Below are 102,875 nucleotides of genomic sequence, written 5' to 3' on the forward strand. Positions count from 1 at the left end.
CTAACACTGAGCTATAACCCTACTCCAAAAGAATACATAGTATGTTATAATAATTCTAGAAAAATGAGAATAATGAAATTATGGCATTTGCCAGTAAAAGGATGGAACTGGAGGCTGTTATGCTAAGTGAAATAAGCCAATCCCAAAAAACCAAAGACCGAATGTTCTCTCTTATAAGGAAGGGGATGCTAACACACAATAAGGGGTGGGGGGCAGAGGGAAAAACAGAAGTTCACTGGATTAGAAAAAGGGGACTGAAGGGAAAGGAGGAGGATGGGAATAGGAAAGACAGTAGAAAGAATTAGACATTACTACCCTATGTTCACATATGATTACATGACCAGTGGAACTCCACATCATGTACAACCACAAAAATGGAAGGTTATACTCCATGTATGCAAATTATGGCAAAATACATGCTCCAGTCATGATAACTGAAAATAATAAAAAAATTAAAAACTTAATTCTAGAAAATGCAACCTACAGCAACAGGAAGATCAGAGGTTGCCTGCGAGACATGCGGGTTGCATGAAAGGGAACACAAGAATCACAAGGAAGGATGAGATTTTCCCAGAATAATAGATGCATTCTTACATCTGTTTCACAGACGTACACATATTTCCAGAAACTTGTCAAGGATTGACATGCTTATTTCAGCCTTTTCCCCAATGTTTTTTATGGGGGGCTGCTAGGGAAAGAACCCTGGGTTTACCACAGAGCTGCTTCTCCAGTCCTTTTCTTTCAGGAGACAGGGTCTAAGTTGTCCAAGTCAGCTTGAAACTTGTGATCTTCACGCTTTAGCCTCCTGGGTCTCTGGGATTATAGGTACGTGCCACCATGGCCAGCTCTAGATCATCTCTCATCACCCACCAAACAATCCTTCGATTTATCAAATATACCAAAGGATCTTCTCTGGCAGCCCTGTCTGGGTTGTTTTGCAGTACTGGGATTGATCCCAAGGGTGTTCTACCACAGAGCTACACCCTTAGTCCTTTTTCTGTCTTGAGAGGGTCTCACTAAATTACCCAGGTTGGCTTTGAACTTGCAATCCTCCTGCCTCAGCCTCCTGAGTTACTGGGGATAATAGTTATGTGGCACCTAGCCCAGTACCCCCTCCTGTATCTTCGTTCTTTTATTGGTACTTCATGGTCACAAGGGAAGGCCATATGCTGTGGGTTGTGGAAGGATCCTAAAGGGAAGACTGGGGCTTGTCTATGCTGGGGCCCTAGGATTCCCATGGTCTTCAGTTCAGCCAGGATTCTGCTGCCTGCCTGCTTAATTAACAAGCAAGTGATTATTATTTTTTTTAAAACATCATTTGCTTATTTCCTATGAAGATGAGCAGCAGAATCTGTCCAGCTGAGATCCAGGCGGGTGCCCTGGTTGGTCTGCAGGTAATACTCCCACCCATAAATGACTGATATGCTTTAGACTTTATGATCTGCATTCAAAATATTCAAATAAAACGGCAAAGGCGGGGAAGATGCCCTAATTCATCCTTCAACCTGCCAAATCCTACAAAGCACATGCTTCCTTATATCATTTCCCTAACTGTACCCTGGAGGTCCTTAAAGATTTTTAACACCGGGCTGGGGATGTGGTTCAAGTGGTAGCGCGTTTGCCTGGCATGCGCGGGGCGCTGGGTTCGATCCTCAGCACCACATAAAAATAAAGATGTTGTGTCCACCGAAAACCAAAAAATAAAAACATTAAAAAAAAAAAAAGATTTTTAATACCTGGGGCTGCAATTAGTTCAGTGGTAAAACTCTTGTATAGTATGTGTGAAGTACTGTGTTTGATTCTCAGCACCATATAAAAATAAAGATAATGTGTTCATCTACAACTAAAAAATTACAAAACATTGACACCTGACTTATTATGAGGGCACATGCTTGTGATTCCAGTGACTGGGAAGGGTGGGGCAGGCAAATGGCAAAAAATATCGAGGCCAGTCTCAGAGACATAGTGAGACCCTCTATCAAAATAAAATATGAGGGTTGGGCAAATACCCCTGGGTCTATCCCCAGGAAAAAAAAAAAAAAAGAATTTGAACACCTGGTTCTCAAACACTTTCTTCCCCCAAACACCAAGAGCAATTATGGGAAACTTCTTTATCAAGGCTAGTTCCCCAGCACGTGGGGTTGAGTTCCTGGGCCTCCTCTCCAGAGAGCCTGTTTGCCACCGGTGTGTGCCTCCAGTTCCACCTTCCTCGGATATGAAGAAACTGGCCACCTTCTCCTCATCCTTGTTTCAAGCATGTGTTTTGCTCCAGAGGAGTTCCGGCATTCCACTGGGGTCCACGAGGCAGTGCCATGGCATCTCTTCGTGGCAGTCGCTTTTAGCTATCACTGACGGTCTTATCCAGGTCTGTTCTACAGCGGATCACCACCCATCCTCGGCCCTCTTCGTTCTGTCGCACTTCCACAGCAAAACACCAACCCACTGCGCACTTCCAGCTGAATGCTGGCAGCAGGAGAACTCCGACCTGTTTTTTTTTTTTTTTTTGGGGGGGGGGTGGAGGTACTGGGGATTGAACTCAGGGGTACTCGACTCCTGAGCCACATCCTCAGACCTTTTTTATTTTTCGTTTAGAGACAGAGTCTCACTGAGTTCTTAGCGCCTCGCCGTTGCTGAGGCTGGTTTTGAACTCGCCATCCTCCTGCTTCAGCCTCCCGAGCCGATGGTATCACAGGCGTGAGCCACCGCACCTGGCGACGGGTCTGGTTTTACCCTAACAACAGGTCCCCCAACCTCCAGCAAGCTCACAGCGTCTGCAGAGACCCAACACGAGGACCCTGGCGGTCTGCCCTCCCAGCCGGACCTTTCACGGGTCATCTCCAGTTGTATCAGCTGCTCTTTTCCTTCCTTCCAGCATAGGGGTCTCGCTATGTTGCTCAGGTGCCAAAATCCTGTCCTCAAGCGACCCTCCAGCCTCAGCCGGGACGACAAGCCAGCCTTCCGAACACGCCGGTGCCCGGGACGGGTTCTCGGAGCCGAGCGACGGGCGACTGCGTGGCAGCCTGGGGCCTGGAGGACGAGGAAGTTCTCCTAGGGCGGAGGCGGCGTCTCGGGGGCGACGTGAGGACGCACGAGCTCCGGGGCCTAGGACGGGCGGCTGCAGGGAGGCAGGAGTGAGAAGCAGGGCCCGATGGGGACCAGGGGAACGCGCGGCGCCCTCCCAGAACCGCTAACCCCCGACGTGTCGGTAGGCGCGGTCCCGACTCTTCACTCCCGACGACGGCGGCGAGAGCCGCTGACGTCTCGGGAGGGGGTGGTGTCTCGCGCGTCACTCTCGGCGCCGTCGCGGGAGTGTGACGTCACAGGCCGAGCGGCCTGCCGGCCCTGTGTGTCGGGAGCGCCGGCCTCCGTTGCGCACGTCCGGAACGCGCTCGGGGTTAGACCCCGTTGCCCGACGCCGTAGGCTGCTCACGCCGGTGCTCCCTCAGAGAGAAACGGGCGCCCGAGGGGCGGGGCCGAGGGGAGGTGTCCGCACGCGCGACGTCGGCATCGCGGACTTCCGGTCGCCGCCATCTTGCTCGCGCGGAAGTCCGCGGCTGGGTGGGAGCCCGGGAGCGGGTTCGGCGGACGGTGCGGCCTTCGCCATGCCGTCGTCGCCGCTGCGGGTGGCGGTGGTGTGCTCGAGTAACCAGAATCGGAGCATGGAGGCGCACAACATCCTCAGGTAGTGGGTACTCCGCCCTGGCCAGCGCACTCCCTTCCCGACCCCCGTCCCCACCAGTGCTGGCGGCGCGCGGCTCCGAGGCCCCGCGGACGGCGTCGGAGCGCGTGGCTCCCGCTCGGGCGGTCGGCGCGGGGACGTCCGTTGCGGAGCCGGAACGCTCGCGGCCGTCCGTCCGCCCTGACGAACCCGGAGGGCGGGTGCCGCTCGCCTGAGCTCGCCTGGGGCCCGAGGGCGGCGGCCGGCGTCGGGGGTCCGGAGCGAGGCCGGGTCTGGTGACGCACCGCGTCAGCTCGCGGTGGGACGAGTCTGGAAGCAGTGGTGGCCCGACTCGGCGTCTCGAGCGCGTGGGCGCTGCTGTCCACGTCTGCGGGTCTGCCCGGCCTCCCTCCCCGCAGCCTCCGGGCAGTGCGGGGACGCGGCGTGAGTTGGGGTCGGTGGTCCTGGCCTTCGTCTCCTTACCGGCTCACCTTTCCTGGCCCTTGTGCATGTTAATAAAAGCTTATTCCTCCCCGACACAGGTTTTTTCGTTCAGCCGCTGAGAAGATGAAACGTTGACCTCTTGTTTTAGAGTTAAAGTTCGGTATAAATGCCAACTGGAATAGTAGAGCGCAGTTGAAATCCTTTTTTTCCCGAAGTTACTTCATGTAAACTTTTATAAATATATCTATCGTTTAGTTGTAGTTAGACACAAATTTTATTTATTTAAGATTTTAAGGAGTGGCTGGGGTTGTGGCTCAGTGGTAGAGCACTCGCCTGGCACGTGCAAGGCCCTGGGTTCGATCCTCAGCACCACATAAAAATAAACAAAATAAAGATATTGTGTCCAACTACAACTAAATTAAAAAAAAAAAAAGATTTTAAGGAAAAAAAAGCCGCCGTTCCCTTGTGATGCTCCAGCCTGTGCTCTCCTGAGTGCCCTCTAAAAATCGGAAGGCCCCTTACGTCTTTTAGAGAGGCTGAAGGTAACACGTGTAATCTGCTAATCTTGAGTTTAATTCTCCTACAGTTTACCACGCAGTCCACAATGCTCACTTAGTGTCTTTTTCTCTCTTTTCTGTAGATGGTGGTATGCTTTGAACCTAACAAATCCATGTGAAGACTGTTTTTAAGCCAGAAATGTGATAGAATTACATTGAGTTGTGTCTTCATGTATTTATTTATATATATGTTGCAGTTCTGGGTGATCAAACCTAGGGCCTCACATGCCAGGCAAGCATTCTACCAGTGAATTATGTCCCATCCTTTTTGTAAATTAGGTTTTGGGATAGGTTCTTCTGAAATTGATTAGATTGTCCTGGAACTTGGTATGATCCTGCCTCAACCCACATATTTGGGATTACAGGCATGTGCACCATGCCCATCTGGGTGTGCATTTATGTCTGCAGTTTTCTGTTGAACATAGCATTAGACATCTGGTACATTTAAGTAAAAGAGTGCAAAGTCCACACCCCTGGAAAACTATCCAAGGTTGATTGGGAGACCTCCTTCACTGATGATTCATTAACAATTTTGTTAATGAATTGAGACTTAACAGCTGTGTTAAAGCCTATAGCCTTGCCAGAGGCAGTCAGTGAAGATTTAAGTCTGGAATGGCACCAGGTGCAGAAGAGCCCCTCCAAATAATCACCAGGTGGAAGTAAATTTTTCTGTTGCTTTTACCTGCTTCGACATCCTTCATATTTCCTTGTGAGTGAGTAGATGCACAATGGAGTGAAAGATGAAGAGAATGAAGATTACTTAGTACCACTTTGGGGTACTTCCTCCTGGGTATCTTTTTATATGTGTGCACACATTTAGGGAGATGAAATAACTTGAGTAATCTGCTTTCCACTGATATATCGAACATCACTGGCTTTCAGTATTCATTTCTTCATTGTGATATATTAAGATTTATTCATATTGAATAACTGGGGTGGTTATGAAACTTACAGGGCTCCTGTCCAGGCGTTAATTTTATTACAAATCTCTCAAAAGTGCATTTGGGCAATTCTGTCTTATTTATTTATTGGTACTGGGGATTGAACTAAGGGGTACTAAACTACTGAGCCACATCCACAGCCCTTTTTGGAAATTTATTTAGAGACAGGATCTCACTGAGTTGCTTAGGACCTCACTAAGTTGCTGAGACTGGTTTTGAACTTTTGATCCTCTTGCTTCGGCCTCCCAAGCTGCTGGGATTACAGGACAGTGCCACCACGGCTTTTTTTTTTCCCCCCCTTCCTTTGCTGGATTGAATTCAGGGTGTTCTAGCACTGACACAGGGTCTCATTAAGTTGCCAAAGTTCATTTCAAATTTGTGGTCCACCTGCCTCAGTCTCCTATACTGAATCACTGGGATCAGAGGCATATGCCACCATACCTGGCTTTTTGTTAGATGCTAGAAGAGCTCATGAAAAGTTGTCTGTCTGTTTAAAGCACTGGTGATTGAATCCAAGGGTGCTTTACCACTGAGTATGCCCCCGCCCCCCCCCCCCCCTTTTTTTTTAACATTTGAGGCAGGGTCCTACTATCTTGCGAGGCTAGCCTAGAATTTTCAGTCCCTTGCTTTAGCCTCAAGAAATTGTTTTGAGGTAAGATTTCGCTTCATTTCCCAGGCTGGTCTCAAACTTCTGGGTTTAAGCCATTCTATCACTTCAGCTTCCTGAGTTCTGGCCGTACAGGTGTGTGCTAACATCATTAGTAGGAAGTCACATTTCAGAAAGTTTGTAAATATAAATAAATCTTCAACTTTGAGTGGGCTGGGGATGTGGCTCAGTGGTAGAGTACTTGCCTAGCAATAATGAGGTCCTGGGTTCAGTTGTCAGTATTGGAAAAAAAAAACTGGGGATGTGGCTTAGTGTCTCTGGGTTCAATCCCCAATACTAAGAGAAGAATTTGATTAGTGCAGAATATTAGAAAAATACTGCAGGCCAAGTTTGTTAATTTGAGTATTTCCTTAGGATTCTGTACAATGTTCATTTTAGCTTTGTGATAATGATAAAGAGTTTTCCTTAATTGAACATTTTTTTCACAATAGCTTCTCTTGTGTGTGTACTGGGATCAAACCTAGGGTCTCATGTATGCTAGGCAAGCAGTCTACCACTGAGGTATATCCCCAGCCTTACAGTGACTTTTTTTCTTTGCACTGGGAATAGAACTCAGCCTCTTCACACTTGATAGGCAAGCACTCTATCCCTGAGCTACATCCCCCACTCCTTTATGATATATTGATGTTTTTTTCTTCTTTTTTTGCAGTACTAAACAGTAAACTAGCCGGGCCCTGTGGTGCACACCTATAATCCCATTGGCTTTGGAGGCTGAGGCATGAGGATCGTGAGTTCAAAGCCAGCTTCAGCAACAGCAAGGCGCTAAGCAACTCAGACCCTGTGTCTAAATAAAATACAAGATAGGGTTGGGGATGTGGCTCAGTGGTTGAGTGCCCCTGAGTTCAATCCCCAGTAACCCTCCTACCCCCCTGAAAAAAAGTGCTACCCTTTGAGGCATAGCCACAGGAGTTGCTCCAGACCCATATACAGAGTCCCATTGTATGCAGCTTATGGTCAGAAGTTCTATCCTAGGTAACTTAGGCTCTGGGTTTAGTGCAGCCTCTGTGTTCTAGTCTACACAGGGTGCCCTGCTCCCTGTGTTTCCTAAGGCAGGACCTTGAGCTCAAGTCCTGGCTCTGCCAGGCCTTGGTTCCAGTCATTTTAGGGTAATCTTGTTTTTATGGGTTCATGTGTTCATAGTAAACATGCTTATTTTACAATTTCAATCCTTCCCCCATTGACTTGGAGACAGGTCCCTGCCTCCTAAAGCCCTATCCCAGCACAAAGCCTGTCTTAGGCAATAACCTGGTCCTGTTGGTTTAGATGAACGAATGGCCCCAGACAAAGAGCTGAGGCAGGGAGGATCCTGACTGGGGTGGCTGAGGGAGAGGAAAGTGTTGCTCTGGGCCCCAGCACATGATAGGTGAATGCTCTACCTCTGAGCCCCCAACCCAGCCCCTGTGTTTTACTTTTAATTTTATTTTTTGAGTACTAGGGATTGAACTTTGGCACTCAGTCACTTGAGCAATTCCCAGCCCTATTTTGTATTGTATTTAGTGACAGGATCTCACTGAGTTGCTTAATACCTCGCTTTTGCTGAGGCTGGCTTTGAACTCTAGATTCCCTGCCTCAGCCTTCCAAGCTTACAGACTTGCGCCACTACACCCAGCTCTGTTTTATTTTGAGGCCCATAACCTCCTGGGTAGCTAGTGTTACAGGTGTATACCTCTGTACCTATGATTGCTGGGTTATTTGAGACTTCCTTTGTTGCAGAGGACTCTCATGGGTGTTTAGGTCCGGTGGATCAGCCAGCATCAAGGGCACTGGGACTTTGCAGGGACAGTCTCCTAGGAGCAGATCAGTTTGGGAAGGGGTGCTCACAGCAAGCAGTCAAGTCTGTCCAGGTGTCTTACAGATCCTGAGAAGTGAATCCTGCAAGAGGTCATGGCATTGGGCAGATGGCTCAAGGGTTCCAATGCACAGTTAGTCTTTTGAGTTTAGAGTAACAGCTTTCGAAGCTGTAGTGTTTGCATGTAGCCCTATAATGGCAGATTCTGTTCTGTAGCAATGAACTATATTCCCCGTTCTTTTTTATTTTTGTGACCAGATCTTGCTAAATTGTAGAGGCTTGCCTCCAACTTGAGTTCCTCCTGCCTCAGCCTCCTGAATTGCTAGAATTATAGGTGTTTCCACATTCCTGACTCAATTTTAAATAACGTTAGGTTAATATTTTAGAAACTTAATTCTCTAATGTCCACAAATGAAGCTGCTTAGTCTGTTCATTTCCATTTTATACCTACTCAGTTTTAGAATCTTGTGTCTGAATCCAACTGATTCCCTTTCTGCTTTGTGTCTGAATCCAACTGATTCCCTTTCTGCTTTGTGTCTTCCAGCAAGCGGGGATTCAGCGTCCGGTCCTTCGGAACAGGAACTCACGTGAAGCTCCCAGGACCAGCACCTGACAAGCCTAATGTCTATGATTTCAAAACTACATATGACCAGATGTACAATGATCTTCTAAGGAAAGACAAAGAACTGTATCCCTTGGGTTGCCCTTAGAGAACCCAGGGGGCAGCTGCAGGCAGGTGTGATTGGTGACAGGCATGTTGCTCTAACCCCCTCTCGTAGGGACATGTTTGGGTGAAGTGGGCCCCTTTCTCTTTTTGCTGCCCACTGGCAGGTCCCAGTGCTAGGTCCATTTGAGGCAGTGGCTATGGAAAGCATACTTGCAGACAGATGTGAAACCCACATGGACATGGTGAGGCAGAGGTCCTGACATAATGTGAACAAAGGCGGCTAGGTGGAGAGATAGCACCACAGAGTACCTTGCACTCACACTGCAGGGCGAGAGATAGCACCACAGAGTACCTTGCACTCACACTGCAGGGCTCTAACTGCCTCCCTTTCAGGTGGGTACATGCATGTGCACTGACATGTAATCTGGCTGCTTTTAACGTCTCTCTGGTTCTTGGAGGACCAGATGAAGAAGGCCAAGTTTTCTACCAAATAAAGTATGTTAGGAGCAGATAATCTCAGGGCACTTCATTTCGGGGAGACAAAACAGGCTGGATCTGCTACTTAAGACTCATGAAAGGAATGGTAATTAAATTGGTTTTTATAAGTGACACCATAGCTATATAATGTTAAGTTGATCCATATACTTCTTCTTTTGTTGTTTTGAATTACTGGGGTGAACTCAGGGTGCTCTACCAATGAACTACATCCCCAATCCTTTTTTTATTTTTTATTTTGAGACGGTCTGGCTAAGTAGGCCAGGCTGACCTCAAACGTGCCATCCTCTGCTTCAGCCTCCTGAGATTACTGCTGAGATCACATACATGGCCATTATGCCTGGCAGTGCCCTGGGTTTTTTGTTTTAGTACCAGGGATTGAACCCAGTGGTGCTTAACCAATGAGCCACATCCCTCCCCCCTTTTTTTTTAACTTTTTTTTTTTTTAGTTGTAGGTAGCCATAATCCCTTTATTTTGTTTATTTTTATGTGATGCTGAGGATCAAATCCAGTACCTCACAAGTGCTAGGCAAATGCTCTTCCACTGAGCCACAACCCCAGCCCTCCCAGTCCTTTTTTATATTTATTTAGAGAGCGTCTTGCTGAGTTGCTTTAGGACTTTGCTGAATTGCTGAGCCTGGCTTTGGACTCACAATCCTCCTGCCTTAGTCTCCTGAGTCACTGGGATCATAGGCGCGTGCCATTGTGCCCAGCCTGGCCTGGGTTTTTCACCAGAGCATCTTGTGAACCTCCAGGCTGATTTAAAATTTCCCAGAACTGAGGATGTAGCTTAGTGGATGAGTGGCTACTGAGCGTGTGTGATGGGTTTGATCCTCAGCACCTTTAAATATCTGGACCTTCTTTTGTTATGCTTTTTAATTCTCAGAATGGAGCACAAACATATTCTTTTTTTTTTTAAGAATTTTTTTAATATTTATTTTTTAGTTATCGGTGGACACAACATCTTTGTTTTGTATGTGGTGCTGAGGATCGAACCTGGGCCGCACACATGCCAGGCGAGCGCGCTACCTCTTGAGCCACATCCCCAGCCCATCACAAACATATTCTAAGGAAATGAATATAAGTATCAAACAGAAAACTTCTTATCTTTACATTGGTATTAGAGTATTTAATAAACTGAAAAGTAAAACTGGGTGTGCTGGCATCTACCTGTGTTCCCAGCTCCTCGGGAGGCTGGGGTAGGAGGAGTGCTTAAATGCAGGAGTTTGGGGCCAGCATTGGCAACATAGCCAGTTCCTATGTCAAAAACAACAACAAAAAAATAGTATTTAATAAACTGAAAATGTTTTTTGTAGCTGGGAGGGTCCTGGAAGTTCTAGCAGAATGTAAATCCTGGTAATCACTGTATCTTCTGCCCTCCCTGCTCTCTTCTCTTCCAGCTAGTTGAAAGGCTGTTGGTGGCAATATTGGGTGAAACATGGGTATTTCCTGCTGGTACCACTGCCTGGCCTGCGGAGCATTTGGGCATATGGAGTGTATGGTCCTGGGAGCTTCCAGGCAGAAGACCCACCCAGGGTCTCAGAGCACATCCGGTGCTTCTCCTTGCGCAGAAGCAGGGAATCTGCATTAGGAGAACTGTCCCTAGGGGTTTTCAATGTTCTCTGTCTCCTCTACCCACATACTTGGATGAGGAGGTGGCCAGGCTGTCTCGGAAGAGCACCTCCCTGAAGAAGTCATTTGGTGAGAGCGGCTGTCCCTTTTTTTTTTTTTCCCCCTCAGCCTCACTAAGAAGCATAAGCCCCTTTCTGAGAATCTCGTTTTAGTTCTGGGTGCTTCCCTCAAGTCTGGGAAAAGCTCAAGGTTTTTGTTACTTAAACACAAGTGTGCCATTAATCTTTTCCTGAGATCCTCTGCTTTTGAAAATTGTCTTCAACTGGCACCATTCATTTTTGAAACTCCTGTGCTCAATGAGAGAAATAAAAACAGGTAATGCACATGTTCACACTAACTTAATTGTTACAAATTCAGCTCTTTCATGTAGGAACCAACTGGCCTGGGCTCCTAGGTGGAATATCACTTAGCACACTTTACAAGGACCAAGGCTAGCTTCAGCAGCAGGTTCACTGGGGACCTGGTGAGGGAGCGATGCGTGTGCCTAGTGGTTCAAAGGGAGCTGCAGCACCACCAGGATTCGGAATCTCCTCCACAGGTCAGTTAGTCCAGAAGATGCTACACATGTGCTTTCCTCCCCCTACAGGTCTAGGGATTGAGCTACTTCACAAACAGCCTGTTTTATTTTGGGGCAGGGTCTTATTAAGTTGCTGCTGAGGCTGGCCTCAGATTTGCAGTCCTGCCCTTAGCCTCCCAAATAACTGGGATTGTAGATACGTGCCACCATACCTGGCTATATGTGGGCTTTTCATGGATTGCGGGGTGGTAGAGCTGGGGAATCTCGTGGCCACCTTTGGAGCTTAGTGAAGTATTCTCCTTGGGAACCTTTTTTGGTTTTGTTTGTATTTGGGGGTGGGTGGGGTTACTAGGGATTGTTGAAGCAGGGGCGCTTAGCCACTTGTAGCCACTTAGTTACAGTCCCAGCTGCTTTTTTTTCCTTTGTACTTGTAGCTGGACAGGTGCCTTCATTTAGTTATACCTGGTGCTGAGGATCGATCCCACTCTGCCACTAAGCCACACCCTAGCCCAAGGAGACAGGATCTTGCTAAGTTGCTTACTTAGTTGTTGAGACTGACCTACAACTTTTGATCCTACCTCTGCCTCCCAAGTCACTGAGATTACAGATGTGCACCACTGTGCCTGGCTTCTGGGACTTTGTGTAGGAGAGTCGCCTCCTGTGGTCACCCCTTGGGATGAGGCCACCTTTGTGGGCTTCTTTGGGGCCACATCTCCATTTTCTAGGTTGGGGTAGTAGGGGCCAGATGATGCTTTTCTAAGTTCCTCCTAACGCTTGTGGTCAGGAGATGAAGGACACCTCCATGAAGTTCACTGTGGATGTTGGTGTGAAGCTGGGGTGGGCAGTGGCATCCTTTCTGATACAGGAATGGCACAGCTCTGGTAGGGCTCCTTTTCCACAGTGGGAATGGCTCAAGTGCAGGACAGCCTCTGTGTGGGTGGTATGTCTGCTTGAGGGGCACTCTGGTAGCATTACTTGATTAGGACCAATGTGATACATGCAAATAAAAGCTAAACACACATCTAGCAGAATAACCTGTCAGTTTGCAGAAGTGATGCTGGTTGTCTCCAGTGCAAAGCTAGAAGGGTATTTCAAGATGTGACCCAAAGATAAAACATGGCGTTCTGCCTCCACTGCTTCAGTCGGTGCCCCAGGCTTAAGTGAACTGGTATCAGTAGGACACCAGTTTCCAGACCCTCTGTACTTAAAAGGACTCCACGGTAGCTGGGCATAGTGGCCACATCTGTGATCCCAGCAACTTAGAAGACAAGCAGGGGAATGGAAAAGGTCTGTGAAGTGTTTAAACTTTCAAGGGAGAGGAGGATGTGACTTGCAACAAAGCTGGGACTGGATTAGAATCCAGGGGTGCACCAAGGGGCTGATGACTGCTGTGGCCAGGACCTCACATTCCTTGTGTTCCCACTTCACAGAGTTCTTGATAATAGAGTAAATGAGAGCACACAGTTGCTGTTTTTGCAGTACTGGTGAGCGAGCACAGGGCCTCACATGCTAGCAAGTGCTCTACCCCTGAGCTCCATTCCCAGGCCATGGAGGGGCTGTGTTTTATCCTTCAGTAGACCTTGGCCAGTAGTTCTGGTGTTGAAGCCCAGGTGCCCCTGGACTTGGGGTGTGGTTGTGTCTGATAGACCCACCAAGTGTAGGTAGTTGGGCCTGGCAGGTCCTCAGGCAGCAGCAGTGCCCTGCAGTGTCTCATCCTCTCCTGACCACAGGGCTGGCTGGAATCTGAGGCTGCCCCTTCCTAGGATATTGAGACTTTGACCAGGCTGAGGACAGACCTGAGTCAAAGTAGTTTCTGGAAATTACATCACTTTTGCACCATTGAAAGCTAACCCATCAAAACAGCGGCTGTGAGGACATAGTAGGGCACACCAGTGATCCTAGTAACTGGGGCAGGAGGATTGTGAGTTCCAAGCCAGCCTCAGTCACTTTGTGAGGCCTTAAGCAACTTAGAACCTATCTAAAAAAGGGTTGGGGATGTGGCTCAGTGTTTAAGCACCCGGGTTCAATCCTTGGTATTAAAAAAACAGCCCATCTTCACAATTTGTTAAATACTTGAGCATAAAACAGTGGTTTTGATTTTGGTTTCCACATGTAGAACTGCTCCTGAAGGATTGAGACTCGATGCCTACCTGTACATCTTGTAAACCTACTGGTGGGAATTAGGGTAGTAGGGCTGTATTTGCAGCACCAAATGGAAACCTTATTGAGCCAAAACTTAACTGGTGGTTTTGCTCACTTCTTCCTGATGAAGCCAGACTTGGTTGGTTAATAGTTTCACCATTTTCCCTTTGGGAATTGCCCACTCCTGGTATGGGTACATGGATCAGAGATAGAAAAATCTAAGTCCTCTGACCTCCAAAGACAGACAACAAAGAGTTCTAAGCAAGGCTCAGGTAGTCCCAGCTGCTCTGGAGGGTAAGGGGGGAGAAATATTTGCAGCAGTATGGGTGGCACAGCAAGTCCCTATCTCAAGGGGGAAGAACATGTTCAGTGTCTTATATTTTTTTTTTTTTTTTTTAATTTTTTAATATTTATTTTTTAGTTTTCGGCGGACACAACATCTTTGTTGGTATGTGGTGCTGAGGATCGAACCCGGGCCGCACGCATGCCAGACGAGCGCGCTACCGCTTGAGCCACATCCCCAGCCCCCAGTGTCTTATATTCTGATTGTCATTTTAATGAGGGCAACAGTGTATTTTCTTTCTTTGGTACTAGGGATAGAGCCCAGGGGCCCATTACCACTGAGCTATATTCCCATTCACTTTTTATTTTTTATTTTGAGACAGGGTCTCCCTAAGTTGCTGAGGCTGGCATTGAACTTGCAGTCCTCCTGTCTCAGCCTCCTGAATAAATGGGATCACAGGTATACACCACTGTGTCCAGCAGTTTAATTTTTTTCCCCCTTGTAGCTGAAAATGGAACCCAGAGCTTTGTATATCAAGGCAAGCCCTTTAGCACTGAGCTATGTCCCAGCCCAGCAGTTCATTTTTGTAAAGAGTCACATTCAAAGTGTGCCATTCCATAGTTTTATTATTCTTGATGGTGAAATAATCACTGCAGTTGACCCCCGCTTTCCCCAGTGCTGGGGATCAAACGGGGACCTTGCACATACTGAACATGTGTGTTGTACTGCTTAGCTTAACCACCCCCCAACCCCTGATAACTGCTGATGTGCTTTCCCTCTGGATTTGCCTACTGTGGACATTTGGCATGAAGGCAAGCATATAACACATGGCCTCTTCAGGTGGCCGCCTATTACTGCTTTTGATGTTCCCAAGGCTCACCCATGCTGTGTGGCATGTACTGAAACTTTTTTTTTTTTTTGGTACTGTGGATTGAACCCAGGGCACTTCACCAATGCACTACATCCCAAACCTTTCCGTTTTTTATTTTGTTACAGTGTCTTGCTGAGTTGCCCAATCGGGCCTGGAACTTACAATCCTTTTGCTTCAGCTGCCTCATTTGCTGGGGTCACAGGTGTGGCCACCGTGCCCAGCTAGAATCATGTTGAGTACCAAGCGTTGGGGAGCTTGGTGTCCCACTGAGGGGACACCAAGTCCCCTCAGTGCTGTTCTGAGCTCCCTCAGAGGTTTCTGGATTTTTCTTTTATGCTAGGGTCAGGTTTCAAAGTTAAGTTGGCTCCAGGGCCTTTTAATCTCTAGCTCAGTGAAAACTGGTTTATCAGACTTAATTGCAGCATGTCTGGTAAAGACATGAGTTGTTTCTGCTTGTAAAAGTGCAGAGTGGCCAATCAGGCCAAATGAAGTGCCACTGGACCCGGGAATGGAGTCAGCAAGGGGTCAAGAAGCTGGAAGAGGGGCTACAGGGCCTTTCTGGAGCATGGTGGTTGCAGGGAAGCTACCTGGGCAGCTCCACTCCTTCCGTGACAGTCCTATTGGCCATTCCAGAGGCTGTGTGGTACGTTCCTAAGATGGAAGAAAAGGGTCTTCTGTACACTTTTTGTGTGTGTGCGTGTGCTTGTGGGGTGCTGAGGATTGAACCCAGGTGTGCTCTACCACTGAGCTACACCCCCAGCCCTTTTTAGTTTTTTTTGAAACGGTCCTTAAATTTTGTGATCCACTTTCCATGTAGCTGGGATTACAGGTATGCCTTGGGGGCTGCTTTCGTAAGTTATTTTATTAAAGCCTTTAGTAGATACTTTATGATTTACAAAGCCACTTTCCTTAAAAAGCAAGTAAAAATGTGGCTCTGAATGTTATAATGTGATTTTAATTCCAAGCCTCAGTTGTTCCCTAAACATTGAAGTGTAGGAACAACTAGCACTTTTTCTTGGGTCAGGGCTATGTGCTTGAAGTGGAGGCTGAGCACATGAGCTGGCATTCTGACATTCCTTTTTGTTTAATCCTGTGGGTCTCTTGTAATTCACCTTTGGAATGTATATTGGTTTTTAGCTATTCATGTATCTTTCCTCACATCCTTTCAGTTCATTTTTTAGGGCCTGGGTTAATTTAGGTGTATACCCACTTTCTTTCTGTGTATATCTTCATATCTTTAGGTAAAAGGTTTTTTGTTGTTGTTGTTTGTGGTGCTGGGGATTGAACTGCGGCCTTGTGCATGCGAAGCAAGCACTCTACCAACTGAGCTATAGCCCCAGCCCTTAGATAATTTTTTTTTTTTTTTTTTTTTTTTACAAAATAAGTTTATTTTGCTTTGGAGGGTGGGCAGGCATCCAGTCTTAGAACTTCTGGAACTGCTTCTTGGTGCCAGCTGCCTTGGTGACCTTGAGTACATTGAAGCGCACTGTCTTGCTCAAGGCCCTGCACTCGCCAACTGTGCCGATGTCACCAATCTGGACGTCCCTGAAGCGAGGGGACAGGTGCACAGACATTCTTTTGGCGCTTCTGAAAGCGATTGTATTTGCGGATGTAGTGGATAGTCCCTGCGGATCACAATGGTCCTTTGCGTCTTCATCTTGGTCACCACACCAGACAGGATCCGCCCTCGGATGGAAACATTACCAGTGAAAGGGCACTTCTTGTCAATGTAGGTGCCCTCGATGGCCTCTTTTGGTGTCTTGAAGCCCAGACCAATATTTTTGTAGTATCGAGGGAGTTTCTCCTTCCCAGTTTCTCCTAGCAGGACCCTCTTCTTGTTTTGAAAGATGGTCGGCTGCTTTTGGTAGGCACGCTCTGTCTGAATGTCCGCCATCTTCCCGGCTGCCTGAGAAAAAAAGAGTAGATAAAATGTTTTTTAAAAAAAAAAAAAAAAAAAATGCCAGGATCCTAAGTTTCCACTGCTTTGGTCTCATCCTGGGTACCCTTGTTAGGCACAGCATTTTGGAGGGAGTGTCCCTCTCTCTCACCTTCTACACCATCACTCATTTTGTAAACTAGGACCAAGGATCTGTTCTAAAACTTGCTCTTCAGAGGTCTCACCAAACTCCTCTTTGAAACTGTTCAGGGCGGTACTGGCTGGCAGTCTCCAGATTCCTGCCCTCTGGGTGTTCTCCCTGAAGAACCCCCCCCCTCCACCCACACAGTTGGTACTGAGCTACTCTGATTTCCCCTTTGACTTAAGTCCTGGGTATGTCCCCCTTGCTGAATTGCTGATCGGGTGGCCAGCCTAGCACACTGACCTGAGATCCTCAGGCCACTCATTTCTCATCTTGTTTTTGCTCTGGTTGGTAGCTGTGTTTTTGGAAACCAAGCATGGTGGTACACACCTAGAATCCCAGCTTCCATCCCTGGGCTAAACCTCCTGTATCTCGGGGGTGGAAAAAAGGTTTGAAAATGATATTTGACATGACTGTTCTCTGACTCAGGTACCACTTCCTAGAGGAATGCTCATCTAGGTTTTGCCTACACATTTACTTCATGGTTTTGTAAAAACACTCTTTCCTGAAGAAAAAACTCTGGTCTTGGGTGTTTTGGGTGAGGTCAGAGGTACTGTTTGCCTGCTCATCTCATCTCATCTCATCAGAGGTCAGAAGTGGAACAGAGCTTATTGGCTAAGGTGGTTGCTGAGTCTGGACATGACATTGCCACACTGCCTGTCCACTAAGAATAAGGTAATACTGACAGTTTCTCAGTGCCTGGGGACAGGAGGCACAAGGCCATTGTAGAGGGGGGAGACCTCCTGACCACAGCCTCTGAGGCACCGTGTTGAGCGCCAGCTGCACTTGAGTGCCTAGTGGCTCTTCCAGCTTATGCAGCCTGTGCCGCAGGAAATACTGCTCGTTAGGATGAATTTCCTTCAGGTAGCCATTGCTTCCGAGCTTTTGGTGTAGCAGCCCTCCCAAAGGGACAGGAGCTGATGGCTCTTTGCTTCATGCTCTTGATGCCCTTGACCATTGGCATTCTCCCTCCATATGTGCCCAGCCCTCTTGTGTCCCAGGGATGGAGAGTGGGTGCTGTCTCCCACCTGCCTAGACATACTTGGCCTCCCTTGTCCAGGATGTCATGGCCTACTGCAGCCACCCACACACTGGTCTTTCTCTTCTTGCCTGGGTGCTGTGCTGAGCTGCAGCTCATGCAGCGTGTTCCTGCAGCACTCCAGCTCAGTGGCGTCATGATCATGAGTATCCTGTGTGACTTCAGCACCCACCCTGGAAACAGGCCAGCTGAGCTCCAGCCTGGCTTTTGAGGCCTTAGCTGTTTAAGGCACTAATGTGACCCTGTGTGCGGTGCTTTGGTGTCTGGTGTCTCCTGTGTCTGACTGGGAGAGGTGGGCAGCCTCCAGGATTCCTGTATCCTCATCCATCACTTGGCCATGAGAGGACAGCTGGCCCTCTGGTCTAGTGTGGCACGGCCACCCAGTTTGCTGTAGCAGTGCTTCACACCTGTGTCCCCTTTCGTAAGGGCCAGGCTCTGCAGGCCTGCTGGGCAGAGGAGCCAGCACAGGGCTCTAGGACAGTACCCACCTTTCTGTGAAGGAGTGTGGCTCCTTCAAGAATTTGATTAAGAGGAAGGGCAGCGGAAGCTGTTAGGAGCTGTGGTGGTGAGGGAATGGTATGGGCATGGGACTGAGAGGGATGGACACCAGGGGAGCCAGAGAGTTGCTCTGATGTCTCAGTGACTGAAAGTCTGCTTTGGCACAGCGTTTCCACATTACACAATGGGCCAGCGCACCGTTCTTTGTGCCACCTGCATCATTTTGGCAGTGATGGGCACCTCTCTTCTGAATGACTCTGCACCCCACCTGTGGCTTGCCAAGGGTCTCAGCAGCCACGTGGCATCAAGCTCCACTGGGCTTTGTCTTGCCTGGCTGTGAGCTTGCCTTGCAAGTGCACTAGGAGCCAGATGCTCCACTTGTGAACATCAAGAGTTCCCCTGTGCAAGCTGCCTGTGAGCCCTAAGAATCTCTCTGGTGCAGGTGAAGGCAGCTGAGTGCCATCCCAGCCCCATTCAGCACTCCAGGTGCATCATCACCCCAAAGAGAGAAACATTCAAAATCTGTCAGGGAAAGCTCTTGCCCAGACATGCTTTTGGTGTTCTTGGCACTTCAGTACCGAGAGGCCCTATCTTGAGTGTGGCCAGGCCTGGAGGACAGGCTTGGGGAAGGCCAGCATCCCTCTTTCTTGCTCTGATGCACTAAGCTCAGAGGTCTGCTGAGGTCAATCTTGTTTCACTGTCAGCTTTCCTTTAAAGGCCCTTACTGCCTAGGTCCCCAGGAACAGCCCTGTGGGGACTGCTGTGACCACAACTCCTGTGGATGCGCTCTTCCCTTTTTCTTTAGGCAGCCCACCTTTGGGCACACAGCATTCTACAGTGGAGTGCACCTGGGGTAGCCAGGGAGGTTGCTGTGCACTTAACTTGTGTGTGTGTGTGTGTGTGTGTGTGTGTGTGTGATGCTGGGGATCGAACCCAGTGCTTTATGCATGCGAGGAAAGCACTCTACCAACTGAGCATTTTTGTCCTGTAGATGCTTTTGGCTTTTTCTCTGAAGGTTGCCTCTGAAAATTCTTTTTTCTTTTTTTTGTTTTTTGGTAGTAAACCCTAAATAAAAAAATAATTAGTATCTTCTGGGGGGAAAAAACAATTAGTGTAGTGATTTACCTTTAACCCAGAGTGCACATGTATCCCCATCACTAGTGGAAGTCCCAAGCCCTGCCCCAGGCCCCTACTGGCCAGCAGGATGCTACTTAGGTGATGACCCAGGCGGCATCTGCCCAGCCACACACCTCTGTGCAATGGGCATGGTGCTGTGCTGGTCATGTTGAGGCCTCCATCTGTCTACCAGCTGCAGCACAGGGTTATCTGGGTTTGAACTCCTTAGGACAATTTAAGACCTGTTCTGAAGGAAAGTTTAAAAGGTTAGGTAGGTTTTACCGAAACTGACTCAACGCTAAGTTTCTTTTTCTTTGAGGCATGTAATGATGCTAACCCTAAACAGAGTGGAGAGAGGACTGAGTATGTCAAACAAAAGATAGTATTTTCCATTGTATTTCCTTTCTATTTTGGTACTGGGGATTGAACCCCATAGGTGCTTTACCACTGAACCACATCTCTACCCCTTCTTTTTATTTATATATATATATATATATATATATATATATATATATATATATATATATAATTTTTTTTTTTCAAGAGAGAGAGAGAATTTTTAATATTTATTTTTAGTTATCGGCGGACACAACATCTTTGTATGTGGTGCTGAGGGTCGAACCCGGGCCGCACGCATGCCAGGCGAGCGCGCTAACGCTTGAGCCACATCCCCAGCCCCTTCTTTATATTTTCTTCAGAGTCGATCTTGCTGAATTGCTTAGGGCCTCACTAAATTGCTGGGTCTGGCCTTGAACTTGCAGTCCTCCTGCCTTGGCCTCCTGAGTTGTGATTATTTGGTGTGCACCATCTCGCAGGGCTATATTTTTTGTTTCTTTAAACTTTTTTTTTTTCTTTTTGATGCTAGGTCTTAAACCCAGAGATACTTTACCACTGAGCAACATCTGCAGCCCTTTTTATTTTTTATTTTGAGATAGGGTCTTGCTAAATTGCAAAGGGTCCTGCTGAATTGCTGAGGCTGGTCTTCAGCTTGTGATCCTCTTGCCTCAGCCTCCCTAGTTGTTGGGATTACAGGCATGAGCTACCATGCCTGGCTTGATTTATTCTTTTATTTATTTCTTAATCAGCCAATTTCTTTGTTAAAATTTTATTACTTTTTTCTGTGTTTTCCTGAAAACATCTTTCATTGATATTGGCCTAATAAAAATAACTGCAATGGTGAATGTCCATAATCCCACTGCTTAGGTAGCTGAGGTAGGAGGATCATGAGTTTAAGGCCAACCCGAGCCCTTTTAAAAAAATGCTTTACTATTTTATTTGTAAATATTTATGTTTTAGGTATAGGTGGACATGATATCTGTATTAGTTTTTAAGTGGTGCTAAGGATCAAACCCAGTGCCTCACACTAGGTGAGTGCTCTACCTCTGAGCCACAACCCCATCCCTGCTTTGCTGTTCTTGTGATTTGGGAATAGGCTGTCATCAGCTTTTGTGATGCCTTGCCTTATACCTTTGCTGCTTGCCTGTAGGATCCCCTCATCCTCCCACGGGGCCCAGGGCAGCTGACAGAGGCTTTATAGAGCTATGGGTCATATACTTGGAATGAATGTGCTGCCCGTCATCTTCCTAACTTTTGTTTTTGTTTTTCCACCTGAATTAAACCCTTGTTCTGACAGTGGTGCTGTTTGCACTTCCTGCACCTACTGTGGCCCACAGTCTGCAGCTGTTCTGGGAAGATGGTGAGGCTACAGTGCTTTGCTTCCTGTTGCCAGCCCTGCAGGGAGCATGCATGAGCCTGTTTGGTGTGGCCATTTCACTAACATGGAGTTCCCATGCAGAATCCCCTCAAGTCAAAAGGGCCAGAGACTAGTGCTTGTGGGGGTTTTTTTGGTGGTGCTGGGGATTGAACCCAGTGCCTTGAGCATGCAAGGCAGGTACCCTACCAACTGAGTTATATCCCCAGCCTGTGGGTTTGTGTTTAATGAGGGCTAGTCAGGCTGATGGTGTTGACACTGAGTCCCACAAGTTTTGTTAAAACATGACTGATAGTAGTGGAGTACCATTTCTGAGTCCTGCTTTTGAGAATTCTTTCCCCCAGGGGAGTTCCTAGTGGGCTCCCACTTAGGAATTCTTCTTTGTGCCTTTTTTTTTTTGTGGTACTGAGAATCGAACTCAATGCTTCACACATGCTAGGCAAGTGCACTACCATTGAACCCCAGCCCCTATATCTTAATTTGATCAAAGTTGAAGTTGTGATGATAAGATTCAGAACTGCAGGTTCTTTGACTTGTCCCTGGGTGGGAAGGCACATGCACAAAGTGGATTCCTTGTGCAAACCTGCAGGCTCATCCACATGATTGTATTTGTTATTGTGGCAGATAATAGAATCCTGGATTAAGTGTGACAGTTTGGGGAATGGTCAGCTACAAGGACGGTTGAGACGCTGGCAGAGCAATGGTTCCCTGCCTGCTTTGTTCTTGGCTCTATCCTCTCCTTCAGCCTTCCTCTGTAGGTGATCTCTGCTCTGAGTGTGGCCATGGCAGAATGAACCTCCAAGGCTCCAGCAGGTGACTGGACCCAGCTGAGAACTTGGACTGAGTCCTGTGCTGGTACCAGATGACCCTACTGGCTGCTCTGGGTCCTGGAATGAAGGGTAAAGGCCGTCTAGTGTCATGTTGGGCCGGGCAAGCGGTTCCTGAGCTCTTGGTTCAGCCTTGTGTTGGGCGGTGGGTAAGGGTTTGGGGACCCTGAGCCTGGTTCCCCAGGGTCTTTCCTGCAGACCATGAGCGTCTCGTCTGCTTAGACTGCGTGGGCCTGCAGGTCTGGCTGTCTCGAGCATGTGTTCTGATAAGGTACCCCACTCAGTACAAGCGGGAAGGTCAGCCCCTTGTGGTTCTGGGGTGGCCAGTTCTACTCCCATTCGATGGGTGCTTGCAACTGCTGAGCACAAGGAGTCCACAGTTGATGTCCAACAGGGTGACTGGAAGTCAGCTTCCCTGTGGTGAAACAGTGTTAAGTCCTTTAGCTTCACTGGTGGTTACGGCCAAGTTTGATGTCAGCTTTAAAGTTATCTTGAATTAGAACTGAAGAGGTACGTGGACTCAGTAAAAGAGCAACTATTCAGATGATGGGTGCTGAATGACCCTGGAAGTGGGCCTGTGACGTGCCAGCCTGTCTTCTAGTTCTATGGGCATGGAGCACCCAGGGGATGCATGGCAGTATGTTGGCAGTCCTGTGACCTGTGGGGCTGCTGCTCTTCTTTTTGTTTTTTATTTTATTTCTTTTCTTTCTTTTTTTTGAGGAAAGCCCCTGAAGAGCTCCAGTTCTACCTTTGGTGTCCCCTGGCTCTCCTCACTGTACTATTAGTATCTACCGAGCACAGGTGTTGAAGGGTTCATGCTCGGCATGGACTGGAAGGCTTGACTTGTTTCTTTGGTGGTGAAGGCCTGAGAGAGTTTTTAAATGATCCTGAATTTATTGTTTTCAAGATAACATTTCAAGTCTTTTGGGGCCCTCAGAATGAACCTAGTGGGAGCCTTGCTTCCCACAACCTCCCAGGCCAGGCAGGGTCCTCTCTGAAGGCTGCCAGGGGCAATGTAAGGTGCTGTCTGTTCAGGAGAAAGCTGGATGGTGGTCCCTGTTGTCTCCTCTGCAAACAGATGAGGGCCAGAGTGTACAGCTCCCAACCTTCAGAACCTCACTCCGTGATCTAGATTGAGCTACTGGGGTCAAACGCTATGGCAGACTTCCCTCGGCCTTCCTAAAGCTTCCGGGGCTTTGCTGGGAGCCCCGAGGCTTGGTCAGGAGTCTTCCCTCTCCATGTTGGGTGAGCACCAGCCCCACACTTTCAGGGGCCATTCCTTTCTTTCTTATTGAGGCCAAGGCGTTGGTAGGTGGCAGCTGTTTTCAGTTACCAGGTCATATGCAGCATGGGCTGGAAGAGTGGGCTGCCCTACCCTGACTTCAACCTGTGTGTCTGCCCCCTGAACCCATTTTTTCTGCCCAGTGGTGTGGTTTTACTTCTTAGAAGTGTGTTAACCTGAGATAGGGGTGCAGCTCTGGTAGTGCGGCTGCCTTGAGATCAGATTGAGGCTCAATCTCCAGCACTGCAGAAGAACCTAGGTATTCACTTCAAATTGGGTGCCAACGTGCTTGATGCTTCTTACTGAATGTGGAGACACAGATGTCGTTTCCCACCAGGGCCTTCCTGTGATTGCTGCCCTGGAGTGCTCTAGGGCCCTGGACCCAGTGGTGGGGAGTTCCATGCTAGTGACCCCCGCCCCTGGTGCCAGGTGGACTCTGCTTTTGTCTTGGTGGGGTTCGTGGTGAGTCTGCCTTTACAGGTGCCTGCATTTGTCAGTGCTCACCCTCAGAGCTGTGTAGACCTTGTCTTCCCCAGATTTGTAGCTGACAGGGTGCGCTCCCTGGTGGCCCTTGGCTCAGTGGGCATCTCTCCATGAAACCTTGTCAGAGCTGCCTTACTTTGGCCTTTATTCCAACAACAGACTGTCTTGGTTGCACTCAGTTCTTACTTGTACACCCTTTTTTAAAAAAAAAATTTTTTTTTTTTTTTTGGGGGGGGGTACCAGGGATTGAAGCCAGAAGCTTTCAACCTCTAAGCCATATCCACAGCCTTTTTTATATTTTATTTAAAGACATGATCTCACTAAGTTACTCAGGGCCATGCTAAATTGCTGAGGCTGGCTTTTTTTTTTTTTTTAATATTTATGTATCTTTTAGTTTTTTTTTGTTTGTTTTTTTAAGGTGGATACATTAGTTTGTTTTTATGTGGTGCCAAGGATTGAACCCAGTGCTTCATGCATACTAAGCGAGCACTCTACTATTGAGCTACCACCCCAGCCCCTGAGGCTGGCTTTTAACTCATCATCCTCCTGCCTCAGCCTCCCAGGCCGCTGGGATAACAGGCTTGCACCACCGCGCCTGGCTTGTACACCCTTTTTCTTCCTTACCTGCGCTTATTGTTCCTGTGGGACCTGAAGTGAGCTTAGGGTAGACTTGGTCAAATGTGCTCCTTAGGCTCCTCCCAGGCATCCTACAGGACTTGCAGAATCCGCCTCAGCTTTGCCTCTCTCCATTTGCCAGGAGCTGGCTGAATTTATTGTTATCAGGATAACAATACTTCCCATTAAATAAATGCGGCCTCCTCTTTGACCCCTAAACTAGACATTTTCTCTTTAACAACATGAATCTTAATTTCATTTGTTGCCGCACAATGAAATTTGTGTAAATAGTTAGGCAATAGGCTAAGGAGGAAGGAAATTCTGTAAGGGCTCCTGGGAGACCTTGCAGACCTGGTGGAGGAGCATGCCGACAGCAAAACAAAGCCTCAGGGCAGCCCACCAGAGCCCTGCTGTCCAGGTGGCAGGACTGTAGAGGCCAGGCGCAAGAGGAGCTTGCCCTACAGCTGCCTCCACACACCTGGGCCCTGCCTGTGTCCCTCCTGTGGGCTTGTCTCCTATGCCCATGTCCTAGAAGTCACACCAAACAAAACCGGGCCTTTCTCAAGCTGGTTTCCTTCCACAGACCTTCAAGGGCTTGCTTCCGAGCCTTTGATGGCTGTGTTTCTGCAATAATGGGTGTAAGTATAGTAGCAGAGCTACTTGGGCAGCATGGACAGGGGAAGTATGCTGCCTATCAGAGATGTGGATCCAGGGCAACAACCCAGTCCAGGAGCAGATGAAGATGTCGGGAACCAGAAACACCTAGCAGGTCATGGTCAACTGTCTTTGGAAGTTAAACTGCTTAGATTGACCACTTATACATTTTCTTTTTAGTAGCCAGTGGACCTTTATTTTACTTTACATGTGGTGCTGAGAATTGTGCCCATTGCCTGAGACATGCTGCAGGGCAGGCCCTCTACCACTGAGGTATAACCATAGCCCAACCACTTACAACACTAAAAGCTAGTTTTAGCTGGGCGTGGTGGTGCACATCTATAATCCAGTGATTCTAGATGCTGAGGCAGCAGGATCACTAGTTTGAGGGCAGCCTCTGCAATTCAACAAAACCTATCCCAAAATAAAAAATAGGGGTGTGGAGTGTAGCACAGTGGTAGAGCACCCATGGGCTCAATCTCCAGTACTACTACTACTAATAGTAGTAGTAATAATAAATAAAAGCTGTTTTTATTCTCCAGAGATAAGAATTACGTTTTAAGCTATGGGCTTGTTTAAATAAGTTGATAACTAAATGTATCACTCAGAATTCCTAAACTTTGGGCCTAGGTGTAGCTCAGTGGAAGAACACATACCTAGTACTGGGTTTCACTACCAGCAGCAGAACCCCTAGAATTTCTGAATAGTCAGTTTGCTAAAATAATTAACAAGGTGCTTCCCCTCAATGCAGTGGTGCAGATGAGCCCTTAGAACAAGGGCTCCATAGGGGAGGTAAGTTCTTGTCCTGCAGACCCCTGTCAGGCACCATTGGGAGGTTGGAACCGCCCTGCCTCAAGCATGGTGGACCTGGGAGGGTATGGGTCCAACTCCTTTACTGTCCCCTTGGTCTTAACTGGGCACTGCATACTTCCTGGGCCTTGTTAGGCCTTTGCTATCTCTGTCTCCACTTGGATTGTAGCTGCTTTCTCCTGGACCTCTTACCTGTTGATTCTGTCAAGGGTTTTCTAGGCCTTCCTGCTACTGAAGCTTCCTTTTGGAAACCAGGGGTTTCCGATGTTTTTCCTGACATGACTGAGCTGCACCTGGGACTGGTTGGGCTGCCTCTGCTGAGGCTCCAGTTTCAGAGGGAACAAGCACTGCACTCTAGGATGGGGGTTAGAGCAGGAGAAAGTCACCAAAACACTACAGCTAATGCTGAAGGACAGCTCAAAAGGGGGTTCCATGTGACAGTGAGGACAGCTCAAAAGGGGGTTCCATGTGACAGTGAGGAATGCCTCCTGGGAAGGGGTGAGCATAGGCCTCTGCTTCTGCCGGAGGGTTCAGTCAGAATGATGGGGCTGGCTGGTGCAGGGCTGCAGAGCTTGGGGCTTCCAGGGGTGACCCTGCCTCTTCTAGGACTAATGGCTTTGGTACAGCCCATTCTAGTACCCTGCTGGCCCTAGGGGCCACAAGCAGGAAGGGCTGTAACCCCGGTACATTTGGGTTGAACAGGCTTTATCTAGAGCTCCTTAACTCAAGCATCTAGCTATACACAGAATGGTATTTTACACATGTTGGACAGAAATAAGAGAATCAAGCCTCGTCCAGAAAGGTTCCAGAACTGCAAGGACCTGTTTGACCTGATCCTCACCTGTGAAGAGCGGGTCTACGACCAGGTGGTGGAAGGTGAGAGCAAGGCCTGGGGCCACGGGCAGAGCCAGAAGCAGGGCTGTGTGCCACCTGCCAGCCAGGCTGACCCTGCATGCATGGGAGCTGTGCCCTGGGCACAGGGCTGCTGATTGTTGGCTCCTCCCGCAGAGGCAGGCCAGGCTATGGGCTCTTAGGTAATAGCAGGGGACAGTGGGTGCTTCCCCACTGACCTGCACAGCCCTGTGATGATGGGCAGGGTGAACAAGGAAAGGAAGAGGAAAGTGGGTAAGGGCACGTGTTTGTGGCCCTTATGCTAAAGTTCATCAGAGCAAAACCACCCACATGGCTGCTGACCTAAGCAAAAGATGCCTGGCACAGAGATGCAAGGACGGCCTGGGCAGGAAGAGGCCTTGGGTTGCATTTTGTTTGCTGATGTTTCCTTGAATTATGGCCCCTCTCTCGTGAGGTTCTTCCTCAGGTAAGGTTCTTCCTCCCGGGCCTGCCTGGCTGCTGTATCCTCAGTTGTACAAACCCTCAAGTTCAGGAGACCGACCAATGCAGGGCCCAGTACTCCAGCACATCTGCCACCTGCTTCCTGTTGAGAACCTCTGACACCTGTGTCACTTTGTCCCAACCAGATCTGAACTCCAGAGAGCAGGAGACCTGCCAGCCAGTGCACGTGGTAAATGTGGACATCCAAGACAACCATGAGGAGGCCACCTTGGGAGCCTTCCTCATCTGTGAGCTCTGCCAGTGTGTAAGTACCAGTTTCTGTCTGAGCTGTCCCTGCCAAGGAGAAAGAGGCAAGGCCCTCTCCTCCTGCCCAGGACAGGGCAGGGGCTTCCCATGGCTCGCCATGGCTGTGTGGCTCAGTTCCGGGTCCAGTTACAGCCAGTGCTGAAATGTCAGCAGAAACAGAGGCATGCACAGAACTGAGATCTAACCACGCTGCTTTGGCTGAAGCACCCACCCTGGTGTTCTGGTTCATCTGACAGAAGCTTGTGAAGACAGCTGTGTCCAGCAAGAGCCTCCAGCACGCAGGCCTTTTTTGAAGATGGGGTGCCTCACCTCTCCCCTGTGCTGGATCTTAGTTCCTAAGTGCCCAGCAGAACCCATGGCACTCCAGGTTCAGGTGGGGTCAGAAGTGCACCCCCAAGGCACCTCTGCAGCAGATGGGCAGGAACCTGTGTCCTCTACCCTTTGGACTTGTCAGGCAGGCCAGACATCTGTCCTTTCCTGTGACCCCTGGGTATTCTCCTAGCACTCAATGGCTTGTGCAGCCTCTATGATGGGACCATCCCAGAGGGAGAGCCATGTGCCTGGTCTGGTCTTGTGCCCTTTGGGAGCTGTGCGTGTAGGAAATGATGGCTTAGCCAAGAGAGGTCAGTAGATACTGGGCTGGGAGTCCATTTGCTGTGTGGGACCCATGTTCCTGCCCTCTGGATGCTCAGCTTGGCACAGCCTCCATTCCCAGCCTGCCCTGTGATCCATTGTGGTTGCTGGAGCTCCAGTGGTTGTGCTTACGCAAGAGCAAGCTGAAGAGCAAGACATGTCCCAGAAGTTGTGCATGCAACTTCTCCTTGGGCACATCGTCAGCTGAGTCACAGGGGCTAGCTGGGGGACTAGGGAGACCAGCCATCATGCCAGGGCAGCTGTGCTCCGGTGCCAGCCTGCCTCTTTTTAGGGAAGGGGTTCTTCATTAGGGTACCTCTGGCAGTCCATGCCTGCATTTATGATTCTCACAGCCAGGAGGAAGGCTCTTGGTGACTCAGGTGTGCCCCAACTGGGAACTCGACCAGCTTCCCTGCTCAGTGACTTTGGGGAGGTACCTTCCTTGCCCTCTTGTCTTGCAAGTTGAGGACTCACTGGCCAAAGAGTGTGCTGAAGCACCAGGCTGGGTCCCCAAACCTGCCCCACTTCTGAACCTGCTCTATGCTCCTCCCAGCCTAGGGTTCTGAAGTGATCAGTGCAGAGGCCCCTCCACAGCAAGGCACCACCAGGTAGAGTTAGGGTCAGGATGCTCCATCCTGGAGGCCTGGTGCTGGGGAACCTGCCAGTGTCTGTGGCTCTGGGCATGGGCAGGGGAGGTGCCCCTTGCTCAGGGCTATGCTCTTTGCAGATCCAGCACACGGAAGACATGGAGAATGAGATTGACGAGCTGCTGCAGGAGTTTGAGGAGAAGAGCGGCAGGGCCTTCCTGCACACAGTCTGCTTCTACTGAGCTCCACCTCCTTCAGGCTCCTCTTGGTGGAAGGTGTATGGACTGTACATATAGGATGAAAAGGTACACAGAACCGCCAGATTAAAGACCATTCTCAACCCCACTTCTCTTTACCAAAAGTTACTGCCCACTGCCCTAGGGTGTGCCTGTTGCTCTGCCTTGCTCTCTTCTCTCCCAATTGCTGGATTGTACAAATATCTGAATAAAGCAACGAGCTGTATCTTAAAGAAAAGAACCTGGAATTACCCAATAAATAGATGCTGCTAGTTGTCAATGCTTTGTCCTGATTTCTTGGCCAGACCTTCCTCTTGCAGAGGTACAGGCCCCTGAGGACCTCCTGAGGGAGAGGGGCTGGGGAGTGCTGCTGAAGGCAGGACACAGCAGCAAGATGGTGTTCTCTCAGTGGCTCCCACCCCCAGAGCTGCGATCAATTGTCCTGGGTGTCAAGACTGTCCACCAGTTAGGTTTACTTCCAGATGACCCTACTGGCTGCTCTGGGTCCTGGAACGAAGGGTAAAGGCCGTCTAGTGTCATGTTGGGCCGGGCAAGCGGTTCCTGAGCTCTTGGTTCAGCCTTGTGTTGGGCGGTGGGTAAGGGTTTGGGGACCCTGAGCCTGGTTCCCCAGGGTCGGGGGCAGCCAGAGCAGAGGCCTCCAGACTTGACGCCAAGACCATGCCAGAACCCATACTCCCACAGTTCGTGAGCCTGGGGTCAGCCTTTCCTGCCCCCGCTCCCAGCCCGCCCCCGGCTCTCTGGCCCTACCTGCTACCATGTGGCCTTGGCTTTGAGTGACCTCCGGGCTCCCTGGTGACCTTGCCCCCCCAACTCCAGCCAGCATGTCAGCATCACCTCCCTCCCCGCTAGTGGCGCTATCCTGTCCGAGGCGGCAGAAGCCAACCAGCCTGCCCTGCGGCTCTCACCTGGGAACCAAGGACTGGGCATTCGCGGCGAGTCGGGCAGGGTCCCACGGCGTCACGCGCCCAGCGCCCGCGTCCCTTCCGCGCGGCAGGGGCGGGGGCGGGGGGGCGGAGACAGCGCGCGGGGCGGAGGCAGCTCTCGCGGGGCGCAGGAGGCGGGGGCCGCGCCGACCGCGGAGCGCGTAGCCGAGGGCGGAGCGCAGCGCGCCGCTGCCGCGACCCCAGCGGCCCGTCCTGCCGTGCGCCGCGCCTGCTCCCGGGCCGCGGGCTGCGGCGGCGCGCGGGCGGCGCTGACCTCTGCGGAGGCGGCAGGGGCTCAGCATCGGGCCGGGGCCGGGGGGCCGCCGGGGCCGGGGGGCGGCGCTCCGGCCCGGCCCGGCCCCGCCCGATGTCCATGAGTGCGAACACCATGATCTTCATGATTCTGGGGGCGTCGATCGTGATGGTGAGCGGAGGGGCTTCCCGCGCGCGCCCCCTGCGCCCCGCCCGCGCGCGCGCCTCCCCCGCCTCGCCGCCTTGTTTACCGGCCCGCGCGGCCCGCGCCGCCCTCCGCCGCCCCGCGCGCCCTCCCCGGCGGCGCTGCCCCCTCCCAGGCCCTCCGGCCCGGCCCACTCCTCGCCCTGACCGGTCATGGGTTCTTCCAGGCCATCGCGTGCTTGATGGACATGAACGCGCTGCTGGACCGATTCCACAACTACATCCTCCCGCACCTGCGGGGCGAGGACCGCGTCTGCCACTGCAACTGTGGCCGGTGAGTGCGCCCCGGCGCGGGGCACGACACGCGTGATCACACATGTGCGCGGGGCCCGGGGGGCCGGGGGGGCCGGCGCGGGCCGCAGAGCCGCGCCAGGCAGCGGGGCCCACCTCGGCCTACCAGCTGCTGGGGGAGGGGCTGCCCGCCGGGAACCGGGACTGAGGACCCCCCCACCAGCCGTCCCCTGCCCTAGAGAGCCTGTAGAGAAAGGGCCGCCAGGGGGTGGCGGAATGGGCCGCCGGCCTCCTGGTCTAGGGCCTGGAGGCTGGAGAACAGCAGCCCAGTGTCCAGTGTGGTGGCCACCGTGGAGGCCCGGCCCAGCTCGGCCCAGCCCAGCGGGTCCTCCTCACCGCCGCTGTGTGTGCGCGGACCTTCCTGTGAGCCAGGGCAGGCAGGTGGAGGAGGTCAAGTTGGGGAGGGCCGACACTGAGGAGCTCCTGGCACAGCCCCTCCGAGTGGAGAGGGGGAACTGAGGCAGGGGTGGGGCTGAGGCTTGCTCAAGGTCACAGTGAGCCCCTGCCACATGCCCCTGAGTGGCCTGTGCTCCCGTGCACGTGTAGTGATGGAGTCTTCCTGCCCATGCATGTCTGTACGTCCATGTACGAAATAAACATCTTCTCATGAGCCGCGCATGTGTGTACCGTCTGTGCATATACATGTGCGTACACACAGTGCACACACCGCATGCACTCATCTCAGAGAGGCCCTCCCGCGGTGACTGTTGTCCCTGCTGGACAGACGAGGAAGCGGACAGAGGTTTTAGAGGATGGACTCACCCAAGGTCATGCAGCCAGGAGGGGATGGGACTCCGACCACAGAACCTGCCCTCACCCTACCTTGCAGGGCTGTTCCTAGGCTCTGTGGACATGTGAGGGTGGCGGGGGGGTGGGGGGGTCGGGGTGCCAGGGCAGTTGCATGTCTCCCCCAGTGTGTCACATGCCTCCGGGTGCAGACAGGCATGTTGCAGGACAGCGAGTGTGCCCTCGCATGTGCTGGACACAGTGGGAGAGGTTGCTGGTGGGCACATGCTCCCTGAGAAATCTGGGTGCCACCTGGTGTGCCTAGTCTGCCCAGCATGGCCCACAGCGCAAGAGAGGCACGAGGGCACACCCCCTGCTTGTGGGCAGTGCCCGTGGTGGAGCTGAGACCCTCTCAGGTGGACAGTGTGCATGCCCTGGCCCAGACACTCAGCTCTGGGAACACACACTTAACAAGTATGGGTCATCAGATGTGCCCAGCGTGGCTCTGCCTGGGGCCGCACACGGAAGGGCTGCCTGGGTAGACAGAGGGCGTTGTTCAGAGTGTGTTTGCCCAAGGCTTGTGTATGCCTCTCAGGTAGCCTCCAGGACACATGTGGACTCATGTGGAAGAGGCGCCTGCAGAGTGGAGGCTGACTCGAGGCCTGTATTGCAGACCCCCGCCCCACTATGCACACGGAGCGTCTCTGCGTGTCTACATGTATGTGCTTTGTACACATTTCTACATATAGGATATGTAAATTCATACAAAGTACTCTTGTATATTGACAGCATATATATGTGTATGAAAAGTACATGTATATAGAACAATATACAGTGCCGAGTGCTCAGAGGAATGTCAGATCGTCTCTGTGTGGGTGCAGCGACTATGTGCAGATTACAGGTTTGCATGTGGGGTATCCATTTATACACCATGTACACGTCTGCCACAACAGATTCTACCTGTGTACACACCGTGCAGAAAAAGCGTACACACGTTTGTGTCTCGTACATGCCTCTACATGGAATTTCATACAGAGGACATGTATGTGAATTCTGTGCAGCATGCACATTAGCAGGCAGCGTCAGTGCCTGTGCACATGGATCTGTGCACAGGACAGCACCCCACAGAGAGGCCGGCTCTGTGTACGTGGAGTGATGTGCATCCATGTGTGACATGCCACGCTCATGCCGGCGTGTGCTCAGTGCATGGATGTGGGGCTTGTGGGATTGTGGGACCCTGGTCCACAGTATACACACTGTGCTCTGTGCATGTGGCCAGTGTGTATACACGACATGCTTTGGGCCCTGGGTGGACACATGCAGCATGTGTGGCGCAGGCGGGTCACATGTCTGTACCTATCACAGACACATGTGCACACAGCACATCCCTCTGTCTTCATCTGGGAGACCTGAGCGCCCACCTCCATGGCTGGACCTGGAGTTAGGAGGAGGCCCAGGGTCATGGAAGGGGCGATGCAGATGCCCAGGCCAGCAGCAGTCCCAAGCCCAATTGTTGGCACCCTGCCTGGCCCTGCTTTCAGGGTTCCTGGGGGTTTCCTGCCCAGCCACCTGTGTTGGGGGGAGTCAGAGTTCTTTCAGTGCCCCGGGGACCCTAATGGGTCAGGAAACATTTCCTCCCAGGGACTGGCCCAACCCCATGTTCTCTGTTACCATCAGTGATTTTCCATCATGACGACAGATAATGTCTGTTAAGCTTGTAATCAGATGAGTGACAGCTGCCAGGTCAGTCATGGTCACTCCTCACAAGTGGAGCATGGTCCAGCAGCCCAAGCCCTGCCTACTGGGACTGGCCAGTGTGGATGAAGGGGCTGAGCCCCAGGAAGAGCAGGAGAGGTTCTGAGCGGCCTGGCTGGGGGCTGCCCCTTCCCTGCCTCTGGGTGGGAGGTGGACAGCATGGGCCCTGCTCAAGGAAGATGAGTCAGTTTTCTTTTGGGGGGAAGGTCCCTCTGGGTGGGGGAAGGAGGGAAGACCAGGCCTGGGCAGGAAGACTGCAAGGCTGATGGGCAGAGCCACAGGGTCTGCTGCAGCTTGTTGAGGGGAGGAGGGGGAGCAGGTTTGGGGAGCCAGGAGCTATTTTCAGCATGCGTTTGAGGTGTCTGTAGATCCCACGTGGAGACGCGCAGGCAGCCGAGCGCCCAGCAGACATGGAGGTAGCAGGGAGGAGAGTGGCTGTGAGGTTTGTTTGGCCGGCAGGAGCAAAGGATGGGGCCACAGACAGGACGGCAGGGAAGAAGAGGGTGCCACCAGAGCATGTTGTCGTGGCACTCTGGGCCCCAGGGCCACCAACCCCCTCTTCCTGGCTAGGATGTTCAAATCTGCTGTCATGGGGACCAGTTCCCCCTGCAGGTCCACCACTGGGAGTTCTGGGGCTGGAGGGCTCCCTGGAAGTGGGGCAAGCCACCAGAGGAAGAGAGGAAGCTGCGGTAGTGCCACCTACAGGCTTTGGAGAGCAGAGCCCCAGTCCTCGAGAGCCCAGTGCCTCCTGGGGGCATGGTGTGGCTTGTTTGAGGAGACCAGGGCCATGGTGGGTGCCTGGTTCAAGGGGAGGGGCTCTGGCGTCCATCCCACGGCAGTGAGTGGGCAGTGATGGACATGGGTGAGGATGTAAGAATGGGGTGTGGGGCAGAGTCCTCAAGACCTCCAGCACGGGAGTGAGGCAGGGAGGCACAAGTTAGGGACCAGAAGGGGGGGGCGCGGGAGTACCCCCGAGGGCATGGAGTGTAGACTGCTCTTAGGCACTGGCCCTTGGGCTCTGCTGGGCCTCGACAGTCCCCACAGTCAGCAGGTGGACCAGGGCTCATGCCTGGGGCCCTCAGGAAAGAGGGAGGTGCTGGGTGAGGGTACATCCCCTAGCCAGACCCTCCCTAGACATCGTTACGGGCAGCAGGATCTTGGCCTCCCACCTGCCCTGACAGTTCTGCCTGGCAGCCTGGGGCTGGGGGGGGGTCTGATGACTCTTCCCAACCAGCGCACAGGGATGGCTTCAAAGAACTCCCTGAGGTGCCCCGTGGGAGTCACACCACCTGCCTCGGGGACCCCCAGCCTGCCCAGCGTGGACCCGGGGAAGCCAGGCCAGGGTTGGCGGGAGAGGTGCCAGCCCGCCCTGCCGCCCGCAGGCACCACATCCACTACGTGATCCCATACGACGGGGACCAGTCGGTGGTGGACGCCTCAGAGAACTACTTTGTGACGGACAATGTGACCAAGCAGGAGATCGACCTCATGCTGGGGCTGCTGCTGGGCTTCTGCATCAGCTGGTTCCTGGTGTGGATGGACGGCGTACTGCACTGTGCCGTGCGTGCCTGGAGGGCCGGCCGGCGCTACGGTGAGTGCCTCCCACCCGCCGCTGGGAAGCCCCGGCCCAGCCTGGCCGCCTGACCGCCCTGTCCCCTGCAGATGGCTCGTGGGCCTGGCTGCCCAAGCTGTGCAGCCTGCGGGACCTGGGCCGGAGGCCGCACAGGCCCTTCGAGGAGCCGGCGGGGAACATGGTGCATGTGAAGCAGAAACTCTACCACAACGGGCACCCGAGCCCACGGCACCTGTGAGCCGCGCCCAGGACTCAGGGCTGCTGTGCAGACCAGACCGACCCCGCGGAGGCCCAGCTGGCCGAGCGGGACTGCGGCCTCAGGCCCAGGGTGTCCTGGCCTGTGGCTGGCCGGGTTGTGGCTGCAGGGCAGGTCCAGCGGAAGGTGCTGTCTCTTCTTTTTATAAAGGGGGTGGGGTGGGGGCTGGGGTGGGGCTGGCCACCGGGCCTCAGGGCAGGACACAAGGGCAGGCTCTGTCCTAGAGGGGCTGGGGGCCAAGGGGGGTGGGTCCTCAGTAGGGACAGGTCTGGCCAGGGTCAGGACTGGACTCAGGCCACATCTGATTGAAAGCTGCTGTTTCCTGTGCACTGTGTTGTCCGTCCATCCATCCGTCCGTCCGTTTGGTCTGGAGTGGGGGGAGGCGCCAGGGACTGCGCCGTCAGCACACGGGAGCATGTGCATGGGGCGTGTGCGACTGAGAGTGGTACAGGAGGGAGGACAGGCCCTCGGCAGCTATCAATAAGGGTGGGGCCTGGGCACCCCAGCACCTCACTGTGAAGCCCACCCTGCCTGGCCAGTAAACTCTCCAGAAAGCTCCAGCCTCTGCGTCTTCCGTCACCTGAAACCCCAAGGGCTGCAGAGGGGCCCCCACAGCCCGCCCCTCATATCAACCACGAGACACACAGCAAGGGTCAGTCAGTTTTATTAGATTTTGGAAAGAAGGGCCCCCCGCCTGCTGGAGGGGGCAGCAGCTTGGAGCACCAGACGTCATGGACCGGTGGCTATCTGGCTCTGGATCCACCCCACTAGGTCAGGGCTGGGCTAATTCTTGGCACAAACATGTGCAGGGCAGCATCCAGGCCAAGGCTGAGCCAGTGACCTCACTGCCCCTCTGGTCCCCACAGGCCCCGGTCCTGCTGGCCAGGCTGTAGCCACCAGCCTTGGGTACCCAGCTCGCCTTGGAGGCCCGACCCTCCCCCAGCCAGCACCCCTGGCAGAAGGGCAGACTTGGGGTCAAGGCTGAAGGGGAGCTGGTGGGAAGGCACTGCAGGCCGCGTGGCTGCACTTCCCAGAGGGTGGGCCAGGCGTTCCAGCCTAGCTGGCCTGCTGTGGACTCAGGTGCGGGGACTCGCCAACCTGGGGCCTGGGGCCCTCCAGAGTCAGCCACTGCATCTTCTGCTGGTGCTGCTGGATGGCATCCTGGACCCGGGCGTCCATCATGGCCTCGGTGAGCACCCCATCCTCAGAGGCATACGCCATGGCCTGCAGGAAAGAGGCCAGCAGCCTGCACAGGGGCAACTCACTCTGCAGTGGCCTCCCAAGGGCCCCAGTGTGGCCTGACCCATGTCTACAGGGGCTCTGCACATCCCAGCACGGCCTCTGTGCTCCGGAGTTTCTACCATAGAGAGCCCAAGTCGAGACACACACCGGGCTGACCCACAAGCCCCTCCCAGGCAGAACAAATGCAAAACCCGCAGGCGACTCTGGGCACACAGGGGAACCCTGAGTGGTCACCTCTGGACAGGCTGCCACTCCTGCACTCCCTATCCTAAGGACATCACGGGGGTCCAGCCAGCAGGGGTCAATGGCGTCGCCGTAGTCACTGCACTTGGGTGGCTGAGGCTGCAACTCGCCGGCAACAACAGCTCTAGAAGCACCAAAAGGGTCGGTGGGCCCCAGGGTGCGGCGGCTCGGCTGAGGGGTCAGGCCAGGGTGCAGGGACCTCACCGCACTGTGCTCGGGAGGGAAGGGGAGCTGGGGTGCCTGGAGGAAACTCAGGGCAGTCCCAAGCAGGGGGTCCTGCCTCCAGGCCACCTGAGTGGGACCCTCACCCACAGCCTGGGCCCTCCTCCCAGACACTGGATTCCCCCCAGGGGCAGGCGTGCTTGGCTGGCGCTTGTGGGGCCTGGGGCCGTGACTGCATGGTGCCATGAGGGCCGGAGTGCACAGGGCCCCTGCCTCACCTCCACCTGCTGCGGGAGCAGACCCCACCTTGAAGCCAGACCACCAAGTTGGGGAGGGAGCAGAAGGTAAGGTGGAAGCTGCACATGAGACTGGCAGGTGGACAGGGCACAGCCCAGCCCTGCTCAGCATGGAGCCTGCTGCGTGGCAGGACACAGCGACCATGCTTCACCCAAGGCAGGGACCTGCTGCAGCACGGTAGGACAGAGGGCAGCACAAGTCACGCTGCTGTCCTGACTCCCTTCGAGTCTATACTGGCCCAAGAGACACGTTCACCAGGGTGCAGAAGCGCATGCCTGCAGCGCAACACTCAGGAGGCCGAGGCAGGAGGCCGCCTTGAGGCCAGGAGTTCCAGGCAGCCTCAACAACACGGTGAGACCCTGTCTCAGAGATGAACAAACAAGCCAGGTGCAGTGGCCACACCTAGAATCCCAGTCACTCGGGAGGCTGAGGCAGGAGGATCACATGTTCACCACACCATAGCAAGCCCCTGTCTCTAGATTACAAAGTTTTGAAAAGGGCTGGGGAAGCGGCCACGTGGGATGCTGACCAGGAGGGTCCCTGCTGACTCCTTCCTCAAGACCAGTGCTACCCTGACACCTGCCAGCAGCGGCAGACCAGTGGGCATGGCCCCAGGGATGCAAGGGTGTTCCCGTGGGAACACTGTCACGCACACAGCAGAAGCCAATGCAGGGCCAACACGTGGCACTTGGCCAGCTCCCTCCTTGGGGTCCTGAGGTGGCCGGGATGCTCCACCACTGAGCCACATCCTAACACTTTTTATCTTGTACTTTGAGGCGGGATGCCATCAAGTGGCCTAGGCTGGCCTGGAACCTGTCATCCTCCTGCCTCAGCCTCCCTTTCCTAATAAAAACACCCCACAGAGAGGTACAGAAAGAGACTTCTCAACACAGTGGGAGCACAGGTCAGGAGCCTGCCAGCTCCCCTAAGGCAGGCCGGCAGACCACCACTGAGCCCCTCCACAGCACAGCACTGGAGCCCTCCCTGGCAACTGGGCAAGAAGAGTGGGCTGAGCCAGAGAGAAAGAAGCCAGTTGCTTCTGCTCCCAGACGCTGTGACCCTGTGGGTGGCAGGGCTTGGGGGCCACTGAGACCACACAGCCCCAGCTCCTGCGAGGGCTCCCGCCCAGCACCATCCTGCACACATGCACTCGCCCGCAGATGTGTCCTAAAAACCAACCCATCAGAACTGATCAGGACACAAGGTCAACACACACAGCAGCTGCAGTTCTGCACCCTGACAGAAATTCCAAAAGGAAGTAATTCCATTTATACAAATATAAAAAGGAATAAAATGTTTAGGAATTAATCAAGGAGAAGAAAACCTTTACGGGAAAACCGCACAATACCACCAAATGGGACTGAAGAACACAGGAGGTGGTGCACACAGCCTGGTGCGGAGCTCAGGCTGAGGCCGGAGGACTCAGGTTTGAGGCCAGCCTGGGCCTCTTAGCAAGACCCTGTCTCAAAATAAAAAACAAAGGGGCTGGGTTTGTGGTTCAGCGGTAGAGTGCTCGCCTAGCACGTGCGAGGCCGTGGGTCCAATCCTCAGCACACATAAAAACAAATAAATATACTGTTTCTAACTAAAAAATAAACATTTTTAAACCTAGAGCTGCTCAAGTGTCTTTCTTTTGAGACAGGGTCTTGTTGAGTTGCTCTGGCTGGCTTTGAACCCAAGATCCTCTTCCTTACTGTGAAGACCCTTCTGTGAGGAAAGGGCGGTCTTCTCAAAACGGATGCTTGGAAAACTGGGTATCCGCAGCCAACGACACGAGGCTGCACCTCCAACTCACGCCCTCACAAAGCCAGAGCGCTTGGCTGGTGTGCACAAAGCCCTGCATTCTTGCCAGTTATGCACCAAAGAAAAAGACCAGAACTATAAACCCCAGGGAAAAGCCACAGGGCAGGAGTGGCCACAGTGGTACCAGAAGACTGCTAGTTCAAAGCCAGCCTCAGAAATACACAGACCCTGTCTCAAAATAGAAGAACGAGAGGGCTGGGGATGCAGTTCAGTGTTAACAGCACCTCTGGTGCAGCCCTTGGGACCTCCCCCTAAAAAGGAAGAACACAGTGACGGCGGGAGTCCGACAGACTGGACTTGGCATCCTCCTGGAGGAGCCAAAGGCAGCAGAGCGAGAGTCGGCCTCTACAGCACTCACCAGAGCACAGATGAAAGGTCTGCCCTGAACAGCTGGGGAGGGGCTGAGACCCAGAGTACACCAACAGCCAAGATCGAACACCGCCACCCGATCTCAAGTGGGCAGGGGACCTGAAGAGACGTGTCTTCAAACAGGCACAGGTGGCGACTAAGCACCAAAAAGGATGCTGGTGACCAGGGAAGAGCAACTGAAGCAGATCTGTGGTGCCCCACGCCACAGCCATGCCTATAATCCCATCAACTGGGGAGACCCAGGCAGGAGGCACCAAGTTAGAGGCCAATCTGAGCAGCTTAGAGAATCCCTCAGCAAGGCAGCAAAACCACCTCAAAATAAAAAAGAGAAGGAAGAGGAGTATGGCTGAGGGACAGAGCACCCAGGTCAAGCCCTGCATGAATAAACACCAGGGCCACCAGCACAGGGCAGAGCTGCCCTGGCAACTGTGGGCACACAAGGCCCTGAGGAGACAGGACACCCGCAGTGTGGCCACACACTGAACGCAGGGGTGCTGCGGCCTCCTGTTCAGGCACCAGCACTGGGAAGACCCACACTGCCCAGCATACACGCTGTCTCCAGCACTGTGACCCGGCCCAGCCCATGGGTGCAGAGACGTGGCCATGGGAGGCTGACTGTCCTGGAAACCAGCTCCCGCAGACCACGAGGCAACCACAGAAGTCCTGGTTGTCACAGCTCACACCCCGAGGCCCACAGGGCAACCCTGACAGGCAGTGGCCACGTCTGGTACCCAAGTGACTCGGGAGGCAGAGGCAGAAGGATCCCAAGTTCCAGGCCAGCCTCAGTAACTTAGCAAGACCCTGTCTCAAAGTACAAAGGGTCGGGGGCGGGGGGAGAACACCAAACGCTGATGAGCTTGGGGAGAGACCGAGGCCCCAGAGAAGGTAGTCTGTGGGCGCTGCTGCATGGCCCAGCCCAGCCCAGCAGCTCCACTCTGGGGTAGAGAACGGAAAGCCGGCTCCTGAGTACCCTCCGCCAGCTGGGAGAAGATGAGGAAAAGAAAGGGGGGCTGCCTAGCAGCTGGGGATGAGGGGGAGTGAGAGGTCAGAGGGCATAGGGCTTCCATCTGGGAGGACAGGAAGTTCCAGCAATGCACAGCAGTGATGGCCCCAGCAGATGCCATAGGCCTGCGCCCGTCAAGATGGTGCCGGGTTGGTGAACCTGAGGGTAAGTGCAGAGGCAGGACGCAGGACTCACTTCACACACACCGAGCTGAGCTTTGGCGCCCCAGGGCTGGGTCTGTGGACAGCCGTCCGGTGTGGTGAGCTGCTCCTGCAACACGGGCCACAGCAGCATGCCAGGTCACCCTCTGCCAGATGACCCTCCCCAGGCCATGATGACCATGATCACACAGGCCTCGGGGCCTGCATTTGGAGCCTGGGCCTTGGAGGAGTCATGGAAGTGAATGAGGCTGCGAGCTTGCCCCCAAGTCAGTGCCACCAGAAGACACCCCAAGAGCCGCTCACCACCCCCAAGGACACACCAGGATGTGGCCCTTGCAGGCCTCAGGTGCTGCTCTGGGGGACAGACCACAGCCTCAGAACCGGGAACACAATGTGGTGCCATGGTGCCACCTGCACCCTGCCGAGTACTCTGGTCTCTGGTTTGTCGACCACAATAGGTCCCACAGCACAGCCCTCAGCTGGCTAGACCCGGAGGTGGTCTTATCTGTAAGAGCAGCTGAGCACCCTGATGGAAGCAGATCTCTCTCTAGCTAACCTCTTGCACAGAGGTGACCAGGTGGGCGTGGCACCCAGCACGGCTTCTCAGCAGCCACCAGAGGCTGTGATCTCCAGGTGCTCCCAGCACTGCCGGAGCTGAGCCGGGGTCAACGGGGGCACTCTGCCCTGTGAGCCCTGAGCCACACATAGTCCACACACCTGCCCCCACTCTGCAGCTGACCTGTCGGAGAAAGCAGAACCTCAAGAGGGCTCATGCAGAGCAGGTGGCTGTGAGGTTCCACCTGAAGTAGGTGCTCAGAATCTGTCCAGCTCCCCACCTGACGGGCTAGGTGAACAGCCCCTCGGCCCCCACCTGCCTCAGAGCCTCCCGTACATCTGCCCGGGCACCCTGGCCTTCCCTAGGATGATGTGTTCTGTGTTCACAAGCCCTTCCAATGCAGCCCAGACAGCATGAGCCAATGGGGGAGCAGCCCCCGGTGAGGGGGAGTAGAGCAGGGGCCACACCCTCCATAGGCCTCAGAGCCCAAGAGCTCCACTCACCTGCCAGGCTACGGCCAGCTGGGCGATCTCACGGCCCGACATACCCTCCGTCAGCTGGGCAACCTCTGAGCACTTCCTGCTGTAGTCAAACTGGGCCAGTTTCAGACGCCTGTAGGAAGAGTCTCAGGTGGTGCCCAGCCAGCCAGGGCTGCACACGGCACAGAGCTAGGGAGACGGGCGTCAAGGCCGCCCACCTCATACCAGAATCATGGGCTGTCCTGGGCACCCCTTGGCTGCTCCTCTGAACATAAGCCAGGGTCTGCCAACACCTGGATCCTCCTGGCTAACCTGCTATGGGGCCAGGCTGGGGCGCTGCACCCCTGCACCCCCACTTTCCACCCACTCCAGACCCAGCCCACATCTGCACACCAAACAGCCAAGCAGCAGGTGCCACTCCAAACACTTAGCCAGTGGAGTGCAGGCAGGGTCCTGGAAGGGCCGCGAACAGCATGGGTAGGCTGCACCTTCCATGTTTCCAGCAATGTCACCTTGGCCAAAGGTAGAGTGGCCATTGTGCAAGAGGTAGAGAAATGAGGTCGTGCTGCCTGGGCCAGGAGGAGGTGGGGCCTGGCCAGCAGCAGTCCAGAAGCCAGCCCACCAGGCTGCAGAAGGTGGGGGGGCGGGCAGGAAGGATTCAGGTCAGGACATGGAAGGACCTGGAGCCAGGCGCTGCCAGCCTAGGCCCCTGGAGAGGCTGATGGCAGAGCAGCCTCAGCTGACTGGGAACGTCCTGGATGCAACAGAAAGGGGAGCAGGGAGAGCCAGGGCCTTGCCACCAGGCAGGCTTTGCCCAGTGGCTTCGCCCTGCACCCAGCATCTAACAGTCATGGAGAGCCACACCCCACCCACGAGGCTCAGGGCCCCTCTGAGCAGCTCTTGGGAGCAGCACGGTGTACAGGCAGCTGGACTTGATCATCTGGCTAGGCCACTTGGTCAGCCATGGACTGCCATGACCACCCCTCTCCTCAGCAGGCACAAGGGCTTTGGAGTAAGGCTCAGGGAGCAGAGTTTAGCCTCTCCCCAGGGCCCAACATTTTCCCTAAAGTTCCCAAGTGACCCAGGTGCTTCAAATAATGGGAAGGTAAGCATGTAAAGTGGACACTAGATAGATCGGCTGCTGCCCTCAAGTAAAAAGGGGCTGGAGAAAAGGGCCAACGACCCCACAACAGAGCTGCGTATCCCAGGGCCCCGGGGAACCATCCCAAGGATGCCTGGTCCGAACAGGACCCCACCAATGGCCACAAGACCCCAGGGGAATGGAAATGCCACCAGGAGGTGGAACCTGCTGGACATGCCCAAAGGGAGGAGGGATGGGGTGGCTGCTGACAGCAGATGGCAAGAGGGTGGCAAGCGGGCCTGGACACTTACTGCTTTCCTTCTGTGGCTGGCTTAAGAACAAACTTGTCAAAATACATCCTCACCAGGCGCTCCCGCTCCTCGAGCCGCGGCAGGTGGAAGCAGACCATCTCATCAATGCGGTCACTGACAGCCCAGTCGAAGTCCTCAGGCTGGTTGCTGGCCAGGACCAGCATGAACCTGCAGGCAACAGGCACACGGGCTGAAGCCGGCAGGCAGAGGGCTTCTTGCTCCTCAGGGAAACCTCCAGAAGAACCACTTGGCACCTGGGGGCTGAGCCCAGGGACCCATGCGTGGGAGGCCAGGACTGTACTGCTGAGCTGCACCCACCCTGGCTGGCACTTCAACCAGGAAACCCTGGGAGCCCCCAGCAAGGCCCCCTGCACAGTGCAGGCCCCAGCTGGCGTGTGTCCACGTTCCTGTTCTAGCCCCAGTGGGCTTCTCCAGTACAGATCCCAGACCAACAGGCAGCACCAGCAGGACACTTGTTCCCTCTTGCTGAGAAGCCTCACTATGCTGGGCAAACCAGGCCATGGTGTCCAGCAGATGCCTGGCCAGGCTGGGGACGGGGATCTTGACTGGGCCTGGCAGGAACCTCAACTTGCCTCAGAGCATCCGGGCTCAAACAGCAGCCCCAGCTAGCAGGCGTCTGAGAATGCTTTGTGACCAGTGAGCAAGGAACAGGACGAGGGGACTTGGAAAGGTGTGTGGGAACACAGCACCCAGGCTGACCTACCTCTGGAACAGCCCAAGAAGCTCCTCCAAGTGAGACCTCTCTTTGAGGCCTGGAGGCTGCCCTGGGCCCCGAATCCCTCTGGAGGCCAAGGTCCTGTGCTCCATCCAGGATACGTGGGAACTGCTCCTGCCCTCACTCCCACCCAAAGTGCCCACCTATGCCCCTGGTGAGCCTCCTGAAATCCTGAGGGACGCCAGCCACAACGGGGGTCTCAGCTTTGCCTCCCTCGAAGTCAAGTGGAAGATTGGAAGCCAAAGGGTGGGAGGGGTCATGTGAGTTGGTGGCCCTGCCTGGCAGAACCTGGTATGGTTTCTCTGTGACACTTGCTGCCCTTCCCAGACAGGGGTGTCAAGAACAGCCCTGACAGCTGCCCAGGCACCAAGTGCTGGACTCTGGACCCTAGCCGTTAGCAGTGGGCATGCCTGGGCAGTGCCCCCACTTCCCTTGTGAGGCCAAGTGTGACAATGCTGCAGGTACTCTGCCCAGGGCAAGGGGAGGTCAGGGGCTCACTTGCTGCTATGCTGGCCAGTCCTGTGCAGGAAGGCGTTGAGGGCAGCCCTGAGGTCTTCACTGATCTTCTCCTGCAGAGGGAAGGCTTTGGTGTTGGTCATAAGCCTGAGAAGTGGGGAGGGTTCTGCAGGCCACTCCTGCAGGGCAAGTGTGGGCTCAACCCCATCTGAAAGCTGGAACTGCACTTCACGCCCTCAAAAATGCTAAGAGGGCTGGGGCACTCAGTGGTGGCACATGTGCTTGGCACAGCCAGGGTCCTGATTGACCACGTCACCACAAAATTGCTCTTGGCTCCAGCTGCAAATGCCCAGAGTGCCCAGCATCCTCACATGGCCAGGGACGCACCCAGGGGACTCACTGTGGCTCTCTTCCTAAGAAAGGCGTCTGCTTCATCCACAAAGAGCAGGAGGCTGTGAACAAGAGCGTGCCACACGAGTGGATGCTTGAACCCACAAGACAGCCCCAGGGCCACAGGCTCTACCCACCAGGACCTCTAACACGCATCCAGTAGAGCCACGCAGCAAGGCCAGGGGAAACCTGCGCAGGCTGCCTGCAGCTTCCAGAGGAGCGGGTGCAGGGCCTGGTGCAGGGCCCGCCCGAGCAGCCAGGGAAGGTGCAAGTCCAGGGGACAGGAGAAGGGGGCACGCCTGGGGCGACTAGTAGGGCCGACCACGCCACCGCCAGACTATCCTGCTGAGGGGGTCATGGCCTCAGATGGCTTTCAGGAGGTTCACGTAGGAACACCACCTGCACGCATGCACACCATCAGCACACACACTCAATGGAGCACCTGTGTGGGGCAGACCCTCCCCACCTGAGCTCACCCCTCACTTCTCTAGTCTCTAATCTCTAACCAGTAGCCCCTTCGAACTGGAGGGGAAAGACCAACAGCCCATCCTCAGCATGTTGACGGACCCTCCGCTCTAGACAGACCCTCTGACAAGTCCCCACTGCTCAGAGGCTAGAGGCTGCTTGTGGCCTGCACAGCATGGAGGGCAGAACACAAGGGGACAGTGGGTACCAGCAACCTGAAAGAGTTGCTTCCCAGCTCTGGAGGTGGAGTGGTGAACACGGCCGCTTTATAGAACAGCATCCCCGGGGTGGCCAATGGCCTGGGGACCAGGGACCTGCGCAAGGGGTACACTCTCACCCTCGCCGGCTGGTGTTGGCCCAGTCGAAGACCTTGTGCATGGCGGTGACACCCTCCCGCCCCATGGGGGCCACGTCCCCGCCTGTCATGATGGCGTAGTCCATGCCTGAGTGCAGCGCGAGTTTCTGGGCAGAAGGGGTGCAGGAAGGAGAGAGCACAGATGTTATACACCCTCTGCAAAGGCAACAGCCCACCAGCCACTCTGGTGCCTGAAAAGCCCCACAAGAAGCACTAGTGCTGAGCATCACAGTGGTGCTGAGAGGCTTGGGGGTCACCAATGGGGCACCTACCTGCAGCAAGAACGGGCCTCCTCACACTGACGGTGCCCCTGCAGTGGGTGTTCTTACCTTGGCAAACAGTGTCTTGCCAGTGCCTGGCGGCCCGTACATCAGGATGTTCCTGTACAGGCTTTTGTTCCTCTTGGTGTTCCTTGTTGCTATGGCAATGTCCCGCACCCGGGCCTCTAGGCTGGGCTGTCAGGGGAAGTGTGTTTGGAGACATCCTTGGGGGCGGGCATGTGTACACTATGCTGCAGTCTACTCCCCGGGGGCTAGTTTGGACTAGCTGAATACAGGCTGGCTCTAGCTAGCAAAGTGTATTTCAGAAGCCAAAGGCCATCAACAGGAGACCCGTGGGCCCAGCTCTGCTGACTTCTACAGGACCTCATAGCCCACCCAGACCCACCCCACCCATGGTGACTGACTTACACTGAGAATGACACCCTCCAGTGCATCCTGGGGCTTGCTGAGGAGCCGCCTGCTAACCTGGGGGAGCAGAGATGCAGACATGCAAGGACCTCATTCTCGGAGCTGGGAAGCCAGACCCTGAGACACATGGCATCTGCTGGGGGGCTTGGGGTGATCTATGGATCCTTCACTGAAACTTATTTTCTTATCCACCTGCCCAGAATGAATGGAGGAGATGTGGGTGCAACCCATTTGGAGGACAGGCCCAGGAGCAGGAGGCTCCATGAACTGCCTCCTTCCCAAGCAAGACAGGCACCGGGGCCCAGGGTTCGTACAGAGCCAGCGGTGCCCTGGGGTGCTGGTCACCCAGCCTGCAGCACCACACTGACACAACAGGGCCTGAAGGCGAGTTCAGACTGGGAGAACCCTCCGCAGGGGGAAGCAGATGCTGCTTGGGCACAAGGGAGGGAAAGATGATGGTGTGTGATGTAGGCAGCACTTGCCAATAGTGGGAAGAGGCCTGACAAGGACACAGAGCTCTAGGGGGCAGGTGCCCACTGCAGCCATACCTGCACAGGGTGCCTCAGAGCATCCAGCACCGATATGCGGGAGGTTTCCCTCACCAGGGACGGCTTCCCCAGCCGCGCCTCCACATAGCGGCCAGCAACGGCAGTTGCATTCTTCGCTGAATAGACCCCGACAGCCAGCAGTGTCAGCCCAGCCACCTGGAACAGAGAAGCAGGCAGCACGCCCGTCAGCAGCCTGTACCTCCTGGGTCCCTAACAGGCCCGGCCCAGCCTCAGCCCTGCTCCCTAACAGCCAGTGCTCGAGTGCCTGGAACAGTCAGATCAGAACGCTCTTCACCCCAACCTTTCTCAGAGCTGTGTTCTCTGTGACCTGCACTGCAACTCCTCTGACCCTGAGGCTGCAGGCTGAGGACGGACTTATAGCTCCAGGTGCCTATCACGGCCACAGCCTCCACTGCTTTTCTGCCCAATGAAAATGTTATAAGTTTACTCCTAGAAAACAAGACTAACCCCAAATGACTAATCCATATCACGCACACGCACACGCACACACACCAGTCAACAACCAGCTTACTGGGAGCTCCCTCACTTCACAACATGGTAAGAAGGTACCTCCTAACCGGGGCTCAGGCAGAGCTGGCCCAGCAGACACGAGGCCCTGGGTTCCACCCCAACGCTGCAAATGCCAAAACACAAGTCACAGAAGAAAAGAAGGGCTTCTTTCCTCAACAGACAGCACTGCATCTGTGCAGTCCCAGCTGAGTGGGCAAGGCTGGCCTCAGCCAGGCCCTATGACTGTGGACCCACAGCCATGCCAGCCAGACCCTAACCCTGGGTGATCAACCCCTGCTACACTGAAAAGCCCTTAGAGACGGTGTGAGGAAGCAGCAGACGTCCACCGCTCAGCATCAGAGTCCCTGCGCAGTGGAAGTAGGTAGGCCCATTCTGCAAAAGCTGCCAGGAAGAGCCAGGTAATGTGGAACACATCAACAACTCAGGAGGCTGAGACAGGAGGCTCACACGATCAAGGCCAGCCTGGGCAACTTGGCAAAGGTCCTCTCAAAACAAAATGTGAAAACACACTAGGGATGTGACTTAGTAGTAAAGTGCCTGGGGTTCAATCCCAGTATTTAAAAAAAAAAAAAAAAAAAAAAATGGTGCCAGAACCTTTCAGGATGCTGCAAAGCCAGCCAGCTGCAGTCCTCCAGTCTTCCAAAGCCTCAAACATGGCACTGCCATGGCTGGAGGCTTGTGCCCAGGGGCACATGCTGGGGGCCTGGTCCTGTCCATGGAGGGGAAGGGGCAGAACCTTTAAGAGGTGGGCGCTAACCCAGGAGTGGTGGCCACACTTGTAATCCCAGTGAATGGAGAGGCTGAGCCAAGAGGATCGTAAGTTCAAGGCCAGCCTCAGCAACACAGCAAGGCCTTAAGCAACTTAACAATTTAAAAAGGGATTGAGAAGGGGCCAGGTTTGTGGCTCAGTGGCAGAGCACTTGCCTAGCACGAGTGACGCACTGGGTTCAATCCTTAGCACCACATAAAAATAACAACAAAAAAGATAAAGTTTAAAAAAAAAAAAAAGGATTGAGGATACAGCTCAGTGGTCTAAAGTACTCCTGGGTTCAATCCCCAGAACCAAAAAAAGAGGCGGGGCCTAGGAGAGAGTCATGAGGTCGGGGGCTCAGCATCAGGAATGGATCAGTGTCTCTTGGACAGACTATCAGTTCTCTCCAGAGCAGGATATCATAAAGCAAGGCCACCCCCTGTGCCCAAGCCTTCTGTGTGTGACTGGTTGGTTCCCTTTCCACTTCTCTGCTACATTGTGTCCTAGCCAGTGGGCCCTGGTCAGGAGGCCAGTAGTATGTCATTTGGACCCTAGCAGCACCAGAATCTGAAGCCAATAAACCTCTTTATAAGTTACCCAGCTTTGGGTATTTTGCTAGAGGGGGAAAAAAAAAAGAAGACCAAATCGCTTAAAATCGATCCAAAAAGGCTCCCTCTCATCTAGCTGCACCTCCTCTCCCTGGCTGAGGAGGAACAGGAGCAACGGCAGCAGCCAGCAGTACAAGCAGAGGCAGCCCCGGGCCTTGCTCCAGCTCCAACACGCCCCGAGCACCAGGTGCTCCACCCTGTCAGCAGGAACAGAGTTGCAGCACACCAGAGGGCCCCCCAGAACACCCAGAGCTGCCTGCCAGGCACACCTCTGGGGATGCATGATGCCTACCGTGGCTGTCACTTTGTCCCAGTCTGTCACAAAGGCACGGAATCCTTCACCAAACAAGGTGCCAGCCGTCCTGTTGGGGGAGAACAGCCACATGATGGGAAGGGATGTGGGACCTGGACACAGAGCTGGAGAAGGTCAAGGGCGACACTCCCCTGCAGCTTCCTATACTCTCAGAGGCAAGCCCTGAAACACAGGGGCAGAGAAACCCCACCAGCATGATGACCCCAGCTAGTGACCTTAGAGGGGCATCCCACGGCCAGCACCACACAGCCAGGGCTCCTGCTGAATGCTCACCTGATGGACTCCAGAATGGTCTGGCGGTGCTCAGCAGCCTTCAAACGGATCTGCTCCCGGGTGATGTCCGCATTCTCCCGCTCGGCTCTGGCCCGCGCCCGGGCCTCTGCCTCCACGCGCAGCATCTCGTTTTTGTGCCGCAGCTCCATCTCCCGCTCCACAGTGGCTGCCCCAGAAAAGGCAGGACAGCAGGGTTCAGCCTGGCAGAGCCAGCCTCTGCCCACAAGGCCAACACATAGACCTCAGCAAAAGTGATCCAGGAACAGTATAGAGTTCAGCGAAAAGACCCGCCTGGGGTCCAGCTCCAGCAAGCAAGGGAACCCCATGACCAGGCCACCCTTCTAAGGATTGTGCACACTTAAGGAAACAAGATGAAGCACAGAGGATCACAGGGCAAGCCAACTGATGCCGAGACCAGCTGTCGTGTGGCCAGACCCACGGGACACAGCCAAGTGCCCTTCTGTGCAGCGCCTGGGGGAAATGCCCATAGCCACGACAAAGCGAAACCCACATGGTGGCTTCAGGTCCCCCTGGCCCACAGAGACAGGAAATAATAGTCCTTTCTTCTGGACACACGTGCGTGCAACGCTGACACCATGGCCCACTCATAAATGCAGCTTCCACAGGGTGGTAAACACGGATTCCCACCCAGGCAAACCAGTGTCAGAGGCACACGGCCAGGCTGCAGAGGGGCCTCTACTGAGAGCAGCCCCACCCACGAGAACAAGAATCTGGACTGCCTGATGCACTGCAGAGCCCAGGCTTGGGATGCTGGCCTAAACTGGGACTCTTGGCACGCTGTTAAGATGCTTCTGAGGGACTGAGGGACACACAGAGCCACCCCCCACCAGTGGACTCCTTCTTCCGGGAGCCCCCTTCACCCCAGCGTGACCCTTACCTCGCCGCATGGCTTCCTGCTTCTGCACAGACTCCTCTTGCTTCCGTAAGTTATCCTCATTGAGAAGTTGCTGAGAAGAAGCCACAGAGAAGGGAGAAGCTTTCAGAACCAGAAAGCAGTGACACCAAGCCTACAGGCTACAGCTGCTCCGAGCCAGAGAAACTGGGCGTTCACCAGAGGGGCTCACAGCCTCTATGACCTGACACAGGCCTCCTAGGGCAGCCCGGCTGCCAGGACTCACAGAAACTGACACCAACAGCAGGGTGCCAGTACCCACAGAGGGAGAGTGGCATCCAGGTTTTGGTCTGCCCGACTCTACTCAGTCCCTCACTGACCTCCTGGTTAGCCAGAGCCCCTGGGTTAGGCCTCCTGGGCAAGAGCCTCAAAGCCCCTGGAAAGCCCACCTCTGTGCCCACACCTGTGCCTGTGTGCATCTGAACAAAGGTCCCCAGGACTAACCATGTGCTCTCCCATCCATGGACTAGCCTGACTAGCAGCCCATGAAGCTGCTGACCTCCAGGACAGCAGGCCCCTCAGGGAGATGTGCCCTGCTCACCTGCTGCTTCAGCTGGTCCTCGTAGCGTTGCCGGGCCAGTTTATCCTGGTACTGGGCCCTCTAGAGAGGAAGGGAACGACGAGGACACACCTTAGCTGGATAAACCAGTCTCGACAGCCTCAACCAGGGGCTGGGGCTTCAGGTAAGCTGCCTACCTCCCACAGAAAATCAGATGTGCTGGCGGGGGGGAGCTCAGTGTGGAGGGATCTACGGGCTTTGGGTGTTTGCACAAGGGTATTCCAAGGTGTTACAAGGGTAACAGCTGACACCCAGTAAATCCTTGGTTGGCTAGTGAAAGAGAGATCCAAAGCTGCACCCTACTCCCTCTCCTGGTCACCCCAGGCCTCCTGGTATGAATGACCGCTTGTGCCCTTACGGCCTGGTGCTGCCGGGTCTCTTCACTCAGGGTCTTCCTCCTTTCCTCAGCCTGCACACGGATCTGCTCACTCTTCAGCTGCTCCACAGCAGCCTCATACTCCTGTAGAACAGGGCCACTTAGGGTACCTGGCTAGAGGCTGAAGGCTCCCTGCTGAAGGCTCCCTGCAGCCCTCTTCCTCAAGCTGCAGGGCTCTGGGGCAGTGGCTTCAGTGGCACACCCAGCTGGTCTGTGCACTTCTGGAAACGCAGCCTGGACCAATACCCCTACCTGAGCTCAGGCCTTGAAGGAACCCAGACAGAGCAGAGAAGCACCAGAAAACATCTGGAAAGGCCTCCAGGGAGCAAGACCAAACCAGACACAAATGATCGGCCCCACAGGGACACATCACCCTCCCCCAGGCTTATACCATGACTACTCCATAGCAGCCAGGGGCTGAAAGCAGAGCCTTCTCCAGCTTACATGCATGAAAGGATGTTGAGTCCCACCAAGTGCACAGAATGAAGCTAAGAATTCCAAGAAAGACCCCCTGCCCTCAGGTAGACCAGTAGCCCCTCGCCTTATACCCGCTCTTTCAGGGGACTCTGCTGTGGGGACTCAGCCACACCCGAGGCCCCATCTTGGCCTCCCCTGCTTCCTTCCTGAAGGAGCGCCCAAGCTGGCATCTGCACCTGCCGTCTCCTCTAGGCCCTCTCACCTTGAGCTTAGACTGTTGCTCCAACTGTAGCGTCTGCTCCTGCATCTGTGCGAGACTCAGTGCCTCCTTGGCGTGGCCTGTGGGGTGTCAGACAGAGGAAATCAAGACACAATGTGGCTGTGGCCAGTGGGCAAGCACCCACTAATGTCAAGGGGCTTTCTGAGAAGCCACCGCATGCCTCAGCCTGAAGTGCTCCTGTCTACTTCCCAGTCCTGCCTTACCTGCCTGCCCTCAATCCTGGCCAGACCTTGCACACCCCTGCTTTCAAGGCTGCTGCCCTATCCCCAAGAAAGCCTGGCACAAGGCCCTGGTCTCATCCCCAAGGATCTATCACCTTTGTAGAGTTACCGCAGAAAGGCCACCCCACACCCATTCAGAGCAGGCCAAAACAGCAGGCATTTCCCAAGTGGGCAGAACGCGGGCTTTGGCTAGAGTTAGGTATTCATATTACACATTTTTCTTAAGCTTCCCATATCTATGACCATGAATCTGCTATCAAACACACACAGGCAAGAAAAGGGACAAATGAAACCCCCGATGCCACAGTGACCTTGGCTTGCTCTTTGGCCCATCGAATTCCTTCTATCCCCACATGCTGCCTACTTTTCTTGTTTTGGTGCTGGGGACTGAACCCAGGGCGCTCTTCAACCAAGCCACATCCTCAGCCCTTTTTATTTTTTGAGACAAAGTCTTGCTCAGTTGCCAGGACTGGCCTTGAACTTGCCATCCTCCTGCCTCAGCCTCTGAGTTGCTCTGAAGTCTTCAGAGTAAGCTGCAACTAGTACATGTTATGCTGTGATTACGGGAATATAGGCATGCACTGTCACACCCACCCTCTCTGTTAACTTCATTGCGGCCGTTTCCTCTCCTGACAGTGAAGCAATTATAGTTCTCCTTGGAGAATAAAAGAAGGAAAACCTCAGCACAGGACTGGTATCCATGTAGACTCCCGAGTCACAACCCAGGCCTGACAGTAGCTCACCACCTAAGACCACTCTGTACCAGCACCTTTGTCTCCCACAACACTCAAGCACCCACCCTGGTGGGATGTCTGAGACATGGTCTGGGGCATACACAAGACTTTAGGTCCATAAACCAAGCTGGCATCTAAGAAAGAACCCAGAAGATCCGGGCAGACACTGGAAACAAGGTATCACTAGGTTGGGCTTTGAGGAACAAAGAAGGTAGTCAGACTGTGCAGAGGACCATTGAGGACAGTTCCTGTTGGCTTGGGAGAAGGCAGTGGGGTCAATACAGAGGCTTAGGCCAAAACATAGTAGACCCTGTGGCAAAGCCCAGGGGACCGCATGAATCTGGGTGAACAGGAGGCTTATGAGCCGGGAGCCTTCAAAGAGGGTGCCTGGCAAAGGGGCTGACAAGCAGACAGGCATGAGGCACCCTGGGAAGAAGGGCTGGGGAGAAACATAGCCTCATGGAGCCAGGAAGGGTGGTGAGAATACAAACGCAGAGTACAAGATGCTCGCAGAGGCTGAGGCAGAGCATCCCAAATTCAAGGTAAACCTGAGCAGCCTATCAAGACCCTGCCTCAGAATGAAATAAAAGATCTAGGGATGCAGCTCAGTGGTAAAGCACTTGTCTAAAGGGTACAAGGCCCTGAGTTTAATCAATAGTACTGCCAAAAAAAAAAAAAAAAAAAGTAAGAGGGAGAACGAAAAAAGTGGAGAATGCAAACAGATACTGAGGGAGCAGCAGCCACAGCCACAGTCGCATCTGTTGGGCCAGAACCGAGGGCCTGGACAAGTACTCTCTAGGCAATGGACCCAGGCAGGTCGGATGGTGCAGAGGGCAGGGAAGCACAGACACCAAGAGACTTGTTCAGACACACCCACAGCTGTGTCCCACAGGCCTGGGTAACTGCCTGTCATAGGGACCAACTAAGATTCAGCTTGGAAATTCTGGGTATGGTAAGTGGGCAAAAAACCCCAGGAGTTGGGGCAGAAAGGTGCCCCCAGCTGAGTTTGGTCAGGGATTAAGTCTGCTATGGTATGAGATGTCCTGAAGCTTGTTCCTCACTCCAGCCAGCTAATAAACTAACAGATAAACTAAAAGATCACCTGTGAAATCGTCCACCCAGCCGGGCCTTAAGTGACACAATTGTGAACCAAATCTGAATGCACTGAGCATTCCTTTGGGACTATAAGAGCCAGCCAGCCAGACCCAGAGACCAGTGCCCAAGACATTCTTGTAGCCTCCTGGGAAAGGGCAGAGGATTGAGACACCAAGTGCCAAGCCCTCTCCCTTATTATCAAGGTGGCTCTGCCTACACCTACTTCACACCAAGGCTTCCCTACAGGATCTTCCAGTGATAAAAGGACACCCTCTTAAACAAGTTTGAGACTACTGTATTCCTTTAGTCAGTATTTATTTGGCACTTTGGCGCACATGAAATTGCGCCATTTTGGTGTAAAACATCAAAACCACAGGAGAAAAGAAGGTGGTGGGAAAAGCCCTGGGTTTCGAGAGGGTATCAGTCACTGCTCACAACTGGCTCAAGGAGGTCACCAGCTGGGCCAACACCCTCTGGCCTGTGGCTTTACAAACGCTCCCGCACCCACCAAAACGCCAACGTTTCCCAATAATAAATGCAAAATCTGTTACATTCTCGTTAAAACGAAATAACTAAAATATGCTTTCCTTGTTAAGTGCAAAATTGCCACCAACCCCGCGCACAAGCATCTCCGGGTCTGGCCACGCCCTGGCCTGCCCCACGTGGAGGCTGCAAGTTCGAAGGATCCCACGCGCCGGGCAGTGCCCAAAGCCCAGGGCCCAGGTGGGCACCCAGCACTTGCACGCTGAAGCCCCTGCTCCGGCCTGCTGGCGATAGCTGAAGGTGCAAAAGAGGAACAGGGCCTGGACCCTGGCACGCAGGACGGCTCGGGGCCGCCGACAGCCACCCAGTCTCGCCCGGTGAGGCGCTTACAGGGCCCAGCGGCTGGCGCCCGCGAGACCTCCCGCGCCCCGGCGCCCTCGGCACTCACGCGAGTGCTCCAGCTCGCGCGCCGCCTTGGCCGCGCGCTCCAGCCCTGTCGGGTCGAAGTTGCTCCATTTGTCCTTGGGCGCCTGCCGGTCTCCCGCACCGCGTTCGCCGCCGCCCTCGGCCCCAGGCTGTACAGGCGGCAAGGACAGCGGTGGTCCCGCGCCTTCGCCCTTGGGGCCCTTGTTGATGCCGAAGAGCCAGGACATGACCCGAGAGCGCTGCACGATACCGGGACCCCGGTCGACTGTGACTCCCACAACTCAGAGCAGCCGCCACGCGCCGCGGGCCGGCGGCAGGGCCAGTGCGCAAGCGCGACACACACCCCTTCCTCCCAACAGCGGAAGTGCGCGAGACCGCGCGGCACGCAGCCCTCGGACTGGGAGAAAAGGCCGTGACGCCACCGGGAGGGCGTGGCACAGGATAAGGATACCAAGCTTGGACAAATTTGTCGGAACTGGTGGGCGCGCACGGTAGCACTGTCAGTTCGCAGCAACCGCGGAGTTTCGGCCGTTGTGGGCGCTGGAGAAGCCCCAGCCTGGGAGAGACCCCCCCCCTGGACAGATATGGACGCCGGGAGCTCTGGGGACGCGGCTACCAGGGCAGGGGAGCGTGCGCCTGGCCGCGACCTCAGGGGACGAGGGAAGGGACCCGTGCTGCGAACCCTCCGCTCGCCCCCTCGGTGACCCGCAGCCTTCTGGCCCGGAGCGGCCCTGGAGTCTGGGCCCCACCGGGGCGAGCGGGAGCCCTGCAGGCATGAGGGTGCGCTGAAGATCTCCACACGCGGCGCACGCAGGAAGCCCTTAATAAGTTGACACTAGTGGATCCCAGGAAAGGCTTCGTCTTTCAGATGAAGGGCGGGCCTGGAGAGCAGTCCTCCGCCGGCCCCCTAGATGTTTCCGAAACCGCAGTGGTCTCTGGTTGTATGACTATTAGAATATCCCATCCACATGTTTGATACTTAAAATCTTATTCCATTTAGGAGGACAGACATACCCTTCCTAAAGACACTAAACAGAGAATCATGAGTGTGCTTTCTACCTGAAGCATTTCCATTTAACTGACAAATGTGAGGTGCTGCTTACGCTCTGCTGTTTTGTTTGTGGGATCCCTTCTGACCTCCCCAACAGCTTCTCTAACAGGAGTCCTCCAGCATTAAAGACCTAGAGAGACCACAGAGGTTAAAGATGCAGGTTGACAGGCTGGAGGCCAGGAGAGGAGAGCCTGTGTGACACAGAACTCAAGAACCTTATTGAGCATTTGATCCAAACAGAGGGTGTGCAGCCCTCCCTGGGAGCACAGGCTAGCAGGAGTTGGGGCAGGATTCTCAAAGTGAATCCCACCTAATCAGTGGGGAAGAGGTCTGCTCCAAGAATGTGTGCAGCTAAAATGGTTTCTGAGTCCCCTACCCCTGACCAGATCTCAGAGTTGCACTGCAACCTGTTGCCCCCAGCAACCCAGCCCTGGGGCTCCCAGCACCAAGGCTGCAGCTGCCAGCTGCCTGTTGACTTCCAAGGAGAGTGCCGGTGCAAAGCCTCTCCCCTTAAACCTAAAGCCCCTTTTGTGACAAGCACAGGTTTGCTGCTGACCATCAGTATCATTCTGCAGCTCTGTCCTGTTGGGCAGTGGTCTAGTTTCCAGAAGTGAGGAGCCAATCTCTCTCCTCAGCCAGCTGGTCCCTTCCTGCTCCTCTTCTTCTTCCATTTCCAAAAGGACTCACTGGTTCCAGACTTGCTCATGGCACCACAGTCCACCTGCAGGCCTGCCTCCACCACTGCTGGCATGTGCACTCCCCTCCTGTTCCTAATCCCCCACACACAGGCCCAAGCTCAGCCAAAAGAAAGGCTGCCCATGGGACTGGGGATACAGCTCAGTTGGCAGAGTGCTTGCCTTGCATGCACAAGGCCCTGAGTTCGATCCCCAGCACCAAAAAACAAACAAACAAACAAGAAAAGCTGCCCAGCCTGGCCAAGGTTCTAGGGTGGGGCCTTGGGCTACTGATTCCCACCCTAACCCACCATAGTAGGGTTCCTGTGACCTGCCAGCCCCTGGTGGCTTCTCCCCAGGTATGGTGGTTCATGAGAGAAAATAAGAGTAGTGGTAGCAGGCCCAGGACTATAGTGATTTAGGGCTGAGCCCAAACCTCACAGGCCCCTCTGGGCTTCCCCACAGTTGTATAGCTCATCTTCCTGCTCAGGGTTTATGTGTAGGTTAGCCATTGCCTGCTTATGGTGACCCCATGCACTGTCCTCTGCCCCAAAGCAGCCCCTGCCCCCAGCTGGAAACTCAAGAGTCTCCAGCACTGTCCCTATAGGGCCCTGAAGTGAAACCCATTAACTGGTGTACATACTTCCTGGCCATATGTATCATGGGTGGCCTTAGTGCTGGCCTTCAGCTGCCCTGCCCTGCCCAAACCTATGGCCTCCAAAGTGCCTTTGTGTCCCTGGACACTCTAGAAGGGGCTGTAAGGGGACTCTTTCTCAAGAGTTTCCTGTGAGGAGCCACCTGCCATGCCCATGACCTGTGGATCATGAGAGGCACCAGTTCAGGCCATAGATGCTCAATAAGGTTCTTCTCAGAAAACACACACACGTGTAGGGTCCAGAAACCACCGGCTCAACCCTGGCTGCCTGGGATTCACTAGGGTAGACAAAAGTGGGTTTAGTGGAGGCATGGCTTTGCCAGCAGTGGGTGCCCACAGTTGGGGGACTGGGCAGTTGGCAATGGGCCTGCAGAACTACTGGGCCCTCTGTCCTCTTGAGTTCCAGCAGTCTGCCCCTATCCAAACTGGATCCTGGGCCACAAAAGCAAGTGCCAGAGGGCTGTAGAAGTCCAGTTGATCTGTATCCAAGCACTGGAGTCTGGCCCCAGCTCCTCTCCAGATGCACCATGATCCTGCACACTGGACCTCTCACACTGCCCTGACCCGGGCTCGAGTATTGTGGCAGGAGCAAAGCATTCTACGGAGACAGCAGGCTCAGCATACAAATGATTTACTGTATTTTGGAATCTGGGTCATTAGTGGGGAAGAGAAGCAAGGTGAGCCTGGGCAGGTGATTCTGAGTAGAGGCCCTGACTAGTGGGGGCTACAGAAGCAGCCAGGTCCTCCCTATCCTTGGTGAATTTTCCAGAGCTCCAGGATAGTAGAAGGTGACAGGAGGTAGCCCATGACCCTCTGGGGTCAGATAGTGTTGCAAAGTATCTAAGGTGAACTCACCCAGAGCAACATTGTTCCCCCTCAAGGAGCTCTAGGGCCCCAAACAGGGGAGGCCCCCTGTGAGTGCTGGCCTTGGAGCCTGGCCAAGGCAGGAGTGGAGAGCCCTTGTCCCCACCGTCCTGAGCACCAGGTTCTGGGTCTATGCCTCCAGAAAAGTGCTTTCTTCATCCCAGGGGCTGCTAGCTGGGCCCACCTGGGGTCCTGGGCAGGGAGGCAGGGCCAGTGTGCCCAGTAGGCACTGCCTTCCAAGCTCAAGGGTCCTGGCAAAGACCATTGGGCCACACCATCAGCCTCCCAGTGCCCTCCAGTCCTTTCCTTCTTCAAGAGGCCTTTGGAGACATGCCTATGCCCACTGCTCCTCCCCTTGCCCCACCCAATTTCTATCCTTGTGCAAGACCTCAGTGGCCTCGGGCACTTCCTCCAACTGTGCATGCTTGGCCTTTCACACCAGCTGGAGCCCAGGCCCAGTCCTGGGTCTGATGTTCTCAACTCGCCCTCAGACGCCCTCCCCACCTCTTTACCAAATGTTGGCAAAGGCCGAGAGTCAGAGGAGGCTGCGAGGAGAGAACTAGGGGGTAAAAGGCAAGGCTGGCACTTCCTCCCACCGGCTCCGAACCCTTCCGGGCGGGCGGCTCACCCGCCACGGCCCACTGCGACCCGGGGTGCTGGGCGCGGGGCTCGGCTGCGCTCACCCACCGGCGTGCAGGCTTTGGCGGACAGCGCCCTCTCGTGGCCCGAGGGAAAGGCAGCTGTCACCGTCACCAGGTAGGCGGTGCCGGGCGTCAGGCCCTGCAGCGTGGTGCTGTTTCGGCCAGCGGGCACGTCCACGCGTTGTGCAGCGCCGCCACTCAGTGGCCCGAGCTGCACATGGTAGCCGAGCGCGGCAACTGGGCCCAGTGCTGGGGCCCAGCTCACGCGGAGGCTGTGCGGCCTGGCATGCGAGATGACGATGCGCTCTGGACCGGCCTCGTCTGCGGGGGTGAGGGGTGGGGGTCAAGCGGAGGGGCGTTCCACCCCAAGAACCCCTCCCCACGGCGTATTCCCACTCCGCGCCTCACCTGGCAGGGTGCGCACTCGCAAGTGCTGAGGCTTCAGGAGGTGCACGTTGGACTCGGGCAGCAACACCACATCATATTCTGAGTCAGGGTCGAGGCCGGCCCAGGTCCAGTCGGTGGCATTCCCAGGCAGCTGCTGGCGTCTTGTGGCCCCCGGGCCGGCACTGGGCACCAGTTCCAGCACGTAGTAGCCGGAGTCGGAGGTCAGTAGGGGCGGCCAGGCCAGGCGGAAGCTGTTGGACGTCACCTCGGAGGCGTAGAGCTGCTGTGGCTGCATTGCATCTGTGGAAGGTATGCGAGGTCAGGGGAGAAGACACCTGGAAGGCGCCAGCTGGTTGAGCTCTGGAGGATCCAGAGAATAACCTGTAGGTCACTGGAGTGGTGAGCAGGTGAATGAGGCTGAGGAAGCACATTCAGATTCTGACCTTCCTCTCCCGATGCCTGGGTGTTGGGGCCTGCCAATCTTCCCCCTCAGACTCTGCCCCCAGCCCCAGGAGCCACCACCCCACTCCCTGATTCTGAAGGCAGCCTTTTCTCCTTTCCTCTCCAGGCTCAGCTGCCAAGGGCCACTAGGGGTCAGATGTCCCTGGGGAAGACTTTGGGGGAGGACCCTCTACCCCTTCCCAGTCCACAGACCCACACCTTCCTGCTCAGGGTAGGTGAGTAACCCAAAGGCAGAGATTTGGTAAAAATCCTGGGGTGGTGGCACTTTTCTGTGGCTACAGCAAGCCTAACCAGCCATCAGGCCCCTCATCTCCAGCCCTTCCCCCTTTGAGGCTTGGCTGAGGGGGTGATCCAGGAAAAGGCCCCTGGATGCTGCCCCACCCTGCGGCAGACTTCCTGGTCTGGCTTCATCCCCAGCTGTTCTCACAACACACTTGCTGTACAAACCAACACAGATCCTTCCGTGGCTGTCCTCACCCAGAACAGGTAGGGCTTGAGCTCTGGGAGGCAGACCCGGCCTTCCAGGTTCTTCCCTCTTGGATGGGGTAGGCCTGGTGATCCAGTGGGCCTGGACATGCACAATGCACATGCTGCCACTGGTGTCCTCAGCCCAAGGACCTCCTTCCCTACCCTTTCCACTTATCCCCCACATCCTACCAGAGGTAGCCCTCAGTCCCTTGGAGATCACCTGGAGGTGACCACTAAGGTTTGCTCCCGTCTCTCCACAGCCCAGGGGTCTGAGCATATGAGGGCACCTAGTTGGTTTGTGTTCCTGAAGGTGCATGGAGAAACGAAGAGTCATCTGCCTCCCATTCCCACCTTGGGGCATCAAGCACTTGAGTTCTGAGGGCTCTCCTCCCACCTACCAAGAATGGAGCCCCGCAGCTCTTGGGCAATGATGTGCAGATCATCCACATCAACGAAGTGCAGATGCTTCTGAGCAGGGGCTGAGGCAGCTGCAGACAGCTCTAGCAGGTTGCCACGGCCCGTGCTGACAATGAAGACTGTGACGCCCTGGTCCTTGAGCTCCTGCATTGGGGGGCCCACAGGGTCGCTGGAGGCACCATCTGTCACCCACACCAGTACCTTGGGCACCCCTGGCCGGGCACCCATTGCCTCAGCAAACAGCTGCTCCCGGGCATAGGCCAGTGCCAGGCCAGTGTTGGTGTCGCCCATTCGCTGGGCTGCAGCACGGATGGCGTCCTGGACAGCCTGGCTTGAGTTGTGTTGGTTGAAGGGGAACTCGGTGTGTGGCCTGCTACCCACATGCACCAGGCTGGCACGCAGGGCCCCAGGGCCCAGGGGCAGCAGTGCCACCAGCTGCCCCACAAACTCCCGTACCCGGGAGAACTCGTAGTGTGATACGCTGGCGGAGCTGTCCAACAGGAGCAACAGGTCCCCCTGGGGGGCCGATGCCAAGGGACCTGGGGAAAGACGAGGGTCAACCCCAAATGGTGGCCCCAGATCATCCCACACCCAGAGCAGAGATCCCTGAGGCCCGGGCTTTCCTTGAGCATGTGCTCAACCTTGCCCTGAGGTCCAAAGGGTTGTACCTCAGGGGAGAGGGTCTCTGGACCAAGCAGGAGGCTCACACTCTCAGTGCATTCCAGATCTCTACACAGGCCATGTGACCTAATGCACCCTGGGCTGGCGCAGGTCCCCGTGCAGAGGAGTGCTAACCCTCCAAGACCCTACATTCCCTTCTCAGCAGACATCCACTGTAGGTGGAGCCAAAAGCCGGGGCGTAGGCCTCCCTGAAGGTCTGAGTCTGGGGTCCACTCCCTCAGGCTTGGTTTTCAGAGAGGCCACACGGAGGCTGGAATTCAGCCACACAGCTCAAGCGCCAGGTAAGGCATTCTTTGGGCATGCACAAGGCAGCAGGGGAGGGTCCGGAGCACAGCAGGGATGGGGAGGCAGAGCTCTGAACACAGCCCCCCCAGCCCAGATGGCCAGGCTGGAATCGTGACCCCACTTACAGATGACATCACCCCTAGCCTGGCCCCCATCCTTAGCTCCATCTGGACCCAGAAAACAGGATACACCCCCCAGCAGCCTGAGGGCCCGCCCAGCTCCTGGCAGGCCTCCCCTTCCCCCCGGCACCCTGCGGGGTGGGTGTGCACGTGGGCCCCTCCACCACTAAGCCACGGGTGGGGGGAGTGGGGCGGGAGGGGGGGAGGAGGGTTCAAGGTGTCCTGGGCCTGGGGTTTCCCCAATGCGGTCGGGCGATTCCAACCTCCTACCACCTCTACCGAGGGCCCTTCGGAAGGTAGGGAAACTGAGGCGGGACGGCCTCTCCCACAGACTTCTCCCCTCCGGGTCCGGCCCGTGGACCTGCCGGCGGGGCATGGCAGACGCCGGCCTCGCCGCTCAGTCGTGCCGCCTGGAGCACCTGGGCGCGCCCCCCACAGGTGGCTGGGGTGCTGGCTCGCTCCCAGCTCAGCTCCCGAAGCCGCCAGCCCACCCGCCTCGCAGCCAAGCGTGGGCAGCGGGAACGAGGGGTCGTCAAGAGTCAGAGCCCTGGCCCCGCCGCACTCACCGCGCTCCGCGCCGCTCCGCGCCAGCGCCAGCCGCAGGCTCAGGGCCAGGCTGAGCGCCGTCCAGGGGAGCATCGCGCGCGGTGGGATGGGGCGCTCGGCCGCAGCTTGTTGCTGGCTTGCTCCGGGACAGCCGGGCGCGGGCCTGAGAGGGCCCGCCCCCGGGAGGCCACACCCACGACCACGCCCACGCCGCGGGCGCACGCACTCACCCATGCGCGCACCCCAGAAACGACCTGCGCGGACTTGGCAGGGGAGCACTCACGAGGCACCTGGGCAAGAGGGGACACGCAGCACCAACCCAGGCACCACCGAGGCACGCACTTGTGGGCATGCACACACAGGCTCTCCCCTCTCCCGGCTGTAAGGCTGTGGGGTCGCCCGCACTCCAAACCCTTTGCCTGTGATTCCCAAGTGTTGGGGGCCCCTGAAGCCAAACCCCAGGTCCTGGCTGCACCTTGGCAACAAGGCTGAGGGATAGGTGTCCCTAAGGACTAATCAACAGGAACTGGAAGGGCCTTAGAGTGGGGACAGGAGCCTGAAGACAAGACACAGGAACAGGAGACAGTTGGTCCAGGCCTTGTCCTGCGCTGTGCCCATAATGGCCCTACTGCTGGCCTCATACACTCTACCCAAGGAAGGGCCCGAGGCCACAGATATAAGACCCTAGCAGGACTGGAGGGGCCCACTAGACAGAGCTGAGCCATGTAATCTTTTTTTTTTTTTTTTTAATATTTTGTAGATAAAATGCCTTCATTTTATTTATTTGTTTGTTTGTTTATTTATTTATTTATATGTGGTACTAAGGATTGAACCCAGTGCCTCACACGTGCTAGGCAAGCGCGCTACCACTGAGCCCCAGCCCCAGCCCCTGGGTTCTGTAATCTTGACTAGGCCCAGAAAGGGGATGCAGTGTTCCCTGGGAACACTGGGCCTCCTCCCCTGTGCAGGAGCCCTCCTAAGATCCCTTCCTGTGGGGTAACCATGGAGTTGAGTTTGGGGACACACATGTGGCAGGGGTATGTCTGCCAGGATGTCCCTCCCTTCTCACCCTCTGCAGGAGGATGCTGGTGGGGAAGACGGATGGGACTTAAAATGGTTTTCCTTCCTCCCTTTCTGGCAGGTGAGACTCAGCGGCGGGACTAGGAGGATGGCCTGAGCTGGGCTTTGCCTAAAAAAGGAAGCGCGCAGCTGAGCCCCAGGAGCTGGCGGCAGGAACAAGTGAGAACTGTGTCCCTGCCGCCATCCCCCACCCCCTTGCCGGGAATCTTGGCAGTGGGTGTTGGCTCTGCTCCACAGACCTCAGGCCTCAGCACCGACCAGAAGCTGCTTGGTGCGTGCTTCCGTGGGGGGAGCAGTGGATTTGGGCTCACCCAGTGGAGTAAGCCTCCCAGGGGGTCTCACATGGCCCCCAGCCCCTAGCACACAGGGCTGCCCTGGAGACGGGCACTGAGCAGAGACCAAACAAGGTGGCAGCACCGCCGACTGCTGTGAGGCACGCCCAGGTAGACAGTTCATCCTCAAGCTCGCCTGCCAGGGAGCTGGGCCACAGTGGATCCGCCCTGTGGGGAGGCAGCTGCTAACAGCGGCCCAGGCCCACAGTCACACCTCAGCCTGCCTGGCTGAGCTGACGGGAAGTTTCCGTCCCTTCTGGAAAATTGAGCGGGTCTTCTTGCTGTGACTCAGGCCTCAAGGAAGAAGCGCCCTCCTCCAGCCTGACATCAGAAGGAGAGGGGCACAGGAGGCCCAGCCTCCACTGAGTCCTGTCTGCCCAGCCTCTACCCAGTCACTGCTGCTGCCCCACCCCCTGGGGACCCTCCCCATCAGCCCTACTCTCCTACTCAATCCAAGCAAGCCTTATTCCTGTGCCCTGCCCCCCAGTGCTCTCCCTACCTCCAGAGGAAAGCTGTGGACAGATGGGATCCCAGAGGGTGAGGGAGTTAGCCTGAGTTGTGGTGGTCAGGGCCAGGCCTGGGCTTTAGGCAGACACCAGAGGAAGCACAAATAGAATGATCCAGAAGCCTCTTCTCTGAAGGGAGCAGGGCCCAGTTGGTAAAGGGGGCAGAGACATAGACAAAGGCAAGGACTGGCCAGGCCAAACAGCAGGGCCCATCCCCCAGCCCTCCACCTTCCCAGGTGCAGTCTCTGCCTGGGCCTGGCTTCCTGGGGACCCAGAGGAAGATGCAGCAGGTGAGGCTGAGAGCACCTTGCTCCCACAACCTTGGCCCAGGCGCGGGGAGTTGCTGTGTCTCACTTCCCAGAGCTGGCCCAGCTGCTTATCTGCAATCAGGTGGGGGGTTTCCCTGAACTGAGGGACACTGCTCTCAGTAGGGCATTGCCCCTGCCCCCCACTGAGGTCCTGGAGAAAGCTCCCTCCTCCACACAATCCAGGCTTCTGCAGAGAAGAAGGGCCCTTTGTCCCCAGCTCACTGTAGTCATGTTCAACCCCAGAGAAAAGGGCATCTCCTGGGGCCTCTGACCCCACCCCTGACCCCAGCTGAGGGCAGAGTGGCCTGGGCCCCCACCCCATTGCTGTGAGCTGCTGTTTGTCAGTTGTTTGTATCTACATGCAAACCCACGCACACATCCACGGGGGACACAAAAACAGGAAGTGGCAGGAGCAGCTGCATGGGCCCTGGCCAGGGGAGTGGGGTGAGGCTGTGTCCGGTGACCCTGCCTCATCCAGGCAAGCAGTGGGTAGGGGAAGGGGGCAGCCAAGAGCAGCAGGGCCCCACAGCTCCTTCCCACTGCCCCCCCTTCCTCTAGACTTGATTCGTCCGCCTAGGGTTAGGATCATGCCAGGCAGGGCCCAAGGCCAGTCCTGGGAGCTGGGGGTGCCTGTCTCACCCCCAGAGCCCAGAGCTGACACCTCTCCCAGTCCCTGCAGTGAAGGTAGCAGGGAAGAGGCATGGAAGGGTGAGTGCCAGGCAGTGTTCATCAAACCAGCTTCTGCACTGGGGACACCAGCTACCAGGCAGAGCCCCTCCTCCCAGTACCACCAGACTAGGCGTGAACAGGCGATGCTGTGCTAGCAGGGACAGGGGACAGGACAGCTTGTTCGCCCTGTAGAGGATGGGGCTCTGTGAGAGCAGAGAGTCAGCAGGGACCTGAGGCAGAGCTACACAAAGGAAGAGCCTTAAAAGCAGAGGGGGACAGTGAGTGCCAGGGCCTGGGTGGGGGTGGGCATGCCTGCCGGTAAGGGGACATGGGCTGGCGGACAGCAAGGGCAGAGCCAGTGTAGGGCCTTCAGGCAGCAGGGAGGTGATGGGACTCCAAGTGCATGGTGAAGGCAGTGCCAAGGAAGGGCAGAGGGCTGATCCCAGGCCCCGAGGGAGACACTGGGTAAGCCGCCATCAGAGGTAGGGCAGGGACTCAGTGAGAGTCTGGATTCGGGTGTCCAGAACGTGCCACCAAACAATAATGTGCCTTTCTGAGGTGGGCCACCCCAGCTTTGGTCCTCTTGGCTGGCATGCTCTTCTGTAGGTGATTGCCATGTCCTGCTCCATCCTCAGGTGGGTCCAGGCAGGTTCGCACAGCACCCAGGGGCTCAGATGGAGCAGGAAGCAGGAAGGGGCAGGCCTGGGTCAACACCTTGAGGGCAGCCTCCCTAGTGTCGGGGCCCAGGAGCAGGGGCCTCACTCTGCCTCCTCCTTCCTCGCCCACCCTCTCCGGCTCAGGCACTGCCAGCATGGTGCCCAGCCCACGTGCCCAGGTGGGGCATGCCTCTCACGAGCTCAGAGCTGAGGCTGGAGGAACACTGGGCTAAGCATGGGCCCTCCTTGCCCCTCAAGCAGGGTGTGCCTGCAAATATTTTGTGAATAAAATATACAACCTTATCGGGTTGGGGTTGTCGCTCAGTGGTAGAGCGCTTGCCTAGCATGTGTGAGGCACTAGGTTCGATTCTCAGCACCACTTATAAATAAGGGTCCATCAATAATGGGAAAAAAAAATACATGCTTAGGCAAGGTGGGGACCTTGCAGAGCCCTCCTCTTACCCTCATCCAAGAAGAAAGAGGATAGTAGGTAGGACAGGACACACCCACACACGCACACTCTAGCTTTCTCTCAGGAAGCAGGGCCTTTAGCCATAGGGGAAAGAGTTGTGTCCCCACAAACGTAGGTAGGTCTCATCTGGTCCACCCACTGGCTTGGCTCTGCAGCCCTGAGGGACTGGAGCTAGTGAAGGCGTGAAGCTCAGACCTGGGAACAGTGAGGCTGCTCCAGACCTTCAGGTAGGGGAAAGGACTCCAGAGCAGCCAGCAGAGGAGAGGGAGGCAGGGCCAGGGCTGGGGACCAGGACCCCGGAGGAGGAGGTTTCTGTCATAAGCTCATGCTGGGAAGAAGTTGGGGGACAGATATCTGTGGGACTCCGGGAAGAGAGCTAGGAAGTGAATACCTCAGGCCTGAGAGGGGAGTCTGGGCTAGAGAGCCAGGTCCCTGCCCCTCAGGAGAATGACAAGGAAGACTCCCAGGGCCGTGCCGAGGACCCAGAGAGGGCAGAGCTGCATTCAGCTCCAGGCAGGCAGCTGTAGCCCCTCAGGCTCTGCTGGCCTGGCAGCTGGCTCAGCTTTGCTCTCCAGGGCTAAGGCCTGGGTGGAATCCTGGGCCTGCCTCCCGCGTGCCCGGCAAGCATCCTACCACTGAGCTACATCCCAGGGCCAGCAGGAGGCTGTCAGGGGTTTACAGGGAGCCTGGGAAGCTGGGAAACACCTTTTGGAGAACTCCCTGCCCGGGTCAATGGTCAGTGACTAGCGACCAGCTTAGCAGGAGGGGGGCGCTGAACTAGCCACTTACCTCCCCACCCCCACCAGGCCCAGCTGTTGTTTTGATGATGTAGGGCCAGGCGGATCCTCAGCCAAGGGTATCCCAGGAGACTCCTTATTGTCAGCCCCTGGTGGCAGCAGTCAGAGCCTGCCCAGCCTGGGCAGGAGGGGAAGGAAGGCGCCCTCAGCCTCGGGAAAGCTCTTGTACGCAGGCTGGCAACTGGCCAGCTCTGTCTGCTCAGGAAAGACATCAAAGCCAGACACAGATGAAGGTTGGAAAACCCCAAGACACCCACTGGACCCAGCCCAGCCATACACTGGTCTCTGCTCAAGGCCACTGTGGATCCAACACTGGTCACAGGCTGAGCCCTGCTGGCAGTATGACTTGCTGGATCCTTTAAAAGGATTTTCAGCTACCATAAGACTCTGTTAAATCACAGTGAGCAGTCATTTTTAATACACTGTTGGACTTACAAGGAAAGAAATATCTCAAATACCCCCCACACACACACAATTAGACATTATAAATCAGCAGACAGGTGCAGTGGCACACACTTGTTTCCCAGCTATTTGGGAGGCCCAGTTGGGAGGCCCACAAATTCAAGCCAGTCTGGGCAACTAGCAAGATTCTTGTCTTGAAAGAGAGAGGGGGGGGGGAGAGGGAGGGAGGGGGGGAGGGAGGGAGAGAAAGAGAGAAAGAAAGAGGGAGGGAGGGAGGGAGGGAGGGAGGGAGGGAGGGAGGAGAAAAAAGCTGGAGGGGCTGGGGTTGTGGCTCAGTGGAAGAGCACTTGCCTAGCACGAGTAAGGCACTGGGTTCAATTCTCAGCACCACATAAATAAATGAAAAGCCTATCAACAACTAATAAAAATATTTTTTTAAAAAAGGGCTGGAGATACAGCTTAGTGGTAGAGCGCCCCTGGATTCAATCTCCAGTACCATAAAAACACTAAATAAGCCAACAAACAACTAGAATAATGAAAAGAAGCCCATGATGCAGGGAAACTGATGGGAAAGCAGACAATTCCCTGGATACAGGGATAGAGAGTCAAGCACTCTCAGGGGAAAAAAAGTGTGGGTGCTATGCACGGGAGATCACTAAGCCAGGACCCTCAGCAGAGCCTAAGATGGTCATTTCCCATCTCTGAAGGAAACTGTCCCTAAGTTAGGACTTCAGATCGTTACAGATATGGGCAGACATCATAAATTACCAGGGGCTGGGAGTATAGCTCAGGGGTAGAGCATGTGCCTACCATGTACAGGACCTGCACCCCTCCAAAAAAAAAAAAATCCACCAAATTTTCAAAAAAATACTAGGCTATTACTGAGCTCAGCAGAAAAAAATAAATAATAGATTTGGACACTCTTCCCCCCAAACACTAAGCACTAGGAAATTGGCATTACTAAGTATAGCATATATGTATGAATGTTTAAGGAATCTAAGCTGGAATCCAGAAACCACGAACAAAGAAGCCATCAAAATTATTTAGGCTGGGGTTATAGCTCAGTGATAGAGTGCTTGCCTAGCAGGCAAAACTCCCTGAGTTCAATCCCCAGCACCACTAAAAACAAGATAAAAACTGATTTTTAACTGAGGTGGTGGTGCTTGCCTGTAATCCCAGCAAGTCAGGAAGCTGAGACAGGAGGATCTCAAGTTCAAAGGCAGCCTCAGCAATTTAGGAAGAACTTAAGCAACTCAGTGAGACCCTGTCTCAGAATAAAAAAAAAAAAAAAATTTAAAAGTTCTGGGGATGTAGCTCAGTGGTGAAGCATCCTGGAGTTCAATCCCCAGTAACAACAACAACAAACCAAAAAAGATAAAATTGAAAAAGGACAAAATATAACTTTAAGTCTGACAATAACCTAAAAGTAAATAGGTTAGGGGCTGGGGATGTGGCTCAAGCGGTAATTACGCGCTCGCCTGGCGTGCGCGGGGCGCTGGGTTCCATCCTCAGCACCTCTCTCTCTCTCTTCTTCTTCTTCTTCTTCTTCTTCTTCTTCTTTTTTAAGTAAATAGGTGAGTTGATCAGCTGATTAGAAAGGATGAATTTCAACGAACTAGAAGAAGGATATGAGGAAATTGTTCAGACTGCAGACCAGGCACATGCAGATGGAAAATACAAAAGGGGGGAAAGAAAACAGTGAAAGAGTCATAAGGACGAGATATTGGTTGAGAATATTCCAGAACTGTTATAAGATATGAATCCGCAGACATGGATCTCAAGTATGAGACCAGCCTCAGCAATTTAGCGAGGCTGTCTCAAAACACATAAAGTGAACTGTGGTAGAGCACCCCTGCTGGGTTCAATCCCAGGACAGCAGAGGACAAACCCACCCCCGGAAACACGCTGGTGCAGCCGCAGAACGCCGAAGACGTCCAAATTATCCACGAAGAACGGACTTCTTTCTCTCTTTCTTTGCGGCCTGTTTCAAGGAGAACTTCCGAAGACAGACTGAGCCTGCTGACCCCTCCAAGCCAGCTGCTGCTGGCCACCCACTGAGGTTCAGGCGGGAGTGGGTGTCTCCAGGCACAGGTGGGGCGCAGGGGCTGGGCCTCCGGAGGCAGCAGCGCTCGGAGGCTGCCTCCGGGGGTCTCCTTCTGCCTCTCCTTCCCAGCCTCTCGGCAGCGGGGGTCGGGGTTCCGGAGGGTGGGGAAGGGGCCGCCAGGGTCTGGCGGAGTCGGTGTCATCGCCCGCGCCCCGCCCCGCCCCGCCCCACCCGGAGCTTTAGGGGGCCTCCCGGGAGTCCGGGAACCGGCGTCACGCCCAGGCACAGAACTGCTCCTCGTGGGACCCCGGGTTCCCCGCTGGGGACGGCAGCAGCAGGCGGAGATGTCGGATCAGGCGGGCGCGGGCGGCCGAGGCCAGCACGAGCAGCGGCGGCAGCGAGAGGAAGCCCAACACGATGAGCGCAGCGGAGCCGCGATCCGAGAGCAGCGCGCGGCACCTGGGGCCGGGCGCCGGGTGGACCTGCGGACCACCCCGCGGAGGGTCAGGAGGGGCGGGGCCAGGGGGCGGGGCCGGCGGAAGTGGGGCGAGGACTGGGCGGGGCCAGGCGAAGGGTGTGACCGGGGGCGGCGCCTGGGCGGCGCCAGGTGAGAGTTGGGGTGGACAGAGCTGCTGTGGGCCAGGTAGTGCTGAGGACCGAAAGGGAAATTCGAGACCTAGGTGGAACCTTGATAGACTCAAAGAATCGCCCCCGAAGTCCCACTTTCGTTTTCCTGTCCCCATCTGCCCCCTCCCCCCATGGCCCTTCCCTGTGTTGGCAGCAGACCTTGAACCCCTGCCCGGTTGTCACCAGCCAGCACCACTTCTCCCTCCCCCATCATATGCTACAGAGAGGGACAACAGGGTCCATCTCTGTTCACCCTCCATTCCCAGACCACGTCATAGCCCACTGCACAGGTGGAGAAGCCCAGCCCAGGCCAGGAGGGGTCTGGGAAGGACTGGGGGGAGGGCCAAGGGTGAGAAGGGGCTGAGGACTAGTGAAATTTGACAATGATTCCATCTTCTCTTCCTGGAACCCGCCTCCCCTCCCCACCTCTACCCGGCTATTCAGGCTCTGAATTCCCTGGGACAAGCTGCGAGGCCTCAGGTGGGGAAGAGAACTGTCCCCTGGGAACAAATAGAAGCCTTCTCTGACTGCAGCCAGTGAGGGACTTGGCAAAAAAGGGGCTCCCAGGGAGGAGCCATGAGTTCCAGGGTCCTTGAGCCTCTGCAGGACCCCCACTTCCCAGGGACCCCTCCCACAGAGGGCCCAGGCTCACCCTGGAGTGGCACAGGAATCCCAGGTAGACGATGCCAGCTGTGGGCAGCAGTAACAGCAGAAAAACGGTTCCAGGCAGCAGCAGATGGAGCAGGAGCACAGCCAGGGCCCTCCCAGGCAGCAGCAGGGTCTTGAGACCTCGGATGGCCAGACCAGACCACCCTGAGCTTCTCAGGGCTGAGGTGTGATGGTCAGGAGGCCTTTGAGGCAGCATGGGTGCCGTGTCCAAGGTACCCCCTCCCTCATCCTCTTCTGTCTCCCTCTCCTGATCACTCATGCTCTCCTGGCAGCGGACCTGGGGGGCTCACAGTTGTGGTAAGGTAGCAAGACCAAGCTCCCCAGGATCAGACTAGAGACCCTTTAACCCTCCCCAGGTTCCACCCCCATCCAGAGTTCACCAACCAGATGGTGGACACTGGCCCAGGTAGGTCCAGCCCTGATGACCAGTCTCCGGGGCCACACCCCTGTCTGTTTCACCTACTGCCAGGTGAACCACTCTCTGCCAGGTGCCTGCAGCCAGCTCCTGTGTGCTTTAGTCAGGCCTTGCCCAGCTGTCCCTGCAGCTCAGCCTGGCCATGGGGCCCTCCTCCCTCCTGTCCGCCCCTCCCACCCCCACTTCCAGCTCCCCTGCACAATGACTTCGTTTCATAGATCCTGTCACAGCTGCCACCTAGAGGCCAGACACCCACCCCACTTTCCTGCCCTAGCTCTGCTGGTCCCTCATCTCAAAACCCAGACCCTAAGCTTTAGTGATGTGGAAGATCACAGCGCCTACTTTGTAGGGCAGGTCATGAAGGGTGCCTGGAAAGTGCTCAATGTGAGACCTGGCACACAGTAGGTGCTCAGTAAACACCAGGTAAGATATCCAGCATCCTATGTGTGTGAGTCCAATCCATCCTGAAAGTGGGCCTAACACAGACTTTCAGATGATGGGAATACATGTTCTCTTATTGCAAGGGGGAAGAAGAGTGTCTCCAGTCCCGCTGAAAGCCTTACTGGATTGCCCCTGATATTAGTAAAGTACCCTAACACTCGCCGCAGCTCCAGGACACACTGACCCGACACCTTTTCCCACAGGGGGCTTTTCATTCCTAAGTTTCCTTCTAACACTTTTCAGCCCTCTCCAGCTAGCCAGCTTCCTTCAAATCAAAGGGGTAGGGGTATGACATCAACAATAGCGAGCATGTGACATGCTCCCATTAGGACAGCTGAGCCTCCCCTGCCCCAACACACAAGGAACTCAATTGTTCCGCTGGCACACCACACGCACCACGATTCGATAGTGGCTGTTTGTATATTCCAGTAGTGACTTTGGGGTAAAAATGTTGCAAAACAACTCTTGCTGGGCAAACCCTCTGCCAGTGAGCTACATCCCCAGCTGGCAGAGCATCTCTCTAATGAGTTCATCTTCTCTTCAAGGCCGTTCTTCCTTCAACCAACACTGAATTGCTGCTGTGTGATGAAGGCCATTTTTCTGTTGCTATAACAAAATACCACAGACTGGTAATTTGTAAAGAAAAGGTATTTATTTGGCTCATAGATCTAGAGGCTGGGAAGTTCAGGAGCATGGTGCTGGCATCTGGCCAGGGCCTTATGTTGCTTCATTCATGGCAATGACAGAGCAAGCCTGATAGGTCAGTGCTCTCTCTCTCTCTTTTCTCCTCCTCCTCCTCCTCCTCCTCCTCCTCCTCCTCCTCCCTCCTCCTCCTCCTCCACCTCCTCTTTTTCCTCTTCTTCCTCTTTTTTCCCTTCTTCCCCTTCTTCCTCCTCCTCCTCCCCCTCCTCCTCCTCTCCTCCTTCTCCTCCTCCTCCCCCTCCCCTCCCCCTCCTCCCCTCCCCCTCCCCCTCCTCCTCCTCCTCCTCCTCCTTCTTCTTCTTCTCCAGTGCTGGGAATACAAATCCAGGGCCTCACACATGCCAGGAAAATGCTTTACCACTGATCCACTTCCCCAGCCCACTCTCTCACAAAACCATTAATTTGATCATGGAGGCCCTTCCCTCATGACCTCAACTGATCCTAATTAGCTCCCAAAGGCCCCAGCTGCAAATGCCATCAACGTATAACTGGGAATTAAGTGTCCAACACATGCACTTTTGAAGGACACATTCAAACCACAGTTTGGTGCCAAGAACTGCTCTTGGCTCTGGGCTTCAAAGGCCTGCCTCCCAGAGGTGAGCCTGAGCTGGCATCCTGGCAGCCTTGCCTGGACCCAGAGGCAAGGCAAACCCAATCCACCAAGGCCTGGGCAGAGCTGGGGAAGGCAGACTGTCCAGGGAGCCACATGAGGCCCACTGTCTCACCTGCCTCCTTCTGGGAGGCTGGCACAGGCAGTTCTACATCCTCCCTTACTATGATGAGGTGTGGGTCTTTCCACTGATCCCCAGGGACAACTGCACCATGCAGGTGACTCCTTAGCACAAGTGCCCTTATCCCCCTCAAATTTGGGTCCTCCTGTGGGACGAAGGCCAGGGGGCGGATGCTGAGACCAAAGCTCCTCTTGCTTTGGGTATTTACATCAGTCCAGAGCTCACTGCTTCTTTGCTGGCCAGCCTGCTGGGGTATGCCCTCATGGATTGTCCACCCTAGAAGAGGAAGGCAAGTCATTAAATGAAATAAATATCCAGGCATGGTGGCACACACCTGTAATCCCCACTGCTTGGGAGGCTGAGGCAGGAGGATCACAAGTTCAAAGCTGGCCTCAACAATTTTGCAAGGTCCTAAGCAACTTAGTGAGATCCTGTCTCAAAATAAAATATACTAAGGGCTGTGGATGTGGCTCAGTGGTTAAGTGCCCCTGGATTCAATCCCCTGGTACCATGAAATAAATAGACCTTAGACCTTTGTGTTGTGATAAGTGCCAAAAAGAAAATAGGACAGGGTTGAAGACAGAGACTGCTTCAGCTCCATGGTCAGACTCCAGGTGTTATGGGGGTGGAGGGGACAGCTGAGTGGACTGAGGTACCCAGGGGAGGATCCAGGTAGGTTAGGGGTGGGAAGGGGCCCCTTACTTTTTACCTTGGGGCACCTGGAAGGGCTGCCTGCTAGCGAGGTAATGAGGGGCCAGGGTACAACCCTCCAAACACCTCATCCTTTGCAGCCTGGGGGTAGTGGGGGTGGGTGTAATGGGCAGCTCCAGAGTTGGGCTGTCTCCTGTTGGCCAGCACAAGTCTCTGTAGGGGAGAAATGCAGAAGCTGCCACTAGAGTTAGTCTTCCTGGACACAGGCCCAGCTTCCCCTGCAGAGCTCTGGGCAAGTGACCAGCCTACCCCCCCGGCCCACCCCAGCACCCAGAGTCAAGATACCCACCTGAAGACTTTGCTCTGGCAGGATCACTTTCCACCCCAAGACAAGGTGTTTAGCAGCTCCTGTGCCAGAAATACTCCCCACCCACTTCCATCCTCTCTTGCCCAGGTGTCTGCCTTCCATGACTTTCACTGACCCCACTCAACCTGCTCTTCAGGGGTTTCCCTCCCTGTCACCCCATGCCACTCTCTGTCCAGGTGTCAGTGGTGAACAAGAACCGTACCTTGAACTCTTCCCCAGCTCTGACCCAACTCAGGAGAGGTGGCTCCATCCTCAGGTCCTTTTAGCCAGTAGAAACAGGAGCAGGGGTAGGGTCAGAGCAAAGGTGACTGGGGGCAAGTCCAGGCACATCAGAGGCCATGTTCCTTGTGCAGGTTGTGGGGGGAGGAATGTCACCCAGGAGCATGTTCCTGTTTGCGCTTCCCAGACTGCCCTGGTCTTGGTTCCTGGCAGGAGGTCTGAGGGAGGCCAGGCAGTCTGCAGGGGGTAGGGTGCTGGCCAGGGGCTGCAGCCAGGCAGGCAGAGCTTCTCCTTAGATTACTGGGTAAACCGTGCCAGTGGCTCCGCCTGGCCCAGGAAGAAGTAGGAGCTTCTCTTCACCCCTGGCCTCTCAGGTGAAACTCCCACAACAGCCTGCAGAAGGAGTCTTGTGAGGACAGTCACTAGGCTGGTACTGGGCTAGAATCAGCGTGGAGGTGACCCCCCAGCCAGAGGACAGAGCCCCTGGGGAAATTCTCCCTGGAGGTAACTCAAAGTCAGAAGGCTGGGTTTCCATGGAGAAGGTGTGTGCATGGGTGCCTCCACCTTGGCATGGGACACCTGGGCCCACAAGGCAGAGCCTCCAAGGTGAATACTCTCCCCAGGTGGATTCCAGCAGGCCTGAGCCTATGGAGCAGGAAGGGGCGGAGGCTGCAGAGCAGGAATTGCAGTGGATAGAACTAAGCTCGGAGGCCCGGGAAGCCAGGACAAAGGGGCCCAGTGCCCCCCAGAGCCAGGGGAACCTGCTCCAGGCCGTGTGGCATGGTCCTGCTGCCTTGGTGACGAAGCTCCTGAGGCAAGGGGCCAGAGTGGAAGAGAAGTAAGCTCTGGGACTGACTGGGATTCCTTCTTGGGGAGGGGCAGGATAGGGTCTGGTCAGCAGACTGCCGGCTCCCGGGACACCTTTACTTCATTGCAGGGACCGCTTTGGAAGGACCCCTCTCCACCTGGCTGTGCTGCGTGGCCACGCGCCGCTGGTGCGCCTCTTGCTGCAGCGCGGGGCCCCAGTGGACGCAGCGGACTGCGCCGGGCACACGCCACTGCACGATGCCGCCTGGCAAGGGCACTCGCGGGTGGCCGAGCTGCTGCTGCGGCGAGGGGCCCCGGTGGCTGCACGCTCGGGGAAGGGCCTCACGCCGCTGCACTGGGCCGCGGCACTGGGCCACACGTTGCTGACCGCGCGCCTACTGGCCGCTCCGGGATTGGGCCCCGAGGCCACTGACGCTTTCGGCTGGACCGCAGTGCATTGGGCGGCCGCCGGCGGGAGGCTGCCGGTACTCGAGCTGCTGGCGGCAGGCGGGGGCGCGGACCTGGACGGTGCCCTGTTGGTGGCGGCTGCGGCCGGGCGCCAAGCGGCGCTGCGCCTCCTCATGGCATGCGGGGCGCAGGTGGACAACCCCGACGGCTCCGGGGTCACCGCGCTGGGCTTGGCGGCCGGCCTGGGCCGCCAACAGGTGAGTCCCGCTTTCCCAGGCAATAGCCTGGTGCCCGGAGGGGGCGCGAGGCAGGAAGCTCCAGACCGCACTCCCCTCACCGCGGGGTGGGGCCAGGCGGACGCGGAGGCTGGGCAGGTGGAGGAGGCGCGAGCGCAGGAGAGAGGCACCTAGGGGTGTAATCACCTGAGCGCCGTCTTGGCTGTGCCTCTCCTCCTATGATCTTGCCGTCTCGTGGAGGCCCTGGAGACCCTGGCTTGCATTGCTACTTCGTTCTGGTGGCCGGCAGCAACAAACATTTATCTAGTACCTGGTCTGCAGTTGAGACCAGCTAGCTCCCAGGCACCAGAGGAGGACAGGAGGCACAGCAGAGTCTGGATATGAAGTCTCCAAGCAGAAGGACTGCAGGCTGCCTTAGGTTCTGGCTTATTGACCAAACACAAGGTCAGAACAGGTTAGGGCCAGGCAAATGTCTCCAGGTCCCGGCCCCTCACCCACTTGTGTCAAGGCCTGCTCATGCCTTCCCCTCTCCTCCTTTCTAGGACATTGAGCTGCTCCTGGGCCATGGGGCAGACCCAGGCATCAGGGACAGGCATGGCCGCGTTGCACTTCACAGGGCTGCTGCTGGTGGGCATCTGTCTGCTGTCCAGCTGTTGGTGGCCTGGGGAACTGAGGTAGATGCTCAGGACTCACTGGGCCTCACACCCCTGCACTATGCAGCTCTGGGAGGCCACATGGAGGTTGCCAGCCATCTCCTGGACAGGGGTGCACAGGTCAATGCTGCTGGCTGGCTCCACAAGACCCCCCTGCACCTTGCTGCAGAATATGGCCACAGTCCTACTATGGAACTCTTGCTGAGCCGAGGGGCTAGTCCCACTCTGAGGACACAGTGGGGTGAAGTGGCCCAGATGTCTAATGGGGGGCTTCCCCAGGTGCTGCCTGCCTTTCAAGGGGAGCAGCAGATGCGTTCAGGGCATACAGCCCTGCAGGTCCCAAGCAACTCTCTGTAAGACTGAGCTTCCACACACAGCGGCACAGAAAGCTCCTCAGCCCAGAGGTGCCCAGCTCCTCTCTTCTGGACTGAGATCACCTGCCTAGGTGGAGAGAGGGATCAGATGAGAGGTTCCTGGGGGTGGGGGGAGAGAGCCACGTAAGACTTGGTCACTGGCTGTGGCCAGACCTCAATGTTCCCATCTCTCAGTTCCAGCTTTCTCCACACTCTTGGGTGAAGACTGAGTCACAGCAACAGGTCTGACCAAAACCTGATGGTCTCCCCTTGTCTGTCCACCATGGAGGCATCCCCTCACCTGTTCCCGTGCATGGGGGTATTCTATTTTCTTAGATTTTGTATTTTCCTGATGAACCAAACTAATGGCAGAATTGTTCCCATCACCCCTTTCACCCCTGCTGTGTGCCACCTCCTCAGGAATTCCCACAGGCCAGGCCACTTTTCCTGCTCACTGCCCAGGGCCAGGTACAGGCACGCAGGGTCAGCTCATCTGTGGCAGGGCCCACTGGAGTTATCCAGACTAGCCAGTTCTAAGCTGTGTGCCATGCTCTGCCCCTCCAGTGGGCACTCAGCGAGGGCCGGTCCTTCCTTCACTCGCCCTGCCTCTTGAGCAGAGCCTGCTGCTCCCTGTGTGCCTTGCTTGGCCGCCAGGGCATGGTACACTTCCACCTCTGGAAAATCTAACTACAGGGCTGGGGATGTGGCTCAAGCGGTAGTGCGCTCGCCTGGCATGCGTGCGGCCCAGATTCGATCCTCAGCACCACATACAAACAGAGATGTTGTGTCCGCCGAAAACTAAAAAATAAATATTAAAAAAAATTCTAAAAAAAAAAAATCTAACTACAACAAAGTCTTCTTTCAACATCATTTGCTTCTCCATGTCTTAATTCTGTCATTTCTGTGAATTTGAACTCCCATGGGTATAACGCAGATAGGGACAGTTGTTAAGTACAGCTGGACATGGTATAACATCCTGTAGTGCCAGCACTTGGGAGGCTGAGGCAGGAGGACTGCTTGAGTTTGGGTGTTTCAGGTCAGCCTGGGAAAGAGAGTGAGCCCCTGTTTCAAAATAACAAAAAAGTAGTTTTTATTTATTTATTTAGGTATTGAACCCAGGGGCACTCAACCAGTGAGCCACATCCCCAGGCCTATTTTGTAGTTTATTTTATTTTTTTTCCAAGCCAAAGTGTATCCAGCTTTATTAAAGATAAATTTCATAAACAATCATGGTATTTCAGGCAGGTCATGGGCAGACAGTTGTTAACAGTAACAACAACTTTCAAACCCCCTTCTTGGATGGACTACCAAAATCAGAAAGCCACTATAAAACCCAATGAAGTCTTCATTTGATGCTCTGAATAGGGAAAGTTTAGAGTGAGGGTTGACCTTTCACATTTAGCATGTTTAACAACTTTTCACAAGCCGACCCTGACTTTCAGGAAATGAAATGAGAATGGAAAAAATTATTAATCTGAAGATCCACAATCTAGAAAAGGAACTGCTGCTCTTCTGAGGGACACTATTCTCAATGACGTCACTGGAAAGTCCAGATTGCCCCCCACACTGGTAAAACCCTTTGCTGGGAATCAGGTCCCAACAGGTCTGAGTTTAGAGGAGTTAAGTCCGTGCTGATGCCAGAGAGGGGGAGGAGGACATACAGATGAGTCTGAGTTTTTCCATACCACAAGGCACTTGTGCCAAGGTGGCTGTGTGTGCCAACATCAGGGAATCCCCTCCTCTTGGGAACAAAGAGGAAGTCTCTCAAAACTAGAAGGGAAAGGTGTGTTTCCCCACAGCAATCCAGCTTTGGAGACATTCTACTAGTGACACATGCTCCTTCCCCCCCAAAACAACAATGAAGTGTTCTGTGTGCTAACAACATAGCTTAAAAAAAAAAGTAAAACAAAATTCTGCACCTTTATAAAACTTGATAAAAAATAGTATTTCAAACGGTACAGCCACCAGAAGTCCACAGTTATCAGAAAGGCACACACTGCCCTGGCGTCTCCAGCCCCTCAGCTGTCTGTGCCTGGTCTGTTTGGGCATCTCCATCTTCTGCAGGGTTTCCCTTTGGGTACTTCTCTCCCTTCTTTGCAGGGGCTTTTTCAGGCTTGGGCTCTGGCTTTGGAGGAGCAGGTTAGCCGACAGCCTTGTGGATCTTCTCTGTGGTTGTCTTTCACCTGGGCTTTATCTCTTTTACATCCCCTTCAGCCTTTCTCTTGGGCATGGTGGCGATGGCGGCGGGATGCTGGCTCTGGACCAGGGGATGCAGCGGCTGGCTTTGGTCAGTCCGAGGTCGTTCTCGCCTCTTCTTCTTCACACTGCTCTTATTTTTATTTAATTTAATTAAATTAATTAATTAATTTATTTATTTTTAAGATTTCCTCCCTGGAGGAAGAAGGGGACCCAAGAGGTGGAATCCATGGAAGGGGGAGGTCTTCCCCCCCCCTTTTTTTTTAGAGAGAGAGAATTTTTTTTTAATATTTATTTATATATTTTTTTAATTATCGGCAGACACAACATCTTTGTATGTGGTGCTGAGGATCGAACCCGGGCCGCATGCTATATCCCCCGTCCTGCTTTAACTCTTCTTAAAACTATATCCCCAAAAGGATATAGAAGGCCAAGTTAATATGGTACAGGTGATAGATAAGAAAATCACCAATGGATACTTAGATTAGTGAGTGCGAGATCAATGAAGGATGGGAAATCTACCTTATCTCAGAATGTCATGGCCTCGGAGGGTGCTGCTCAGATTTCCACCTGTCTGCCGCTGTGCTGCAAGCCCACAGTTGCATTTCAGCTAGGGGCACAATTTTCTCAGCTGGGATGCTGAGCACAGATGGGCACCAGGGACTGGCCATTTTCACCAGATACAGGGCTTCTCTATCTGGCTGTCTCTGCTTCAGCACCACTGGGTTAGCAATATGCTTCAACAGGGGCGCCCAGTCATGAGTCCTTCTACAGGCATCAGGCGCACACCTCAAATGCTCACTTAATTCCACATCTGCTTACCAGAAGGCCTGGAACACACAAAGTATTTCTTCCCAAGTCACTTGCCAGTTACAAATGTGGACACAGTGGAGAAGCCTCCCAAACATTAGCCAAAAAGCAGATATCACCAAGTGGGACAGAGAGGGTCTCAGTCTCCCAACACCAGGGAGTGATCAGGGTGCAATAGGACTTCATGGCGTTCTGCCAAAAAAGTACAGACTGATTTGGATCACCAGGAAAAGACTCAGGTCAAGGGAGATGCTGCAGAACAGTCTGTTCTCTTCAGGAATCCCAGGGTCAGGAAAGACAAGACAGGCTGAAGAAATATTCCACATCAATACTAAAACAGACATGACAGGGCTGGGCTGGGGCACAGTGGCAGAGTGCTTGCCTCACACTTGTGAAGCACTGGGTTCAAGCCTCAGCACCACATAAAAATAAACAAATAAAATAAAAGTCATGCTCTCCATCTAGTACTACAAGAGCGGTTTGTAAGAGCAGTAGAGCACTCACCTAGCAGGATCAAACCTTGGGTTCGATCCTCAGCACCACATACAAAAAGTAAGCAAATAAATAAAGGCATGTTGTCCATCTACAACTACAAACAAAACAAACAATCAAAAAAAGAAACTATATCCATGTAAAAAAAATAACAAAATGGGCTGCTGATAGAGCTCAGTTGGTAGACTGCTTGCCTTGCATGCGCAAGGCCCTGGGTTCAATTCCCAGCAGCACCAAAAAGAAAAAAAAGGCAACAAAGAAATCACACCCTCCCAGTTCAGTATTTCTGTTTTTGTTTTTGGCTGGAGACTGGGCCAGGGGCACTTGTCCACTGAACTGCATCCCCAGCCCTTCTTATTTTATATTTTGAGACAGCATCTTGCCAAGTTGCCCAGGGTGGCCGGGAGCTTGCGATCCTCCCGCCTTGGCCTACGGAGTCGCCGGGATCACGGTGAGCTTGTGTCTGTCGGGATTGTCGCGACCCACGCGGACTGCGCCCGGCTTATGCAGTCTGTATTTTGCCACAATAAAAAATGAAGTGGTTTGCAGGAAAATGAATAGAACTTGAGGCCATCCGGCTAAGCGAAATAAGCCAAACCCAGAAGGTCAAGGGTGGCAGGTCGAAGCGGGCTACCCCTTCAGCGCGCACCGTCTGCGTCGCTGGCCGTGGCCGGCCGTCGCCCCGACCAGAGGTGGGCTGCTCCCGGGGGTTGGGGGATGGCCGCGCACCGCGGAACCGAGAAGGCGAGCGCGGAGGCGCCCCGGAAGGCACGAGGCGCACCGGAAGTCCTCGGCGCCGCGGACCCGGAAGCGCCTGTGGGTGCAGTCCTGCGCCGGCTGCCAGCCATGGTTTTCCTCACGACGCGACTCTGGCTGCGGAACCGCGTCACCGACCGCTACTTTCGCGTCCAGGAGGTGCTGAAGCACGCGCGGGTAAGCACGCCCGCCTGGGCGGCGGGGCCCGCGGGCCGGGGCGCCCACCGCCGCCTCCTCACCCCCGTTTCCCGTCCTCGCCCTAGCACTTTCGTGGGAGGAAGAACCGCTGCTACCGGCTGGCCGTCAGGGCGGTGACCAGAGCCTTCGTGAAGTGCACGCGAGCCCGCAGGCTGAAGAAGCGGATCCTGCGGACCGTAAGCGCGCCGCCGATCTCCTCCTCCTCCTCCTGGGCTTCGGTGTCCTCCCCGTCGTCGTCCTCCTCCGCCGCTGCCCGGCGGTCCTCCTTGTTGCCCTCCTCCTCGGCCCGGCCGCACATCACTCCCACCCCCATCCTCCCGAGCTCTGCATCCCACCTGCTTGTGTTGTGCCTCGCTGTTCATTGCTGGGCTGCACGTATCCCAGGAAGCTTTGCAGAGGGTCTTTCTGATACGTCGAACTGTAACCCCCCTTCAGTGTCCCTCTAAGAAATCAGCTGAAGAAACAAAAGCAAGCCCGAGAGAGGCCTCACTGGCCATAGACTGTGGTCCCAGCACTATAACTCCCTGCCCCCATTCAGAATTATGCCTTTGTGGGGAGGTGGGTCTGTGCCTCAGGCTCCTAGGTCTCCAGCCAAGCCCAGAGTGCATGTGAGGTGCTTTGAGTACCTGAGCAGTGTGGTGCACAGGAAGGGGTGGGACACTGGCTGCCCCAGAGGAGGGCAGAGGTGCTCACAGCCGGGAGGGTCCTGAAGAGGGGGCCCTGGATAGCCAGGGTGTCACCTGAGGACTTGTTAGAAGTTCACATTCTTGGGCCAGGGATGTGGCTCAGTGGTAGAGCGCTTGCCCAGCATGCGTGAGGCCCTGGGTTCAATCCCTGGCACCACATAAAAAAATAAAATAAAATTAAGATAAAAATCAAATAAAATAAAGGTATTATGTCCATCTACAACTAAAAAATATATATATGAAAAAAAAAAAAAGTTCACATTCTCAAGTCCTGCCCCAGACCTGCTGAATCAGAGGCTCTGGAAGGTGGGCCTAGCATTCTGGTATTTTCATTTTATTATTGTTACTGAACCCAGAGGTATTGAACTACAGTTCCAGTCTTTTTCTTCTGAGATGGGTTCATTTTAGCTGGGAGGGTGGGGGGTGGGGGGGGTGTACCAGGGACTGACCTCAGGGGCACTCAACCTCTGAATCACATCTCCAGCACTTTTTTGTATTTTATTTAGAAACAGGGTCTCACCGAGTTGCTTAGTGCCTTGCTTTTGCTGAGGCTGGCTTTCAACTTTCAATCCTCCTGCCTCAACCTCCTGAGCCGCTGGGATTACAGGCATGCGCCACATTACAGGGTTCTTGCTGAGTTGCTGAGGCTAACCTTGAACTTGTGAATCCTCTTGCTTCATCCTCCTAAGTCACTGGGATTTCAGGTGTGAGCCACCACACCCACCTCCAGTGTGTGGTCTGTTTTAAATCTCTAGGGAGCCTTATATAGGTCTAAACTTGAGAACCACCGAGCTAGAAGAGCAAAAATGGGCTTGAAGACTGCTTTAAGATATCTAGGAACGCCTTTAAGAAGAGACATCCCTCACACACCCACCTTGTTTAATGGAACAGAACAGAGGCACATACCATTCACCAGAAACTGCCCATTGCACTAGGTCCTGCCCAGTGGTCAGTGTGGCTCATCTTTTAGGTTTTTTCCCTGCTCACTTCTTAGTCTGATACAGACCCCACTACTCCTTGCCATCCAGGTTCTCTGAGGACCTTGACTGTTTGCTCTGCTCTCCGAGTCTGTTTGCCTCCCTGGAGCTTCTTGAGTTTCACAACTGCCTTTGTGGGCACTCACTTACTGGCTGTAGGAATTTAGCCACACTGCTGCAGAATTTTTTATCTTTGTATTCATGGTGCATGTATTACAGCTTTTTATTTAGAATTGAACTTGTTTGGATGAAGCAAATCAGTCTTTGCTGTTATTTGTGCTGCAAGTCTGTTTGCTGGAGGAAAAAAAAAATACTATCCTCCTGACTTTTACAAGTACTTTTTAGTGCAGTAGAGCCTTTACTAGAAGAATGGACAAAACATTCAACTGTTGATGTTAAGCATCTCTACGTTTTCTTATTCCAGCTCTGGATTAACCGAATTACAGCTGCCTCCCAGGAACACGGTCTGAAGTACCCGGCATTCATTGTCAACTTAATTAAGGTACAGTTTAGAGGGTCCTGCTGAGGTGCTGAGCATCTGTAGGAACCACCCCTCAGGCTTGAGCTCCCCTGGCAGTTGTCTCCCCAGCATAGCCCTGTACCTTCTATTCTGCTTTCTGTTCTTGAGGTGGAACTCTGGCAAGGGCTTATCACAGTTGCTTCTCCCTCGCCCTGCTGGTAGCAGACCATGTTGGAAACAGGACATGGTACTGAAATGCAAGCCCTAGTGTTTCCTCATGAAAAAGAATAAGACTCATCCTTTTATTTTTTTCATTTAATTTTTTTGGTACTTGAATTTTTTTGGTACATTTAATTTTTTTTGGTACTTTTCCAGGGCACTTTACCACTGAGCTACATTTCCAGGTGTGTTTTTTTTTTTTTTTCCCCCTGGGGAGCATAGGGTCTCTCACTAAGTTGCTGAGGCTAGCCTAGAATTTGCCATCCTACTGTCTTAAGCCTCTAGAGTAGCTAAGATTACAGGAATGGCCACTGCACCTGATGGCTGTCCCTTTTTCTTCTGCTTCTTGGACTCACTGGTGGTTTCTGAGATCACCTCCAGTTCTTTTTCTTCTTTTTGGGGTACTGAGAATCAAGCCCAGGAACTTGAACTTTGGTGCTCTGTCACAAGCTGTACCTTGGCTAGGTTGACTTCATGGGCTGATTTATGGGTTGGCCTTGACCAGGAGACCTAGTTGTTAAAGTGATGACTACTGAATCTAAACATGGTCCTTGGTTCCCTGGGCTGGCACTGGAGCCCTCCCTGTCCTTGATCACATTTATCCCATAGCACCTATCTGTGCTGTGCAGACAGACCTTCTGCCAGGCAGACTGTGCCCTGGACCAGGAAAGGAGAAAAATCTGGTGTGCTGACAGGAGGAGGGCGGCTCAGACCTTAGGCCTCTGAGCCGTGTCTTTCCAGCCTGACTGAAGTGGGGTGTTCCTGCAGGCCACTGGAGTAGCGATGCTGACTGCAGGCTTCTGCTCTCTCTCTTCCCAGTGCCAGGTGGAGCTCAACAGGAAGGTACTTGCAGACCTGGCCATCTATGAACCGAAGACTTTCAAATCTTTGGCTGCTTTGGCCCAAAGGAGGCGACAGGAAGGGTTTGCTGCTGCCTTGGGGGATGGAAAGGAGCCTGAGGGCATATTTTCCAGAGTGGTGCACTACCACTGAGGGCAGCAGCACAGTGGATCTGGACAAGGCTTTTTCCTTGGAGGATCATAGCTAAGATAGGAGCTCCAGGAGTTATGTGATAACTGAGTGAAGTCTGAGTTTGATTTGTCTTTTGTGTTAATTGCCATTTCAATAATAGGTCTTGCTTTCTCTGGGTGGGACAGAGTCACAGAATGTCTTATGTCTTATGCAGATCATGTGCATAAAGCTTTTGTAGTCTTTGATTTTGTAATGTTTTCTGTTACCCAACAAACACCTTGATGTGTGCTCTGAGGTGCCTGTGTACATGTCATCAGTGACCACATGGACAGTGGGAAAGACTGCTGAGCAGGAGTCCCGAGTGGTAGGATGTCACTGACCATGCTGCTTCCTTCTGCAAATTAGGGATCTGCACCAGGCCTCTGAACTTTGACCCCACAGTTACCTGATCTACCCTAAGTTTCCCCAGTCCCTACTCATCCTGGCCAGGTTTGACCTCAGTCTCCATCCTCCACTAGTCTCTTCCTTATGTATAGCAGGAATCCTGTGGCTCATTTCTTCAGACACTCCAAACACCAACCTTTTCCCCTCCCATCTCCTTCCATGCTTCCCCAAACCAGTATAGATGGGAGGGACATTCACATAGCAAGCAGGTAGCACTCCTGGCTCAAAGCGGGAACTTCTGGTCTCTTATGGCCTTGGAGGGCTTTTAACAACACACACACTGCTCCCATAAGTCCAGGTATTATGTTCCTGACAAACTCACTAGTAGGAGCCACTTCACAGCAGCGCCACACCACAGACCTGTCCACTCCTTCCAGTAGTGAAAGATGTGTATTTAAGCTGCCCAGGACAGCCCAACCCTTTGTCCTCAGTGACCCAAAGCCTTTGTCATCTGGGTTTTGAGCAACTCATCTGCACACCCCCTCTCTAGCTCTAATCTGCTGTCTCCACTCTGGTCTCTGCTTCCTTCCCATTATAACTCAAGAGCTCTTAGCAAAGCTGTTTTCTAGAACCAAAATTCCAATAGGTACCATGACCCCCAAGATTTTCACCCCATCTCACTTCCCTTTCCTTCTGCACCAGGAAAGCCGTTGAAGCTCTTTACCAATTACTGCCTTCTTGCTGGGGACTCCCACATTTATACAGGCAGTGGCCCAGGCCTGCTTGTACTGCTGACCTTGGAGGGCTATCCCTGCTCCCAAAGCACACCTTTCTTCCCTTCCAATTGCAGCCACACTGCTCTTTGGTGACACCATCCTTCATCTCATGTCACCATTGCCTGGGAGTCATTCCATGTTCTTCCTTGTACACAGTACCTACTCCAGCCCCACATGGAGCCAGTCAAGCCCTGGCCATTTACCTCCTAGATATCTTTGTCCACTCTCTTCCACTTTCACTGTAGGCCAAAATCATTTATGGCCCACATTACAGCTTGAACCCCCCTATGAGGCCCTTCGTCCCCAGCTTAAGGGTGGACACTACCATAGGTATTTGGAAGACAAGGGCCAACTTCCATCTTTCCCAAGATCTGGTCATGTGCACAAGTGTTGAATGCATTTCACTTGTCAGTATGGTACTGTGGTTGAGCTGCTTTTGAAGCCAGATTTAAAATTAGGTAGTCAGTGTAGTTAGGTAAATCGGGTCTAATATCGAGTGAAATCTAAAATGGAGGCCGTGCGGAGAATGACTCGGGGAAAACACAGGACAACTCATGGAATGTTAATGAAGTCCCAAAAGGCCCTAGGCCAAAGTCCACCTCAAAGAAATGTTAATGAACAGCCCCCAGCAAAAAGGTGCTGACTCAGAAGTCCTTCCTGACCAGATTACTTTTTGGCCCACCTGTGTCCCACCCCTCGGGCCTTCCAACCCACGTTCCATCACCAAACCTATAAAAAGGGAAACACATTTGCCCGCCAACTGGATTCCACCTCTTGGGTCCCCTTCTTCCTCCGGGAGAAGTCTTTTCTGCTGTCCTTTAATAAACTTCTAATTTCTACTCTGACCTTGCCTCGGCGTGCTCTCTGGTGTTATTCTTCAACATTGGGGAAGCAAGGACTCGTCACCGGTCAACAGCGGTAACACTTTTATGCACTTCACGCTAATAAAGGAAGATGGGAATGTGGCAGACCGCCATGGCCCTGCTCCAGTTTCCTTTCATTCTGGTGCAAGTTTGGGTGCCAGGGCCTGATCTGAGTGGCTGGATTCATGGTTCAGAGGATAGGCAAGCAGCCCAAGTAGGACCAAAGAAAATCAAGGTCTGCTCTTTTCCTGGGGTTGGGTGCAACTGCAGACAACAGGGGAGACACCCTGGCGCTGCCAACCTTGGGAGTAGAGGGGGTGGGTGGAATGCAACCGTGTTGCCCAGAGCAGTCCGAGTGCAGAGGAGAAATTGGGTCTCAGTTGCCAATGCTTGAACTGAGATAAGAAGTCCGCCCACGTTTGGATTTGGGCGAGAGCCATTGGGAGCCTCGGTTTCAGGTAGTCACAGGCAGCTCAAATTGACCCCATCCAGGAACATTCTACCCTCCGATCTACCCCCAACGTCTAAACCAGCATCTCTGGGCTTCCCCACCGGTCTCCTAAGCCTAAACCTGGTGAAAAGCTCAGGGTAACAACAGGAATTAACACACCTGATGCCCCTCCACAGCGGCGCTGAGCAGACCCACGAAGGCCTGGGGAATCAAGAGTCAAGACAAATGCTTCACGAATTCTGTAGGGTCAAATAAGCAAGTCCCTTCCCACCCAGCGCTGGAACCTCGCGCCTCTTTCCCCCCCCCCCCCCCCCCCGCTACCCTGTGCTTGCATCTGCCGCCAAGCGCTCTGCAGGGTCATCAAATCCGACAAGTTCGGTTCCCTGTTACCCGTCCACCTCCTCGTGGGCTGAGGTTTGAAACAGGAACCCGTGAGGTCCAGGACCCACAGGTGCATCCCCAACTCGAAGCCAGTAGGGTGGAGCACTAACTACCAGGCAATCGCCCCGTGTTAACTCGCACCGGCTCCATGCACAGCGTCGTGTTCCGGAGACTGCAGGGGAAGGGTCGTCCCTTCCCAGCTTCCACCGAGACCCGCCTCCTGGACGCCACAGGCTTCTGAGATGCAAGCCCCTTGACCCAAGCCTCTAGGAGCGTCTGGCCTCTCAAGGCAGACTCGCTTCCGGGTCGAGCCGGGCCGTGGAGGGTTCTGGGTAACGAGCCCGCTTCTCCCGCGCGAGTTCCGGCGTCGACGCCTGACGTAAGGCTGACGGGCAATTCACGCAACCAATAGCCATGAGGCAGCGACCGATCACAGCCAATTGCATGGGGTTAGGCGGGGCGGCCTGAGTGTCGCGAGGAGCCGCCCTGCCGGGAAGGGTCCCGAAAGGAGTCGGCGGCACAAAATGGCGGCGGCGGCGGCGGCGGCGGCCGGAGCTCCGGGGTCGGCGGTCCCCGGGACGGCGGCCGGCACCCCGAGCTCGGGGGGCGCCGCGCCCGGGTCGCAAGGAGTGCTGATCGGGGACAGGCTGTACTCTGGCGTGCTCATCACCTTGGAGAACTGCCTGCTGCCAGACGACAAGCTCCGCTTCACGCCGTCCATGTCGAGCGGCCTCGACACCGACACGGAGACCGGTCTCCGCGTGGTGGGCTGCGAGCTCATCCAGGCGGCCGGCATCCTGCTCCGCCTGCCGCAGGTGAGGGCGCGGCCGCGAGGCTCGCGGTAACCGCCGGCCCGGAGGGGCCGGGCCTTTGTTGGCCGATCGGCCCGCGCTGCGTCGGTCCCGGACCCCCCACCCCGCCCGGAACCGGGCCCGACCCGGCGCCGCGGCCCAGACCCCCGGCCCCGCCCCCAGCCGGCCGCGAGCCTCCCCAGGGTCGGGGCGCCGAGACCGCGGGCCGCCGGGAGCCTTTGGGTCGTGGAGGAGGGCTGAGTTTCTGGCCCTGAGGGGAGTCCCACGTGACGGGGTGACTTTCAGTGCGGAGCTCTGGAGTCTGCGTCCAAAAGTGACGGAAGCTTCCCCGTCTAGGTGGCCATGGCTACGGGACAGGTGCTGTTCCAGCGGTTCTTTTACACCAAGTCCTTCGTGAAGCATTCCATGGAGGTAGGCCCCCGCCCCTCCGGCCTGCGCCGCCTGCCGGGTGGGCGCGTCCTGGGCCCGGGAAGCCCCTGTGCGGCCCCTCAGCCTTGGGCGGACCTCAGGATGGGAACAGACCGCTGCGTCTCCATGCTTCCTTTCAGCATGTGTCTATGGCCTGTGTGCACCTGGCCTCCAAAATAGAAGAGGCTCCGAGACGAATTAGGGACGTCATCAATGTGTTTCATCGCCTTCGACACCTGAGGGAAAAAAAGTGAGTCTTTTCAGAGTTGTCACAAGTGTCCAGTCACTACCGTTTCTGTGACAGTTCCAGATGGGAGGCTGTGTCCTTGTGGATGATTGCTCGTGTGCTCCCATCAGCCAGGATCCCCTAAGGGATGGAGGAGGGCCCTCCTCAGTTCACAGCTGTGATGTGTTGTCTCTTGTGTGGCCCTGAGTGCTCCAGAGCAGGGACTTGTCTTCACCACTGTCAGCATCTGGGGATTGAACCCCAGGGTGCTCTAACACGGAACTACATCCCAGTCCTTTTTTTTTTTTTTAATATTTTTTTAGTTGTCGGGTTTTTTTTTTTTTTTTTTTTTTTTTTTGTGTGTGTGTGTGTGTGCTGGGTATTGAATCCAGGGCCTTGGCAAGGCAAGCACTGTGCCAAGTGAGCTATATTCCCAGCCCCCAATATTTTATTAGTTGTCAGTGTGCCTTTATTTTATTTATATGTGGTGTTAGAATCAAACCCAGCACCTCACACATGCTAGGCAAGCGCTCTACCACTGAACTACAACTCCAGCCCTCCCCAGTCCTTTTTTATGTTTTGTTTTGACACAGGATCTCACTAAGTGAGACCTTGAACTCGTGATTTTCCTTCCTCAGCTTTCAGTTTGCTGGTATTGCAGGCATGTACCACTGAGCTCTTAACTTTTAATGTCTGTGCAATGAGATCTTTAGACCTCGTGGCATTCAGGCAGTGTTTGTGTATGCACCAGAATGCCTTTTATCAACCAGGATGGGGCAGGTTGTAGAGAAGGGATAAGTAGGTTGGCTCTGGAGTTGGAAGCCTGTTCTATAATTTTGTTAAAGGAAGTGAGTCTTCATCTAGTGTCTTGTGTGGTGATGTTTATATTAGATTCCTCCCTCTTGGAGGTGATAGTGTACCCTGAAAGGTGTTGCTTTTTTGTTTTTCTGAGGTTTTTTGTTTTTGCAGTGCTGGGATCAACCTGTGGCCTCACTTGTGCAAGACAAGTGTTCTACCACTGAGCCACAGGTGCAACCCCAGAACATCTTATTTTGTCTGATCTTTATGTGGCCATGTTCTTTGTCCTTGCAGGAAGCCTGTGCCTCTTCTTTTGGATCAAGATTATGTCAACTTGAAGAACCAGATCATAAAGGCAGAAAGGCGAGTCCTCAAGGAGCTGGGCTTCTGTGTCCACGTGAAGCACCCTCACAAGGTGGGTATAAGGTGGTTTTCACCCCCCATGTCTCTGAGGCTGAAAGCCCTGGAGATGACCTATGTCCCTGACTCAGTTTTCCAGGTCATAGCTGTAACCTTGCAAGTGATTAGCCTTCTTGTGCTATTAATTCTAGTTGCATTTTAAAAGAGTTTTGGAAATTGTGGTTTTTAGGTTTCGGTTTTCAAAAAAACAGTGGTGAACTTGTAGAAATAAAATTTGTCAGCATCCATTTTTCTTTCCTGAACAGTTAGGTTTCTAAAGTCACCTTAGTAATAGCCTCACTTTCTTTTATGGGAGAATGGGAAGAATTCTGAACCTTTTTGCTTTAAGATGAACTTCAAGTTTTGCGACCTGCATTGGTTGGTTAGGGAGCATGCTGTTGTATTTTAAGTTTAATCAAAGCACTGTAGGCATTTCATGTACTAAACAAACAAACAAAAATTGTTTAAAAAGATTACCATTGCGCGTGCCTGTGATCCCAGCAGCTTGGAAGGCTGAGGCAGGAGGATGACAGCCTCAGTTACATAGTGAGGCCCTAAGCAACTTAATGCGACCCTGTCTCAAGATAAAAATAAAAAAGGGCTGGGTGTGGTGGCGCATGCCTGTAATCCCAGTGGCTCAGGAAGTTGAGACAGGAGAATTGTGAGATCAAAGCCAGCCTCGGCAATGGTGAGGCACTAAGCAACTCAGTGAGACCCTGTCTCTAAATAAGATACAAAATAGGACTAGGGATGTGGCTCAGTAGCTGAGTGCCCCTAGGTTCAATCCCTGGTACCCTTCCCCTCAAAGCAAACAAAGAAAGATTACTGTTTATACTTTCAGTCTTACCAATTTTCATTGGTGAATTTCATTGTAGTTTCTCTCTTGAGTGTTTGATTTTCTGACATTTATTCAGATTCTTGGTAAATTATCTACCAAGGACTTAAATGCTTTTCTTCACTTGCTGGAATTATTTTGTGTCCTGCTCTGTATGTTCGCTGCTGGGGCACACTGATGTTTAGGGCAGGCCAGTCTCGTTTGCGGAAAAGTTGTGGCGATGAGAATGAACATGGGCCACGAGAGAGGCACAGCCTTCTGTGCCACAGGGTGTGGCTCGTCCTGAGGTGCATACATGCTGCCCTGCTGCAGAAGCAGGTAGCAGGTGCACCTGCAGGAGCTCCCCTCCAGCTGAGCCATTTGCCGGACGTGACCAGGAGCCATCCCTGGGATCTAGATTGAGGTTCTTTTGCTGCATGGATATCCACAAGATCTGAGTTCTCTTCTCGTGAGGTTCTTGGTAATAACTGCCTGACCCATATCTTCCAGATAATCGTTATGTACCTTCAGGTGTTAGAATGTGAGCGTAACCAACACCTGGTCCAGACCGCATGGTGAGTTGACCTTCCTTGTCTCACGAGACCAGCAAGGGCAGTGCAGGAATGTTTACTTGAGGCACTTGGGCAGTGGGTAGTCGGTCCCATGACTTGGTTGTGGGCTGGAGTTGTCCCCGTGCCCAGTGATCTGCCGTGTAAATGCCTGGCAGCCTCCCAAAATGACAGGCACTGGTGTAACGGTAGGTGGCCCATCCCTGCCCCTGGATTCCCTAAGTTCCCTGCCTTGAAGAGAGCAGTCAGTGGGCTTCCCCTGGGAGCCATTGACTGGGCACAGGAAATTTCCTGGGAGCTGCATCCTGTGGGAGAAAGTGGGGATGAAGTTTTGTAAGAATTTTGGGCTGGTTCTAATAGGTATAGGCTAGAAATGAAGCCTGAAGTATCAGTTTGATTTTTGGGGTGTTCTGGCCCTTTTCCCCCACAGAGTTAAGTCTATAGGGTCATATTGCTGACTGAATTGTCTGGTGCTGTGACTGCTTTGCAGAGAACCCATTTTGACTTTTCTTTTCTGTACTCTTTCAATCAAAGGGTAGCCTCTGAGGGTAAGTGACTAAGACTTCTCCTCTGCTGTCCAAGCGCTTTGGTGCAGGGACAGCGGCCGTCTCCAGCCAACCCAGTGCAGGCTCTCCACCGAAGGCTGGCTCTAGACTGGTGGTATGCGTACGATAGTATAGTCATGGCCGACTGCTGCTTGTGGTTCTCTGACGATTGTGCTTCTTGTTGATCCTGTCGTGCTTTGGTAATTGTATCGATTAGAGTTGGTAATGTCTTGACTTGGGCTTTGTCCCCTTAAAACTGCTGTACCTGTACAATAAAGATGCAGTACCTTTCTCTAAAACATCTGTGGGAAGCTGTAAGAGCTGAAATGACAATTGGCCGATGGGAATTGAGGCTGTTGGTGTGGGATTGTACCATTACTTCTCCAGGCCCTGATGTTGCTCGTTGCAGCAGCTCAGCTGGGCTCCCTTCAGTAAAGGTGTGCATCTTTAAATTACTCCTTGGACTCTTTACAAAAATGTTGTAAATTATTTCAAATATAGCAATAAGTTTATATGTTTTGAGGGTTTCATTTGTTTTTAGAACTTAAAAGTTAATGGAATAATGTTATTTATTGTTTGAATACTGAAATTTGTTATTAGAAACAAAATGTTTTGCCAACATCTGGGCTGTTTACCCACAGTGGCTCTTGGACCAGTGGCTACACTGCCACCACACTGCCTTCCCTATTGAACACTGGAGCCAGCTCCTCCAGACCAGCCGCCTCTTGTAGGCATCTGTGGAATTTATTGTTTAGCATCTGAATGGGTTTGGATGTTACCTACTCTGGGTTTATTTAGGGGAAAGATATCGGGTGGTATCCCTCAAGTCTCCTGCCTGTGGTGCACCTGTGCCATTATCTGAGCATGTTGGGCAGTGAATGTATGACCTCTTCAACTGTTTTCTCATGGAATTACTTGTTTCTGCAATATTAATAAAACCAGTATTTGGTTTGATTTTAGTCTATAAGTTTTTGAGAAATATACCTAAAGGAAAACATTAAAAATATAGTCAGTTTTATGCAAAGTTTTGTATTTTTTTTATATTTTCTAAAGTATGATAAAGTTTTAAGAATGTACTTACTGTGTTGAAACTTTAAGTATTTTTTAGTATTTTGTTGCTGCTGTCTGATTTTATGAATGTTCATTTTAAGACTCCTTGTTGAAATGGGACAGTTTGGAAACGTTCTTTGGTAAGCCCGAGAAGAGGACTCCCTCGGGCATTGGCCTCCTGCATGACGTTCCCATACACCTGAACTGCACCAAGGGCCTTTCCCTTATGCAAGTGGACTCCTTCGTGGAAGCTGTGGCTCGGTTATCTGGAGAAGGACCAGGCCGCAAGCACTCTCCGCAGAAAAGGAACACAGGACAGCTTGTCTCAGCTGCGAGGCTTCGTGCTCAGCCTGTTCATTTGAGTTTGCATGTTTCTCTGCACTATGGATTTTGAGCATTTAGATTTCTTTAATCAAATACATTTTAACCACTAAGTAGTGTTTTCTTTCTGAGGCATTGTGCTTTGCATGATAGCAGGCCAAAAGCTGAGGGAAAAGTGAAGTTAAAGTCGGTTCTCGTTCATAGCAGCCCGTATTTCTGACATTCAGCCAGCTTTTTTCCCCCCAGTAATTTCTCTTTCTGTCCTGTATTCAGAAAAAGCAGCTAAAATGTTTCTCCATTAACTCCTGGGATTCACAGGACTGTCTAGGTCTCAGTCCTAGCAGTAGACCACGTAGAGGTGTAGCTACCTTAGGTAATGCAGACGGTGCTGTGGTTGCCAGGGTCCACAACTCTTGCTGTGCCTTGGTTTCAGGAACTACATGAACGACAGTCTTCGCACAGATGTCTTCGTGCGGTTCCAGCCTGAAAGCATCGCCTGTGCCTGCATCTACCTCGCTGCCCGGACGCTAGAGGTCAGTGCTCTGCTGCACGGCATGGCTCTCTCCACTTGTGGTGACATTTGTTTACCTGCTAAGTTGCTCAATCTAGAGCTGCTTGCTGCAGCAGGTTGTTCTTAGCTGCTTTAAGAGTTTTTTTGGCCTTGAAGTTGCTGAGAAAATGTGATCTGATGGTGTTTGTGTTCACAGATCCCTTTGCCCAATCGTCCCCACTGGTTTCTTTTGTTTGGAGCAACTGAAGAAGAAATTCAAGAAATCTGCTTAAAAATCCTGCAGCTTTACACACGGAAAAAGGTTCTTTTGGATATTTTTATGTAATGTTCATCTGTGTTTGGTTAAAAGCATCTGGTTCTGAATAAAGGGATTATGGCTTTTCAGGTCGACTTAACACTCTTGGAAAGTGAAGTGGAAAAGAGAAAGCATGCTATTGAAGAGGCAAAGGCGCAGGCCAGGGGCCTGCTGCCTGGGGGAGCCCCAGTAACGGACAGCGCTACAGGGTTCTCACCTGCCCCCAAGCTGGGTGAGTATGTCAGGTCATATGCTGCTGCAAGGGTGGAGCTGGTGACCCTCCTGGGCCTTCATCCTGGGAATTGAGCCTGTGGTGGGTCTGGGCTACAGAAGTGCTGGAATCCCTGACTGACCATTGGTGATATCTAAAATGAGATGGGGGACTGGGGTTGTGGCTCAATAGTAGAGTGCTCGCCTAGCACGTGCGAGGCCCTGGGTTCGATCCTCAGCACCACATACAAATAAATAAAGGTATTATGTCCAACTACAACTAAAAAATATTTTTTAAATAAAATCAGATGGGGACCCTGAAGGGTTTTGTGTTTATGTTTTTGTTAGCAAGCAAAATGGGCAGACAGCCTTTCTGAAATGCTTTGGTTTACTCTGCCTACCCAGTTAGCTTGTCATTTGATGAAAAATTGTATACTCTATGACATAGATCATGTTACCAGGCCCTAGAGATAAGAGTGGTGCTCACTGCCTCGTCCCTAAGGAAGAACCTAGACAAAGGGCCTTCTGCGTCTTCCTGGTGCCTGCTTAATTTCTGAGTCCATGCTGGAAGTTAGAATCAGTGTGTGTGTCTGTCACCCCACAGAAGTGGCCTTTTCTTTCTCTGCTAATGGGTTTCTTACTGGCACAGTTCTCTGTTGGTTTTTAACTTAAAATTGATTTGGTAGAATCCCCCAAAGAAGGTAAAGGAAGCAAGCCTTCCCCATTGTCTGTGAAGAATGCCAAGAGAAAAGTGGAGGGCAGGAAGAAAGCCGAGGCCGACAGCCCCGTGAACGGGTGAGGCACCCAGAGCCGCTCAGGTGGTCGCGCCAGGTGTGGGGGTGGAGACACTGTTGGTGTGTAACTGCTCCACTCCTGTCTGCAGCTTGCCAAAGGCACGAGAGAGCCAGAGCCGGAGCAGGAGCCGTGAGCAGAGTTACTCAAGGTCCCCATCACGGTCTGCTTCTCCCAAGAGGAGGTGCGTGCCTGGGGCTTGCCTGTGGGTCTGGTGATGATGGGTGTTTCCCCAGGGTGGTAGGAGGGGATGGTCTGCCCCTGTGGGTGTGTCCCGGCCTGGCTGGGACAGGCACTCACGCATGTGGTCCCAGGTGTGTTGTCCTTCCTCACAGAAAAAGCGACAGTGGCTCTACGTCTGGCGGGTCCAAGTCACAGAGCCGCTCTCGGAGCCGGAGTGACTCCCCGCCAAGGCAAGCACACCGAGGTGCTCCCTACAAAGGCTCTGAGATGAGGGGCTCCCGGAAATCCAAGGATTGCAAGTACCCCACCCAGAAGCCACACAAATCCCGGAGTCGGAGCTCATCCCGATCTCGAAGCCGCTCACGGGAACGGGCAGATAATTCTGGAAAATATAAGAAGAAAAGTCATTACTATAGAGATCAGCGGCGGGAGCGTTCAAGGTCATATGAACGCACAGGCCATCGCTATGAGCGGGACCACCCGGGACACAGCAGGCATCGGAGGTGAGGTGGGTCCTGCATGGGTGTCCTGGATCCTCCCATGGGGCACATGTGGCTCAAGTGGCCCTGTGGCCATGATAGTTTTTGGAAAACTTTTTTGACTCTGGACCTTGAGATGCATTTGGAAATGGATTTGAGGGGGTGGCAAGGTCCCCTTAGGGTGGCCTGGGGCATGGCACACACCTGTCCCAGGTGAGGTCCTCCTCAGCTGAGCCCTGTGGGCGGCTCCTTGGGAAAGCAGAGGCACACATCCTGTTGGCGTGGCTGGGTGCTATCGACAAGCTGTTCCTTCACTCCTGTACTGATGCTCAATTACGTTAAGCCAAGAAAGATGATTTTTAGAACCTTTGCCTATATTAGGTTGTACTTATGTACATATTTTGTGGTGTTTCACAATGAGAAAATGGCCTTAATAGCCCTTTATTCTCTATCCACGTTGTAAATAAACATGTGTTTAATACAAGGAAAACTATGTATGAAAACTCAGAACTGGAATTCTGCCAGCTTAAAACTTGTGTAGAGAATTCTGATTTTTAAAATGTGAAGGTATTTAGGTCTGTGTTGAAAGTCGTATATTTTTATCTGTGCAATGCTGTGTGCTGGCCACCAGCTCCCAAATAGAGAAGTTTCCTATATATGCATTTTACGTGGTTGAATAAACAGTTTTCTTCTCAGGATGCTTGGGATGTTACAGGCTTTCTAGGTTGTTATTCTGCTTGCTTGTGAGCTGCTGTGGCACGTCTGAGCTACCATCCCTGCTCCCTGCTGTCATTAAAGTGTTGGATTTTGTAGTAAGCCCCCTTGCACCTCCTGAAACCATTTGCCCTTTGAAAGGCTGCTTTTGGAGGGTTGTAGGAGGGAAGAGGTAAAGACAAGAAAGTACTGAAGGGCCCTGGAGCATATCTCAGCACAGGATAACCAGAAGCAGGCATCTGGCAGGTGTCCCCAGAGCTGGGCCTTGCCATGTGCAGGGCCATTGGGCAGATGAGATTAGGCCTGGAGCTGTTTCCTGTTCCTGAGGTGGATGGTGCCATGTCTCACCTGGGCCTGTCATTTATCTGGTTTTGGCTCTTCTGTCAGTGATTACCTTCCTAAACCAGCACCTCAATTAAGCACCAGAGAGGTTGAGATTCCATAGATAAGGACAGCCCCACAGGTATCTGAGAGGAAGGATGTGTGGTGTTCCTGCCAGCCTAGGCCTCTGTGATTGCCTGGCAATGGCAGATAGCACCTCTGCACTGTCTGGTAAGCATGTGGCTACTCTGGTGCCTGAGCTATGTCCACTCCAGCATATCATGAACCTGATACTCAAGCCTCATTCTGACCCTCCAGGGAGCATGTTGAGTGTTGCAGCTGTAAGACATGGCCACAGCTTCAACCTCCTTCCTCAGCTGCTGCCCAAGGCCCCCTTCTGGGCTCAGCAGCAAGGGCACAAGACATCATCCATTGGGACTCTCAGCAGCCCCAGTGCTGAGAGGAAGTGCTGGGGCTTGGAGTAAGCTTGGGGTGCATTTTGCAAGCCTTACAACATGCTGGGTTTCTGGAGATTCCCTGCCCCTCCCCAGGGCACACTGGCACCTGTTCATGGCCCTGGACCTTAGCAAGGCCAACACAGTGGTCCATCATGTAGCCAGCCAGGGATGTGTGAGCTCTGGCTACTTAGGATGGTTCATCCTGGTGGCCCTGCCTGGTGAGACTGTGGGGCCAACTTTTCCCTCATCCTGTGAGGAGTCCATGCAGCATGGGATAAAGAGACCACTGCTTCTGCTTTGCTTCTATTGATACCTGCCACTGAGCAACTGTACTATACTGATACCGGTACAGAGTTATACTGAGGGATGCTGGTAAAGATCAATAGGTGACTCCATGGCTGATTTTTAACTTGCCAACACAGTTTTATTTAATGAAGTAGCTACTCTACAGTGTTTCCATGACTATTTTTAATACTCAAATGATCTTATGGTTATAGATAAAAGTATACAACTATGCCAGGTGTGGTGGCTTATGCCTGTAATTGCAGTGGCTTGGGAGGCTGAGACAGGAGGATTGCAAGTTCAAAGCCAGCCTCAGTAAAAGTGAGGTGCTAAGCAACTCAGTGAAACCTTCTCTCTAAATAAAATACAAAATAATACTGGGGATGTGGCTCAGTGGTTGAGTGCCCCTGAGTTCAAACTCTGTTACCAAAAAAATAAAAAAGAAAAAAAGAAAAGTACACAACTAGGAAGCAATATGCCCTGTATTTCCCTTTTGTTACAGTTTGTTGGATAATGCTATGTTAAAAGCAGGGTATAAAAGTGAAAATGAACAGCTAGCTGTTGTGGTGGGATCTGGCATGAGCTGACTGCAGCACTCCACTGCAGGGCTGTGGCGAGGCAGCAGGCACTTTGCCTGGTTTAGGTTTCTGTAGCCCAGGACTTTAGGGCTACTCAGCTCAGGCTACTCAGCTCAGGCTACTCAGCTCAGGCTACAGCGTAAGCCCCAGCCTGGCCTACCCTCAGCCACCGGCATTGATGCCTTTCCAGCCTCCAAGCCAGAACTGCAAAATTTCTACAAAAGTTCTGAAGAAAACCTTTTCCTGAAGGCAAATGGGTATTTTGGGGAAAAGAAATGCATGCAGTAATTGAGACTAAAGAGTTCCATTGATTAAAACAAACACACACACACACACACATACAAAATTAGAAGTTAGACCTGATGGCACGTGCCTGTAATCTTAGCTATAATGTAGGAATTGAAGCAGGAGGATTGCAAGTTTGAAGGAAGCCTGGGCAACTTAGTGAAACCTGACATGACACCACAATGAAAATTGTGTTGGCAACTTAATGTTGGCTGTAGAGACACCTGGCAATATAGCTCAGTGGTAGAATGCTTGCCTGGGTTAGTCCCCAATGCCACACAATAAAAATTAGAAAACAGCACATACACACCAATCCTCTCATTTCCAATCTTTATGAAAAATTGATCTCCCTAGTCAGGTTCTAGCACCTCTAGCTTGGCAGGGGCTGTTCACATCCCTACAAGTGTTCTGCCACTGTTGTGGGAAGCAGCCAGTCAGATCTGGCAAGGGCATTTTGTGGGGTGGGGTGGGGGAGGCATTAGCATCACCTGTGACTGAGGATGTCCCAGCCCTGCATGTGCTGCATGGCCAAGGTGACCAAGCAGCTAGCTTCTCTGCTGCAGGTGAACCCCTTCCCTTTTGGCCTGGGGTCTGCTATGGTACAGGAACCCTCACAAGCTTGGCTGAAAGCTGGAGCCTGGCTGGTTCCTGAGATGGGGAAAGTGGGTCCTCTGGCCTCATCCAGCCTCCTCAAGACTCACAGACTGGAGCTCTTGCACTGTCTCTCCCATTAGTCCCTGCCTCTCCGGAGGTACTCTTATCTACAGCCCAACTCCTCAGAAGTTTGGAGGCCAAGGTTGCCGACCCCCAGATTCTTTTTGCCCTTGCCTGGACTGTTATTAACATTGATGACCGGACTGTTATTAACATTGATGACCTGGTTTTCTGCATCTTCCTGGACCCTGGTTAGGTGAAGGAAGTCCACACCAAGGTGAGGACTGGAGTTGAGGGCACCAACCTGTCCTTTGTGACAAGACCAGTTACTAGGATATGCTGTGTGACTGAGGTGAGGGGTGGGTTCCCAAACGTGGTCAAAATCTTCCTGCTTGGGAGTCCTGGGCAACTCCTCTAGGAGGCAGGAACCTGTGTTGTTTTGTAACCTCAGTTACAGAGCTGGACCTGGCGCCTGCAGTTTCTGTCCTCACTGGCCTATCTTCCCTGCCACTCGCTCCTTAGCCAGGATGGTGCCTGGGGAAGACCTGCTTGGCTCTTCCTGCTAAGAATCCCTAGACGTCCCTGCAGCAAGGCCAGCCTCAGCACCAGCCGCCTCTGCAGGTTCACTGCGGGATCCATGCTAGCCAGCAGGCCTTTGTTGAGGTAGATGAAGTGGTGGCCTGGCAGCCCGTGCGCTGGAGCAACGTTAAGGTGTCAGCCAAAACCAATCCTGCAGAACTTGCTTTTGGCTTATGGTCTGATTTTTCCTTCGGAGCTTCCTTGCGGACGCATTAGATGCACAAAGGAAAAGGAGTCTGTCAAGCCCTAGGGGCAGCGGGAGCTGCCAGTTAAGAAAGGGCCCCCGGTTCCCAGTGTCCGGGCGGCGGCAGCTTCGACCGAGTTACCGCTGGTTCCACTAGTCCCATCTCGCCCACAGCTGGTCCCCAACTCCGGAGGGAGCTCCGCCCGAACAAAAGCAGCCCTAGCCACTTCCGTCGCTCACAGTGTGGCATTTCCGTCGCCGCAGCCTTGCGCCCGCCGCAGAGAACCCGAGCCAGGGCGAATCCGGGGGCGCCATGAGGCGGCGCATGCTCTGTAGACACCCCGGCGTAGGAAGTGTAGTTTCCTTCCGCTGGGACGAGGCGGAACTGACGTATGCTCCAGGGCGGCCCTTCGAACCGGAAGTCTTCGCCTACTGAGCCCCGTCGGGCCTTTGCCGCCGCGAACTCCGGCGCCGGGAGGTCGCCAGGGGCACCTGGGCCTTGGACCCACCGGGGAGCCGGTTTGGCAACGGACCGGAAGTGCCGAGCGCGGCGGTGAAATAGTCTGTTCGAGCCGCCGGGGTCACAACCTCTGAGGTCGCGAGGCTCCGGCGGGGCCGTGCTCCCAGGCCTGGGCCCTTCGGTTCGTTCGGACGTTGATCGCCCCGTGCTGTTGGCTTGGGTGCCCGCGGGAACTGAGGTTGCGGGGGGAGGGCGGCTAGCCGGAGTGGCGGAGGCGGGGTTCGATCCGGATTCTGGACGTCCGAGGGGCCAGCGGCTTGTGAAGGCGACTCCTCGTTGCGGGCCAGAGGGACCCAGAGTGCTGGGAAGCGGGATTTGCGCGGCCTGCCCCGTCCGCGGCTCGCGCTTGACCCCAGCAGCCGCCTGTGTTCCAGCTCCCCTGAGCACCTGGGGCCGCCGCCTCCCACAGACCATGTTCCTGCAGCGCCTGACATTTCAGCTGGTCAGGTCCCTTCCCTGGGCAGGTAAGAGCCCTGGGGGTTGGGATACGTGCCTGGGTTAGGAACGCGTTTGTCACAGCGGCCCAGCTCACCCTCAGCTGGAGGTAGGATGTGGCCATAGGCTTCCTGTGAGAACATCACTGGGGTTTGGAACAGGAATAAGGTGCAGGTCATCCATTCTGGGCCTGGGGTGGACTTGCTGCCCAGGCCTGGGTGGTTGCAGTGCTCCTGTCTAGTGTCACCTCACCAATGGTAACTATGCTACATTGTTTCTTGCAGGTTGCAGTCAGCTGTGGCCTGTCTCAGGGGTGCTGAGCAGCCATGCCTGCCGGCCACCATACACCTTGCAACCCACTGGCCAAAGTAGGGCTGTGTCTCTTCCTGGCAAGGGGTCCCAGTTGGAGCTTGAGGAATTGCTGGTGCCCAGGAAGATGTCCATCAGCCCTCTGGAGAGCTGGATGACTGCCCGCTACCTCTTGCCCAGACTGGATACTGGGGTTCTAGTATCCGCTGCTCCCACTCAGCACTATCAGTGTCCACCCAGTCAGGTGAAGGGGGAGGCTAGGCAGGGGCATGAGGGTATCTGGGATGCCCCTCACATGCAGTGCAAAAACGTGCTGAAGATCCGCCGGCGAAAAATGAACCACCACAAGTACCGCAAGCTGGTCAAGAGGACACGGTTCCTGCGGCGGAAGGTACGGGAAGGACGCCTAAAACGGAAGCAGGTGTGTCAGGGCACCTTCCTGGGCTTAGGGGGAGTGAGTGACTGATAGTGTGTCTCTTTGCCAAAAGTCAGTTGGTGGTCACTTTCTTTACCCTTGCAGATCAAGTTCGAGAGAGACCTGAAGCGCATCTGGCTGAAAGCTGGCCTGAAGGAGGCCCCCGAGGGTTGGCAGACCCCCAAGATCTATGTGAAGAATAAATGAGACTGTTCCTACTTGTCCTGGACATCTGCCTGTCGTGGGGTTCTGGGCTGCCCTGGACTTTTCTGCCTGGCATGGGCTCTCTTAAGATGGGGGCCACTGGCCTCTTTGTTGGAGAGTCTCAGGGCCCAAGGGGTCCAGTTATCTGTCCATGGCCCTCACTGTCTTTCCTGACCTTGCTGAATAAATGTCTGCCATAGGCAGCTGTGCACAGCCCAGGATTGGGGGACTCAGTGCACACACAGATGGCAAAGTGCTGAGGGACAGGTTGACAGGGGTGACTAGAGTATATTTTGTGGATGGAGGTGTGGGTGGGGCTTGCTGAGGAGGCAGGAAAGGCCCTGGTTTTCCTAGACATGGGAATGGTACCCTGAAGGTTCCTAGGTCCTCTGAGTCCTTCTGCTTGGCTGAGATAGCCATGTCCAGCCATAGGGGCAGGCACTGGCATGGCTGTCAGTCTTCCAGGTGCCTTTGCCTAATTTCTCATCCTCTGACACTTCCCTGGGTTCTCAGTGGGAGTGGGGACTGATTAGGTGGAGGGCCTAGAGAGTGGTTTGGAAGGTTTAGGGTTGGGGGTGAGAATGGGATGCTATTCAAAGAGCTGGAGAAGCCCAGAGCCTTAGTTTGAGACAGAGAGCTCATGATTCCCAGTTCCCTCAGGTAAAGGGAAAACATCACCCCCAAGAGTTGTCCCAGAGGGACCAACCCCTGCACTTATGCATCAAGCTGTGGAGAAGCTGGACTGCAGGCAGGGAGCCTGGTTAGCGCACCAGGAGTGTGTGGGGGCTCATCCGCCTTGCTTCCTGCCCTCTCATCTCTGATTTAGATGCCAGGGATACAGACTTGTGTGTAGACTGCAGCCTCTGTCTGCTGCCCACTTCAGGGCCAGGACACCTCGTGAGGACTCTCGGGGCTTCCTGATTTTTGGTCACAGAAACATGTCTGGGAATCCAGGTGTGGTGATACATACCTGTAATCCCAGCAACTTGGGAGGCTGAGGCCTCCTGGGCCTTCAGGGCAGAGGTTCTTAAATGAGCCCTGGGCCACATCTGGAGACACTCTTGGTGGTTACATTGGAGGCCGAGGCCAGGGATGCTGCCAAACCTACGAGACAGGGTGCCCACCACAGAACCAGCCCCAACCTCAGCAATTTAGGCCCTAAGCAACTTACTGAGACCTTGTCTCAGAATTTTTAAAAAGGGCAGTGTAGGAATGTAGCTCAGTGGTGAAGTGCGCTGGGTTCAATCCCCAGTACCCCCCTCCCCACCAAAAAACACAAACTTTGGGGTTGGGATTTTGGCTCATCAGTAGAGCACTTGCCTCACATGTGTGAGGCACTGGGTTTGATCCTCAGCACCACATAAAAATAAATAAAGGTATTTGTCCATCTACAACTAAAATACATATATATATATATATATATATATATATATATATATATATATATATATTTTTTTTTTTTTTTTTTAAAGGGGGGCTGCTGGGGTTGTGGCTCAGTGGTAGAGTGCTCGCCTAGCATGTGGAGGCCCTGGGTTTTATCTTCAGCACCACATAAAAATAAGTTGATAAAAAAATAGGTTTTGTGTCCAACAAAACAACAACAAAAATATTTAAAAGAAAAAATAAAACATTTTTGAGACCTGGGCTTAAGTCCCGGCAAATTGGGTCTCAGGAGAGGTGGGAGCTTCGAAGTGGAGGGGACATTGCACAGGTGACCCCACTTTGTCCTGGGAGCCAGGTAGAGACAAGCAGGGTCATGTCCAGGTCCCTGTCAGTATCGCCTGTCAGGGGCTTTGTAAATAGGCTGACCACAGCTTGGCGGCCTATGCTGGTTGCCACAAGGGGGCAGCAGCCTGATCTCTGGCATTTCCTGGGACCAGGCTGAGGACCAGAACAGCAGGCAGGAAACGCCCCACAGGCCTTCCAGCAGGGTCACAGGCACCTTTCTGGA

General features: G+C 54.0%; 8 protein-coding genes, 1 long non-coding RNA gene and 2 pseudogenes across 22 annotated transcripts; 6 read left to right on the top strand and 5 right to left on the bottom strand.

The window, feature by feature from the left end:
• Positions 1 to 3,321: 3,321 nt before the first annotated feature.
• Ssu72 (SSU72 homolog, RNA polymerase II CTD phosphatase) lies at positions 3,322 to 29,111 on the top strand. Of its 3 annotated transcripts, none has more exons than XM_046424479.2 (5): positions 3,322 to 3,682; positions 8,601 to 8,744; positions 26,513 to 26,652; positions 27,255 to 27,373; positions 28,562 to 28,594. In XM_046424479.2, the coding sequence occupies exons 1-5, from the start codon at positions 3,603 to 3,605 to the stop codon at positions 28,577 to 28,579; spliced, it is 501 nt and encodes a 166-aa protein (XP_046280435.1). In that variant the 5' UTR covers positions 3,322 to 3,602; the 3' UTR covers positions 28,580 to 28,594. The 3 variants fall into 3 exon arrangements, with proteins under 3 accessions (XP_046280435.1, XP_046280434.1, XP_058428602.1); XM_046424478.1 differs by lacking the exon at positions 28,562 to 28,594 and adding an exon at positions 28,736 to 29,111 and having other exon boundaries at positions 3,326 to 3,682; XM_058572619.1 differs by lacking the exons at positions 3,322 to 3,682; positions 28,562 to 28,594 and adding exons at positions 4,767 to 4,891; positions 28,736 to 29,111.
• On the bottom strand, positions 16,048 to 16,578 carry LOC124079190 (small ribosomal subunit protein uS17-like; annotated as a pseudogene).
• Positions 29,112 to 30,067: 956 nt separating the features above from the next.
• Tmem240 (transmembrane protein 240) lies at positions 30,068 to 35,392 on the top strand. Its single transcript, XM_046424706.2, has 4 exons — positions 30,068 to 30,199; positions 30,399 to 30,505; positions 34,386 to 34,594; positions 34,666 to 35,392. Exons 1-4 carry the CDS (start codon positions 30,143 to 30,145, stop codon positions 34,812 to 34,814), a joined length of 522 nt encoding a protein of 173 aa, XP_046280662.1. The 5' UTR covers positions 30,068 to 30,142; the 3' UTR covers positions 34,815 to 35,392.
• Positions 35,393 to 35,480: 88 nt separating this feature from the next.
• Positions 35,481 to 54,494, bottom strand: LOC124079259 (ATPase family AAA domain-containing protein 3). Of its 4 annotated transcripts, XM_046424698.2 has the most exons (17): positions 54,181 to 54,494; positions 51,182 to 51,258; positions 50,485 to 50,586; positions 50,109 to 50,168; positions 49,553 to 49,622; positions 48,655 to 48,820; positions 48,361 to 48,430; positions 46,179 to 46,334; positions 45,631 to 45,687; positions 45,271 to 45,396; positions 44,924 to 45,048; positions 44,132 to 44,183; positions 43,774 to 43,844; positions 42,540 to 42,707; positions 41,172 to 41,280; positions 40,147 to 40,221; positions 35,481 to 36,056 (listed from the first exon to the last, which is right to left on the bottom strand). In XM_046424698.2, the coding sequence occupies exons 1-17, from the start codon at positions 54,383 to 54,385 to the stop codon at positions 35,889 to 35,891; spliced, it is 1,857 nt and encodes a 618-aa protein (XP_046280654.1). In that variant the 5' UTR covers positions 54,386 to 54,494; the 3' UTR covers positions 35,481 to 35,888. The 4 variants fall into 4 exon arrangements, 2 of the variants coding, with proteins under 2 accessions (XP_046280654.1, XP_046280655.1); XM_046424699.2 differs by lacking the exon at positions 40,147 to 40,221 and having other exon boundaries at positions 54,181 to 54,493; XR_006847222.2 differs by lacking the exon at positions 40,147 to 40,221 and having other exon boundaries at positions 35,920 to 36,056; positions 42,593 to 42,707; positions 54,181 to 54,493.
• A 2,659-nt stretch (positions 54,495 to 57,153) lies between these two features.
• Positions 57,154 to 61,566, bottom strand: Vwa1 (von Willebrand factor A domain containing 1). Its single transcript, XM_046424835.2, has 4 exons — positions 61,429 to 61,566; positions 59,759 to 60,316; positions 58,452 to 58,730; positions 57,154 to 58,364 (listed from the first exon to the last, which is right to left on the bottom strand). The coding sequence occupies exons 1-4, from the start codon at positions 61,499 to 61,501 to the stop codon at positions 58,027 to 58,029; spliced, it is 1,248 nt and encodes a 415-aa protein (XP_046280791.1). The 5' UTR covers positions 61,502 to 61,566; the 3' UTR covers positions 57,154 to 58,026.
• Positions 61,567 to 68,446: 6,880 nt separating this feature from the next.
• Positions 68,447 to 77,098, top strand: Ankrd65 (ankyrin repeat domain 65). Of its 4 annotated transcripts, none has more exons than XM_046424808.2 (4): positions 68,447 to 69,177; positions 74,120 to 74,334; positions 74,434 to 74,968; positions 75,490 to 77,098. In XM_046424808.2, exons 1-4 carry the CDS (start codon positions 69,019 to 69,021, stop codon positions 75,955 to 75,957), a joined length of 1,377 nt encoding a protein of 458 aa, XP_046280764.1. In that variant the 5' UTR covers positions 68,447 to 69,018; the 3' UTR covers positions 75,958 to 77,098. The 4 variants fall into 4 exon arrangements, with proteins under 4 accessions (XP_046280764.1, XP_046280765.1, XP_046280766.1 ...); XM_046424809.2 differs by lacking the exon at positions 68,447 to 69,177 and adding an exon at positions 72,447 to 74,038; XM_046424810.2 differs by lacking the exon at positions 68,447 to 69,177 and adding an exon at positions 72,447 to 74,000.
• Positions 71,815 to 74,507, bottom strand: LOC124079318 (uncharacterized). The gene is made up of 3 exons (XR_006847264.2): positions 73,480 to 74,507; positions 72,969 to 73,123; positions 71,815 to 72,535 (listed from the first exon to the last, which is right to left on the bottom strand). It is a non-coding gene; the product is annotated as an uncharacterized LOC124079318 (long non-coding RNA).
• An 836-nt stretch (positions 77,099 to 77,934) lies between the features above and the next one.
• On the bottom strand, positions 77,935 to 80,238 carry LOC131423405 (non-histone chromosomal protein HMG-17-like; annotated as a pseudogene).
• Mrpl20 (mitochondrial ribosomal protein L20) lies at positions 80,227 to 83,964 on the top strand. The gene is made up of 4 exons (XM_046424800.2): positions 80,227 to 80,384; positions 80,471 to 80,581; positions 82,493 to 82,570; positions 83,567 to 83,964. Exons 1-4 carry the CDS (start codon positions 80,298 to 80,300, stop codon positions 83,738 to 83,740), a joined length of 450 nt encoding a protein of 149 aa, XP_046280756.1. The 5' UTR covers positions 80,227 to 80,297; the 3' UTR covers positions 83,741 to 83,964.
• Positions 83,965 to 87,083: 3,119 nt separating this feature from the next.
• Ccnl2 (cyclin L2) lies at positions 87,084 to 95,684 on the top strand. Of its 5 annotated transcripts, XM_046424734.1 has the most exons (11): positions 87,084 to 87,389; positions 87,723 to 87,797; positions 87,935 to 88,044; positions 89,113 to 89,233; positions 90,542 to 90,606; positions 92,950 to 93,049; positions 93,224 to 93,328; positions 93,413 to 93,554; positions 94,219 to 94,327; positions 94,416 to 94,508; positions 94,660 to 95,684. In XM_046424734.1, exons 1-11 carry the CDS (start codon positions 87,099 to 87,101, stop codon positions 95,012 to 95,014), a joined length of 1,566 nt encoding a protein of 521 aa, XP_046280690.1. In that variant the 5' UTR covers positions 87,084 to 87,098; the 3' UTR covers positions 95,015 to 95,684. The 5 variants fall into 5 exon arrangements, 4 of the variants coding, with proteins under 4 accessions (XP_046280690.1, XP_046280693.1, XP_046280695.1 ...); XR_006847236.2 differs by lacking the exons at positions 92,950 to 93,049; positions 93,224 to 93,328; positions 93,413 to 93,554; ... (1 more) ...; positions 94,416 to 94,508; positions 94,660 to 95,684 and adding exons at positions 91,135 to 91,260; positions 92,297 to 92,629; XM_046424739.2 differs by lacking the exons at positions 87,084 to 87,389; positions 87,723 to 87,797; positions 87,935 to 88,044; positions 89,113 to 89,233; positions 90,542 to 90,606 and adding an exon at positions 91,154 to 92,557.
• A 3,767-nt stretch (positions 95,685 to 99,451) lies between these two features.
• Aurkaip1 (aurora kinase A interacting protein 1) lies at positions 99,452 to 101,140 on the top strand. Of its 2 annotated transcripts, none has more exons than XM_046424862.2 (3): positions 99,452 to 100,025; positions 100,281 to 100,696; positions 100,826 to 101,140. In XM_046424862.2, the coding sequence occupies exons 1-3, from the start codon at positions 99,974 to 99,976 to the stop codon at positions 100,925 to 100,927; spliced, it is 570 nt and encodes a 189-aa protein (XP_046280818.1). In that variant the 5' UTR covers positions 99,452 to 99,973; the 3' UTR covers positions 100,928 to 101,140. The 2 variants fall into 2 exon arrangements, with proteins under 2 accessions (XP_046280818.1, XP_046280817.1); XM_046424861.2 differs by having other exon boundaries at positions 99,456 to 100,025; positions 100,281 to 100,726.
• The last annotated feature ends 1,735 nt before the right edge of the window (positions 101,141 to 102,875 follow it).

This window comes from Marmota monax, unplaced genomic scaffold (assembly GCF_021218885.2).
Source record: "Marmota monax isolate L192 unplaced genomic scaffold, Marmota_monax_Labrador192_F-V1.1 WCK01_AAM20220418_F8-fsc00080, whole genome shotgun sequence".
Lineage (NCBI taxonomy): Eukaryota > Metazoa > Chordata > Mammalia > Rodentia > Sciuridae > Marmota > Marmota monax.

Excerpts from the sequence above, each read along its gene's own strand:
- Ccnl2 (XM_046424734.1), top strand. The coding sequence starts at position 87,099 with ATGGCGGCGGCGGCGGCGGCGGCGGCCGGAGCTCCGGGGTCGGCGGTC. Across the intron at positions 87,390-87,722 it reads TCCTGCTCCGCCTGCCGCAG|GTGGCCATGGCTACGGGACA; the intron begins GTGAGGGCGCGG and ends TTCCCCGTCTAG. Across the intron at positions 93,050-93,223 it reads TCGCTGCCCGGACGCTAGAG|ATCCCTTTGCCCAATCGTCC; the intron begins GTCAGTGCTCTG and ends TTGTGTTCACAG.
- Ankrd65 (XM_046424808.2), top strand. The coding sequence starts at position 69,019 with ATGTCGGATCAGGCGGGCGCGGGCGGCCGAGGCCAGCACGAGCAGCGG. Across the intron at positions 69,178-74,119 it reads TGCGGACCACCCCGCGGAGG|GTGGATTCCAGCAGGCCTGA; the intron begins GTCAGGAGGGGC and ends TACTCTCCCCAG. Across the intron at positions 74,969-75,489 it reads CCGGCCTGGGCCGCCAACAG|GACATTGAGCTGCTCCTGGG; the intron begins GTGAGTCCCGCT and ends CCTCCTTTCTAG.
- Mrpl20 (XM_046424800.2), top strand. The coding sequence starts at position 80,298 with ATGGTTTTCCTCACGACGCGACTCTGGCTGCGGAACCGCGTCACCGAC. Across the intron at positions 80,582-82,492 it reads AGAAGCGGATCCTGCGGACC|CTCTGGATTAACCGAATTAC; the intron begins GTAAGCGCGCCG and ends TTCTTATTCCAG. Across the intron at positions 82,571-83,566 it reads TCATTGTCAACTTAATTAAG|TGCCAGGTGGAGCTCAACAG; the intron begins GTACAGTTTAGA and ends CTCTCTTCCCAG.
- Tmem240 (XM_046424706.2), top strand. The coding sequence starts at position 30,143 with ATGTCCATGAGTGCGAACACCATGATCTTCATGATTCTGGGGGCGTCG. Across the intron at positions 30,506-34,385 it reads TGCCACTGCAACTGTGGCCG|GCACCACATCCACTACGTGA; the intron begins GTGAGTGCGCCC and ends TGCCGCCCGCAG. Across the intron at positions 34,595-34,665 it reads GAGGGCCGGCCGGCGCTACG|ATGGCTCGTGGGCCTGGCTG; the intron begins GTGAGTGCCTCC and ends TGTCCCCTGCAG.
- LOC124079259 (XM_046424698.2), bottom strand. The coding sequence starts at position 54,385 with ATGTCCTGGCTCTTCGGCATCAACAAGGGCCCCAAGGGCGAAGGCGCG. Across the intron at positions 49,623-50,108 it reads AGGACCAGCTGAAGCAGCAG|CAACTTCTCAATGAGGATAA; the intron begins GTGAGCAGGGCA and ends GCTTCTTCTCAG. Across the intron at positions 45,397-45,630 it reads TGGAGGGTGTCATTCTCAGT|CCCAGCCTAGAGGCCCGGGT; the intron begins GTAAGTCAGTCA and ends TTCCCCTGACAG.
- Ssu72 (XM_046424478.1), top strand. The coding sequence starts at position 3,603 with ATGCCGTCGTCGCCGCTGCGGGTGGCGGTGGTGTGCTCGAGTAACCAG. Across the intron at positions 8,745-26,512 it reads CTAAGGAAAGACAAAGAACT|CTATACACAGAATGGTATTT; the intron begins GTATCCCTTGGG and ends TCAAGCATCTAG. Across the intron at positions 26,653-27,254 it reads CTACGACCAGGTGGTGGAAG|ATCTGAACTCCAGAGAGCAG; the intron begins GTGAGAGCAAGG and ends TGTCCCAACCAG.
- Aurkaip1 (XM_046424861.2), top strand. The coding sequence starts at position 99,974 with ATGTTCCTGCAGCGCCTGACATTTCAGCTGGTCAGGTCCCTTCCCTGG. Across the intron at positions 100,026-100,280 it reads CAGGTCCCTTCCCTGGGCAG|GTTGCAGTCAGCTGTGGCCT; the intron begins GTAAGAGCCCTG and ends TGTTTCTTGCAG. Across the intron at positions 100,727-100,825 it reads GACGCCTAAAACGGAAGCAG|ATCAAGTTCGAGAGAGACCT; the intron begins GTGTGTCAGGGC and ends TTACCCTTGCAG.
- Vwa1 (XM_046424835.2), bottom strand. The coding sequence starts at position 61,501 with ATGCTCCCCTGGACGGCGCTCAGCCTGGCCCTGAGCCTGCGGCTGGCG. Across the intron at positions 60,317-61,428 it reads GCGGAGCGGCGCGGAGCGCG|GTCCCTTGGCATCGGCCCCC; the intron begins GTGAGTGCGGCG and ends GTCTTTCCCCAG. Across the intron at positions 58,731-59,758 it reads GCTGCGGGGCTCCATTCTTG|ATGCAATGCAGCCACAGCAG; the intron begins GTAGGTGGGAGG and ends TACCTTCCACAG.